The sequence below is a fragment of the Phyllobates terribilis genome, unplaced genomic scaffold (genome assembly GCF_046119375.1).
Source record: "Phyllobates terribilis strain yellow unplaced genomic scaffold, ASM4611937v1 Scaffold_7__3_contigs__length_470593459, whole genome shotgun sequence".
Taxonomy (NCBI): domain Eukaryota; kingdom Metazoa; phylum Chordata; class Amphibia; order Anura; family Dendrobatidae; genus Phyllobates; species Phyllobates terribilis.
The window spans coordinates 298,265,258-298,409,436 of record NW_027362767.1 but is presented as its reverse complement, the minus strand read 5'-3'; the positions used below and the strand labels follow the sequence as shown (position 1 = coordinate 298,409,436).

General features: G+C 45.2%; 1 protein-coding gene across 2 annotated transcripts; it reads right to left on the bottom strand.

The window, feature by feature from the left end:
• Positions 1-40,034: 40,034 nt before the first annotated feature.
• LOC141154701 (ras-like protein family member 11A-like) lies at positions 40,035-111,352 on the bottom strand. Of its 2 annotated transcripts, XM_073641039.1 has the most exons (5): positions 111,027-111,352; positions 103,411-103,467; positions 101,771-101,853; positions 80,484-80,573; positions 40,035-41,928 (listed from the first exon to the last, which is right to left on the bottom strand). In XM_073641039.1, exons 1-5 carry the CDS (start codon positions 111,145-111,147, stop codon positions 41,461-41,463), a joined length of 819 nt encoding a protein of 272 aa, XP_073497140.1. In that variant the 5' UTR covers positions 111,148-111,352; the 3' UTR covers positions 40,035-41,460. The 2 variants fall into 2 exon arrangements, with proteins under 2 accessions (XP_073497140.1, XP_073497141.1); XM_073641040.1 differs by lacking the exon at positions 80,484-80,573.
• Positions 111,353-144,179: the final 32,827 nt, after the last annotated feature.

The following is a 144,179-nucleotide window of genomic DNA, read 5'->3' as shown; positions in this document are numbered from 1 at the left end:
CAGAATGGTTGTTCAAACGACAGCTATTTAATGTATATGGTTGCCTTAAGGGTTCAATTACACAAATAGAGAATCGCTTAAACGATGAACGATGTGATCATAACTCACGATGAGCAAACAATGTCAGACTAGTGGTTATATAGTATGAGAACTATGAATGAAATGATTAAATAGCGTTGGTTACATCGTAACATCTAACTTTGTGCACTGTGTTCACACAAATAGATAATCTGAAGTGTAGATGTGTTCAATCTTCAAATCCCATAAGTGATAGTTATTATTTTGAATACATGTATTTATAATGTACTGTACAAATATTTCATGTTGATTCTGTACAAAGAAAATATAATTGAATTAGCGAAGGGAAAATATTTATTCGTTCCAATGCTCCAACTGCTAATGACCTATTGCCTTGGAACACCATCAATCTTATTTAACCCCAAAGTTCAGTCCTAGGACCTCTGCTCTTCTCAATCTACACCCTCGGCCTGGGACAGCTCATAGAGTCCCATGGCTTTCAGTATCACCTCTATGCTGATGACACACAGATCTACCTCTCTGGACCTGATATCACCTCCTTACTAACCAGAATCCCACAATGGCTGTCCGATAGTTCATCTTTCTTCTCTGCTAGATTTCTAAAACTTAACATGGATAAAACTGAATTCATCATCTTTCCCCCATCTCATTCACCCCCCCCATCTGAGCTATCCATCAAAATCAATGGCTGTCTACTCTCCCCAGTCCCGCAAGCTCACTGCCTCGGGGTAATCCTGGACTCTGATCTCTCCTTCAAACCTCATAGCCAAGCCCTTTCCACTTCCTGCTGACTCCAACTCAAAAACATCTCCCGGATCCGCACATTCCTCAACCACGAATCTGCAAAAACACAAGTGCATGCCCTCATCATCTCCCGCCTCGACTACTGCAAGCAACCTCCTACTCTGTGGCCTCCCTTCTACCACCCTCGCACCCCTCCAATCTATCCTAAACTCTGCTGCCCGACTAATCCACCTGTCCCCCCGCTACTCCCCTGCCTCTCCCCTCTGTCAATCACTTCAGTGGCTCCCCATTGCCCAGTGACTCCAGTTCAAAACCCTAACCATGACATACAAAGCCATCCACAACCTGTCTCCTCCATATATCTGTGACCTAGTCTCCCGGTACATACCTGTACGCAACCCCCGATCCTCACAAGATCTCCTTCTCTACTCCCCTCTTATCTCCTCTTCCCACAATCGCATACAAAATTTTTCCCGTGCATCCCCCCTACTCTGGAACTCACTACCCCAACACATCAGACGCTCGCCTCCCGTGGAAACCTTCAAAAGGAACCTGAAGACCCACCTCTTCCAACAAGCCTACAACCTGCAGTAACCACTGATCCACCACACCGCTGCACGACCAGCTCTACCCTCACCTACTGTATCCTCACCCATCCCTTGTAGATTGTGAGCCCTCGCGGGCAGGGTCCTCGCTCCCCCAGTACCAGTTGCCGTTGCATTTTTGTTCAAGATTTTTGTAATTGTTTTTGCTATGTATACCCCCTTTTTCACACGTAAAGCATCATGGAATAAATGGTGCTATAATAATAAATAATAATAATAATTTAAGACTTAAATTTCCACTTCTTGTTCTTTCTGGTCTAATTGTAAAAGAGCAAAAAATCTGCATTCATGACGCGCCCCCAGGGCCGTGGGGTACTTGGCAGCCGGGCCTCTTATGGATGCCGGTGGGATATCACCGTGGCTGGCCCGGTCCGTGACCCAGGGTGGTCAGTAAAAAGGGGGATTTTTATAAGGGATTTAAAGTGTTCGTGACGCCACCTGTGGATTGCGGCTAGAGGGAGCCGCCGCTGCGGAGCAGTCCTCTGGAGCTGGTGTTACGGCAGCAGGGATGGTGTGGCTCTCCACAGGTAGAGCTAGCTCCAGGGCAGTGTAAGAAGATGGTGGTTTGGCTGGGCGTTGTAGTGCGGTGAGGGAAGGGTGGCGCAGATAAAGAATGGACGGAGGCAGTGCAGTGCAGTCATCCGAGTCTTTACTCACAGTTCTTATTGCAGTTCCACTGGTGCACTGTACGGGTGCTTGCCTCCCACGTCGCGCTGCGTTCACCAGGCAGGGGTTCAACACTTCCTCAGGCAGATTAGGAGTACCGGACAGAACTCCACTTTCTTGTGTTCTTAGCTAGACCGACTTCACGCTGGGTCTTTCTCCCTCCTGCCCTGCGCTGCCCACTCTCAATCCCGCTCGGGTGCTCTGAAGTCCCTCCTGTACGTCGGAGTTCCCGGAACTGCTTGACCCTCCTGGGGATTAGAATGCGGCTTCGCCAACTGACTATATAAGCCAGAAGCCTCCGGTATTTCCAGCCGAGACTTGAAGTACATGACTGGGCCAGGGGCTGGTCCCCTTCTTGCGGTCTACGATCCCTCTGTCTGCTGACAGATTTGGGACGTACGGGTGCCTTCCTGCACTCGCCGTACCCTCTAGGATCCCTTGTTAGAATGGAGCCTACTCTTCTGCTCCCCTCCTGGGCCTCTATCACTAGGCCCCTACTTGTGGAGCAGAGCTCCTACTGAGACTCTGCTCCCAGACTGTTCTTCTGAACTGTCATCTCACTACTCAACTGCCACCCTAAGATGGCTTCCCTATTTTATACTCCTACCAAAGTGCTCCCACTAACTACTTCCTCCACCCACACCCACTACTGGTTCCCCCTACCTTTGGGTCCCCCCCCACTCCAGCCAGGGTCAGGGCTCAGCAGGAACATACATTGCGTCTTGCCCTTCCAGCTGGCCTGGAGCAGTGTAGTGTTGGATGCAGGTGTTGGGGTTCCGGGCAGCACTCCCTCCTTACCTGAGAGAAGGAGACACCACACCTCTGGGTGAGGTGCAGCACCTCTGTGGCGACTGAACCCTCAGGGGCACCACATTTACACTATACAATTTTCACAAATAAAACAAGAGTTTTTTCACTTGACTAAACAATTTCATGGACGATGAAGAAGCATTTTTGTACACATTGTTCATTCGCTCAACCCATTCATATTACTCAATTATCGTGAACAATGGGTCCTTAACGTTAGAATCTGACAGATTATCGGTCAGTATAAATGCAGTTTAAGGCTATGTTCTCATCTGGAGACTCTGTTTGGAGCCTTTGGCTGTGATCTATCCCAAAAAATACCAGCACCATTTTGTATGGTAAAATGGTAGATCCCATAATGGAAACTTGAGAGACCAAAATATAGTTAATGGGGTCGTTGGTCTCCATCATGAGACATATAAGGCACTGCTCATAATTTTATTGTTTCATGCCTATGATGGAGCAGAATGATGGAATTAATAAACACAAATGTGAACGAAACCTAATGTGGGTTAGACCTGATGAACACACAGAAGGGAAACACAGCATGGAAGAGTTAGGGCTCTCTCCCACTTGCAATGAAATCGGATGAATGCAATCCGAAAAAAATCAGATTGCATTCGGACCAATGTTATTCTGTGATTCTGTGTTCATCTGCAATTTTTTTATCCAGCTCGGATCTCAATTGGACTGGATAAAAATCGCAGCATGCTGCGATTGTAATCGCAAATCGGATCGCATTCAGCAATAAAAATCAATGGATGGGATTTTAAATCGGACAGCACTTGAGTAATCCAAATGGCATGCGATTTGTAGTAACATTCTCAACTGTCCCAGGAAATTGCATCACAATCTCACGAAAAAACTGATGTAAATAGCATCACATACGCTGAGAGTAGGAAAAAACGCAGAATCGCATTGCAATCGCAGAAGAATCGGAAGCAAAATCGCAGAACACCCGTCCGACTCTCCTGCATCAAAATCAGACCGACTTTAAATTCGCTAGTGGGACCCCGGCCTTACTAAGCAAAAATGTTCATAATTCTGTTGCACCTACAAAGCTAAATGCATTGTGGTTTATTCATTAACACTAGCATACACTCCAGTCTTAATTAAGTGCTCGCTGTAGTACACTGACCTGATTCATAAATATTAATTAGGTGAGTATGATATCCAGCGTGCGCTGTTGCCATAAATATACACCAGCTCTTCTTTAGTAAGTTAACACACTTCACGCCAAAAGTTAATGAATAAAGTGCAAAAGTGCAATACATGTACATAAGTTACTTACCTTAGTTTTCAAAAGTATCATGAAAAAGAGGCGCAACTAAGAGTTATAACATGTGTACAAATCTATTAAAGACATTACTTTTTTAAGAAGAATATTGGTATACATGTTGTAGAGGTAGTCCAGCTCCTTCAAGACAGCATATCCATATGTGCCATCACAAGATGGTTTGCTGTGCATCCCAGCATACTCTCAAGAGCATGGAGCAGATACCACAACATTGGTTGTTACATGAGAGCTGGACAGAACTGTTGAAGGACATCAACCCAGAAGCAGAGCTGGACAGGGCTGTGGAAGGACATCAATCCAGAAGCAGAGCTGGACAGGGCTGTGGAAGAACATCAACCCAGCAGCAGAGCTAGACAGGGCTGTAGAAGGACATAAACCCAGAAGCAGAGCTGGACGTGGCTGCAGAAGGACATCAACTCAGAAGCAGATCTGGACAGAGCTGTAGAAGGACATCAACCCAGAAGCAGATCTGGACAGAGCTGTAGAAGGACATCAACCCAGCAGCAGATCTGGATAGGGCTGTAGAAGGACATCAACCCAGAAGCAGATCTGGACAGAGCTGTAGAAGGACATCAACCCAGCAGCAGATCTGGATAGGGCTGTAGAAGGACATCAATCCAGCAGCAGAGCTGGACACGGCTGTTGAAGGACATAAACACAGCAGCAGGATCAGTATTTGCTTCCTTGTGCACTGCAAGAGGAACAGGAGGAGCCTGGCTTCTCTTAATAAGACTTCTACAGGCTTCGCTCAAGCCTTTTCGCTTAGAAGCTCACAGGAGAACCCTGGTCTTCATCATTTAACCCGTATACAGGGATCTGGACTTAGGCAGGGCCCTCTGGGTTATATCCACAGAGTGGCTGCTCATCGGTGGAGTGAGCTGGCTGAGAATTGTCGATGTGTTTGGTTTAAAAAGAGAGGGCTAAATCAACACAGAATCATAAAACAGATGTGAAGTAAAAACAGTCCAAGGGTAGAAACTAGTAATGACGGAAGAATTTATAAGCAGGGATTCACTAAGCAGCAGACCAGGGTCAGTATACATTTATCCAAAAGAGAGACTAATCACCTAAACCAGTGTGCACAAGAAATCTCTTGTACCACTTCATATAGTTCATAGGAATATGGTGGTGCTCAGCTTCAACAGCAGAAAAGTGCCCAAAAAAAATAAAAGGTAAAAGCGGCACTCACCATTCCATAAAATAGTCCTTTATTCCATTCAATGGGACATAAAGTGGTGTGCAGGGGAAAAGCCGGGAGAGTAGAGGACGACGGCTGTTTCGACCATTGTCCTCCACGCTCCCTGCTCTCCCCCTGCACATTACTTTATGTCCCGTTACATGGAATAAAGTAATATTATATGGAACGGTGAGTGACGCTTTTTCCTTGCTTTTTTTGGGCTCAGTATACATTTATAACTTTCAACTTCTATCAATCTGCTGGGGGTTTCATTAGGGTGTGGTTACACTGGGGTTTTTTTGGCGCATATTTTGGCATTTTTCCTGCCACCGCTCTGGTTTTTGGTGCAGAAAAAAAAAATCATTGTTTGTATGGTCCCTATACAATGACTTCTATGGTGTAAAATCACCAAATGTGTTACTTCTGTACTATTCTTTAGCTGTGGTTTCATATGTTTTTATTACTCTGTGTATATTATCTTCCTTTATATTTATTATTTCTCCTCTATGACATAACTGAGTTTTATACTTCATGATGCAAATTGCCTCTTCAGAGAAAAAGAGGACTTGTACTCTATAGCGCCACCTATTGGAAGCAGCAATCCTACAAGTCACAATCAACCCTTTACCGAGTCGTGCAATATGACTTTATGATCTAACTTTTTAACAAGACTCGTTATAGGATTTACATTCACTTTTATGGTAGCTACCTCCAATGCAGCAAGTCTCCTTATAGAGTTAACATTGACTTATAAGCTGGCTACCTCCCATAGGTGGCACTAGAGAGCCAGCTTTCTTTCCCTTGGAATAGGTTAATTTACATAAACCTGTAATGTGACATCACTATATGCATTATCCTTGTAATATAGCATTAATATGTGTATTATTTCTGCACCTTGACTAAACCAGGGCCATGGTGTCACTAAGTTCTGACTGTGCTTTCTCTATTTTCCCACACTCTGACTACAGCATAACTCCTTAATGAATGGCCAATAAAGTAATAACAAATATTAATTGCAGACATTTTAACTAAAGCCTTTGGAGCAGCATGAAGATTCCTAGTGAGAGAACACATTAGAGGTGTTAACTCATCACCACTAAACGCCCTGGTTATCACTTTTAACACCTTATGGCTAAGTTCACATGCAGTGTTTTTGCAGCATTTTTTAACGCAAATTAAAAGCTGCTTTTTTATGATACCAGCAAAAGGTACAGCGGTATTAAGCACAGTTATGTCATAGCTAAGGAATGATAAATATAGGGAGAATAATGTAATAATGATAGAAGTGACAAAGTGGCAAAAATGCAACAAGGCTCAAAACAGCAAAAGCTATAAGATTTCAGAAATCTCATGTACACACTTGTTATTTTTCCTGACTGAATTTGAGAAGTGCAGCGTTTTTTAAATTTGCAGCATATCAATGCTTTCAGTGTTTTTGGAGCATTTTTTCACCCATAGTAAGTAATGAGAAAGTAAAAAATGTTGCAAAAAAACACAACAGCGTTTTTCGCTGTGTTTTTGAAGAGTTTTTGGCAAATAAAACTAACTTTATTAAACATGTACTGTAGACGAATCACATGTTATCCGCACCCAAGAAAACAGAAATGCAGCAAAAATTGCTTTGAAAACGCTAAGAAACTAGCATTTTAAATGCAGTGTTTTTACAGCCAATGAAGCAGGTTTTGACTACAGAAAAAAACATGGCAAACATATGGTGAAGATAGCCTAGAATTGATAGACCATAAAATATATTTTTATTATTAACAAAACGTTTCTAAAGTCCTATGAAAGTCACTACATTAATTATATAATATTAATAATATATTGGTAATATATATACTTTTTAAAGTTGTAGTTGATACTTTTCTACTGGCTACCACTAACCAAAACAAGTTTTAACTCCAACTCAGGAGCCCTTTATTGAACTTTGACAGCTGGTGGGAATTATCTGGAGCCTACTGAACAACAATAGATTGTACCACAGCACAGTGGTAGAAAACTATCAGTTTCTTCAGTTGCTCTTGGTGTGATTTGTAAGCCACATTGGCAGGCAGTGGCATAAGAGCCTAAGGCTGTGTGCCCACTATGCGTTTTTTAAGCGTTTCCGCAGTGGCGATTCCGCTGCAGAAACGCTTAAAAAATGCATGGAAGAAGGCGTGCCATGTCCCCCAATGATAATCCGCATGTGCTGTGCACATGCTGCGCAAATTTCCGCTGCAGATTATCATTGCCGAAAAATATTGGCCGCCATTGACTTACATTGGAACGCATGGAATCCGCATCACTGCATCTGTACATGCGGATTCTATGCGTTTCAATGTGCGGATGGTACCCGGGTTTGGAGAAGAGGAGACTTTCCTCCGGACCTGGGTACCATAGAACCTGTAAAAAAAGAATAAAATAAAAAATATACATTATATTTACCTTCTGATGGCCCCCGGTGTCTTTGTCCTAGCTTGCTGGCAGCTCGCTGTGGACTCAAGGACCTGCCATGACGTCATTTAGTCATGTGACGGGTCACGCGACCGCTGACATCGGCAGGTCCTTTAGTCTACCGCGAGCTGCCGCCATGCCAGGAAGCATCGGATAAAGACAGCGGGGGCCATCAGAAGGTAAGTATAAAATTTATTTTTTACCATTCTTTCGGTCACACTATATAAATCCATGCCGGTTACATGGATTTATATAGTGTGACCAAGTTGACAAGCACTTTCCAAGTGATGCTAAAATCGCTTGGAAAGAGCTTGACAACCCGCATGCGGAAATGCATGTGAAGAACGCTTCACTTCCGCATGTCCCTGGCAGGAAAATGCATATACAATCCGCATGTATAATCCACATGTACAATCCGCATGTGTTTTTTCTGCCAGGGAGATGCGGAAACGCTCAGGAAAAAATCCGGAGCATTTCTGCATCGTGGGCACATAGCCTAACTCACAGAATATGAAAAAGCGGCACTCACCGATCCGTTAAAGTCATTATTTTATGGTTCAAACAAACATCAGTGTGGCAATCAGTGGTGATGACACCCATTTCACGTTCTTCCAACGCTTCTACGGGTCCTAATAGGTTTATTTCAGCCATAATAAAGAATGACTTTTAAGGATCGGTGAGTGCCATTTTTTCATATTCTATGAGCGTTGCATACTCTCCTAAACAGAGCACCATCTTAATAAAAAATACCACATGGTGAACTGTCCAGAAAGACTATATACGATTTATAAGGAAGGCTGTCTGGTGCCGAATCTTTACTTGTTGCAAATGAAAGTGGCATGACACTAATAACAGCTGCTATGGGACCCATGAGTTGGGCACTGGCTCCACCAGCCCGGCATCTTACTTTCAATGGGATCTGCATCCTGTATGCGGAAAAAAATGAAAACAATGCTGGAACCTATTCCCTAGAACCATCAACTTCATTTCCATCATTCACTCTGGTCTGAGCTGTGATATCTCAGTGCAGCAGGTGCGATGGCGTCACTACTCTGCACAAGCTGTGCTTCAGAACACACGCTACAGAGACCGAAGCAGTTAGGGGACGGGGAGAGGTCAGTATTATTTTTATTTAATCAGTGAGTATGTTGTGTGTGGGGAACATTCTGTGGGGTCATCATACTACTGTATGTATAGGGTTATATGGGGCCATCATAAAGTGTCGGGAGCTTTGGGGCCATCAACTGTATGTGGGGGACTGTGGGGGTGATTAAATTGTGTTCAGATCTTTACGGGCCTTCATATTGTGTGTGGGGGGTGCTGTGTTGGTCATTATATTGTGTGGAGGGCAGTGTAGGGGCCATTATAATGTGTGGAGGGCTGTGTGGGGACCATAATATTGTGAGAAGGGTTGTGTGGGGACCATTATATTGTGTGTGAGTGGGGGGACCATTATATTGTGTGTGAGTGGGGGGGACCATTATATTGTGTGTGTGGGGGGGTCATTATACTGTGGGGACGGCTGTGTGGGGACCATTGTACTGTTTGTGTGGGCCTGTGGGGGCCATAATACTGTGTGGAGGACTGTGTGAAGGGCTGTGCGTGTTCCATTATATTGTGTGGATGCAATTATTCCGTGTGGAGGGTTTTGTGCAGGCCATTATTTTATGTGGAGGGCATTATACTGTGTGGAAGGCTGCGATGGCCATCATACTATGTCGTAGGACTGTGGGGGCCATCATACTGTGTTGTGGGACTGTGGCAGCTGTTATACTGTGTTGTGGTAGTGTGGAGAACCATCATATTGTGTTGTTGTCACGCAAGGTGAGGGAAGGAAGAAGTGTACAACAATGGGAAGAGGGAGAAGGGAGCACAACAACTAGGGAAGTGGGAGTGGAGACCCTGACTACCCTATCGTCCCTATATAGGTTCCGCACCTATTGGCGAGCAGGAAACCTAATCCCTGAATGTCCCTAGAGCTAGGCCCTAGGTAAGGAGGGGACGGGGTGAACACTAGTCAGGCCCCACTGTAACTAAAGACAACAAGGTAAACAAACAAAGGGTATACACTTAGCTTGAGAAGATACCAGAGGGAAAACGCCAACTGTCTTCCAAGGGAAGTCCAAGAAGAAACTAGCCGCCTACTAGTACTTCAGGCATGGACAGAGGAACATAGAACTATCACCGGCGACTCTCTGGAGACACTGAGAGTGTTTAACTACCAAGCAAGGGTGTGTCAATTAGCAGCAGAAGGTGGAGGTTGATGCTGGGTCCTAAAGGGAGAAGCATATCACTACACTAAAGAGATGAGAGGATCGAGAAGGCGTCTGCATTGCCAAGCGCAGTGACCTTCTACAGCCGGATTCAGAGTGACTGTCTGTCACACTTGATACACCTGTGACAGTTGTGGGTGCCATGATACTGTGTTGCAGGATTATGGGGGCCATCATAATGTGTGTGGTGGGACTGTGAGGTACATTATAAAGTGTGTGGGGGCACCACTGTGTTAGGGTCAGTATGGGAGCATCATAATGTGCGTGTGGAGGCAACTGTGGAAGAATTTACTAGGTATCGTAGTGGGTGAGAACACTAAGGGGATACAATAAGGGCAAAGTTACTTTGTAAGTGCAGCAACACATGTCCCTCTCGCTATTGAGAGTTACGCCCTTCTGTGATTATGCCTACGCATCACGAGCTCGCCTACTCCAACTATTATTTTTTGGTGTGGGGGGCTAAATTAGGACTTCTGCTTTGAGGCCCCATGATTTCTATGTACACCCCTGTTGGCAGGTATTCTGCCTATTCAGAAACATTTCAAACCAGCCGCTGCATACCTAGATTTTTTTCCTTCACGTTGCTGGTTTTCGGTTACAGACGGTCCCAGGTGTTAGAATCATCAGACGTTATTGAGACAAGGGAAGGATCTGATTAGCTAATTGCTTAGTCTGCATCTTGTAGGGACTGATCTATTCCTTTGCTTTTTCACTGCATACATTATTTCTCAATTCTGTGAGCTCATTTTGTTCATCTTTTCTGTGAAGTGACATCACTTTGTGTCTTATCCTTGACCTATGTCGTCACTGTAATTATCAAGTGCTAAAACATGGTTATTATAAGGGTATTTTGGCATTACTATGTGTTGTGTGACAGCAGTATTGTTATTATAGTGCTATGACATTATATCATTCGTTTTCCCTATACTGTGATACTACTGTGTGGTTTGTCCCTATATTATGACATCGGTGCATGCATTATTCCTATACCGGTACATTTCTACATGTATATTTTCCCATATTGTGACATCACTGTATAAATGCTTAGCTGCGACAACACTCGATGGGTGGATGCCCAGTAAAAGAAAAAGTTACTGAAACACTACACGCACTTTTTTCCTTAATTACTTTACAAATGGGCACATCTGGAGACCTGGAAAGGAGTCAACAGTGACTTAACAGTTAAAACCCTTAGTAAGTATCAAGTATACAGCATCCCAAGCAATTCTACATGCTGATCCAGATGGGAGAGTACAGGATGTTCTGACAAAGTTATGATTCTTCTCAGGACAGGTCTGATGTGTACAGATGTATGTGAAAATGTGAAACATCTGCAAGGTTTGCACTTCTGCACTGACTGTAGCATGTTAGCTGTGTCATATACCACGCTATGTGCGGCATAACAAATAAAATGTTAATATAAACCATGACATAAATAGGAGTTTTTTGAAGATACACTACTAATTATCTATTCTGTTCCCTTTAAAAAAAAAATCTATGAGTAACGGAGATGGGGTTGCAATGAATGTTTTACACAGGTCAGAGCTTTTTGAAAGGTTCACGCTGCCCTTTGTACTTTGATAACAAATGCTCTTTTGTGCTGTCAGGAAAGGTTCACACATGGTGTTGTGCAGCAAAAAGTCACAGTAGTACCGAGCAACTGTAAAACAACACTAAACTTTAAAGGGATTCCAGGGGTGGATTAAGAGTAGCAAGGGCCCCGGGCAGTTTAGAATGCGCGCCCCCCCCCCCCCCCACACACACACACACACACACACACACACACACACACACACACACATCTGATGTATCACGTGACATGTCACATGATCCCCTGTGATAGATCATGTGATAGTTCACGTGAAATTAATTTGGCACAATATTAATTATAATATTTTTTTTTAGGTTGTGTGCCCACTATGCGTTTTTTAAGCGTTTCTGCAGCGGCAATTCCGCTGCAGAAACGCTTAAAAACGCTTGGTAGAAGGTCTGCCATGTTCCTCAATGATAATACGCATGTGCTGTGCACATGCTGCAGAAATTTCAGCTGTGGATTATCATTGAGGAAAAATCTGCAGCACTACCAATTATTTTGCGGAAGCGCGGCGCTTTCGCCGCCATTGACTTGCATTGGAACACATGGAATCCGCATCACTGCATCTGTACAGAATCCATGCGTTTCAATGTGCGGATGGTACCTGGGTTTGGAGAAGAGGAGACTCTCTCCGGACCTGGGTACCATAGTACCTGTAAAAAAAGAATAAAATAAAAAATAAATATTATACTTACCTTCTGATGGCCCCCGGTGTCTTTATCCGATGCGTCCTGGCTTGCCGGCAGTTCGCGATGGTCTGAAAAGGACCTTACCATTCTTTTACGGTCACACTATATAAATCCATGCCGGCTGCATGGATTTATATAGTGTGACCAAGTTGTCAACCACTTTCCAAGTGATGCTAAAATCGCTTGGAAAGCGCTTGTCAACCCGCATGCGGAAAAGCAAGTGAAGAACGCTCCACATCCGCATGTCCCTGGCAGGAAAACACATGTACAATCCGCATGTCCCTGGCAGGAAAAACGCATGTACAATCCGCATGTCCCTGGCAGGAAAAACGCATGTACAATCCGCATGTACAATCCGCATGTACAATCCGCATGTACAATCCACATGTACAATCCCATGTACAATCCACATGTACAATCCACATGCGTTTTTTCTGCCAGGCAGATGCAGAAATGCTCAAAAAAAATCCGGAGCATTTCTGCATCGTGGACACATATAAAAGAAGCGAAAACTAGTCAAAATGGCATAAAGAGACAATATTTTATTATTCAAATATAAATATATAAATAGTGACACCAAAGGGATGCATACAAAAACATTGGGTGATCATTGGACACGGGAACATCCTGCTACAACTTGAAACCCCTCATAGGTATATATTCTTATCCAAGGTGGATACAGGTACAGTTCACAAAGAGTTAAAGATAAAAGGAAAAAGGAGGGGAAAAAGAAGGACAAGAAACCGCGGGAGGAATGGGGACATAGAGAAAATACCAAGTATCAGTACAGCCAGGGTGAGGTACCCATTATGTCAAGTGAAAAAATGGTACTATTCAAATATTAGAAGAACTCACCCGTGCCTCTTGATAAAGCCGACGCGAAACGCACGTCGAGGCCCTCCGTGGATGGGAACTATCTGCCCCCCTGTGCCCCCTACATCATAGAGATTATACTAACTGCCTGGGTGAGTTCTTCTAATTTTTGAATAGTAACATTTTTTCACTTGAGATAATGGGTACCTCACCCTGGCTGTACGGATACTTGGTATTTTCTCTATGTCCCCATTCCTCCTTTTTCCTTTTATCTTTAATTCTTTGTGAACTGTATCTGTATCCACCTTGGATAAGAATATATACCTATGAGGGGTTTCAAGTTGTAGCGGGATGTTCCCGTGTCCAATGATCACCCAATGTTTTTGTATGCATCCCGTTGGTGTCACTATTTATATATTTATATTTGAATAATAAAATATTGTCTCTTTATGCCATTTTTACTCGTTTTAGCTTCTTCTATTCTGCTTTCCGAGTAGGCACTCTTTCCTTGCGGTTATGGGTGGTGAGCAGGTTTTTCCTGTCACCACTGTTCCGTGAGTTGGCAATATGCTGGCCATAGTGTTTCTCATCGTGGGCACATAGCCTTACATTAATTGTATGACTCAATATTGAGCACACGTAACCATCTATACACAGCAGGAGGCCGCACGTAGCCATCTATACACAGCAGGAGGCAGCACGTAGCCATCTATACACAGCAGGAGGCCGCACGGCACCATCTATACACAGCGGGAGGCTGCATGTAGCCATTTATACACAGCGGGAGGCCGCACGGCGCCAGCTATACACAGCGGGAGGCCGCACGTAGCCATCTATACACAGCGGGAGGCTGCATGGCGCCACCTATACACAGCGGGAGGCCGCACGGCGCCACCTATACACAGCGGGAGGCCGCACGGCGCCACCTATACACAGCGGGAGGCCGCAAGGCGCCACCTATACACAGCAGGAGGCCGCACGTAGCCATCTATACACAGCGGGAGGCCGCAAGGCGCCACCTATACACAGCAGGAGGCCGCACATAGCCATCTATACACAGCAGGAGGCAGCACGTAGCCATCTATACACAGCAGGAGGCCGCACGGCACCATCTATACACAGCGGGAGGCTGCATGTAGCCATTTATACACAGCGGGAGGCCGCACGGCGCCAGCTATACACAGCGGGAGGCCGCACGTAGCCATCTATACACAGCGGGAGGCTGCATGGCGCCACCTATACACAGCGGGAGGCTGCATGGCGCCACCTATACACAGCGGGAGGCCGCACGGCGCCACCTATACACAGCGGGAGGCCGCACAGCGCCACCTATACACAGCGGGAGGCCGCAAGGCGCCACCTATACACAGCGGGAGGCCGCACGGCGCCACCTATACACAGCGGGAGGCCGCACGGCGCCACCTATACACAGCGGGAGGCTGCACGGCGCCATCTATACACAACGGGAGGCCGCACGTAGCCATCTATACACAGCAGGAGGCCGCAAATAGCCATCTATACACAGCAGGAGGCCGCACGGCGCCACCTATACACAGCGGGAGGCCGCACGGCGCCACCTATACACAGCGGGAGGCCGCACGGCACCACCTATACACAGCGGGAGGTCGCACGGCACCACGTGTACACAGCGGGAGGCCGCACAGCGCCACCTATACACAGCGGGAGGCCGCACGGCGCCACCTATACACAGCGGGAGGCCGCACGGCGCCACCTATACACAGCGGGAGGCCGCACGGCGCCACCTATACACAGCAGGGGGCCGCACGACGCCATCTATACACAGCAGGAGGCGGCACGGCGCCATCTATACACAGCGGGAGGCCAAACGGCGCCCCCCCCGAGACAGCAGGAGGCCGCACGGCGCCATATATACACAGCGGGAGACCACACGGCGCCCCCCCCAGAGACAGCAGGAGGCTGCACAGCGCCATTTATACACAGCGGGAGGCCGTACGGTGCCCCCCCAGAGACAGCAGGAGGCTGCACGGCGCCATCTATACTTAGCAGGAGGCTGCACGGCACCATCTATACACAGCGGGAGGCCGCACGGCACCCCCCCAGAGACAGGAGGAGGCCGCACAGCGCCATCTATACACAGCGGGAGGCCGCACAGCGCCCCCCCTCAGAGACAGCAGGAGGCCGCACGGCGTTATCTATACTCAGCAGGAGGCCGCACGGCGCCACCTATACACAGGTGGAGGCCGCATGGCGCCACCTATACACAGCGGGAGGCCGCACAGCGCCACCTATACACAGCGGGAGGCCGCACGGCGCCACCTATACACAGCGGGCGGCGCCACCTATACACAGCGGGAGGCCGCACGACACCACCTATACACAGCGGAAGGCCGCACAATGCCATCTATACACAGCAGGGGGCCGCACGATGCCATCTATACACAGCGGGAGGCCGCACGGCGCCATCTATACACAGCGGAAGGCTGAACAGCGCCATCTATACACAGCGGGAGGCTGCACGGCGCCCCCCCCCGGAGACAGGAGGCCGCACGGCGCCACCTATACACAGCGGGAGGCCGCACAGCGCCACCTATACACAGCGGGAGGCCGCAAGGCGCCACCTATACACAGCGGGAGGCCGCACGGCGCCACCTATACACAGCGGGAGGCCGCACGGCGCCACCTATACACAACGGGAGGCCGCACGTAGCCATCTATACACAGCAGGAGGCCGCAAATAGCCATCTATACACAGCAAGAGGCCGCACGGCGCCACCTATACACAGCGGGAGGCCGCACGGCACCACCTATACACAGCGGGAGGTCGCACGGCACCACATGTACACAGCGGGAGGCCGCACGGCACCACCTATACACAGCGGGAGGTCGCACGGCACCACATGTACACAGCGGGAGGCCGCACAGCGCCACCTATACACAGCGGGAGGCCGCACGGCGCCACCTATACACAGCGGGAGGCCGCACGGCGCCACCTATACACAGCGGGAGGCCGCACGGCGCCACCTATACACAGCAGGGGGCCGCACGACGCCATCTATACACAGCAGGAGGCGGCACGGCGCCATCTATACACAGCGGGAGGCCAAACGGCGTCCCCCCCCGAGACAGCAGGAGGCCGCACGGCGCCATATATACACAGCGGGAGACCACACGGCGCCCCCCCCCAGAGACAGCAGGAGGCCGCACAGCGCCATTTATACACAGCGGGAGGCCGTACGGCGCCCCCCCAGAGACAGCAGGAGGCTGCACGGCGCCATCTATACTTAGCAGGAGGTTGCACGGCACCATCTATACACAGCGGGAGGCCGCACGGCACCCCCCCAGAGACAGGAGGAGGCCGCACAGCGCCATCTATACACAGCGGGAGGCCGCACAGCGCCCCCCCTCAGAGACAGCAGGAGGCCGCACGGCGTTATCTATACTCAGCAGGAGGCCGCACGGCGCCACCTATACACAGGTGGAGGCCGCATGGCGCCACCTATACACAGCGGGAGGCCGCACAGCGCCACCTATACACAGCGGGAGGCCGCACGGCGCCACCTATACACAGCGGGCGGCGCCACCTATACACAGCGGGAGGCCGCACGACACCACCTATACACAGCGGAAGGCCGCACAATGCCATCTATACACAGCAGGGGGCCGCACGATGCCATCTATACACAGCGGGAGGCCGCACGGCGCCATCTATACACAGCGGAAGGCTGAACAGCGCCATCTATACACAGCGGGAGGCTGCACGGCGCCCCCCCCCGGAGACAGGAGGCCGCATGACGCCATCTATACACAGCGGAAGGCCGAACGGCGCCGCCCCCCCCAGAGATAGCAGGAGGCCACACGGCGCCATCTATACACAGTGGGAGGCCACACGGTGCCCCCCCCAGAGACAGCAGGAGGTCGCACGGCGCCATCTATACTCAGCAGGAGGCCGCACGCAGTCACGCACACACAAACATATACAGACATATACATACACGCATAAACACATTTGAAACACAAAAATACATATAAACAGACATCACACAATGATATTTGCCTGCACACACACACACACACATACATACTGTAACATACCTGGCGGCGTCCTTGCATAGTGGTCCATCTCCCACTGTGCAAGAGCGCGCACTTGATCTCCTGTCCAGAATGTCTCTCTGGCTTCCCTCCATGCTGTCTGTTTGTGTCTGTTTCTGCTGCTTAAGGGCGGCGCCCGATCACTTCCTGCTTTTTGAACCTGCTGTGGGTCACACCTCTTGTGCGTCCTCAGCCTATTGCTGTCTGTCACCTGGTATATAGCTCAGCTGCGCCCATCTATCCCTGCCTGAGCATAGTGTTTCTTTCAGTGTGTGCTTGCACTCTGAAGGTGCCAGGTCCCGTTCTGTGTTCTCTTGTCTGCCTATCCTGGAGGCTGTATTTCCAGGCCTGTCTGAACACGCTCCTAGCCTGTTCCTCCTGCCTTCTAGGGGCCGATTACCTAGACCTGTTCCTGTATCTTGTCTGACCTGTCTGAACACGCTCCTAGCCTGTTCCTCCTGCCTTCTAGGGGCTGATTACCTAGACCCGCTCCTGTATCTTGTCTGTCCTGTCTGAACACGCTCCTTGCCTGTTCGTCCTGCCTCTCTGGGGGCCGTATTCCCAGACCCGCTCCTGTATCCCGCTGCAGTGTCGGTCTCCTCCGTACACTCAGTTCCAGTCTGAACTCTCTCCTATCCTTTACCTGTTTTGCCTCTATGTCCGTTCCCTTCCTTTTTCTGCAGAGTCTGAACTCGTACCTAACTCCTGCTTGTTGTCTCTGTACTCCCGTTTGTGAGTTTGTGGTCCACTCGCTACTTCACTGCAAGTACCCTGTGGGTGTCTGGCTCTGCCTTTCCCTTCCTGTCTGTTCCGTGTGAACAGAGCCCTGTCCCCCCTACTCAGCCTAGCCTGCTCTGACTCCTTTGCTCACCGCTCCGGCGGTTCTAGCCTGCTCTGACTCCTTTGCTCACCGCTCCGGCGGTTCTAGCCTGCTCTGACTCCTTTGCTTCTGCCCGCTGCTCCGGCAGTCCTGTCCTGCCCTGCTTCTGCCCGCTGCTCCGGCAGTCCTGTCCTGCCCTGCTTCTGCCCGCTGCTCCGGCAGTCCTGTCCTGCCCTGCTTCTGCCCGCTGCTCCGGCAGTCCTGTCCTGCCCTGCTTCTGCCCGCTGCTCCGGCAGTCCTGTCCTGCCCTGCTTCTGCCCGCTGCTCCTGCAGCCCTGTCCTGCTCTGTTCTTGCCCACCGCTTCGGGCGTTCCCTCTCTGCTGTGGTTGTCTACCGCATCTGCGGTCCTGTGACCCAGTCTGTACTGGGTCTTAACCTTTCTGTGCTCCAGCCCGTCCTTTCGGCCAGTACCTCCCTGCCTGCATACTCGCCTGTATCCACCCATCTGCATACCTGCCGTGTTTGCTTATATCCACCAGTCTGTGCCAGCCTAACCTGCCTGTTCCTGAGTCCCAGTGTGTACTGGGTCCTATCCCGCCTGTGTTCCTACCTGCTAGTGCCTCCCTGTCTGCACTCTAGCTGTGCTTGCCTGTACCCCTCTACCTGTATTGTCCCTGAGTCCCAGTGTGTACTGGGTCCTATCCCGCCTGTGTTCCTACCTGCTAGTGCCTCCCTGTCTGCACTCTAGCTGCGCTTGCCTTTACCCGCCTGCCTGCATACCAGTCGTGCCTGCCTATACCCTCCAGTCTGTGCGCCAGCCTAACCAGCCTGATCCAGTAATCCCTGTGTGGGTCAACCCCCGTGTCCGGAGTTTGACCTGGAGTAGCACCTGGTCCCTCTGCCCGGTTTCTCCCTGGTGCACTGGCGTCGTATGCCGTCGTGCCATCTTGGTCGGATCGGCCAGATACTTAGTCACGCCCCTCCAGGCACTCTCCGGTTCATGGTCCAGTGGAATCACTACAATCACACGCACACGCCGCTCAGCCCGGGCGTGTGCATAACAGCATGCTCAGGCCATGGTTCCCGTTGAGCCCCACGGCCTTCGCTCTCTGAGAAGTTTTCCAGCGAATACATGCATTAAAATAAATAAATAAATATTTTTTTTTTTCCTTTAGCTGAGTTCCAGGCGAATTACGCACCCGTCCAGATGGATCTATCTGCTCTCGTTCCCGCGGATCCGCTACGTTATTATGGGGATCCTAGACAAAGTCGTGCATTTGTGGAGCAATGCATGCTACACTTCAAGTTCTACCCTCTATGTTTTCCCACCGATCGGGTTAAGGTGGCATTCATTATGTCTTACCTGGCGGGTGATGCCTTGGAATGGATCAACCCCCTATATGAAACACAGGATCCGATCCTCCTGGACCTAATGGCCTTCCTGGTGGCCTTTCTAATGGTCTTCGATGATCCTAACCCGGAGGCTCCTGCTGAAGCTTCACTTCCCAATATCCCCGAGCAGCCCCAATGGGTAATGTGTGTGGGTAGCGCAATAGTCCTCCAGCCCAATGAGACTACTGCCCACCCAGAATCCTCACAGGGTGACTACGCTTTCTGGAATACTTCTCCCAACCTCAAGAGGCAGTCCAGACGTGCTAGACGTAGAGGCAAGCCGTCACGCCAGGGTCTGTCCTCCCTGAGACCTCCTGACCCCAACCTTGAAGTCCCTACTGAAGCTTCATCTCCCTGTATCCCGGAGAAGCCCCAACGGGTAATGTGCGTGGGTAGTGCACCAGTTCTCCTGCCCGAAGAGACTTCTGCCCATCCAGACTCCACACAGGAGAACTTCCTGCACCCGGCATCAGATGCTTCACCCACTTTAACCGGTGTGCATGTCCAAGGATGCTCCAAAGCTGTGGTTACCTCAGAGTCTGTGCACCTCTACTACCTGGCGGAGGACCCCCTGTTGCCTCCTGAATCCTCCGGGATACCACTCGATGACAAATGGAGAGAGAATTCTCTACACCCGGTACTCGATACTTTGTCCGCTTCGTCCTGTGAGCCTGACAATGGGTACCCCAAAGTGGTAGTTACCCCCGAGTCTCTACACCCCTCCGACCAGGCGGAGGACCTCCAGTTGTCTCCTGAACCCTTCGGGGTGCTACCTGGTAGCGAAAGGACAGAGACTCTCCTATACTCTGTACCTGATACCTCGCTCGCTTCGTCCAGTGAGTCCAACCTAGTGTACTCCGAAGCAGAGGTTACTCCCGAGTCTCTACACCCCTCCGACCAGGCGGAGGACCTCCAGTTGTCTCCTGAACCCTTCGGGGTGCTACCTGGTAGCGAAAGGACAGAGACTCTCCTATACTCTGTACCTGATACCTCGCTCGCTTCGTCCAGTGAGTCCAACCTAGTGTACTCTGAAGCAGTGGTTACTCCCGAGTCTCTACACTCCTCTGACCAGGCGGAGGACCTCCAGTTGTCTCCAGAACCCTTCGGGGTGCCACCTGGTGGTAAATGGACAGAGACTTTCCTATATCCTGGATCTGATACCTCGCTTGCTTCGTCCAGTGAGTCCGACCTAGTGTACTCTGAAGCAGAGGTTACCCGTGAGTCTCTACACCCCTCTGACCAGGCGGAGGACCGCCAGTTGTCTCCAGAACCCTTCGGGGTGCCACCTGGTGGAGAATGGACAGAGACTTTCCTATACTCGGTACCCGATACCTCGCCTGCTTCGTCCAGTGAGTCCGACCTAGTGTACTCTGAAGCAGATGTTTTCTCTAAGCCTCTGCACTCTTCTGACCCGGCGGAGGACCTCCAGTTGTTTCCTGAATCCTCCGGGGTACCACCAGAAAACAAAGAGACAGTGACTTTTCCTCATTATGTACCTGATAACCCGTCTATTTCTTCCTGTGAGCTTGACAAGATGTACCTCGAAGCAGAGATTACCCCCAAGTCTCTGTCCCCCTCCAACCCGGTGGAGGACTTCCAGTTGTCTCCTGTACCCTCTGGGGTGCCACCTGAAAATATGTGGAGAGAGACTTCCTTGTGTGCTGTTCCTGGTACTCCACCCGTTTCGTCTGTTGCTAAGGGTGGCTGGATGGGAGGTAGCATCCTAGCTACCCAGAGGAGACCAGTTTTTCCGGTGGACAGTGGAAGTGATCTCTTCGAAGTGAAGAATTGGCCCTCGAATTCCCTGCGGAAGATTCTGGCAGGCCTGAAGAAGAGGGGGCGTAAGGGGGGGGGTACTGTAACATACCTGGCGGCGTCCTTGCATAGTGGTCCATCTCCCACTGTGCAAGAGCGCGCACTTGATCTCCTGTCCAGAATGTCTCTCTGGCTTCCCTCCATGCTGTCTGTTTGTGTCTGTTTCTGCTGCTTAAGGGCGGCGCCCGATCACTTCCTGCTTTTTGTACCTGCTGTGGGTCACACCTCTTGTGCGTCCTCAGCCTATTGCTGTCTGTCACCTGGTATATAGCTCAGCTGCGCCCATCTATCCCTGCCTGAGCATAGTGTTTCTTTCAGTGTGTGCTTGCACTCTGAAGGTGCCAGGTCCCGTTCTGTGTTCTCTTGTCTGCCTATCCTGGAGGCTGTATTTCCAGGCCTGTCTGAACACGCTCCTAGCCTGTTCCTCCTGCCTTCTAGGGGCCGATTACCTAGACCTGTTCCTGTATCTTGTCTGACCTGTCTGAACACGCTCCTAGCCTGTTCCTCCTGCCTTCTAGGGGCTGATTACCTAGACCCGCTCCTGTATCTTGTCTGTCCTGTATGAACACGCTCCTTGCCTGTTCGTCCTGCCTCTCTGGGGGCCATATTCCCAGACCCGCTCCTGTATCCCGCTGCAGTGTCGGTCTCCTCCGTACACTCAGTTCCAGTCTGAACTCTCTCCTATCCTTTACCTGTTTTGCCTCTATGTCCGTTCCCTTCCTTTTTCTGCAGAGTCTGAACTCGTACCTAACTCCTGCTTGTTGTCTCTGTACTCCCGTTTGTGAGTTTGTGGTCCACTCGCTACTTCACTGCAAGTACCCTGTGGGTGTCTGGCTCTGCCTTTCCCTTCCTGTCTGTTCCGTGTGAACAGAGCCCTGTCCCCCCTACTCAGCCTAGCCTGCTCTGACTCCTTTGCTCACCGCTCCGGCGGTTCTAGCCTGCTCTGACTCCTTTGCTCACCGCTCCGGCGGTTCTAGCCTGCTCTGACTCCTTTGCTTCTGCCCGCTGCTCCGGCAGTCCTGTCCTGCCCTGCTTCTGCCCGCTGCTTCGGCAGTCCTGTCCTGCCCTGCTTCTGCCCGCTGCTCCGGCAGTCCTGTCCTGCCCTGCTTCTGCCCGCTGCTCCGGCAGTCCTGTCCTGCCCTGCTTCTGCCCGCTGCTCCGGCAGTCCTGTCCTGCCCTGCTTCTGCCCGCTGCTCCTGCAGCCCTGTCCTGCTCTGTTCTTGCCCACCGCTTCGGGCGTTCCCTCTCTGCTGTGGTTGTCTACCGCATCTGCGGTCCTGTGACCCAGTCTGTACTGGGTCTTAACCTTTCTGTGCTCCAGCCCGTCCTTTCGGCCAGTACCTCCCTGCCTGCATACTCGCCTGTATCCACCCATCTGCATACCTGCCGTGTTTGCTTATATCCACCAGTCTGTGCCAGCCTAACCTGCCTGTTCCTGAGTCCCAGTGTGTACTGGGTCCTATCCCGCCTGTGTTCCTACCTGCTAGTGCCTCCCTGTCTGCACTCTAGCTGTGCTTGCCTGTACCCCTCTACCTGTATTGTCCCTGAGTCCCAGTGTGTACTGGGTCCTATCCCGCCTGTGTTCCTACCTGCTAGTGCCTCCCTGTCTGCACTCTAGCTGCGCTTGCCTTTACCCGCCTGCCTGCATACCAGTCGTGCCTGCCTATACCCTCCAGTCTGTGCGCCAGCCTAACCAGCCTGATCCAGTAATCCCTGTGTGGGTCAACCCCCGTGTCCGGAGTTTGACCTGGAGTAGCACCTGGTCCCTCTGCCCGGTTTCTCCCTGGTGCACTGGCGTCGTATGCCGTCGTGCCATCTTGGTCGGATCGGCCAGATACTTAGTCACGCCCCTCCAGGCACTCTCCGGTTCATGGTCCAGTGGAATCACTACAATCACACGCACACGCCGCTCAGCCCGGGCGTGTGCATAACACATACACATACATACACACATACACACACACACACACACACTCACCATCCCCCGGCTCGGCTCCAGCTCTTTTCCGGTGCAGCACTGCAGGTCGGGTGCGCACTGCGTGACGTCACAGCTAGGAGACACGGCCGTGCACAGGGCCATGTCTCCTAGCAGTGACGCGACCGGGTCAGCAGAGGGAAGTTAACTGCTGCAGTGCTGGCCCGGCCGAAGAAGAAGCAGCGGCCGTGGCCGCTGCTGGGGGAGCGGTCCGGGGGCCCCCCCGCCACTGTCTACCGGTATGTGCCGCGGCGCTGCACATATAATGAGGACAATCTGGCCATAGACACCCAGGAGCCCCGGGCCCCCTGGAGGTTCAGGGCCCCGGGCGGTAGCCCAGATCGTCCTCATTATAATCCGCCTATGAGGGATTCTGTAGTTTTTTTGTTTTTTTTAATTGAACAAAAGGCAGTAAATCATATAAAATAATGAAAAATAGCATTACTCATCTATTCAATCCAGTTCTGCTGCTTCTATGATCCCTGTTAGTCCTACAGCAAAGAGGTCACATCCATAATTCATGTGACCACTGCAGTCAGTCACTTGCTTCAGTGGTCACATGCATTCAAGGATTTAAAGAGGACATTTCACCAGATTTTTTATGTTGAAATGGATACACCATATAATAATAGCTGCAGATCGGAATAAAATGTTATTTTTAAAATTTCGGTTGTCCCTTGCGGAGATATTAGCAATCAAATATTTAATACCTAATGAGTTAACTTTCGTTAAAGGGGTATTCTCAAGTGGTCTCTTGAGCTGCTCAGAGCTATGCAGTTGCCTTACAGTTTCCTTACTTCCTGGTTTTTGGTGGGCGGGCTCTCCTCCTTGAGTGACAGCTCTGGTGAATAGTAGAACTATAGTACTAATAGAATTATAAAGCTCGGCACAAGTTCTGCTGTAATATATTCAGCTATCACTGGTTGTTCTGGACTTTACACTGCTATGACTGTATTTACCTGCTCTGAAAGCTGCGGCCTGGTGATTTAGACCTGCATCTCTTCAGAAGATGAGAGGTAGAGGAGGGAATGGACATGAGGTGAGCAGCTAACTGCTGTATAGAAATCGATGGAAGTGTGTAAATTGGATTAATATTACCTATCTTATTTCTCCTGCTTTCCCAATGCAACATTGTTTTAGGATTATTTAAAATCAAGCATAGATCAAGATAAGAGTCACCTGAAGCTGCAGACTTCAGCAGGATTATCCTATCAGCATGTGGGCCGGCAATTTTGGACTTTAACGTGTTCAATATTTTATTACTGTGGGAGATAAGCTGGTGTCAAATAGTCTGACAGCGCCTTTTAACCACTGAATTAAGTTAACCCCTTCACCACCTTCGTTTTTTTTTATTTTGGGGTTTTCGTTTTTTGCTCCTCTTCTTCCTAGACCCATAACTTTTTTATTTTTAGGTCAATATGGCCATGTAAGGGCTTGTTTCTTCCGGGACGAGTTGTACTTTTGAATGACACCATTAATTTTACCCTATCATTTACTTGAAAACAAGAAAAAAAATCCAAGTGCAGTGAAATTGCAAAAAAAGTGCAATTCCACAATAGTTTTTTTCTTACCATATTCACTAAATGCTAAAACTGACCTGCCATTATGATTCTCCAGGTCATTGCAAGTTTATAGATACCAAATATGTATAGGTTCTTTTTTAAGTGGGGAAAAAAAATCCAAAATTTGTAAAAAATATATATATATATATATATATATTTATTTTATTGATACCATTTTGAGGTAGGTACAATGTTTTGATCTGCTATTGCATTTTTTTCCATTGTTGCGGCGACCAAAAAGTGTAATTCTGGCGTTTTGATTTTTTTCTCATTACGCCATTTACCAATCGGATTAATTCTTTTTATATAATGACAGACCGGGCACTTCTGAAAGTGGCGATACCAAATGTGTGTATTTTTGATATTTTTTAATGTTTTACTTTGAATGAGGAGAAATGGGAGTGATTTAAACGTTTATATATTTTTTAAATACTTTTAAAAACATTTTTTTTACTTTTCACTTGCTTCAATAATGTCCATGGGAGACTAGAAGCTGCAATCATCTGATCGCCTGTGTAACACATAGCAGGACGGGAGCCCTGCTATGTGCAACCAAAGTGCTCATCTGCTATGAACTCTGGCCACTGGGCGGCGCTCACAGTAGATCGGCTATGACCACAGGGGTCTCCCGCAGACCCCGGGTTGTTATGCCAACCCATCGGCGACCCGCGATCATGTGATGGGCACGCCGATGGGCAGGTCTTATGACGCCCTTCTGCCGTGGCCATGTTAAATGCCGCTGTCGGAGTTTGACAGCAGCATTTAACAAGTTAACAGCCACTGGTGGATTGTGATTCAACCCGCAGTTATTAGGGGGCACATGACAGCTGATCAGATCAGCAGCCATATGGTGGAAAAGATGCGGGCTCAGCGCCAAAGCCCGCATTAAACAGGGGGAGGCGACCTTCGATATATCTAGTGGGTTAGGGGTCAGTGGTAAAATAAGCCTGATTATGGACACCAATACATTAAGGAATGTACACCTTTAAAGGAAATGTATCACCTACATTTTATTTGTTTATTAATTAAAACCAAATACTGATGTATTCTGTATTCTTTTAATTCTAATCTATTTTTCTAATCCCTAATTATGGGCTGACCATGTGGCCTGAGCAGCTGTTAAAATCATTCAGCGATATGTATTACTGCAGCTATAAGTACCATAAGAAACAATAGATTGAAGATGGTCATTGACCTTCATGTAAGGGTCAGTTTACACGGACCGACTGGTGGAACAATAAGGTCGTTTAAATACCTGTCTACACAGGGAGACTAAAGTAAATGACGTGCACTGATTGGTCTAGTATAGAGCACTCAGTGCGCATCGGCTGCCGTGGTTCTCGGCAGTTCGAGTCCTGTTTACACAGGGCGATGCACTGCTGAGAGCGATGATTTTTTTGACGATCATTTCACTCAATGAACAAGCGCTTTGCTCGCTCATCGGGTGATTCGCAGCCTGTTTACATGACAGGATAATCGTGAAACAAGCAATTTGTTCATAATTATCTTTCAGTGTAAATGTAGCTAAAGAGTTTTCTAGGCACGGTGTGTGATTTGTGCAGAGGTCATTGTGTAGGGAGGGGGAGAAGGTGGGCTTCATATATCATCTACTGTGAATGGAAGATCTAGTTTTAGGTGTTTCCTATAATTCTGATCTGCACAGAACAGGAGTTGTCAGCTTATTATAAGGCATAATTAGTTGTCAGCGCAATCACTACAAGACTTCAGAATTGTTTTTCGGATATCGATAATAACTTGGAAAAAAAGAAACAGAAATACTAATAAGTATGTTTAATATAAAACTTGATTTAAACAATTGGTCATTTTATGATGACACTTTTTTTTGTAAAGTAATCCCATGTTATTCCAGAGAAAAGAAGCTTTTTCGGATAAAATGTTCTTGCTTGATGAGTAACAAAGATAATTTGGTGCTGGAGATGACACTTTTATAGGTACCAAGAGACCCCAGATATTTATGTGCCCAGCTTCTGAGATCTCGGATCTTGATCAAATTACCCAGATGTTTGGTGACTGAGTCATATAGTTGTCTGTCTGCAGCGTGAAAAGTAGCCGGAATTGTGTATACAAGAAGCATACCTGACGTGCAGACCTTCACAGGTGTCTTCTTTCATCCTGTCAGAGCATATCATTCTTGGATTGCCAAAAAAACACCTTGGATTTTCATCTAATAAACTGGACAATATTTTCTTCATATTCTAAAATGCAAATGTGTCTTACAAATGTAGCAATATATTCTGTTATTAAAGGGGTAGGCCCAAAAAGGCCTTAGTTTTAATCACTGTTGTAACAGAACTGTATCAGGATTCTTGCCTCATTAGCACTAAGCAGTGTCCTGCTGTGAGGACTGTCATCTTCGCTTGTTCAGAAGGAAGAGATCTGGTTGATATGTTTCTGGTCACCTGATGAAGAACAATAATTGTTTAATTTCACTGACTGGAGGGATTGGACACTTCTTCAGGTTCTTTGCTGCACCCAAGTGTATATTTTGGATATTTTGCATTGGTAGCAGAAAAAAATCTGGGTGCACAAATCTCTCCATAGTGCTATTTATGAATTGAAAATTAGCATCCCCTAGTATTGTTTAGGAGTATAAATGTCCTTATATTTGTGTCTCATGGTTACTTTACACAAACATCTGGATTATCTTGCCCAACAGTTTGTCCGCAGAATTTTTCTACTGTCTTGCACAAATATTGCAGAGAAAACAAGGGTTAATCTCCGAGTTTATTATATTCTTTATGATAAACTATAGGGAGGGCAGAGCTTATACATGGAGTGATACTGTGCTTTGAGTTCATTGTGAGAAAAGTGCAATACAAATGTTTATAGTTGTTGTGATGCTCAACAATTTTCCCGCTGCAGACAGGGCAGAGGGGGGGACTCCTGCTGCAGTCTTAGGGTAAGTTCACATGACTGATTTCTCAACATCCTGTTATGCGCTTTGCAGATGGACCCAGCAAGACTGGCACCAAACCAGCAAAGGCGCAGCCACAGACGCACTTGGCACCAGCTAGGCGAGCCCTTGAGGGCCAGGAATACTCTTCACCCAGCTCCCAGTAAATAGAAGGGGGACTTTGGCAGAGCCCTCCCCAAGCCCACTGTTACTGGACAGCTGGAGTTTGGTGACACGGCTGGTGTCTAGTAGAGGACCAGGTGAGTACCTTTGCAAGAACCCCAGGAAGTGAAACAGGAAGAGAAGATGAAAAAAACCCTGAAAGATAGCAGCACTAATGCTAGCACCACTCACCACCACATTGAAACTGCAATAAACAGCAAAGGACTGAGCAGGGAGGAGGTTTAAATAGCCCACCTAATGATCAGGTGTTGAATAAATCCCAATTATCCCCAGACAGCCACTCCCTGCTAGCTTGCACAGCAGAATGGACAACATTTCACCACTGCATAGTGCCAGACACAGCAGTGTCCTGCATCGCCTGGCAACCGGAGAAATCAGTGAGAGACAGCGTCCTGTGTCCTCACACATCCCACAACACCAGAACGCAATGCTGCATAAGATTGGGACAGTCTCCATGCATGTGCTGAGCTCCGCCTCCAGGGTCAGGACAATGGCGGTGCCTGCGACTGGAGCAATGCAGCACCGGACCCGCTCCATTCCCAGGTGGAAGCACAGAACAACGATTCCTAACACATCCGCCAAAAATGGTCAGATTATTCTGATCAGACTTTGATCAGAGTGGCATCAGTTTTTCTCGAGTGTGGAGAGAAAAAAAATACGTTTCTCCACCTTCTCCATTCTGTCAGTCCGTGAAAATCGGATCGCACTTGGATGACCCTTAGACTTGTATCGCCTATTTTGATCGACACTCGGATCAAAATCGGACATGTCTCCAATTTTTTCCACAGACCACTCGGTCCAAGGAAAAAAATTGGACAGGTGCACACAGCCCCATAGAATATCATAAAACTCTAGCACTCATCTGAGAAAATCGATCATGTGCACGAGCTCTTACAGTCAGACACAGGAAAAGGAGGTGCGCGATGGCTAAGCTCCCAAGACACACTGAGAATATTCCTCTACAAGACAGGATGGGATCAAAGGAAAGAAATAAACTAATGATTGAGTTGTTGAAATTTTTGTTTAAAGAATTATTCCCATCTTCATACAGGAGTGTTTGCTATTTACTGCTTATTAAAATTTGCAGCACACAGAAATCCATCTGACATTACTTTGTATATCAATATATTCTGTGCGACTCAGCACAGATCCCCATGGTATCTTACAGCTCAGAGGAAGGAAGTCGCACAAAGCTCTTAAGACTGTTTGACACTGGAAAGTTGACTTCAGGCTCCCTCTCTTAAAGGGCCAGAACTTTTATTGTTAAATAACTTACAAAATGTTTTACTGTTCCCATGTCTAAATATAAAATGGTTTATATCCCATTTTCCTTCATAAAGTTTTGCAGGAGGTGATAGATTCACCTTTAATTTTCTAGGTTTAGAGTTCTTACCATTTGAATAATAATGATTTATCATTGATCACACAGCACTTTGGTTTACAATAAAACAAAATGCACTGACTATTTAAAGTATATATTTTTTTATTATAAAGGAAATGATTAATAACAATCGCAAATAGAAAGAGACATCACATCTGTAGTACTGCTAGTTTCTGTAGGATGACTCTACAATAGAATACTTATTAAGTTCTAAGAAAGAATCCCACTATTAAAGCGATCTATACATTAGCATCTTCCAAAAGGCGAAATGAAGTTTCATTTAATTATCGGCTTATTTAACCTCTGCCAGGAGGCTTCAGTCTACTACTTATAAAGTAGAGTACCAGCATTCACAAATTTAATATGAAATCAGTGCCTCCTAATATATATTCCACACTTTCACATATTAGAGGCCGCGATGTAGTGCACGTATCACACATTAACACGGAGGCACCATATGATGTGAACGAGGAGACAGCAAATTAGTCAGGTCTATAGGAAACTGATGAATTGGAAGCCTATACTCCAAGGGAGATTAACAAAACAGTAAGCTTGTAAAATGCCTTCATTATATACAGTGATAACAAAAGTTAAGGACACCCTCTTTGAATTCTATGACTTTATGTATCAAGACAAAATAGAAAAAAAGTATCTGGTAATTAGAAGGTCTTAAAATTAGGTGAACTACAACATTCATTCATGACAAATTACACCATGTCATTATTTAACAAAAAATGAGGCCAAAATGCAGAAGCAGTTTGTGAAATATTAAGTACCACCGTACACGTATTCTGTTTCCATAGGGGTTAAAAGGGTCATTTGCAGCAAGGTGCTGCTAGTCAATTCCCTTGATTAATTCTTCCTCAGCAAGTGTGACCACCTTTAGAAAAGCAGTTTGTTGGTCTGAGCATTCAGGAGTGTGTCAACACAATGACAAAGAGGAAAGACATCAGCAAGGTGCAAGAGAGGCAATTGTTGTTACTCATCTACCTGGGAAGAGTTATAAGGTGATTTCCAAACAATTTTAGATCCAACGTTCTTCAATGAGAAACATTATTCACAAGTCGAAAACATTCAAGACAGTTGACAATCTTCCCAGGAGTGGACATCACAGCAAATTCACATCAAGGTTAGACTGTGCATTGCTCAAAAGAATTGCAAAAGAAAATGCAAGAGTTACAGCTCAGACTCTAAGGCTATGTGCCCACGATGCAGAAATGAAGCAGAAATTTCCTGAGCATTTCTGCATCTCCTTGGCAGAAAAAACGCATGTGGATTTTACATGCGTTTTTTCTGCCAGGCATAAGCGTTTTTCAAGCGTTTTTGCATGCATTTTTTCAAGCGCTTTTCCAAGTGATTTTGAGCATCACTTGGAAAAGTGCTTGACAAGTTGGTCACACACTATAAATCCATGAAACTGACATGGATTTATAGTGTGTGACCAACTTATGCTGCTTTAAATGCAGCATCAATAGTAAGGTCTCCTTCTCTGGTGGCGTGCTCTGTCCTCGGCATCCCGCGGTGTTCTGAAAGGACCTGCGCTGATGTCCTTTCAGAACACCGCGGGATGCCGAGGACAGAGGACGCCACCGGAGAGGAGACCGGGGGCTGCCGGAGAGGTAAGTATAATGTTTTTTTTTATTTTTTACGTTTTAATTCTTTTTTTACTAATTGTACCCGGGTCTGGAGGAGAGTCTCCTCTTCTCCAGACTCGGGTACCATATGCGCATTGAACCGCATAATATCCGCATGCATTCATGTATGAATGCGGATGTTATGCGATTCAATGCAAGTCAATGGCGGCGATTTCGCACAAGAAATTGTTGTGCTGCGGATTTTTCCGCAATGATAATCCGCAGCGGAAATTTCCGCAGCATGTGCACAGTACATGCGGATTATCATTGGGAAACACGGCAGACTCCTTAGCATGCGTTTTTAATGCGTTTTCGCAGTGGAAATGGCGCCACGGAAACGCATTAAATCCGCATCGTGGGCACATAGCCTAAAGGTCTCGGGCTGTTAATATTCAAGTTCATGACCGTACCGTTAGAAAAAGTTTGAACAATCAGGGCTTATTTGCAATGGTTACTAAGAGAAAGCCTCTTTTTTGTAAAAAAAAAAAAAAAGCAACACAACAACATGGCAGCACAGCTAAAGCTTTCCAGGTTGCATCTGAACAAACCACAAGACTTCTGGAACAAAGTCTTTTGGAAATATGAAATCAAAGTGGAGATGATTGGCTATAATACCCTACTCCATGTTATGCAGAAAACAAACACAGTGCATCAGCACAAACATCTGGTACTGGCAAGCACATTGGTGGAGGAGTGATTATGTTTAGCAGCTGCAGCAGCTGTCTGGAAAAATTTAGCCAGAGGGGCAAGCACACAGCACTGACCGGGCGGTAGTGGCCCATCCTTAAAGGTGTATTCACAGGATATGCAATAGATGTATAGTAAATTCATGTCAAACCAATGGGACCTGCATTTATATTTTTTCAGAACTTTAACCAGATTTACACCACTGTAAATGAAGAAGTGGTCAGAATTCCCATTAACTTGTATAAAAATTCAGACAATTTCACCATTGACAGCTGTGTGATGGGGCTCTGATCTGAAGATAAATGCTGGCCCCACTGACTTCCATTAAATAATACATTTATGGCATATAATGTGAATATGCCATAAATGTATAGGTTGAAAAAGATGAAAATACCATTTTGACTTTTTATCTCCCACTACCAAATAAAGACAGGTTTACATCCATTTGTCAGTAATACATATAGCTGGTGTTGTTCTTTGCATTTCCAAATCACCCGATCATTTGCATTTCAGTATATTTGATAAAACTGTCAAGGCCCATTCATGAAGAGTTTTGGCTGTTCCATTGGGAGTTCTGTCTGAGCCTCTGAAAAAGGGGTTCAGACATGATTCAAACAGATCAAATGGATTTTATTTACGCTTTTCGTCCAACTGTTCCCATCTTTAAGGTGGATACAAGCACATAGTCAATGATACATAGATACGTTAACAGAACCAAGCTTATTATATAGATATGGATGGAAAGCCATTGTTACAGAACCAAGCTTAGATACAATAACAGAACCAAGAACCTAGCTTACTACATAGATACCATTATAGAAAAAAAAAATAAGTCTAAACATTGTAGCAAGAACCAAACATATCTCTTGCATACCATAACAGAACCAAGCTTATACACAGTAACAGAACCAAGCTTATACACAGTACAAGCTTACCACATAGACAACATAACAGATCTAACAACAAAACATACCATATTGATACTTGGAAATAAACCCAATGTAAAGATACATGCAAACTCCTCTAACAACACTGCTTTCATAAAAATTGCGAACATATCGAAATGTAAACGGTTACACTGTACTTTCAACTTTTGCTTCTATTAGAGGAAAAACAGACCCATGTTCATTGTAAAAAAAAATATATATATATATATAACTTTAAAAAATCCATAAAAAACAATATATAATCAGCATACAGTTACAGTAAATCTACTTTCTTGCTGTAAACCTCAATATATTTGAAAACATGATGCAAATCTAGTCTCAGCCACAGATTTTACCTTTTAAACTTTTACCTACAAGATATTCTGCACACTTTTTTATATACACATACAGTGGCACATCTTGTGAAAACATAGGCAATCTTTTACACATAGTATATGTGCACACACAGGCACATGTAGGCATGCAGAGTCATAATTCCATATATATATATAAACTGATGCATATTTCCATATACATAGGCGTATTTATATACACACATACAGTAGATAGGCGTATTTACACACTGATACATAGGCAGATTTACAGACACATAGAAATATATTTACATACACACATACCTAGGTGAATTTACACACACACATCTATACATAGTTCATACATAGGCGTCTATATACGCACATACATAGACAGATTTACACACACACGTTATCCATAGATGTTTTTATACAGACCTCTCCATTCTTTGTAGGTGGGAAAACTTGCAAAATCGGCAGTATATCAAATACTTATTTCCCCCCACTGTATGTGCTGCGGCTGGAGTACCAAACATCCTGACGCTTGTTTGCATCAGAACCTCAAGTACTTAGCCAAGGGAGGCAACCTGGAGTATTGTGGCGGCCTTGAGACACTATTAGATAATTACATTTTGGATGGTAGCCAATTTTCTCAGGCAGCAGACATGTACTGTGGGACCAGCACAGGAGATACAAGTCCTCCTGACCCACAGCCCAGCCAGCCCATGGCCACAGGACCTTGCAGTCATTGAGTCAATCAAGAACTACTCTCTATACCAAAGTATTCTAGAGTAAAATGTGCGACCATCTATACAAAAGCCAAAGAGTTAAGGTGTAGCATTGGCCCGGTTAAAGTGGTGAGCTTAACCCCAGGGCCGTATTTGGAGTTTCTGCTGCCCTAGGCACTGTCCGTGGTCGCCCCCCCCCCCGGTCACGGCCACCCTCACCCCCCGTCATGTCCCCCCCACGTCGTGCACCCCTCGCATCCAATATCTTCCCCCCCGTCGCGGCCGTTTCCCCAAGTTTCATGTAGCTTCCCACTTCCCACCCCCCATTCCATGTAGCACATATAAAAGGTTTGGAGGGGTAAATTCCTGCAGACAAACTGCCTTGAAATAAGACCACAGGGCTGCAGCATTGCATATGGGGGTGGGGGGGATGGGAGCGGCCCACTCAGACCACAGGGCTGCAGCATTGTATATGGGGGTGGGATAGGAGCGGCCCACACAGACCATAGGGCTGCAGCATTGCATACTGGGGGTGGGGGGGATGGGAGCAGCCCACACAGACCACAGAGCTGCATTATTGCATATGGGGGTGGGTGGGGTGGGAGCGGCCCACACAGACCACAGGGCTACAGCATTGCATATGGGGGGGGGGGATGGGAGCAGCCCACACAGACCACAGGGCTGCAGCATTGTATATGGGGGTGGGGGGGGATGGGAGCGGCCCACACAGACCACAGGGCTGCAGAATTGTATATGGGGGTGGGGGGGGATGGGAGCGGCCCACACAGACCACAGGGCTGCAGCATTGTATATGGGGGTGGGGGGGTGGGAGCGGCCCACACAGACCACAGGGCTGCAGCATTACATATGGGGGGGGGGATGGGAGCAGCCCACACAGACCACAGGGATGCAGCATTGCATATGGGGGTGGGGGGGTGGGAGCGGCCCACACAGACCACAGGACTGCAGCATTGTATATGGGGGTGGGGGGGATGGGAGCGGCCCACACAGAACTGGGCTGCAGCAGGCACTGCAGCATTGCATATGGCCCATATGCAATGCTGCAGTGCCTGATGCAGCCCATGTCTGGGATTCAGACCCCACTGTGTCCCTCCCTGCTGCTGCCTGCCATCATGTCTGACCAGTGACAACAGTCACAGACTAGTCAGACTCCTCAGAGTCTGAGACTAGTCAGAGACTCAGGCAGTCTGGGCTCTGTCAGGCTGGCACTGCTGCCCGCTGACTGTACTGTCTGTGCACAGCACAGAACACAGTACCGGCGGCAGCTGCAGACTGCGCGTCCGCGCCTAAACTATGATCCCGCCGCCCACGGCAATGTCGGCGCAATGGCACATCACAACAGGACACAATTACCGGCGCTGCCTGCTGAGATGAGCCGCCGACAGTGATGTGCTGCCCGGGCCTCCGCGGGAACTTCAAGTGCCCGGCAGGGGAGTACATAGAAATCATGGGGCCCCATAGCAGAAGTTCCAATTGGGCCCCCCCCTCTGAAAAAAGAAAAAAACAAAAATTCAATAATTGTCGGGGTCACAGAAGAGCAAATCTCACAACTTTCCAGGCTTTACATAGTAATTTTCCTCCTGCTGAAGTCCTAGATTCCTCTTTCATTGCCCCCATAAAAAGTATGATGCCAACAAAAGTGCCCCCATAGTGAATTCCTCCACATGCACAGTATAATGACCCTACTGTACCCTACCTCAACTCCCAAGGCAAAGTATGGTGACCCCAACACAGTATGATCCCCCCGACTGTGACTCCCACACAGCCCTCCATGCACATTAAAGGGCCTACGTACATTGTAATGGCCCGCACTAGCCCTCCAAACAGTAAGATGGCCCCCACACAAACCTTCATACTGTACAATTCCTTTCACACAGTATAATGGTCCCACATAACCCTCTAAATATTATAATGGCCCCACATAGCGTTCCTGTAGTATAATGTGCCCCCATAATCCTCCATATAGTATAATGCGCCCACCATAATCCTCCATATAGTATAATGTGCCCACCATAATCCTCCATGCAATAAAATACACTCCCCATGGTCCTCCATGCAATGAAATGCACCCTATGGTCCTCCATATAGTATATTGCACTCCTCATAGTCCTCCACACAATATATTGCAGCCCCCATGGTCCTCCATACAGTATAATGCGGTCCCATAGGGCATAGTGCGGCCACAGTCCTCCAGTAATATGGGCACCACATTTAAATAAATACACACTCACCGCTCCTCGTTCCCCCGCTGCTTCAGTTAACCCAATTCAAATCCTCTGGCGGGATCTTAAGAGAGTTGTGTACAAATGAATGCCTACAAACTTCAATGAATTGGCAATATCGTAGAGAAGGGGGGACCAAATTTCCTCCAGAATGATGTGACAGACTGATAAAGTCATATAGAAAAGGATTATTGCTGCTAAAGGTGGATCTGCAAGCTATTGATTCATGGGATGTACTTATATTTTCACACTCTGCTTCTGCATTTTGGCCTCGTTTTGTTAAATAAATAATGACACAATGTAATTTGTCTTTTGTTGTTCATATGAGGTTGTACTTACCTATTTTTTTGGCCTCTAAGCACCAGCTTTTTTTTTTTATTATGTCCTGATATGTAAAACCTTAGAATTCAAAGATGGTCTACTCAATTTTTCTCATGATTGTATAAGGGATGTCTTCAAGACGTGATAGACAAAATGTATTCAGAGAAACACAGTCTGACAATTCAGATGGAACCAACACAATGGAAATGTTGCTTCTTGTAAAAACAATTTTCTGAATTTTCATCCAGTTTTCTGGAGTAATTTGCTCCTTTTTAGTGGATGTGGAATTTGTGCCTTATTATCTATATGCTTTGTGCCACTTTTTAAATGGTCTTTTTTTCTTAAGTCTTTTTTTAATTATTTTTCTTCAATTAATCAAATGCAACTTTTACCAAGTGTTGCATATTTTTTTGGGTGCATCTCACTCGAGACAAGAGTAAGGTTTCGGGAGGAGTTTTCAATTTGGTACATTATGGCGACTTTTTAAAGGATTTGCGACTTTAGATGTTGAAAAGTCGTGAAAACTGGTTATAGACAAAAATAAAGAGCATGGTTGATTTTGTGCCAAATTCATGAACCACGTGCGCCATTTTGAAAAATTTGGTGCAAAAAAAGTCAGCGAATATCACAAGACAAAAAAAGAAAATTGACTTAAATAAATAGCAAATGATAAATTGGGCCCAATGTCTGCTGTCTCAGGAGTACTAGAAGATGTCACCAATTACTTTAAGACCTCCTTCTAATTCTGCCCAGTGGAGCTCATGCAGTACTGTGGAGCTGTACGCACTCCATGTGCTGCTATATGTTGCTCTTAATGTTGAGGTCTGGGTGGGACAGAAGCGCACAATAGGGCAATACCATAAGAGAAATAAGAGAAGGTGAGAGTCATGGTGGTGCTCACCTGGGGGCTTGTGTAGGGACGCAATGCCTATAAGAGCCTTAGAAGCCATGACTGGAGGAGAAATTCTTCCAGATAGCAATTCATTTTACTGGAGGTATCATGGTACCTGGACTGTGCTTGTGAGAATGAAAACTCCTCGATGGTATAAAATTACAAGTTTTTTTTTTCAACCAACGCGTTTCGGTGCTGGACTGGTGCCTTTTTCAAGGTAAAAACAAAAGCATTTGTTTTTTTACCTTGAAAAAGCTGCCAGTCCAGCACCGAAACACGTTAGTGTGAATAAAAACCTTACTTTTATACCGCAGAGGATTCTTCATTCCTGTAAGCACAGTCCAGGTACCGTGACATCTCCGCTAAACTGATGTTTCTCGTTATGGCACCATATTTCAGAGATATTCCCACCATAAAGCACAGCTTCTAGGGAAGAATAGCTCCATAATTTGGCATCTGATAAAGAATGTCACAATTTATTTAGGGGATTTGATTGAATAAGTCTCCAGATGCCTCCATATAACTGGAGAAATATAAGGGTACATTAAAGATCCCTTAAAGGTTTGTGGGTGCCCTATTATATCTGTGGCCACTTTGGAAGTTTTATAGACTCATATTATGGTTAGGAGCTTGTTTTTTATGAGACCCACATACAGCTCTACCATTGCCCCATCAAGTGCCCTAAATACAGAGCTATTCTAACCTAAAAGCAATAGTTAATATCACAAAATGGAAAAATAAAGAATTTCCCAATAAAATTCATATAAAGAGCATGAAAAAGTCTGAATATCCTATTTTGGTCATATCCCAGTTACTGATTTAATTAGGCATTTACAGAACATTCGAAATGACAAAATATGAATACTGCAGGCGTATGACGTATGGACACTTTCTGGCATACGTCTACCCCATAGAAATTTATGTAAGTTTTACAGAATAGGCCTTGATAACTACCAGCATAGTCGGTGATCAGAAATTGAATAGAGTATGACCGTGATACAACATTTGTGAATAGAGTATGACAGTAACACATTGTGATTTAGCAATAGTTATATGTAAGAATAGTTGGTGACTTATACCATTTCTTTTGGTCGGCAATGTCTGTGGCAGTTCTTATTTGCTACCAGACATGTCCAAGTACATGAACGTGGAAAAGATGAGCTGTAGAGAGTGATATCTGGTAACACTGTACCATAAGAATTTTGGTATAATATTATATTATACATAATATTTCTAAATGTAATTTCTTCAGCTAAATCTTATGCATTACAATCTAAGAATCAATAATCCCTACAAATCAATATGATACTTGTAAATATGGCTTTTTGCCATAGTCGTACCGTGCATTACGCTGTGCCTGAAGTTAAGAAGTAAAGCCTTATAAAGTTGAGATGGCCAGTAGGAGTACAACCCCTGGCAAAAATTATGGAATCACCGGGCTCGGAGGATGCTCATTCAGTTGTTTAATGTTGTTGAAAAAAAGCAGATCACAGACATGGCACAAAACTAAAGTAATTTCAAATGGCAACTTTAGGGCTTTAAAGAAACACTAAAAGAAATCAAGATAAAAAATGTGGTACTCAGTAAGGGTAATTTTTTTCAGACCAAGCAGAAGGAAAAAATTATGGAATCACTCAATTCTGAGGAAAAAATGATGGAATCACCCTGTAAATTTTCATTTCCAAAACTACCACCTGCATCAAATTAGATCTGCTCGTTAGTCTGCATCTAAAAAGGAGTGATCACACCTTGGAGAGCTGTTGCACCAAGTGGACTGACATGAATCATGGCTCCAACACGAGAGATGTCAATTGAAACAAAGGAGAGGATTATCAAACTCTTAAAAGAAGGTAAATCATCACGCAATGTTGCAAAAGAAGTTGGTTGTTCACAGTCAGCTGTGTCTAAAATCTGGACCAAATACAAACAACATGGGAAGGTTGTTAAAGGCAAACATACTGGTAGACCAAGGAAGACATCAAAGTGTCAAGACCGGAAACTTAAAGCAATATGTCTCCAAAACAGGAAATGCACAACAAAACAAATGAGAAACGAGTGGGAGGAAACTGGAGTCAATGTCTGTGACCGAACTGTAAAAAACCGCCTAAAGGAAATGGGATTTACATACAGAAAAGCTAAACAAAAGCCATCATTAACACCTAAACAGAAAAAAACAAGGTTACAATGGGCTAAGGAAAAGCATTCGTGGACTGTGAATGACTGGATGAAAGTCATATTCAGTGATGAATCGCGAATCTGCATTGGGCAAGGTGATGATGCTGGAACTTTTGTTTGGTGCCGATCCAATGAGATTTATAAAGATGACTGCATGAAGAGAACATGCAAATTTCCACAGTCATTGATGATATGGGGCTGCATGTCAGGTAAAGGCACTGGGGAGATGGCTGTCATTACATCTTCAATAAATGCCCAAGTTTACATTGATATTTTGGACAGTTTTCTTATCCCATCAATTGAAAGGATGTTTGGGGATGATGACATCATTTTTCAAGATGATAATGCATCCTGCCATAGAGCAAAAACGGTGAAAACATTCCTTGAAAGAAGACACATAAGGTCAATGTCATGGCCTGCAAATAGTCCGGATCTCAATCCAATTAAAAATCTTTGGTGGAAGTTGAAGAAAATGGTCCATGACAAGGCTCCAACCTGCAAAGCTGATCTGGCAACAGCAATCAGAGAAAGTTGGAGCCAGATTGAAGAAGAGTACTGCTTGTCACTCATTAAGTCCATGCCTCAGAGACTGCAAGCTGTTATTAAAGCCAGAGGTGGTGCAACAAAATACTAGTGATGTATTTGAGTGTTCTTTTGTGTGCTTGTTTTTCATGATTCCATAATTTTTTCCTCAAAATTGAGTGATTCCATAATTTTTTCCCTCTGCTTGGTCTGAAAAAAATTACCCTTACTGAGTACCACATTTTTTATTTTGATTTCTTTTAGTGTTTCTTAAAGCCATAAAGTTGCCATTTGAAATGACTTTAGTTTTGTGCCATGTGTGTGATCTGCTTTTTTTCAACAACATTAAACAACTGAATAAACATCCTCCGAGCCCAGTGATTTCATTTTTGCCAGGGGTTGTAGAGTCACTTGTGTCTTCTGATGGCCAAATATCTATCACAGAAGGACACTACGATGTCTGCCTGTCTTTGAATCTGTTGGGATTACTGATTCTGCCAACAATTGTTGCCATTAGCAAATATTTTAGAGAACTTGCTTATTAAACTATTTTCAGTCCTATCAATGAATCGGGTCATCCACAGGAGACAACCGGTCTATACATGGCCTACTCTAGTGATGTCATAATCAAGAAGTGAACTGATGTAATAAACAGGAGTCTACAAAATAGCTGCTTCAATAATGTGTATATAATAGGTATATTTAAAGGGGATGTCTTTTAATCTTACATGGGATAAAATTGTAAAGTGCTTGTAAAAACAATCATGTTTGCAATTTACTTGTTCTTGAAAATCTGCTCCGTTCACAAGAATAATGATTGTTTACTGGTCTTTGCCTAGGTTACAGACCACTGCTGCAGTGTATCAGTGGTGGCCAATGTCCTAAGCAAAGAATGCCACACTTAAATAAGCACTCCTCCCAACAAATATGCAGTCATCATATTATATAGCACTGTGTACTTACAATTGCTTGTTTTGCCTCTCTACCCAGTAAATTCTGCTCAGATACAGGAAGTCTCTTGTCCCTGCATTTATCATCCCCCTCTTCAACTCTTGATCCAGCTGTTCCCTCCCCTTCCCTGCCAGGGACTCTAGTAGTGACTCATGACTCACACAGGGAAAATTGACCTCCTGTTTCTACATAGAGCTTAGAAGGATTTGGCTAGTCATTTTTTAATCACGTGATTCCATATACGTCATGGAAAAGAGAATAATTAACTGGGTAGAAAGACAAAATGAGCAATTGTAAGTACACAGTGCTATATGATATAACTGCAATATGTTAAGAGGATTAAAACTTTGATGGGAGAAGGAGTGCTTCTTTAAAAGCTCTCTCCAATGGAGCTTGTCAGCACTGCTCTGAAGCTGATCAGATCACTGGATCCAACCAGCTTCAGTGGAACCACAATCCTCCGATGCTGGTGAGGCAAAGCTACCTCCATTTGCTGCATTGTAGGCACATAGGTCAGGCCAGCAGTACAATGATGCCAATTAATCAGCCCCTGGCAAGCAGGAAGCCAAGGAGGCAGAGGAGTGGTGTGCTCCTGTTCAACAGGATGAGAAAATCCCTTAAGTATAGCCACATAATTAACTTAATCCATGTTGCTTTTATCATTCCACAAATAATAGTAATTTTTTAGTAAACCATAAATGCAAAATGACACAAATTGTATCCAGCGCAATTTGCAGAGAAAAACTTTCAGGTGAAAAAGTTGAATTGATGAATACATCTGATATGTGATAGTTCATTGTGCAATCCTGGCAGTGGTCAGAGAGTAGTGGTAGACTTAACCTTAGAGGATAATACTTGCTTAAAACGTCTTTTCAGGTCTTGCATGTTGGGAGACCTTGGGCGCACAAGATGGAGTCCTCTTCGCTTTTCTCCATTACAACTGAAAATCATCTTACCAACCTCCTGACAAAGCTGGTAAAATGCTCCATACACCCCTTCATAATTTTCTCTGGCAGATACTTCAGCATATGTGCCAGTCAGTTCATTGGCTAGTTGGACCCCTTCATCAGATTCTACCTGCCGGGCCCTTAAGAGATCAGCTTTATTTCCTACTAATAGCAGTGGGATTTTGGTGTTTGGGTGGATTTTCCGTAAGTGCTGATATAAGGGTCTAATCACTCGGTAGCTATTGTAGTCTGTGATTGAAAACACAAAAACAAAGCCATCTGCCCAGTAAATGGATCGGTTGATCTGCTCCTGGCAACAAATACTGTCTGCGTCTTCCTGTGAAAACAAAAGGGAAACATATTTAGCAAGCGAAGGAATGGGGCACTATCCTCCATATACAATGTCTGGTTTGCTACTGCTCCCTGCACACTTTGCTGGCCCTGGGGCCTCTTTAGGTGACTACCATGTTTTTTCAACGTAAGCAATTTTTTCAGTCCCATTTCACAATTACCATATTATTTTTGTAAATACTGTCTTGACCACATCCCAATATGGCGATTTTCAGTTTTTGCGCTTTTTTTTTACTCCCATTTTTCCAAGAGCCATAACCTTTTTTTTCTCTGTACATAGAGCGCTTGTTTTTTTATGGGACCAGTCGTAGTTTTGAATGACACCATTCATTTTACCATTCAGTGTATTGAAAAACAGGAAAAAACTAGGGTGAAATTGAGCAAAAAAATGCAATTCTGCAATAGTTTTTTGCGATTTGATTTTACAGCCTTTTTTTTTTAATTAATTTTAGATTTTGATAGATCGGAAAGGGGGAGGTGATTTTTTTTTTTTTACATTTCATTTTTATATTTATTTTTTCCATATTTTTAAAAACGTTTTTCTTCTCTACCTTTTAGTTCCCTTCACAACTCATCTGCCCTCCGCTATCACATCTGGGTGGGGGCAAAAGCATGCGCCACAGTTTGAGCAAATGGCATGTGCCAATGTTTGTGCACATTAAATGCAACTGTCAGAGATTAGGAAAAATATATATCTTTGTACCATGTCAGCCAGAAGATTGAAAAATATTAAAATTCCTCAATGGTTGATACCTTTTAATGGCTAACTGAAAAGATGGTAAGAATTAGCAAGCCTTCAAGACTACTCAAGTCTTCTATGCCTGATGAAGAGACCTGAGTAGTCCGAAAGCTTAAGGCTCATTCAGACATCCGTGCACATCGGTCCAAGATCAGAACACTAATGGAAGGACTTGCTGCAAGTCTCCTGACCCAAGCGTGACAGATTCATGTATTTCTATTAGGCTGTCCCGCACTTGAGAGAGCCGCGGCCAGTTCGTGCATTGTGGTCCAATCTCGGACCGATTTGCACGGACGTCTGCATGAGCCTTTAGTTGGGACAATGCCTTTAAGGGCCAAGAGACTTATATTAATTTCTGCCCTCGCTCATTCCATCAGCCATATGTTTTTTATTTTTATGGGTATTTGAGAACATATTTTTTCAGGCTTAATTTTTGGGTAAGTATATGATAGTTCTGTTTGCCATTGTTTTGAACCAATAACCTTTTAAATTAATATAGGATCTAACTTTATTGTATGGGCTAAAATGGGTGTTGAGATAAATAAAAAGTAAATGTTTTGAGTGTTTGAGGACTTTTTTTTAACTGTTTCTTTGTAAATCTTGTATTTACTTTTTTTTTTAAATAAAAATATATTTGTAGCCCTATTAGGGAGATTTGATACAAATTTCTATGACTGATAATTAATCAGTTCTATTGGTTAATATTGGTTGTTTCGGCATGAAGCACATGGATTCCTGCAGGCCTTATTCAAAGAAATTAGCAAATCACAAAAAATTCTGCAACAAATATAGTGCAAGGATACAGATCACAGCTACTGATCAGCGCTGGAGGTAATTGGGATTTTACTAGTGTTAAGCGAGCACTAAAATGCTCGGGTGCTCGAAGCTCGGGCCGAGCTCACCGTGATACTCGGGTGCTCGACCCGAGCAACGAGCCCAATGTTAGTCTATGGGAGACCCGAACATTTTTGCGGCGGCACCCCCGGCAGTCTGTAGAAAGCCTAAAAAGTGCCCAAAACTATAGTGACAGTGCTCAAATCACATGGGGACAGCATGGGGATCGCCCCAGGAAGCATTTCTGACCCCCAGGTCACTGCTGTCAACAACGTGGTCCTCGGTATTAAGCCACTTTTACGGGCTCACAATAAAACGTTCAAAAACGAAACTGAAATTGTTTTCCTGTGAAATATGTTAAGGAACATCCTTTCCAGGGTAAAAACTTGTGTATAAGGTAAAATAAATAACCAAAAACAAAAATACTCCTCCACATCTTGGGCTATGTTCACAAGTAGCATTTTTTATGCGCTTTTGCACTTTTGTATTGCTTTCAACTGTGACAAATGCATTCACCGGGAAATGTCATTTTAACATTTTACAACCTTATCTGGCCATGTGCTGTGTGACACATGCATAAAGTGCTGAAAAGACATGGGAACAGCATGGGGAAGATCCCTGGAAGCATCTCTGACAACCAGGTCACTGCCTAAAAGTGTGCCCATCAGAAGTGATCCTTGCCGCATCAGAAGATGCAGACTTGCAACTATCCCCGTGCAAGTCCTTGTCCCAGGTCAGTGTTCAATTGTACCTCCCCCATTCCTTGCAATGCAAGCGCAAGTATGCAGCCTGCCCCCCACCCACCCCCAGGCTGCAATACCATACTGCTAGCTTGCTTGCACTTGAAATGAGGCCTTTTAGGCTTGTAGAGGCAGACGCCGGCCACTATGTCATGGCTGCGTCGGCGGCCTGGTATCCATACTCAGTCCCCAGCGGCCTGGCGGCCGTGTGTCCACACTCGGTTCCCAGCCGCCAGGGGGCGGCCGGGTGTCCATACTCGGTCCCCAGCCGCCCCTATTTGTCCCGGTGCGCCTTATACACAAGCGCGCATACCAAAACATTACCTGTGCCCTCCCCAGTGCATTTAGTGGGAAGGACAGCCTATTCCGCTGTAGTGTGTGCACACCATGGCACATGCGAAGATGACTCCCGCCCTGCACCTGTCGTTGCAGACTTGCAACTATCCCCGTTCAAGTCCTTGTCCCAGGGCAGTGTTCAATTGAACCTCCCCCATTCCTTGCAATGCAAGTGCAAGTATGCAGCCTGCCACCCGCCCACCCCCAGGAGGCAATACCATACTGCTTGCTTGCTTGCACTTGAAATTGGGCCTTTTAGGCATGTGGAGGCGGAATCTGGCCACCACGTCATGGCAGCATCGGTGGCCTGGTATCCATACTCAGTCCCCAGCCGCCCGGCGGCCGGGTGTCCACGCTTGGTCTCCAGCCGCCAGAGGGAGGCCGGGTGTCCATAAACGGTCCCCAGCCGCCCCTATTTGTCCCAGTGCGCCTTATACACAAGCGCGCATACCAAAACATTACCTGTGCCCTCCCCAGTGCATTTAGTGGGAAGGACAGCCTAACCACAAACACGTGGACAAGTGAATGTGGCCAGGGATGGTCCATCTCACTGACGCCTTCACACTGGGTTAATATTGTGGAAGCCGGGGCACAGTTGGACACTGGGATGCAACACGTCCTCCAGACATAGAGGATTGCGGGTCCTGGGTCAATCAGGCTTCAACACAAAGTTCAGAAGGTAGACAGCAGCAGTGGTCGGCCTCCTACACAACGAGTAAATTATTCATGATCATGAGGCCATCCATCTCCTTAGCTTTCTGTTCCTTGGAATGCAAGAGCGTGTATGTAGTAGCGGCTAGGCCTGAGGTGGTCAGCGTTTTGGCGCATATCCTACCTCCTCCGAGGATTGCTGGATGTTTTCCTGCTACTATCCCAGTTCTATGACTCCCGTTAAAACAAAGCTTCAGGTGATGAATGATGGATGAGGTGGTGGCAAAGGAGAAAGAGCAGGAGAAACAGGGACCATTCACATCAATATCAGGCCAGTCAACCACACATGTCTTGTAGGATATGTTTCTGTACCAAAAGGAGCAGTTCAGCTACACAGTTATAGGGCATACAGTGAGTGCAATGCCTACCAAAAATTTCGAGGCACTCCAATGCCCCTTGGAAGTGACATGGAGGTCAGAGGGCCTTAACTAATCCGTTTTTTCTATTTATAGCAACTGGGTCTCCTGTACACTGTTGGCCTAAGCAGTGAATGGAAGGCTTTCCAAAAATTATGAGGAACTGCAATGCCCCTTGAAACAGACGTGGATTACAGCGTACTAAAAAACTTCTACCCATTATTGGGGAGTGGGTCTCCCAGAGTGTTCGCCTATGCATTGAAAAGCAAAAGCTGACTAAAATTAGGAGGAAATGCAATGCCGGTTGGAAGAGTCGTGGACGTTAGAGGTAATTAAAAACAACATTTCAATGCCCCTTGGAAGAGCTGTGGAGTTCAGAGTGGTTTAACAAGATGGTTTTAATGCCCCTTGGAAGAGACATGGAGGTCACAGTAGCTTAACAAGACGGTTTTAATGCCCCTTGGAAGAGACGTGGAGGTCCCAGTGGAATAAAAAGACAATATCAATGCCCCCTGGAAGAGTGATGGAGGTCCCAGTGGAATAAAAAGACAATATCAATGCCCCTTGGAAGAGTGGTGGAGGTTACAGTGGAATAAAAAGACAATATCAATGCCCCTTGGAAGAGTGGTGGAGGTCGCAGTGGAATAAAAAGACAATATCAATGCCCCTTGGAAGAGTGGTGGAGGTCCCAGTGGAATAAAAAGACAATATCAATGAACCTTGGAAGAGACGTGGAGGTCGCAGTGGAATAAAAAGACAATATCAATGCCCTTTGGAAGAGTGGTAGAGGTCCCAGTGGAATAAAAAGACAACATCAATGACCCTTGGAAGAGACGTGGAGGTCACAGTAGCTTAACAAGACGATTTTAATGTCCCTTGGAAGAGACGTAGAGTTCAGAGTGGTTTAACAAGACGGTCTTAATGCCCCTTGGAAAAGACGTGGAGGTCACAGTAGCTTAACAAGACAATTTTAATGCCCCTTGGAAGAGACGTGGAGTTCAGAGTGGTTTAACAAGATGGTTTTAATGCCCCTTGGAGGAGACGTGGAGTTCAGAGTGGTTTAACAAGATGGTTTTAATGCCCCTTGGAAGAGATGTGGAGGTCCCAGTGGAATAAAAAGACAATATCAATGCCCCTTGGAAGAGTGGTGGAGGTCCCAGTGGAATAAAAAGACAATATCAATGACCCTTGGAAGAGACGTGGAGGTCATAGTAGCTTAACAAGACGGTTTTAATGCCCCTTGGAAGAGACGTGGAGGTCCCAGTGGAATAAAAAGACAATATCAGTGCCCCTTGGAAGAGTGGTGGAGGTCCCAGTGGAATAAAAAGACAATTTCAATGACCCTTGGAAGAGAAGTGGAGGTCACAGTAGCTTAACAAGACGATTTTAATGCCCCTTACAAGAGCCAAGCAGTACAGCATATTAAAAACATTATTCCCATTATTGGGGAGTGGGTCTCCCATAGTCTTTGCCTATGCCTTCCAAGCAAAAGCTGCCAAAAATTAGGATGGAGGAACTTGCAATGCCCCTTACAAGAGCCATGCAGTACAGCATATTAAAAACATTATTCCCATTATTGGGGAGTGGGTCTCCCATAGTCTTTGCCTATGCCTTCCAAGCAAAAGCTGCCAAAAATTAGGACTGAGGAACTTGCAATGCCCCTTACAAGAGCCATGCAGTACAGCATATTAAAAACATTATTCCCATTATTGGGGAGTGGGTCTCCCATAGTCTTTGCCTATGCCTTCCAAGCAAAAGCTGCCAAAAATTAGGACGGAGGAACATGCAATGCCCTTTACAAGAGCCATGCAGTACAGCATATTAAAAACATTATTCCCATTATTGGGGAGTTGGTCTCCCATAGTCTTTGCCTATGCCTTCCAAGCAAAAGCTGCCAAAAATTAGGACAGAGGAACTTGCAATGCCCCTTACAAGAGCCATGCAGTACAGCATATTAAAAACATTATTCCCATTATTGGGGAGTGGGTCTCCCATAGTCTTTGCCTATGCCTTCCAAGCAAAAGCTGCCAAAAATTGGGACGGAGGAACTTGCAATGCTGGCAACATGGACCACGGTCACCCTGGTGGTATAGTGGTGGTGGAGGCTGAGGATAAGGAGAAGAGCAAAAAACAGCCAAAATGAGGAAGCGTATACCCATGTGTGGGTGTGAAGCGGTGCATGGGAATACACCTCCCGAAATAACACAGTGGATTTGACTTTATGTTACTCTGCTGTCATTTGGTGGTGATGAGAAGTCTGGCCCAATCCAGCCCTTGTTCATTTTGATAAGGGTCAGCTTGTCAGCATTATCAGTTGACAGGCGAGTGCGCTTATCAGTTATAATTCCCCCAGCGGCACTAAAAACACGCTCCGATAACACGCTAGCAGCAGGGCAGGCCAGGACCTCAAGGCGTACAGAGCGAGTTCATTCCAAGTGTCCAGCTTGGATACCCAATAATTAAAAGGCACAGAGGAATCACAGAGGACGTTGGTACGGTCGGCAAGGTACTCCCTCACCATCTTTTGAAACTTTCCACTCCTTGTGAGAGTACCCCGCGCCTCAGGGCCTGTAAGCTGGACGGGTCTCAGAAAACTGTCCCAGAACGTTGACAGTGCTCCCCAGCTTCTGCTGGATTGGAGTTGCGTCTCTCTCGCCTGTACGCCTTGGTTGGGCAACGAACTGTGACCTCTGCCGCTAGCGTGTTCAGATGGGAATTTTTTTAACAGTTCTGCAGCAAGGGCCTTCTGGTACTGCCCCATTTTTGTAGACCTCTCCACCTCAGGAATAAGAGAGTGAAAGTTCTCCTTGTAGCGGGGGTCTAAAAGTGTCACCAACCAGTAATGACTGTCACCCAACATTTTGACAACACGAAGGTCACGGTTAAGGCAGCGTAACATAAAGTCAGCCATGCGTGCCAGACTGGTAACGGGCAAGACTTCCGTGTCCTCACCAAGATGACGACTGACCATGCTCTCCTCCTCCTCCTCTCCTCCTCCCCCCTGTCCTCAGGCCACCCACGCTGAACCGACGGTATGACAGTTTACAGGTACTACCGTCTACAGCGCATGATACCAGCTCCTCTTCTTCCTCCTCCTCCTCCTCTCCCTTATTGTCCCCCAATGCACATTGGGATGAGATGAGGCTGGGCTGTGTGTAATCGCCCGCTACGGCTTCTTGATCCATCTCATCATACTCTGGCAACAAATGCCTCCTCTTTAATTCTCTGCAGAGAGCGTTGCAAAACACAGACAAGTGGGATGCTGACGCTAATGATGGCGTCATTGCCACTCACCATCTTGGTGGACTCCTCAAAGTTTGTCAGGATGGTACATATGTCAGACATCCAGGTCCACTCCTGAGGTCTTATGCGTGGAGTCTGACCTGAACATCGACGGCCTTGTTGCAGCTGGTATTCCACAACTGCTCTCTTCTGCTCACAAATCCTTTGCAACATGTGGAGGGTAGAGTTCCAACGTGTGGGGACATCACACACCAGTCGGTGTGCCGGAAGCTGCAAACACTGCTGCAACACTACAAGGACGGCGGAAGCTGTAGCCGACTTCTGAAAATGAGCTGACAGGCGGCGTACTTTGACGAGCAGATCTGGCAACTCGGGGTACGATTTAAGAAACCGCTGAACCACGAGGTTAAGCACATGAGCCAAGCATGGTACGTGTGTGATTCTCGCCTCGCCTCAGAGCCGCCACCAGGTTACGGCCATTGTCACACACGACCATGCCTGGATGTAGGTTCAGCAGTCTCAGCAACAGATCTGCCTGCTCTTTCACAGCCGTCCACAACTCACAAGCAGTGTGAGGTTTATCACCTAAGCTTATGAGTTTCAGCACAGCCTGTTGCCGCTTGGCTGAAGCAGTACTGCAGTGCTTCCAGCTTGTAACTGATGTGGTGATATCTGAGATGGAGGCTGAACATGAGGAGGAGGATGATGCGCAGGAGCTGTACACTGTGGGGGCAACTCTGACTGACATAGGGCCCGCAATCCTCGGTGTGGGGAGGATGTGTTCCGTCCCAAGGTCCGACTGGGTCCCGGCTTCCACTATGTTTACCCAGTGTGCCGTCAGGGAGATGTATCGTCCCTGGCCACAAGCACTTGTCCACGTGTCCGTTGTCAGGTGGACTCTCCCAGTAACTACGTTGTTGAGGGCACGGCAGATGTTTTGGGACACGTGCTTGTGTAGTGCGAGGACGGCACACCGGGCAAAATAGTGTCGGCTGGGGACCGAGTACCGAGGGACGGCCACCACCATAAGGTTGCGAGAGGATTCCGTCTCCACCAGCCTAAAAGGCAGCATTTCCAACGCAAGCAGTCGTGAAATGTGCGAATTTAGGACTGTGGCCTGTGGGGCGTTGGCTGCGAATTTGCGCTTTCGTTCAAAGGTCTGGGATATGGACAATTGAACGCTGCGGTGGGACGTGGACGTGGATGCTGTTTCTTGAGAAACTGCCATAACAAGTGAAGACTGAGAGAAGGGGGTATCTTTGCATGCAGTATGGACAGGGGATTGCCTTGCACGCACAACAGGGGGTTCTCATACACGTACAACAGTGGAAGAAGCAGTGGTGACACCCGCTGACACTGGTCGTGGACCCTCGGGTTCGCCACACAAAGTTGGGTGCTTTGCTGACATGTTCCTGATCATGCTGGTGGTGGTCAGGCTGGTAGTTTTGTCACCCCTGCTGATGCTGGCCTGGCAGGTGGCACAAATGTCCTTTTTGGGGTTATCAGCTGAGTCTTTAAAAAAATTCCAGACTCTGGAAGACCTACCGGTTGTACTAGCAACGTCCCTCGTGTTGGTGTTACGGAGAATGGTTGCCTGCCTTCTGTCTGCGGCCACCACACTGCTTCTTCCTGCCTGTTGGGGTACTCTGCCTCCCTCCCCCTGTGTGCTGCTGGCCTCGCTCTGCGTGTCCTCCTGCCATGTTGGGTCAGTTACTAGATTATCCACCACCTCCTCCTCTTCCACTTCCGCACCACGGTCCTCCTCCTCACTTCGTGACAATTGTGTCTCGTCATCATCCACCTCTTGTGACAAATTGCCAGCGTCGCCTTCCTGTGGCCGTGGCTGTTCAAATATTTGGCCATCGCTACATGGGATCTCCTCTTCCACCACTTCAAGCGGAGCAGGCGAGGGGCCCAAATATGGAAATGGACCAGTGAACAGCTCTTCAGAGTGTCCAACTGTGGGATCAGTTGCTGTCTGACGACACTCGGCATGGTGGGAGGAAGGAGCATCAGGATGAGGAGGAGTATGCGGTCGAGACTCACAGCTACTAAGACTTGACCGTGTGGAAGACAGACCGGAGGTGGTGGTGCCCAGGTGACTGGAAGTATTATCTGCTATCCAATTAATAACCTGTTCACACTGATCAGTTCGCAATAGTGGTGTTGTTGTGTACTTCCATAGTAATTCGGTCAAGAACTGGGAGCGAGAAGATGTGGATGTTGGTTGTGGCACATTTTCACCTTGGCCACGGCCCCGTCCTCTGCATGCACCCTCACCAGAACGTCCAGTTCCACGTCCCTTGCTACGTGCCTTGCCCATTGTAAATGAAGTAAAATAGCTTACACTCACACTATCAATGGCAAAAGGGTAATAAAAAGGAGATTAGAACATTGGAAGAGGAAAACCACAGTTCTAGTTCTCAGGCCTACACCAGAATCTTTTAAACAGATATATTTGCGTCTGAACAGTCAGCGAGACACTCAAACTGTTTTTTTTTAATGGAAAAAAGGCAAAAAGGTGGATAACACCCAGATTTGAACCGTGGAAGAGGAAAAGCACAGTTCTATTTCTCTGGCCTACACCAGAATCTTTTAAACAGATATATTTGTGTCTGAACAGTCAGCGAGACACTCAAACTGTTTTTTTTCTATGGAAAAAAGGCAAAAAAGTGGATAATACAGAGATTTGAACCGTGGAACTGCAAAACCACAGTTCTAGTTATCTGGCCGAAACCAGACTCTTTTAAACAGATATATTTGTGTCTGAACACTCACAGACACACTCAATTTTTTTTTTTTGGGGGGGGGGATACCAAAAGGTTAATAAGACGAGTATTTGTACAGTCTGACTGAGGAAAAAAAAAAAGAGGATTTAGATGAAAAAAAAGGATTTTTCCTGGCCCTTGAGACCTGGGGCTAAGTCTTGCAATTTGAGCAGCAGCAGCACACAGGACTGTAATGCAGTGTTTGTTCGTATAACCACTGCGTCTCCTATACAGCCTGCCTGCCTGATATCTGGGATGGATATTAGTCCTGAGAAGGAGTGTTTGTTTGATTTTGCAGGCTTTAGAGACCTTACACTACCTATTTCGCAGTATAAATCTCTCCCTAGCTCAGCAGCACTCTCCCTACACTGTCTGATCCGGAGCGACTGTGTCCAAGATGGCGGCGCCCGGTTTTAAATACTCGAGGTGACGCTGTGCAGCCAGCCAATCACTGTAATGCCCACAACAAACATGGCTGCGGCATTACAGTGACTGGCTGGCAATCCCTGCATGTTCATTGGCTCTGTAAAGAGCGCCAAACGTGCAGGGCGGAGACCCGAGCTCCCGCCCGAGTAACCCAAAAATGCTCGGTGCTCGCCGAACATCCCGAGTAGTGAGATGCTCGGGCGAGTACCAAGCAGTGTCGAGCATGCTCGCTCAACACTTGATTTTACACCTACATGTGTGTCCTAACTAGACATTTGTAGCAAGTACAGTACATTCAAGTCCTGCTGACCGCAGATTTACAATATAACAATATATACTGTATACAAGGACAGGAGTAAACGGCACAGCCGTATGGTCAGCGGTGGTTCTTCTGTCCAACTGCATCTGCTCCTGTTTAAATAATGTGCAATTAATATATGTGAGGTTTTGAGTAATACATTGATGAATGAGCTTGCTCCATGTCTCAAGTCTGTTTGACGGTTTCCTTTTATCAGGAGTGATCCTCAGGAAGATGGGAAACTCCATGTTTGGATTGGGGATTACATTTTAAACCTCAGATCCAGTAGAAAAAGGCCTGAAGTCCTGTTTAAGTAACATAAATGAAGTAGTGATATATGAGCTTGGATCTTATGACTCAATGTTTGTTAATCAAGTCAAATCTTGGAAGCAGATCATGTGTTGTGAATTAAAATGGCTACATCATGTAATGCAGAGTCATCAAGGGGATTTGTAATTGTTCCTTTAGTGTTTATTCACAGTCATACCCTCACACAATCCTCCAACATTACCCTGTATAACTACTAACCTAATATTTGCATCTGATATAGCTGGATACACATGAGAATAACAACACAATAGAATTTAAGTATAAGGCCGGCTGCGCACATCAGTGAGACATGGTCCATGCACGGATCAGAAAAGCCGGCCAAACTGCTGGGTCTCCCAACCTGAGCTAGCTGCTTTATACACTACAAGTCAAATGTTGGGACACACCTGCTCATGTAATGGTTTTCCTTGTTTCTATTAGAATGTACACATTGTAAATTCAGACTGAAAGCAGAAAAACACAAACACATGAAAACAAGAAGAAAAGAAACACGTGTGAGACAAACCAGGATGTGTTTAACCTTAGATTCCTCAAAGTTCCCCTCTTTTACTCTGATGAAAGCTGTACTCCCCCCTGTGCAATCTCTAAACAAGCTCTTTCACATAGTTACCTGGAGGCTTTCAAACAGTCTTGAAGGAGTTTCCAGAGGTGCTGAGCACTGTTTGGCTTCTTTGCCTTCACTTTGCGTTCCAATACATCCCAAAATCTCAATTAAATTGAGGTTGGGTGATTGTGGAGACCATGCTATCTGACGCAGCACTTCGTCCCTCTCTCTCTTGGTCACTCTCCTTCTTGGTCACATAGCCTTTACATAGTCTGGAGGTGGTTTTGAGTCATTGTCTTGTGCAACACAAACAATGGTTCCAGTATTCCACTAAGTGCCTTCCAGATGGGATGGCATGTTGCTGCAGAATGCTGTGGTAGCCATGCTGGGTGTCTCTTTAAGTTGGAATAAATCACCAACAATGTCACCAGCAAAGCACCCCCACACCATCACAACTTTCACCCCATGCTTCAGAGGGAGCTCCACAAATGTAGAAACCACCCACTAACCTTTGCTGATTTTCACAAAGACATTGCAGTTAGTACCAAAAATCTCAAATTTTAATTAATCAGGCCACAGTACAGATTTTCACTGATCTAATGTCCAGTCCTTGTGTCTTTGTAGCACTTGAACCAAGCAAGTCACTTCTTGTTAATAGTCCTCAGCACTGGCTTCTTTGCAGTAATTTGACCATAAATGCCTGTTGCTTGCAGTCTCCTTCGGACAACTGATGTTGAGATGTGTCTCCTACTTGATTTCTGTGCATCATTTATGATGGCTGTTATGGGAGATGCTGCCAATTTTCAGTTTCTAAGGCTGGTAACTCTGATGTACTTATCCTCTGCAGCAGAGGAAATCTGGGCCAGTCTTCTCATGAGAGCTTGTTTTATCATAGTTGTTTTAATGACTACACTTGAAAATACCTTCAAGGCTCTAGCAACTTTCTGGATTTACTGACCTTAATGTCTTAAATTAATGATGGACTGTCATTTCTTTTTGCTTAGTTGAGTGGTTCTTGCCATATTCTGATTTAGAACAGTTGTGTAAAATGACTCAGCAACTGCCACTGTGAAACACATCTGATGGTCATTAATACTTTCTGAAGGCTAGTGATTCCACAAATGAATTCTTGACAAGGCATATCTGTTCATTGGAAGCCATTCTAGGTGATGACCTGATGAAGCTGCTTGAGAGAATGCCAAGAGGGCGTAAAGCTGTTATCAGAGTAAGAAGGGGGTACTTTGAGGAAACTAAGGTTTAACACATTTTCTGGTGTTTTCCAAATGTTTCTTTGCTTCATGTCTCCATATGTGTGCCTTTGTGGATTTACTGCCTTCAGTCTGAATGTACAATGTGCACACTCCAATAAGAACAAGGAAAACCATTACATGAATAGGTGTGTCCAAACTTTAAACCAGTACGGTATATTTCTAGGAAGCAGCTAGCTTAAACCTCAAAACTCAGCAATTGGGCTGAGTTTTCTGATCTTAGAAAAGTCTATGATTCATGGATTTGTGAAATAGGTCTAAAAGTGCAATAAGAACATGGTGTCTTTCATAATCAAGTTATCAGAATTTTAAATCTTATTTTGCAAGTTAAAGGTAAATGTATCCATTCAGTTTGCTTCTTGAAGTAAATTAGGTTTGTGGTGTATGAATTCATAGAGACCTGTGGGTCTCTGAGGAGATGAAGGGACTCAAAGTTCTGCCCAGTATCTCTGCCCCTTTGCTTCCGCAATCGGTAGACAGTGGGGAAAAGTGCTATATTTTAATGGACAGTTGGCAATCCCATCTAGCACCCTGATTACGGACGAATAAATCTTCAGACAAGTCAATATCTTATGTAAAAAAAAAATGTAAATGACAGTTGAGGCTAATATGACAAGCTAATAATCTGTGATGAGCGCTTGTTAGGACACTTGTTCCTCTTATCGACTTGTATAAACACAACAATAAAATGATTAGCAGCACTTCGTCCTGTAAAACAGATGTGCCAATGATATTCGTATTGACGATTGCTCTGTAGACATAGAATTCTGGTCGGTCTGCCTAAACATGCCATTAAACAGGACCTACCTTTACGTCAGTGCTGGGGTCCTCAAGTGTGGGGCGGGCTCTGGAGCGGAGCTCCCTCCACATGTGGTAGTTGCCAGCTATCTTACATAGCCAGCATCTGTCTCTAACAGTAGCAAGTGGAGCTGAGCTCCAATCACTGCTGTTCACCATCAGATACCTCTATCAATATCTAACAGTGGCATTTAAATGGAGTGGTTGTCACTGTGAGATAGCAGGTCACCAGGGGATAACCATGACAGCCGGGAACCTGCTGAAGCCCCCCTTGGCTGCCATCTCGGTACTCAAGTGAAGCCGAGCCACAGGCTGAGCTTCACAGGAGACCACAATTTATACTGTAGACTCTAATTCCATAGTATTGCAGAATATAGTATGGGCAATCAGACGATCACAGGTTCAAGTTTCCAAAGGGACTAAAAAAATTATGTAAAAAAAAAAGTTTTTAAAAAAAGAAAACTTTGAGGTACCTCCCTTTAAATCCCAAGAAAAAAAAATAAGTAAAAAATGCCATGACAATAAAAGTCCAGGTTACCAAAGTATAAAATTAGCCCTTATTGAAAATTTGAAATGCCAGAACTGTGTTTTTTCAGTAACCACATCTACCACATATAATATAATAAAAAGCTATCAAAATTACATATTTACCCTAATATGTTATCAATCAGCTCACCACACAAAAAAAATTCCCACACAGCTCCATCAATTAAAAAAAGAAAATAGTTTTTTTTTTCATTAGTCTTTTCACAGACTTCTGAATTTCTTTTCACTACATTAATAAAAAAAAATACACGTAAGTTTGGTATAACCGTAATCATGCTGACCTAGAGAATAATGGCGATAGGTCACTTTTACTATAGAATGAACGCAGTAAAAATTAAACTGAAAAATACTCTGGCAGAATTGCTTTTTTTCACCATTTAATGGCAGTTGCGATTTTTTTTCCATTGTTCAGTACATTGTATGGCAAAATGAAGGTATCATTAAAAACTGCAACTTGTTCATCAAAAAAATAAGTCCTTATATACAGGTGAAACTCATATATTATATAGAGCCATTACAAACAGAGTGATCTATTTCAAGTGTTTATTTCTGTTAATGTTGATGATTATGGCTTACAGCCAATGAAAACAAAAAAGTCATTATCTCAGTAAATTAGAATACTTTATAACAACAGCTTGAAAAATGATTTTTAAATGTTGGCCTACTGAAATGTATGTTCAGTAAATGCCCTCAATACTTGGTCGCGGCTCCTTTTGCATCAATTACTGCATCAATGCGGCGTGGCATGGAGGCGATCAGCCTGTGGCACTTGTGAGGTGTTATGGAAGCCCAGGTTGCTTTGATAGCAGCCTTCAGCTTGTCTGCATTGTTGGGTCTGGTGTCTCATCTTCTTCTTGACAATACTCCATAGATTCTCTATGGGGTTAAGGTCAGGCGAGTTTGCTGGCCAGTCAACCACAGTGGTAAGCTATGTGCCCACAATGCAGAAATGCTCCGGATTTTTCCTGAGCGTTTCTGCATCTCCCTGGCAGAAAAACGCATGCGGATTGTACATGCGGATTGTACATGCGGATTGTACATGCGTTTTCCTGCCAGGGACATGCGGATGTGAAGCGTTCTTCACATGCATTTCCGCATGCGGGTTTTCAAGAGCTTTCCAAGCGATTTTAGCATCACTTGGAAAGTGCTTGTCAACTTGGTCACACTATATAAATCCATGCAACCGGCATGGATTTTTATATAGTGACCGTAAAAGAATGGTAAAAATTAAAAAATAAATATTATACTTACCTTCTTATGGCCCCCGGTTTCCTTAGTGATGCGTCCTGGCTTGCCGGCAGTTCGCAGTGGACTAAAAGGATCTGCCATGACATCATTTATTCATGTGACGGGTCACGCGACCGCTGATGTCAGCGGTCGCGTGACCCGTCACATGACTAAATGACGTCATGGCAGGTCCTTTTTAGACCATCGTGAGCTGCCGGCAAGCCAGGACGCATCACTAAGGACACCGGGGGCCATAAGAAGGTGTGTATAATATTTATTTTTTATTTTATTCTTTTTTTTTTTACAGGTACTATGGTACCCGGGTCTGGAGTAGAGTCTCCTCTTCTCCAAACCCGGGTACCATCCACACATTGAAACGCATGGTATCCGCATCTGCAGATGCAGTGATGCGGATGTCATTCTGTCCAATGCAAGTCAATGGCGGCGAAAACGCCGTGATTCTGCAAAATAATTGGTAGTGCTGCGGATTTTTCGGCAGTGATAATTCGCAGCGGAAATTTCTGCAGCATGTGCACAGCACATACCGGATTATCATTGGGGAACATGGCAGACCTTCTACCAAGCGTTTTTTAAGCGTTTCTGCAGCGGAATTGCCGCTTCGGAAACGCTTAAAAAACGCATAGTGGGCACACAGCCTTACTGCTGTTTGTAAACCAGGTATTGGTACTTTTGGCAGTGTGGACAGGGGCCAAGTCCTGCTGGAAAATGAAATTTCCATCTCCAAAAATCTTGTCGGCAGAGGGAAGCATGAAGTGCTCTAAAATTTCCTGGTAGACGGCTGCACTGACTTTGGTCTTGATAAAACACAGTGGACCTACACCAGCAGATGACATGGCTCCCCAAACCATCACTGATTGTGGAAACTTCACACTAGACCTCAAGCAGCTTGGATTGTGGCCTCTCCACTCTTCCTCTAGACTCTGGGACCTTGGTTTCCAAATGAAATGCAAAATTTACTTTGCATTTACTTAGTGTGTCAATGACTGCCTTCTGGACATCTGTCAAGTCAGCAGTCTTCCCCATGATTGTGGAGTCTACTGAAACAGACTAAGGGACCTTTTTAAACACATAGCAAGCCTTTGCAGGTGGTTTTTATTATATTAATTTACTGAGATAATGACTTTTGTGTTTTCATTGGCTGTAAGACATAATCATCAACATTAACAGAAGTCAACACTTGAAATAGATCACTCTGTTTGTAATGACTCTATATAATATATGAGTTTTACTTTTTGTATTGAAGAACTGAAATAAATTTTTTTTGATGATATTCTAATTTAGTGAGATGCACCTGTAGCTATGTTGATTAAAAAAATAAAGTTATTGCTCTTCGAAGAAGGGAAGGAAAAAAATGAAAGAGCTAAATTGAAAAAAAAAATCGCCTGGTCCTTAAGAGGTTAATGTCTGAGGTCAGCAGGTGTAAATGGGTCTTTGTTACTTTTGTTACTTTTTCAGACAATCTTTTATACCGCAAAAATATCTTGTAGAAAACATGGAAATCTTATTCAAATCAATAAAAAAATAGTTTAATTAGATATAGAGTCCTAAAAATCAGAACATTTCTGCACTTGTACTAGTGGTAAAAAGTATAGTCTTTACATTACATTTAGGATATCGAGAAATTCAATAAAAACATGCTTTGAAATGCATATGAAAATATGCTGATATTTTGTAAATCTACTTGCCCTTATGCTAAGAAAATGTACTAGATGAAGGTGTTTAGTAGCTTTCAGGAGATACAAAAATGTGTGCATTTGGGATCTCAGTTTATTTACATATCAATTGTAATCCATTTTCATTAGCTTACACTGTTTGCACATTTGATGTGCTAATATGGAAAATCAGTTTATTTTAACTACTTAAAAATGCCATTTCTTTTTCCGATCTGGAAATTTTAGTTCTTCCAGGTGCTTTGAAAATACATGCCCATGAGAGTAGCAGCAATTAGAGGAATATTGTAGCTACAATACAAGTTCCTTCAAAATAATGAGAAAAGTATATAAATCATAAAAAATCATACTAAGCAGAATTATTTCACAACTTTTTTTCACCTTTAATGTCCCCCATAATTTGTACAAATCATTTGAGAAACAAACTGAAATCATTTTATAAGGAAAATATGAATAACAAAACTAAAATAATGTGGTTGCATAAGTGTGAACACACTCTAATAATTGGGGATATTGCTGTGTTCAGAATTAGCAAATCACATTTAAACTTATATTAAATGGTAGTCAGTACACTGCTGCCATCATTTACAGGGACTTTGATTAACTCCTTCTAAAGTTTAGCTATTCTAGTAGGATATTCTTAACATTTCCTTAGTGGCATTTTGCAGCAAAAAAACATGGTATGTAAACAGCTTACAACACAGCAAAGGGATCTCATTGTTGAAAGTTATCAGTCAAGAGAAGAGTACAAAAAAATTTCCAAGGCTTAAGTACCACGGAACACTATGCAGATGGACATCAATGAGTGGCTTAAATTTGTCACAAAAGTGATATTATCTAGAACTGGATGTCAAAAACTAATCAAAAGAAAAGAAGAAAAGTGGTCCAGGAAGCTGCCAAGAGGAAACAGCAACATTAAAGGAGCTGCATGAATTTTAACAAGTACTGGTTTTATATAGCATGTAACAATAATCTACGATATTCATCATATGTCTGGCCTGTGGATTAGTGTGTCAAGACGGAAGCCTTTTCTTACATAGAAAAACATCCAAGCCTGGCTATGTATGGCCAAAACCTTCATCTAGTCCTCCAAAAGCTTGTCCGAAAATGTGCTATAGTCAGATGAGACCAAGGTTGAGAGGGAGAGAAAGCCACAGGTACACAAAGCCGAGCACACAGAAATACTTGTATTATGAAAATATAATATTTTATTAGACAAGGATTTGACAAGACCATTAAATCACACAAAAAAACATTAAAAACATTTAAAAAGAAGGAAGGAACCCATGCAAGGGTGTGATATCCCAAACACGCACCAACAGGTACTTTATAATATCAATTAGAATTTTAGATTCCAAAATTTATACTGACCATAGAATAAATCATTGACAGCCCAATGTGCAAATATTCATGATTATAAAATGCAATAGTATATGACTATAAAGTGCAATAGTATATAGAATATGAACAAGATGCAATATAAATAAATATTATTGAGAAGTCAGAGTAAAGAATGCCTACTAAGGTCATTTAATAATCCTGACCATAAAGTTTAGTCATCAACAACCCAATATGCAAATATTTGTAACTATGACATGCAACAGTATATAAGGAAGCATACCTGCTTGTAGTAACCCAACGCGTGTCGCTGCCCACTAGCAGCTTCGTCAGGGGTAATCCTTTAGTGTGATACCAGGTCTAAATATAGGAGGCTTCAGGGAGGAAGTATCAGCTGAGGTGGATTAATTAGTATATTAGAATTATTTAAATCCCAGGTAGACACATGCATAGGCCGCCATAGTGTGTGGCAGCCGATGCATGTGTCCTTAAGATACACTGCGTGCGTGTCACCGCAGTAATCGTGAAGTGCAAAGCGCTTAATTTCCGGCCGGGCACACTCATGTGTCGTTACAGAGATGCCCTGCGTGCGTCTCACTGCAGTAATCGTGGAGCGCAAATCGCTTAGTTTCCGTCTGGGCATCCTCATGTGATGTTACAAAACGTCACTTCCGGTCCGGCTTTATAACACGCGCTCCACCTAAAGTAACGGTGGAACGCAAACAAAAACGGCGTCACTTCCTGTCAGAAGTGATGTGAAGCTAGAACAGAATAGTATGCGTTCCAATAATATGAAACGTAAGCTTCCACTTTGTTAGAGGATCCAAGTAAGTTTGTGTATAAATGCGCTGCGCAAAGGAAGAGAAAAGGGAAAAAAAGGGGAGGAAAGGTGGGGAGGGGAAAAAAGCAGTAACAGAATTATCATATGACGAATGAGACATATACACACATGAATAAGGAGTGACTGTAAAAAAGTCATAAAAACACGAGATGTTCACAAGGAGAATGGGGAGCATGCTAACACCCATAGACACACTATTCATTGACAGGAAGATAATCATCTATAGAAGTAAAGGGAATCTATAATTCAAGGACCATAACATGGTCAAAAAGGATTGTACAAAGGAACCATCAGACAAGAAGGACAATAGAGAGACGTAAGGTCACCCTCATGCATTAACCTAGATGTAGTTATTTTATGAGAAAACCTGTAAAGGAATGGTCCTCATTAATACCGTTGGGTGCCACAGAGTCCAAGGTGTAAATACACCTTGACTCCATTTTTAAAAGTTGATTGGAATAATCGCCACACCGTGGATTAGGCTGTATCTTCTGGAGACCAACCACACATAATCTATGAGGTGTGCCACCATGGTTATTTAGGAAATGTGCTGCCACTGTGGAAATCTTTTTTCCTTTTTGTAAATCTTGGTTGGCTAGATTGATATTAGAGATATGTTTTTGAATTCTCTTGCGTAGTTCCTGAGACCAAGGTTGAACTTTTTGGCCATAATTCCAAAACTTATGTTTGGTGCAAAGTCAATACTGTGGCTCATCAAAAGAATGTCATACCCACAGAGAAGAATGGTGCAGGCAGCATTATGCTTTGGGGCTGCTTTTCAGTAGCTGGAACTGGGGCTTTAGTCAAGGTGGAGCGAATTATAAGCAGTTCTAAATATCAGTGAATTTTGCATCAAAACCTTACCTTCAGGCATCTGCTAAAAATCTGAAAATGAAGACGATTTTTACCTTTCAGCATGATAATAACCCTAAGAATAATTTTAATTCAACCAAAAATTGTCTTTGCCCAAAGCCCATGGAAGTTTTGTAATGGCCAAGCCAGAGCCCACACGGAATCCAATTGAAAACCTGTGGGTTGACCTGAAGAGGGCGCTGTACACAGATTTCTGCCAAATTTGAAGCACTACTGCAAGTAAGAGTGGTCAAAGATTGATAATTCTAGATGTACCATGCTGATAGACTTCTACCCAAAAAGACTGAAGGCTGTGATAAATTCAGCAATGTATTAGTTTAAATCTAGTACATTACTAGACATTTAAACTGGTTAGATGACATGAAAATTAAGGTGTCACACAGCAACATGGCCTTAGATGATTGCCAGTTGGGTCAAGTAGCAACCTGCAACTAACTGAATGAAACCTTAATGCAACTGTCACAAAAAAATCCAACACAGACGGCAAATGTAGGTTGTGTGAAACTACGACTCTCATGTTATCTGTCTGTGATACAACTGTTTTTACAGCCAAACTTTGTCATGACACATGTTGCCATGTATCCCTAGCCTTACACTGTTGGATTTTTGGCAGTAAGTCAAATGTGAATTTGACAACATGCAACTCCCATTTTACCCCGTCTGAAATTCTCAGACTAGCCATGCAACCAAAAACATTTGCCATCAGCAGACAAGTTTTGCATGGAAATTCATGGCAAGTCCAATACGACTACAGGCCAGCAACAAAAAATGTAACAAATTTGGAAACATTTACAACTTTGCATCACAGTTGTGGTAGGTTAAAAATCCACTTATAACTGTGGATACTGGAAATTAACCTGATTTTCTGAGGCAGTGCATTCATCAGTAGCAGAACAGGGAGCATAGGTAGGGTGGTAGACAGAGATGAGAAAGAAGATGTAAAGTAGTGCAGCACTATGGAAAGCTTTGTGAGTGTGATAATTTTATATTATATTCTATAAATGATGGGTAACCACTAACCAGTGCAATGACTGGCACAGGGTGGAGGCATAATTGTAGTAGCTGGACAGAAATATGAACCTGACTGCTACATTCAGGATAGTTTTGAGAGGGGAAAGTTTAGTAGGAGGGAGACCGATTAGTAGAGAGTTGTAGTTGTTCAGACAAGAATGAAAAAGAGCAACAGTAAGAGTTTTGCAGTTTCAAAGTTAACAAAAGAGCAGATCTTATAGGTGTTTTTGAAGTGCAGATGACATAAGCGAGTGAGTGATCGGATATAGGAAGCAAAGGAAAGATATGAGTCAACTATAACACCAAGACAGCGAGCCCGCTGAAAGGGAGCTATGGTAGAACCACCTATGGAAATGGCAATATCAGGTTTAGGTAGATTATTAATGAGAGGAAACCACAAGAAGAAGTTCAGTATTGGAAAGATTCAGATTCAGGGAGGACACTATGTTAGAAACAGTGGACAGACAATCACTGATATTTTGTAGTAATGTGGGGATGATGTCAGGAGAAGATATGTATAATTGGGTGTCATCAGCATAGAGATGGTACTGAAAACCAAATCTGCTGGCGGTTTGTCCAATAGGCGTGATGTAGACAGAAGAGCGGAGGGGACCTAGCTTTCAACCCTGTACAACCCCAACATAAGGGGAAAAGGAAAGGAAGGGGAGCCAGCAAAAGATACAGTGAAAAACAATCAGAGAAATAGGAGAAGAATCAAAATAGAGAGGTATCTTTGAGACCAATAGAGCAGAGTAAAGTAAGGAGGAATTGGTGATCCACAATATCAAATGCCGCAGAGCGGTCAAAGAGAATCAGAAGGGAGTAATGGCCATTAGAATTATCTGTTGGTAAATCATTAGAGACTTTAGTAAGGGCAGTTTCTCTAGAGTGGAAATCGCGGAGAACAGGTTGTAAATGGTCAAAAGATTAGATGAGAGTAGTTCCAGGAGTTTACAGATGAAGGTAGGATTAGAGACAGGTCTCTAGTTAGCAGAACAGTTGTGGTCGAGGGATGTTTCTTTTAATAAAGGGGTTATGATGGTGCTTGAAGGAAGAGGGACACATACCAGAAAAAGAGAGGGTAAATATTTTAGTTAGATGGGTAGTGTCAGCCGGGGAGAGGAATTGGAGGAGGTGTGAAGGAACAGTCATGAATGGAACAGAATGTAGGGCATTAAGAGGACAGGAGCCTGGTACCTTTTTCTTCCATGACTGGTTCAAAGGTGGAAAGTGAACTTAATAAAGTGTGGGAGTGAAGGGGATCCTTGCTATTATAGGGCACTGGGAGAAAAGTTCCTGTAGAATTAATTTTGACAAGCTCATGCACTGAGTGACTGAAGTAAACTGCTGATGTCCTGACATACAGAGCAGGGGATTCAGCCAGGAGCGCGCACGCTGTGCAGGCTCCGCTCTCACCCTTAGAAAGAAGTATTCAGTGTGTGTGGAGCTGAATACGGATTTGCTTCAGAAACAGCATAGAGGGACATCTTCTAAAAGGTTTTTGAAAGGTTTTCTTTCAGATTTCATTTACTCTCACGGTGAAAGATCTTCAAATTCCATGTCTGTAAAAAGGGGGAATTTGTTTCCCTGGCTTTACCGTACATAGTCACTATGATGTTAATCTGGGAAAGATGATCTTTATGACTGTAGCGTCGGCGTCCCTGCCTCCTGCTAGGCAGGGACGCTGTTCCCCTCACCTCTCTGCTCCGTGCCCGGCGGCTTCCTCCCGCTCTGCCTGCAGCGCCCGCTCTCCCCCGGTCACTGCGCTTAGGGCGCGCGCGCGAGCGCTCCCCCTCTCTTAAAGGGGCCGCGCGCGTCGCCCTAAGGAGTCCCCGGCCAATGGCCGGAGGATCCCTCCATATATAAGGCACCTCCTCCAAAATGGAGGTGCCCGAGCAATGTTGTTGCACTGTTCACTACTCTGCTTCAGCCCTCAGGTCCCGTTTCCAGTTACCTGCCAGTTACCTGCCAGTTTCCTGCCAGTTTGCTGTCTGATTCCTGCCTGTTATCCGCTTGCCCGTTTGCTAGCCTGAGGTCCGACGGTCTGCCTTCCGACTCCTGTCAGTCTGTCTATGGACCAGCTAACCCGCTCACCTGGGAGCGCACATCTGCTACCTGCCTGTTAGCCTACCTGGAGGCTCCGCCGTCACGTGCTGTGACCACCTGCCAGTCCAGAGACTCTTCCCCGCTCACCTGGAGCGCTCATCTGCTACCTGCCTGTTAGCCTACCTGGAGGCTTCGCCGTCACGTGCTGTGACCACCTGCCAGTCCAGAGACTCTTGCCCGCTCACCTGGGAGCGCTCATCTGCTACCTGCCTGTTAGCCTACCTGGAGGCTCCGCCGTCACGTGCTGTGACCACCTGCCAGTCCAGAGACTCTTGCCCGCTCACCTGGGAGCGCTCATCTGCCATCTGCCTGCTAGCCTACCTGGAGGCTCAGCCGTCACAGGTCGTACCTGCCCGTTTACCCAGAGACTGTCCCGGTCACTTGCTGTGACCTCCTGCCCATTTACCCAGAGTCTGTCCCGGTCACTTGCTGTGACCTCCTGCCCGTTTACCCAGAGACTGTCCCGGTCACTTGCCGTGACCTCCTGCCCGTTTACCCAGAGACTGTCCCGGTCACTTGCTGTGACCTCCTGCCCGTTTACCCAGAGACTGTCCCGGTCACTTGCCGTGACCTCCTGCCCGTTTACCCAGAGACTGTCCCGGTCACCTGCTGTGACTGCCTGCCTGTCTTCCCTGGTCGCCACCCGCTTCCTTACAAGGACCGCCCCCTTGTATAAGTTGCTCAGAGGTTCCGCCTCCCAGTCCCGTTACAGTTTGCTCGGGCCATGGAACCCGGTGGCACCCAAGCTCCTTCGCTCTCGGACCTTTGTCATGAACTGTCCCGACAGAGGTCCCAACAGGAGTCCATCCTGGGTCACCTGCGGAATGTCAATACTCGCCTGGACACTTTGACTGCCCCACCAGCAACCACCGCTAGTGTCATGACTCGCAGCCCGGCTGCTCCGCTGCCTACCAATACCATAGTATCCTGCTCTGGAATCCGGCTTTCTGCACCTCCTCGCTTCGGAGGCGACTCCGCTCAAGCTCGGGGCTTCATTAACCAGTGCACCCTGCACTTTGAACACCAGTCCCACCAGTTTAATTCCGACCGGGCCAAAGTAGCCTTCATCATGTCCCATCTCACGGGAGAGGCACTGGCTTGGCTAAATCCTCTATGGGAGAGAGGAGACCCTCTGGTGTAAGACCTGCCAGCCTTTCTCACGGCTTTCCGGAAGGTCTTCGACGAACCCGGATGGAAGACCTCATCCGCCTCATCTCTGCTACGCCTCCGTCAAGGGAGTCTCACCGTGGGCCAATATGCCATACGGTTCCGTACCCTTGCTTCGGAGCTGGCCTGGGATAACGACGCCCTGGTGTCCGTCTTCTGGGAGGGTCTGTCCGGCCGTATTAAAGATGAACTCGCCGGTCGGGACATTCCTACCACTCTCGACGACTTGATTACACTTGCCGCCCAGATTGACATCCGGTTCCAGGAGCGCGCTAGGGAGGTCACCCGTGAGAGGAGGATTCCACGTCTAGTCCCTACCTTCCAGAGACCCGTCACTCCCTCTGTTACTCCCCAGGCACACTCACCTGAGCCTATGCAGGTCGACCAGACCAAGATGGTCAAGACCCATCAAGACTTACGTCGTGCCGAGGGGAGCTGTTTCTACTGTGGCAGTAAGGAGCACCGGATCCGTTCCTGCCCTGAGAGGTCGGGAAACGCCTGTGTCTAGGATCGCTCAGAGAGGTCGCCCTAGACAAAAGTAAACCCTCTCCATCCCTGATGCTGTCTGTTTCTATCTTCTGCGGAGAGAACCGCTATTTTGAACTGGCTCAACTTGACTCTGGAGCTGCTGGAAATCTCATCTCTCAATCCCTGGTAGAAAAATACCACATTCCCACCAAACCTCTGGCCGTACCTTTATCTGTCGCCGCCGTGGATGGGGGTCTCTTACCACATCCCATCCAACTCATCACCGAATCTCTGACTCTGCAGGTGGGAATGCTGCATTCTGAGAGCATCTCCTTTCATGTTCTGCCTGGACTCTCTCACGCACTATTGCATGGCCTGCCTTGGCTCCAGAAACATGCACCCGTGCTTGACTGGCAGACCGGAGAGGTCCTTCGCTGGGGACAGGACTGCCATAAGACTTGTCTAGTTCCCGTTCGTCCTGCCCGTCCTTCTCCTACCCCAGCCAATCTGCCCGGTCTTCCGGTTCCCTATTGGTCTTATGCGGATGTCTTCAATAAAAAAGAGGCAGAGACTTTACCTCATCATAGACCATACGACTGCCCAATCGACCTGATGCCCGGCTCTACTCCTCACCGTGGGCGAATCTACCCTTTGTCCGCTGCTGAAACCCGGTCCATGTCTGAATATATTGAGGAGAACCTGGCCCGGGGATTTATCCGGAAATCTACCTCCCCGGCGGGAGCAGGCTTCTTCTTTGTCAAAAAGAAGGACGGCTCACTCCGTCCATGTATAGACTATAGAGGCCTAAACCAGATTACTGTGAAGAATAAATACCCCCTTCCGCTTATTCCTGAATTATTTGACCGTCTGAGGGGGGCTAGAATCTTCACCAAACTGGATCTCCGTGGGGCGTATAACCTGGTCCGTATCCGTCAGGGGGATGAGTGGAAGACGGCATTCAATACCCGGGACGGCCACTATGAGTACCTTGTGATGCCCTTCGGTCTCTGTAACGCTCCTGCCGTCTTTCAAGAGTTGGTCAATGACATCTTCCGTGATCTTCTCTACTCCTGTGTGGTGGTGTACCTGGACGATATCTTGGTCTTCTCTCCGGATCTTCCTACTCACCGGAGGGACGTTCGTCAGGTCCTGCTCAGGCTCAGGCAGAACCACCTCTACGCTAAATATGAGAAGTGCATCTTTGAGCAGACCTCTCTTCCATTTCTGGGCTACATAATCTCTCAGACAGGTCTACAAATGGATCCTGAGAAACTGTCTGCCATCCAGAAGTGGCCCCGACCAGAGGGGTTGAAGGCTATTCAGCGGTTCCTGGGCTTCGCCAACTATTACCGCCTGTTCATACCACACTTCTCTTCCTGGACCGCCCCTATCTCTGCTCTCACCCGTAAAGGTACGAACCCCAGAGAATGGCCGCCCGAAGCAGAGGAGGCATTTCTTTCCTTAAAACAGGCCTTCCTCTCCGCCTCGGTGCTGCATCGTCCGGACGACAACAAACAATTCTTCCTAGAAGTTGACGCCTCCTCCTCCGGAGCTGGGGCGGTACTTACCCAAAAATCTTCTTCCGGAAGAAAGGTAACCTGCGGCTTTTTCTCCAAACTTTTCTCCTCTTCTGAGCGCAATTATTCTATAGGAGACCGAGAATTGTTGGCCATTAAGATGGCACTGGAGGAGTGGCGTTACCTGCTCGAGGGGGCTCTCCACCCGGTAATAATTTACACTGACCATAAGAACTTGGCATATCTCCAGAGCGCCCAGAGACTTAACCCGCGCCAAGCCTGGTGGTCTTTGTTTTTTGCCCGCTTTGATTTCATTCTTCATTTTCGTCCGGCTGACAAAAACATCAAAGCTGACGCCCTGTCCCGATCCTTTCTGGTGTCTGATCTTGAGGAGGAGCCTAAACACATCATCGATCCCGCCAGAGTAATGCAGGTAGCCCCCGTGGGCCTAAATTGTCTCCCTCCCGGTAAGACGTTCGTAACGGAGTCCGATCGGGAGAAGATTCTACACTGGGGTCACTCGTCTAAGCTAGCTGGGCACGCCGGTCAGAAAAAGACCCTCCAGCTTATTACCCGGCACTACTGGTGGCCTACCCTGCACAAGGATGTAATTGACTTTGTTTCTGCCTGTGTGTCCTGCGCCCGCAACAAAGTTCCGAGACACCCGCCTGCCGGCCGCCTTCTTCCTCTGCCTGTGCCTGCTGCCCCGTGGCAACATATAGCTATGGACTTCATAACAGATCTCCCCGTCTCTGCCGGTTGTACGGTCATTTGGGTGGTCGCTGACCGCTTTTCCAAAATGGCTCACTTTATTCCCCTGCCAGGCCTCTCATCTGCTCCCGAGCTAGCTAAAGACTTTATCCGCCACATCTTCCGTCTCCATGGTCTGCCTCTCCACATCGTGTCGGATCGTGGGGTTCAGTTCACCTTACGCTTCTGGAGAGCCACATGTAAACTGCTCGACGTCACCCTGGACTTCTCCTCCGCTTACCACCCACAGTCCAATGGTCAAGTGGAGCGGATCAATCAGAATTTGACCAGTTACCTCCGGCACTTCGTTAATGCCCACCATTCAGACTGGGTGGATCTCCTACCATGGGCCGAGTTCTCTTACAACAATCACGAGAGCGAATCTTCTTCTAAATCCCCGTTTTTTGTAGTCTTCGGTCAGCATCCTCGGATCCCTTTTCCTGTCTCCACCTCTGTGGACAACCCGGCTGCGGAATCTCTCGTTAGCAAATTTTCCTCCATTTGGGAGAGTACCCGATCCGCACTCCTTCAGTCGTCCGAGCGGATGAAGAGACACGCTGACAAAAAACGCCTGGATTCCCCACAATTTCGTCCCGGAGATAAAGTCTGGCTCTCATCCAAATATGTCCGGCTCAAGATTCCTTCCTATAAGTTAGGGCCTCGGTTCATCGGCCCACTGGAGGTTATCAAACAGATCAACCCGGTGGCCTATAAATTGAAACTCCCGGCCAACTTACGGATCCCTAACTCCTTCCATGTATCTCTTCCCAAACCCGTGGTACTTAACTCCTTTTCCAAGTCTACAGGTACGCCTCCTGCTCCGGTTTCTGCTGAAGACGAGTTTGAGGTAGAGAACATTCTGGCCACCAAAAGGGTAAGAGGAAAGACCTTTTTTCTAGTGGATTGGAAGGGGTTTGGTCCTGAGGAGAGAACATGGGAGCCCCGGGAGAACATCCATGCCCCTCTCATCCTTGCTAAATTTCTGTCTGGCCTAAAAAAGGGGGGGCCTAAAGGGGGGGGTACTGTAGCGTCGGCGTCCCTGCCTCCTGCTAGGCAGGGACGCTGTTCCCCTCACCTCTCTGCTCCGTGCCCGGCGGCTTCCTCCCGCTCTGCCTGCAGCACCCGCTCTCCCCCGGTCACTGTGCTTAGGGCGCGCGCGCGCGCTCCCCCTCTCTTAAAGGGGCCGCGCGCGTCGCCCTAAGGAGTCCCCGGCCAATGGCCGGAGGATCCCTCCATATATAAGGCACCTCCTCCAAAATGGAGGTGCCCGAGCAATGTTGTTGCACTGTTCACTACTCTGCTTCAGCCCTCAGGTCCCGTTTCCAGTTACCTGCCAGTTACCTGCCAGTTTCCTGCCAGTTTCCTGCCAGTTTGCTGTCTGATTCCTGCCTGTTATCCGCTTGCCCGTTTGTTAGCCTGAGGTCCGACGGTCTGCCTTCCGACTCCTGTCAGTCTGTCTATGGACCAGCTAACCCGCTCAGCTGAGAGCGCTCATCTGCTACCTGCCTGTTAGCCTACCTGGAGGCTCCGCCGTCACGTGCTGTGACCACCTGCCAGTCCAGAGACTCTTGCCCGCTCACCTAGAGCGCTCATCTGCTACCTGCCTGTTAGCCTACCTGGAGGCTCCGCCGTCACGTGCTGTGACCACCTGCCAGTCCAGAGACTCTTGCCCGCTCACCTGGGAGCGCTCATCTGCCATCTGCCTGCTAGCCTACCTGGAGGCTCAGCCGTCACAGGTCGTACCTGCCCGTTTACCCAGAGACTGTCCCGGTCACTTGCTGTGACCTCCTGCCCGTTTACCCAGAGACTGTCCCGGTCACTTGCCGTGACCTCCTGCCCGTTTACCCAGAGACTGTCCCGGTCACTTGCCGTGACCTCCTGCCCGTTTACCCAGAGACTGTCCGGGTCACTTGCTGTGACCTCCTGCCCGTTTACCCAGAGACTGTCCCGGTCACTTGCCGTGACCTCCTGCCCGTTTACCCAGAGACTGTCCCGGTCACCTGCTGTGACTGCCTGCCTGTCTTCCCTGGTCGCCACCCGCTTCCTTACAAGGACCGCCCCCTTGTATAAGTTGCTCAGAGGTTCCGCCTCCCAGTCCCGTTACAATGACCAACATATTTCCAGTCAGTTCTGCAGACATTTTATCATCAGATCTCTAGCAGGGTTTTCCCTCATCCTTAAAATAGAGCAAAGTACACTACCGTTCAAAAGTTTGGGGTCATTTAGAAATTTCATTATTTTTGAAAGAAAAGCACATTTTTTTTCAATGAAGCTAGCATTAAATGAATTAGAAATACACTCTATACATTGTTAATGTGGTTTATGACTATTCTAGCTGCAAACGTCTTGTTTTTATTGCAATATCTACATAGGTGTATAAAGGCCCATTTCCAACAACCACCACTCCAGTGTTTTAATGGTACATTGTGTTTGCTAACTGTGTAATAAGGTGAATGGATGTTTAGAAAACCCTAGAAAACCCTTGCACAAGTATGTTAGCCCAGCTGAAAACGGTTTGGCTGATTTGAGAAGCTATAGAATTGACCTTCCATTGAGCTAGTTGAGAATCTGGAGCATTACATTTGTTTGTTCTATGAAACTCTCAAAATAGCCAGAAAAAGAGAACTTTTATGTCAAACTCGACAGTCTATTCCTGTTCTTAGAAATGAAGTCTATTCCATGCGAGAGATTGCCAAGAAACTGAAGATTTCCTACAACGGTGTGTACTACTTCCTTCAGAGGAGAGCACAAACAGGCTCTAACCAGAGTAGAAAGAGAAGTGGGAGGCCCCGCTGCACAACTGAGCAACAAGACAAGGACATTAGAGTCTCTAGTTTGAGAAATCGACGCCTCACAGCTTCTCAACTGGAAGCTTCATTAAATAGTACAAGCAAAACGCCAGTGTCAACGTCTACAGTGAAGAGGCGACTCCGGGATGCTGGCCTTCAGGGCAAAGTGACAAAGAAAAAGCCATATCTGAGACTGGCTAATAAAAGGAAAAGATTAATATGGGCAAAAGAACACAGAAATTGGACAGAGGAAGATTGGAAAAAAGCTTTATGGACAGACGAATCAAAGTTTGAGGTGCTTGGATCATACAGACGAACATTTGTGAGACGCAGAACAACTGCAAAGATGCTGGAAGAGTGCCTGACACCATCTGTCAAGCATGGTGGAGGTAATGTGATGGTCTGGGGTTGCTTTGGTGCTGGTAAGTGGGAGATTTGTACAAGGTAAATGTGATTTTGAATAAGGAAGGCTATCACTCCATTTTGCAATGCCATGCCATACCCTGTGGACAGCGCTTGATTGGAGCCAATTTCATCCTACAACAGGACAATGACCCAAAGCACACCTCCAAATTATGCATGAACTATTTAGGGAAGAAGCAGGCAGCTGGCATTCTATCTGTAATGGAGTGGCCAGTGCAGTCACCAGATCTCAACCCCATTGAGCTGTTGTGGGAGCAGCTTGACCGTATGGTACGCAAAAAGTGCCCATCAAGCCAATACAACTTGTGGGAGAGGCTTCAGGAAGCATGGGGTGAAATTTCTCAAGATGACCTCAGCAAATTAACAGCTAGAATGCCAAAGGTCAGCAATGCTGTAATTGCTACAAAGGGAGCATTCTTTGACGAAAGCAAAGTTTGAAGGAGAAAATTATTCTTTCTAATAAAAATCATTATTTCTAACCTTGTCAATGTTTGGACTATATTTTCTAATCATTTGCAACTCATTTGATAAATAAAAGAATGAGTTTTCAAGGAAAACACAAAATTGTCTGGGTGACCCCAAACTTTTGAACGGTAGTGTAGATCTGAGTTTTCAGGAGTGCTGTGCTCTATATACATTGTATACGCCCCAAATCTGGCCTTTATAGAAGATTGGCAGTAAAAAAAGCTATTTTTGAAAGCAAGCCATAAGAAGTCCCGTTTACAATTTGCAAAAAGCCATGTAGGGGACATAGTTAGCATGTGAAAGAAGGTGTTACGTTAAGAAAAAATCAAAGTAGAACTTTTTGGGCTAAATGCAAAATGCTATGTGTGGCAGTAAACAAACACTGTACATCACCCTAAAAACACAATACCCAGTGTCAAACATGGTGGTAGCCTTTTTATGCTGCGGGGATGCTTTTCTTTAGCAAAGACAGGGAAACTGGTTAGAGTTGATGGGAAGATACATGGAGCTGAAAGCAGAGCAATCCTGGAGGAAAACCTGTTAGAGGCTGCAAAAGACTTGAGACTGGGGCATAGGGTCACCTTCCAGGAGGACAACGACCCTAAACATACTGCCAGAACTACAATGGAATGGTTTAGATCAAAGCATATTCATGTGCTTGAATGGCCCAGACACAGGGAGTCTGTTCACAGACAATCTCCATCTGATCTCACTGTGTTAGAACTAGTTTGCAAAGAAGAATGGGTAGACATTTCAGCCTCTAGATGGGCAAAGCTGGTAGAGGCATACCCCAAAAGACTTGCAGCAGTAACTGAAGGGAAGGTCATCCTACAAAGTATTGACATAGGGGGCTGAATACAAATGCACATTTCAATTTTCAGAATTATATTTTTTCAATATTTAGAAAACAATGTATCATTTCTGTTACACTTCACAAATACTGGCTACATTGTCTTGATATATCACATAAAATCCCAATAAACTACATTTAAGTTTGTGGCTGTAACGTGAACAAATGTGGTAAAGTTCACGGGATTTACTTTTTCAAAGCACTGTACCTATTTGCCACCTTAGATGTCGAAGGCTCTTAAATCTGCATGTCATTTTCTAAAAATGCTGATTATCATATTTCCTGGAACATAACATAGGGCTGTCTGTTGCCATAATTAAACACAGATGCATGTCGACAATGAAACAACAAAGCATGTACGCTACCTTACATTACATGAAAGATGAAGGCAAGATGCTTGAACATATGTTCAATAAAACAGGAATAGAATTGACCAGCACATCATCATAAAAAGTCCTACAAACCAGCAAATTAAGATCTGCGTCAGCATTAGCATCAATGTAGGATTCTTCAGTGATTAGTTAGAGAATGATGCTATTACGACTTCTCCCCTGATGACATCACTGTGTCGGTGTCCTATGAACTTGACCTTGAGAATAAGAATCCAGTTAGAAGATGATCATGGAAACTTGAGTATTATGATCTGACAGTCCAAATCTTCTTGTCCTAATTTGTCCATTTCCTTCCCCACATTTAAACAGGAAACGATCTAGATAGCTCCAGACTAACAGCATCTGTTCTTGTCAGCCTGGGACGGTTCTTGGAGTCAATCGTGAGAACATAACGTTTTTATTCTCATACAGTTGACGTAAGGGAAAACTCCCCAATTAAGGGTTATTGCCTGCAGTGTCACAGACACTTCTGTATAAACTTTTGTTCCCTCAGTCTTCATGACTCTTGGAGTAAATAGAGATAAGCTGACATCTGCTTCATTTATCACAGTTACATATTTAACCCCCATAGGCACCGTGCAAGAAATCACGGAATGACAGAATTGATGCATGGAGACATGTGACAACAAATACACACATATTGCAAAAATTAGCCTGTCAGCAGTGTAAGTATATGGAGCCCTTGTCCCATCATAAACAACCCCTCAAATATGGAACAGCCACCATAATTGTCTCAGGTACAGCCAAGAGTCTCCTGGCAAACCAGCTGTAACCAACAAAGCATGTTTACAGGGGTATAGAAGTAATACATGGTGGTCATCCAGTTGAATGGCCCTCCATTAAATACCTGGACAGGCCAAGCATGCAAGAGTGAGAACTGCTGCTTGTTAGTGACTTACCTCTCTGGCCCATAGAGGGGGATAATGAGAGGGGTCCCTCCTCACTGACAGACAGAAATCTACCCTAAGTCAGGGTAAAAAGAGCAAATGAACATATCACAAGTTACATTTTTGCTGCGTGAGGAGCTGTGTGAGGGCTGATGTTTTTTACTGATACCATTTTGCGGTATTCACCTCATCCTCAATTACCACAAAAGACTTTAAGCTGTTATTGATGTTAGAGGGGGCAATACACGGAATTAAGAACTGGGGTATGTGAACTTTTGATCAGGCTCATTTGGATGTTTTTGGTTGTCATTAAGATTTAAAAAGAGAAAACACAGTAGTTTGACAATAAATGGCTTCACCCAACCAATAACCATGAGTGGAGAAAAAGTTTTTTTTTATCATTCATAGTTTTTAACATAGTAACATAGTTTTTAAGGTTGAAGGAAGACTAAGTCCATCTAGTCCAACCCATAGCCTAACTTGTTGATCCAGAGGAAGGCAAAAAAAAACCCATGTGGCAAACACTAAGTTCCACATTGGGGAAAAAAATTCCTTCCCGACTCCATACGACAATCAGACTAGTTCCCTGGATCAACGCCCTATCAAGGAATCTAGTATTTATAACCTGTAATATTATACTTTTCAAGAAAGGCATCCATGCCCTTCTTAAATTTTAGTAGTGAATCACTCATTACAACATCATGCGGCAGAGTGTTCCATAGTCTCACCGCTCTTACAGTAAAGAATCCGCGTCTGTGATTATGATTAAACCTTCTTTCCTCCAGACGTAGAAGATGCCCCCTTGTCCCCGTCTCTGGCCTCAGAGTAAAAAGATCAGTAGAAAGGTCTTTGTACTGTCCCCTCATATAGTTGTACATAGTAATAAGATCACCCCTAAGCCTTCTTTTTTCCACAGTAAATAACCCCAAGTGTAATAACCTGTCTTGGTATTGCAGACCCCCCAGTCCTCTAATAACCTTGGTCGCTCTTCTCTGCACCCGCTCTAGTTCAGCTATGCCTTTCTTATACACCGGAGACCAGAACTGTACACAGTATTCTAAGTGTGGTCGCACTAGTGACTTGTATAGAGGTAAAATTATGTTCTCCTCATGAGCATCTATGCCTCTTTTAATGCATTCCATTATTTTATTTGCCTTTGCAGCAGCAGCCTGACACTGGCCACTAAACGTGAGCTTGTCGTCCACAAATACACCCAGGTCATATTCTCTGAAACAAGGCCAAGAAAGCAAAAATTCGGCTGGGGTATGTAAACTTTTGAGCACAACTGTATATGTTAAATAGAAATTATTTAGAATTGTAAAATAAATGACATCATATTTTTGCAAAAAAAACTGTCAAATTAAACCATTTGTTAGGATGTGTAAATTCTAAGGAAATGTCAGTCATCTAGAAGGTAACACTCAATAGAAGGTTTTGGAGAACCGCGAGGCCTCACTACTGTATATCATTAACATTACTCTTCTTATGATATATGACCTAATAAAGTACAAAAGAACTTCTGCAGCCCATATGAGTTATATTCTGCCCAATTTTTACTCCTTCACCTACTTTCATCTTTAGTATTCATCTGCTGTAGAGTGAGTTATATTTCTCACAGAAAGAGCTTGGGGTATGGAGTCAGAGGCTGGGCCAGGTCACAGAATGCAAAACTGCAGAAAGACACAATCCAGACTTTTTATTTTTTTTAGAACAGACCAGATTCTTCCTGGCACTATGATAATTGCCATAACTCTCAATAGCACAGTCGTAACACCACACTTTTAGTCAGAATTACTGTTATCTCCTTAAAGGGTTCTCCGGTGAAAGCAAGTTAGATAAGATGAAAACATTGATTGGTGGGGGTCCATCTGCTGGAACCTGCACCAATCAGCAGAAAGGCAGCACTTTTATCCCTGATGGAGCTTTTATTTCCGTTACAAAATGGAGCGGCAGGTCAGATGATCAACCACCACTTCAGTCATTTCTTATGGGGCTTCTGAGCGCTGCACTTGGCTTTTTCTGGCAACTCCATAGAAAATGACTGAAGCGGCGGTCAGCCATGAGCACTGCCACTCTCTTCAAGGATAAAAGTGCCCCGTTCTGCTGATTGATGGTGGTCCCAGCGGTCAGAAACTCACGGATCAATATGTTTCTCCCTATTCCTGGGAATAGGGGATTTGCATTTTAACTGAATTTCGTCGCTGAATATAAATGAATATGTATTTCGGCATGTTTTGCTCAACTCTAGTCAGAGTAAATGTACATTTTTTGGTACCATAGGAAAGTTTTTATATAAAAATCTTTATAATTTTTTTTTTGGGCCTAAATTAGTTAACAAGTATCTTCTCCACCTTCCAGCATACCACTCTGAGGAATAAAGGAGAGGACCTGGGGCATTTGTATTGAAAGGCAATTTTAAGACAAGTAATTGATAAAAGTTTTCCTATGTGCCCAATCATCTCCTTATGGATATTACATGGAGTGGTTAGCATAAACGCATGGACATGAGGTGAAGGAAGAGTATAATAAAGTGAACGACTACATGTGTGTGATCTTTTTGATGACTAAGTCAGAAAGCTGGTGGAGTAGAAAGCTGGGTGGCCTAAGCCTTCATCACCTCCAAGCTCCCCTTAACCTAGACAATGTAATAATTGTAATGCCACCTTTGACATCAGATACACCACTGGATCTCTTTTATTTGAACAAATGTTTCCCAAAACTTACAGGACTAAGTGATCGGCCAGAATTAAAATGGGCATTTCACAGGAATTTTTAATTTAAACTTAGTACCTCCTCCAACTAATGCTGCTTCACTGATTCTGGGACAGTTTTTCTTTTTCTTCTGTGTCCCTCCATTACAAGGTTATGCCCCCAGGTAATAATGAGGCAAAAGTTCCCTTTAACAATTGGGTGTATACCAGAAAACTGATCTGTAGGTGTGGTCATGTTGTGATTGGCCAGCATCAGAGGAGATAACGTAAATGCCCTCATATATGTTTTGACATATACACCCAAATGATTAAAGAGAAAATTTGCTTCTTTATTACCAGGGAGCATAATTTTGGAACAAAGAGACACAGAAGAAAAAAAAGATCTGTACCAGAATCAGTGGAGCAGCACCAACTGGAGGCGATACTCAGATTAAATTAAATAAATACAGAGAAAGGTCCTCTTTAAGTACAATGTTAATGTTGTAAGAGTGGTCTGTGGCCCCCTTCTGCAAACTCTATAACTGTGTCTGGGAGGGGGGGCCCGTAGTCACACTTTCAACTATATCTGCATCCTGGATGCAGATAAACTTAAATGAGCTATTGAACAGGGAACTGTTAGCTCCTTGTTCCATCATTCCCCTTGTGCCTCTGATCTCGGAATCTCAGCACAGCTATCAGAATGACGTCAAGATGCTGTGCAGCGCTTCAGACCACACATTGCAAAGACTGAAGCAGTGGGGGAACAGGGTAAGGTGGGAAGTTTTCAATTTTTTTTACTTTATCAAACAGTACTTGTATGGAGCTGTCATTCAGTGTGTGTGGATATTTTGTGGGGGCCACCATACTGTGTGTAGGTGGGTGTGGGGGCCATCATAAAGTGTGAAGAGCTTTGGGGGCCATCAACTGTATGTGGAGGAACAGTGGGGTCAATAATACTGTGTCAGGGGCTGGGGAGCTTATCATACTATGTGAGGGCAATCATACTGTGTGTGGGATACTTTGGGGGTCATCATAATGTGTAAGGGTTGTGTGTGGGGTCATGATACTGTGTAAGGCAACTGTGTGGGAAAACTGTGTGGAGGGCCGTGGGAACCATAATACTGTGAGGAAGGACAGAGAGGGCCATAATAATGTGTGAAAGAACTGTGTGGACTGTCAAACTTTGTGATGGGCTGTGGGGGCTATCATAGTGTGCGGAGGACATTATAATGTATTTAGGGCTGTGGGGGCCATCATACTGTGTGTAGGGATGAGGGGGAAATCATACTGTGTGGAGGGCTTTGGGATCAATCATATTGTGTAGAGGGCTGTGGGGGCCACCATACTGTGTGGGTGTGCTTTGGGAGGCCATCGTACTTTGTTGGAAGCTGTGGAAGCATCATACTGTGTAGATGGCTGTGGGGGCCATTATAATGTGAGGAAGGACAGTGAGGGCCATTATATGTGAGGGAACTTTGGGGACCATCAAACTGTATGTAGGGCAGAGGAGTCCATCATACTGTAAGGAGGACTTTCGAGACCATTATAATGTGTGAAAGGCTGAGGAGGTAATCATACAATGTGGAGAGATTTTGGGGGCCATCATACCATGTAGAGGGCTGTGGAAGCTATCATGCCTTGTGGGTGCAATCATACTGTAGGGGTAGGATGTATTGGGCCATCATACTGTGTCAGAAAATGTGGAAGAATCATACTGAGTAGATGGCTGTGGGGGCCATTATATTGAGTGGAGGGACTGTGAGGAGGGACAACCAGGGTCATCATAATGTGTGAGGGAATGGTAGGGACCATCAAACTAAGTATGGGACTTTGGGGCCCATCATAATATGTGTAGGGCTGTGGGGGTCATCATACTATATAAAGAGCTATCGGGTGTATCATAATGTGTGGAGGGTTTTGTGGGCCATCATACTGTGTGAAGAGCTGTGTGGGCCATTATACTGTATAGAGAGTGAGGGAGCTATCATACTGTGTGAGGAGCTGTGTAGAGGCCATCATATTGTGTGTGTGGGCTGTGGGGGACCATCATACCGTGTCGGGATCTGTGGGGGTATTATACTGTGTTCAGGGGCGGACACAGACTGTAGTGGGCCCCTGTGCAAGAAATTTTTGGGGGCCCCCCCCTGCGCTTCATAAGGCAACAAAGTTATGTAAACATAACCCCCCCATGTGCATCTCTCGCCCCCCCATGTGCAGCTCACCCCCCCGTGCATCTCCCATCCCCCCCGTGCATCTCTCATCCCCCCATGTGCATCTCTCATCCCCCCCATGTGCATCTCTCACCCCCCCATGTGCATCTCTCACCCCCCATGTGCATCTCTCACCCCCCCATGTGCATCTCTCACCCCCCCATGTGCATCTCTCACCCCCCCCCATGTGCATCTCTCATCCCCCCCACTCCTAGTTAATTAATTGTATTTAAAACAAATAAAACTTGTTATACTTACCCCCATGCGATCCCTGCAGAATCCTGGCGCTCGTCCACGTCGCTGCCACCAGGCTCTCCTGACGTTCGGCCATGTGACGGTGCCACATACATAGCCATCAGCTTTTGTTTTGGCCAAAAGATTTTTAAAGCCGCCACCACGATAAGGTAGACTCTTCTGGCCAGGCCCTACTCTAACCTATTAAAATTTTCTTAAAATATCCAATACTCTTTTTAGATATATTTTTATTTAGTTTTCTCTAAGGGAATGTGTCATATACATTTTTTTTTTAAAATGACCAATAATACCACATACAGGGAATACCGCCACACCATGACCAGACCACATATTACCACAACATAGTGACCGAATAATACCACACAGAAGGGGGAAAAACTGCCACACCATGACCAGACCATATATTACCACCACATTACTAATATTACCACCACATTACTAATATTACCATAAGTGTCATTATACACGGGAGCTCTATACATGGTATGTATAATGTAAGTGTCCAGGTAATCTAGTGATCACCAGTGACATTATACACAGGAGCTCTGTATATAGTGTCAGTGTACAGGTAATACAGTGATCACCAGTGACATTATACACAGGAGCCCGGTACATAGTATATAGTGTAAGTGTACATGTAATACACTGACTCACTGGTGACGTCTCTAGGTGAAGTCCTTCAGCTACGCTTTTCTCCTTCATCCAGCACAGACCGCCATCACGTCTTCCAGCCAGGACTCGTCTCTGCATAAAATAACACAGTTATCTAGAGCACATTCCCCAACTTCTACATTACACAGCTGAATACAGACGTGCATCCACCATCAATATATGGTTAGTTATTATGCAACCTACCATTCCAAATATAAATTGTAATCCACCACGGTGCCCCCATTAACTGTAAATAGGCACTTAATATATAATTTAATTAGAACCTCTACTCTTTCCGCCAATTTGTTACCAGTTACACTCCTGCATCCGCAACGCCCCCTACTCTATACTTCCTGCTCCCCGCATTCATTATTTACATGCACCCCCTGCCCCAATTCATTATATCATGTCCGTGCTCTCCCCACCCCATCATCATTTATCATTTACTGTCCCCCACCCCACATTCATTATGTGCAGCTCGTTATCCCCCTACTCCCAATTCCCCCATGTGCAGCTCATTTTCTCCCAATTCCCCCATGTGCAGCTCTCATCCCCTCATGTGCAGCACTCACCCCTCCATGTGCACATCTCTCATCCCCCTCCCCCACATGTGCCCCTCTCTCATCCCCCCCATGTGCACCTCTCTCATCCCCCTCCCCCACATGTGCACCTCTCTCATCCCCCTCCCCCACATGTGCACCTCTCTCATCCCCCTCCCCCACATGTGCACCTCTCTCATCCCCCTCCCCCACATGTGCACCTCTCTCATCCCCCTCCCCCACATGTGCACCTCTCTCACCCCCCTCCCCCACATGTGCACCTCTCTCATCCCCCCCATGTGCACCTCTCTCATCCCCCTCCACCACATGTGCACCTCTCTCATCCCCCTCCACCACATGTGCCCCTCTCTCATCCCCCCCATGTGCCCCTCTCTCATCCCCCCCATGTGCATCTCTCATCCCCCTTCCCCACATGTGCACCTCTCTCATCCCCCTCCCCCACATGTGCACCTCTCTCATCCCCCTCCACCACATGTGCATCTCCCATTCCCCCCACTCCTAGTAAATTGTATTTAAAAAAAAATAAAACTTGTTATACTTACCCCCATGCGATCCCTGCAGAATCCTGGCGCTCGTCCAAATTGCTGACACCAGGTTCTCCTGACTTACGGTCATGTGACGGCGCCGTCACATGACCGGAAGTCAGGGGAATCATGAAAGAGCTGCCGCAGCAGCGCAGCGCTGAGATGTCCCGGACCCGGCTCTTAGCATGGGGCCGGGGGCCCCATGAGGAGAGAGACGCACAAGAGGGGGGCCCCCCAAGGGGGCCCCTACCGGCTGGGCCCCATACTGGAGTCAGGGCAGTCATGCCCTGATGGCGGCCCTGCTGGAGGGGCCCCCTCTCCCTCGGGGCCCCCGTTCAATGAACTGGCTGCACGGGCGGTAGTTCCGCCCCTGACTGTGTTGGTTTCACTGGGGGGCTAATTATATAAGAGGGGGAATTGTGGGGACTTCATACTGTGTGTTTCCTTAAAGTACTGTGGGGACCTCATACGGTGCACGTGTAGGGTACTGTGGAGGCATTCACAGTAGGGGTATCATAGTGTTTGTTTTTTTTTTTTGTTAGAATTATTCTTTATGGGGGCCTTCAAAGGGTTATCATAGTGGGTCACAACAATAAGGAGCTTCCATAATGGCAAAATTATTTTGTAAGCGCAATACATGTCCCTCTCCCTGTCTTTAAAAGTTGGGAGATATGCCCTTTTGTGTTGTCATTAAGATTTAAAAAGAGAAAACACAGTAGTTTGACAATAAATGGCTTCACCCAACCAATAACCATGAGTGGAGAAAAAGTTTTTTTGTTATCATTCATATTCTCTGAAACAAGGCCAAGAAAGGAAAAATTCTGCCGGGGTATGTAAACTTTTGAGCACAACTGTATGTGCCATGATACCGCTAATTTATTTTTAAGGGGGTGTTCAATTAGGACTTCATTATGGGACTATATAAATAAAGATTATTATTATTCATTTAATCTTTTGGTTGGCGCCATCCTAGCTGTGAGCGGCGCTCTCACAGATTCAGCTGGTGGCGGTCTTCAGGAAAATGGCACCGGGAGGCAGCGCATGCGCAGAATGAGATCTTGGCTACATGACTAGAGGAAGGAGTAAGCTTTTTTTTCTTTGAAGAGGGCAGGATTTCGGAATAGATGTAACTTCCCATCTTCCTCTCTCTCTCGCCAGAAGAGCTTGAGGAAACAGGTAGGTTTTGATTGACTAATTGTAACTGATAGGGGATGGTAAATCTCATGATAGTGAATGGGTTGAGAAAGGAATAGCAAGAAGAATGTAATTATAATGATATCCAAGAGTGGGCACATTGTTTGGGCACAGAGTGCTGATCATCAATATGGTCATTGGCGGCCCTAAAATGTACTGGCTTTGCTGGAATGGCAAACTGGAGCCTGCTGCCCGGCTGGGGATCTCAAAACATATTTAGCTCAATAGGTTGAAAAAAGACATTTATACATTCTCTATCACTAGATTATTTATAACCCACAATCTCAAATTGTGAGAAAAGCATCCAGCCCTTTCTTAAAGGGATTGTCCACTACTTTTTATTATCCCCCTAATGTATTCCCCCTGGGGCCCATAAGGGTTTTTGTAAATACCTTGCATTGCAGTTACTGCCTGTGAGCGGCGCTATCACTGGGGGGCAGAGCACGACCTGCACCTAACTGTGTTAGGCTTGGGGAAAATTGTGCTGTAGTTTCGAAAATATACCTATATCTAGATAAGTACAACATAGGACTGCTTTGATCTTGCTGGAATCCACATAGAATAGTTAATTTCGTTAAGAAAAAAAAGGCACTATCATTATAGCTCACAATTATGATTTGAAAAGCTTTGAATTCAAAGGCATTTTCTAGAATCTAAAGTTATTTTCTTTAATATAAAGTAATTTTCTATTCATCATTCCCCTCTATGTGCAGATCTGCTTAATTATATACTTAGATTCAAACCACTGACTTTGCCTGGCTGAAAACCATTTCAAAGATGTGGAATGGGCAGCCGTGTGGTTATCTTACGGTATATCATGCATGACAGATTAAAGAGATTTTCCTGGAGTCAAAAGAAACATTCTGTTAGAAATGAGATAAGAAAAGCATTGTGTAAAGATTATAACATCATGTACCATTATCTTGTGTCGGCTGTGATATACTAGCCATAAAACTGCCCATACACATAGGATAGCTCATTTGGCTAATAGCCATCTCGCTTAAGGTGCATTTACATTGCCCATTTATAGGAAAACAAGTTTTCCTAAGAACACGTTTTCTGTTGTACAGTGTAAATAGGCTGCCAATCACCTAACAAATGAGCAATCAGTTTGGTTAAAAATCATTGTTCTTGGCTGCACATCATCCTGTGTAAAGAAGACTTGTGCTGCCGAAAACAATGACAGCCAATGCGCCCAGAACGATCAATTACAGATTGTCCTGTGCATATTGGAATCGCAGTCAGCCTGACTAATCATATTATTAAAGGACCACCGATCGGTAAACATGTAGCCAATCTGCTGTCACTATTGGGCTGCAAGTCGTCTAATGTAAATGCACCCTTAAAGTGGTTGTTCTCTTTCAAATGAGTTCTACCCTGGCTTCAGTTTGCTATAAAAAAAAAACAAAAAAAAAACACAAAAATTTGGCTGGAGTTTGAGTTGGTATACATGCAACACATAAACGCATGTTCACATTGGCAATTAAACAGACAAAACCTAAAAGAAATGAGCATATACTTTCCTATAACCATATAAGTAATAAGCAAAAGTGCATCTAAATAACATAGGTCCGTAGTAAACAGTGTTTTTGATCAAAAAAAGCATAAAAGCTATCCCACCAGCGCCAAGGTGACCCTATTCGGGACGATCCTACACTGTCTAATATTAAGACCTTACCATGTGTCAGAAGTGACCTCGATGTGAATAAGGGCAGACAAAGGACTGGGTCCCGAACTCTGGGCACCTCAGTCTTGGGAAGCTATATAAATGTAATGTCCAGCTCAAGGCACTGGTGGGATGGCTTTTATGATTTTTCATTTTATCAAAAACAGTGTTTACTAAGGACCCTATGTTATTTTAAAGCACTTTTGCTTTTTACTTATTTGGTTACAGCAGGGTATATGCTCATTTTGTTTCTTTTTTGTTTTGTCTGTTTAATGGCCAATGTGAACATGTGTTTATGTGTTGCATGTATACCAACTCAAACGCCAGCCCAATTTTTGTGTTTTTTCTTTGGATTTTTGCATTTTGTGCAAGTTAGGGAGTGGCCTCCCTTCCTTGAGCTGGACATTACATTTATATAGCTTCCCAAGACTGAGGTGTCCAGAATTCAGGACCCTGTCTTTAGTCTGCTCTTATTTACACTCACTTCTGACACATTGTAAAGTTTTAATATTTGACAGCGTAGGACCGTCCCAAATAGGGTCATCTTGGTGCTGGTGGATAGTTTTTATGCTTTTTTTTTATCAAAACAGTGTTTACTAAGGACCCTATGTTATGGGTATATACTCATTTTGTTTCTTTTGGATTTTATAAAAAAAAAACACACTTTACTTACCTTCCCTAGGTCCACTGGCGAGTCACCGCTCCCTTCAAAGAAGCTGCGCTCGCTGATTAGCTGTCGACGTGACATCAGCGCCATAGCCAATGCAGAACCCCAGGAGCAGCAGCTGCCACAGAGCAATTTCTGACAGTGGCATCTACAGGGCCTCGGCATGCACCCATTGGCACTTGTGACGTGATTACGTGATGCTGATGGGTTGCTATGATAGTCAGGGGTCTGCGAAGACCCTCGTGCCTGTCATAATGATACTTCTGTGATTGTCAGCTTCATAGGATACCGTGATTTTTGCTATATATTGCACAAGTGATTGAATGATTGCGGATTAAAGTCCCCTAAGGGACTAACAAGTACAATGAAAAGTGAAAATAAAATGTTTTTAAAAATATAAAAAAATATATATACAAGTTCAAATTAGCCCCCTTTTCACCCATGAAAAATAAATAAAAATGTGAAAAAAACACACATATGGTAAATAAATAGTGACATCTAAAGTGGTTAGACAAAAAAAAACTGGGATCACTCTGTCAGCTCATAACCCACCACAACCTGACTGGAGGGTTTCTGATGCTAAAAGGTGGCCTAAAAGTTGCTCTCATGGCTGCCATCGTAAGGTGCATAACCAGCGTTCCTAACACTCATTCACAATAATCATGCAGTCTAAACAGGTTGCCAATTACCAGAGTCATGAAAAATGCTTGATCGTCCGGTGAAATGATCTTTTGGTTTGCACAAAAGATGATCGTTATCTGCTGAACATTGTCCTGTATAAACAAGATCTTTGCTGCCAAGAGCAAAGGCAGACTATGTGCACTAAGCTATTCTAGATCATTCAGTGTGCATCTGAAGCGTGGTCTGCCTGTGTAAACAAGCCATTAAAGGGCTATTCCCATCTCCAAGATCCTATCCCAATAGCTAGTAGGTGTAATAATAATAATATTAGCAAATACTTACAATTAGAAATGTTTTATAGTATTTTTGATTCCCTATGTCTCTTTCCTCATGTGCAGGCATTGCAGGACCTTAAGTATCCATGGTTACGTCCACTGATAAAATGACAGCTAGTTAGCAAGCTGCTAGTGGTCGTAACCGTGGATACCTAAGGTCCTGTATTGCCTGCACATGAAGTAAGTGGCATAGAGAATCAAAAATACTATACTACATTTCTAATTGGAGGTATTTGCTAATATTATTATTACACCTACCACACATTGGGATAGGATCTTGAAGATGGGAATACCCCTTTAAATGACCGCTCACCTGCAAATATATTCTCCTATTAGATATAGCCAGAGAGTCTGTGTGTAATAGAATGCCTGTCAGCATTATGCTGAGAGTCTTAATACACTGCAGTACAGATGGATTTCAGAATATTACATGAGCGATCAAGCTTATTTAAAGTTTAAATCCCCCAATAAATTAAGTAAAGTAAAAAAAAAAAAAAAAAAAATGTTAAAAAGAATTTGCCAAGATTGAAAATATTCTCTATCCATAGGGATCCTGAGAATGTGAATGTAGTGGAGGTTGAGAACGGATGGTTATTGACATAACGTTAAAGTGACTGTTAAGGTTAAATGGCTGCTGTGGAGCACAGTGGAAAGTCTGAAGCACGCTGCCCCGCACCCCGACTGTCATGGACATCAGAGATGAATGATGTGCTGTCATCATCTCTGGTCCATCTTGCACCACTTGAGGTGCGGATGATGTGCTGTCACCATCTCTGGTCCATCTTACGCCAGTGGAGCTGCAGATGGCGGGCTGTCATCATCTCTAGGCCATCTTATGCCAGTGGAGGTGCGGATACCATGCTGTCATCATCTCTGGTCCATCTTACGCCAGTGGAGGTGAGGATGATGGGCTGTCATCATCTCTGGTCATCTTATGCCAGTGGAGATGTGGATGGCATGCCGCATCATCTCTGCTCCATCTTACGCCAAAGTAGGTGCGGATGATGTGCTGTCATCATCTCTGCTCCATCTTGCGCCAGTGGAGATGCTGATGATGTGCTGCCATCATCTCTGGTCCTTCTTACGCCAGTGGAGGTGCGGATGATGTGCTGTCATCATCTCTGGTCCATCTTATGCCAGTGGAGGTGCGGATGATGTGCTGTCATCATCTCTGGTCCATCTTATGCCAGTGGAGGTGCGGATGATGTGCTGTCATCATCTCTGGTCCATATTACGCCAGTGGAGGTGAGGATGATGTGCTGTCATCATCTCTGGTCCATCTTATGCCACTGGAGATGCGGATGATGTGCTGTCATCATCTCTGGTCCATCTTATGCCAGTGGAGATGCTGATGATGTGCTGTCATCATCTCTGCTCTGTCTTGCGCCAGTGGAGATGCTGATGATGTACTGTCATCATCTCTGGTCCATCTTACGCCAGTGGAGGTGCGGATGATGTGCTCTCATCATCTCTGGTCCACCTTACGCCAGTGGAGGTGAGGATGATGGGCTGTCATCATCTCTGGTCATCTTATGCCAGTGGAGATGTGGATGGCATGCCGCATCATCTCTGCTCCATCTTACGCCAAAGTAGGTGCGGATGATGTGCTGTCATCATCTCTGCTCCATCTTGCGCCAGTGGAGATGCTGATGATGTGCTGCCATCATCTCTGGTCCTTCTTACGCCAGTGGAGGTGCGGATGATGTGCTGTCATCATCTCTGGTCCATCTTATGCCAGTGGAGGTGCGGATGATGTGCTGTCATCATCTCTGGTCCATCTTATGCCAGTGGAGGTGCGGATGATGTGCTGTCATCATCTCTGGTCCATATTACGCCAGTGGAGGTGAGGATGATGTGCTGTCATCATCTCTGGTCCATCTTATGCCACTGGAGATGCGGATGATGTGCTGTCATCATCTCTGGTCCATCTTATGCCAGTGGAGATGCTGATGATGTGCTGTCATCATCTCTGCTCTGTCTTGCGCCAGTGGAGATGCTGATGATGTACTGTCATCATCTCTGGTCCATCTTACGCCAGTGGAGGTGCGGATGATGTGCTCTCATCATCTCTGGTCCACCTTACGCCAGTGGAGGTGAGGATGATGGGCTGTCATCATCTCTGGTCATCTTATGCCAGTGGAGATGTGGATGGCATGCCGCATCATCTCTGCTCCATCTTACGCCAAAGTAGGTGCGGATGATGTGCTGTCATCATCTCTGCTCCATCTTGCGCCAGTGGAGATGCTGATGATGTGCTGCCATCATCTCTGGTCCTTCTTACGCCAGTGGAGGTGCGGATGATGTGCTGTCATCATCTCTGGTCCATCTTATGCCAGTGGAGGTGCGGATGATGTGCTGTCATCATCTCTGGTCCATCTTATGCCAGTGGAGGTGCGGATGATGTGCTGTCATCATCTCTGGTCCATATTACGCCAGTGGAGGTGAGGATGATGTGCTGTCATCATCTCTGGTCCATCTTATGCCACTGGAGATGCGGATGATGTGCTGTCATCATCTCTGGTCCATCTTATGCCAGTGGAGATGCTGATGATGTGCTGTCATCATCTCTGCTCTGTCTTGCGCCAGTGGAGATGCTGATGATGTACTGTCATCATCTCTGGTCCATCTTACGCCAGTGGAGGTGCGGATGATGTGCTCTCATCATCTCTGGTCCACCTTACGCCAGTGGAGGCGAGGATGATGTGCTGTCATCATCTCTGGTCCATCTTATGCCAGTGGAGATGCCGATGATGTGCTGTCATCATCTCTGGTCCATCTTATGCCAGTGGAGATGCCGATGATGTGCTGTCATCATCTCTGATCCATCTTATGCCAATGGAGGTGAGGATGATGTGCTGTCATCATCTCTGGGCCTTCTTATGCCAGTGGAGATGCTGATGATGTGCTGTCATCATCTCTGGTCCATCTTATGCCAGTGAAGGTGCGGATGATGTACTGTCATCATCCACTGTGTGCTGCGTACGACTGCAGTGACCATTTGAGGCAGATCTTGCTGTGAAACTCTTATTTATTTCCTGAAGTTGAAGATGCCTGCAGACACATTAAATGCTCATTGTTTTTGTGCTAAATGGAATATTTCCAGATCATAAAACTTGGCTGCTGAAGAGTGCAGATAGAGAAGTCTGTGGATGAATCCAGCAAGCGTCTATTTTTAATCAAGTGTTAAATGTTGGATTGAAGCCATTTGTCATGTACCCACACTTACACCAAGTAATCAACTACAGCAGAGGTTCTTAGAATTTTGATGGCTGAAACTCAACTTACATTTGAAAATTTTTAAAAAAGTTCATTCTTTGCAAATAATTTGTACATTTACAGAAAAATAAACTAGATCCAGATGGTTCCATTTGCAGTTATTTGTTATAACGAACCCTTACGCATCGCAGCATCCATTGTAAACAAGACATCACTGACTCATGCTTGGCTAATTACCATTAAGATATGCCTCCTTCATTTTCTGGCAATTAGCATGCTAATTTTAGTTGGATCTCCTCCAAAGAAAAGTTTACCTCATTGCTGACAAAATGACAAAAGTATCTGCAATGTCCTGTTATCTGATGGGACTGTACATCTCCATGTGCGGGACACTTTCTACTATTCGGTAAAGCACCTCCTAAAAACTTCATATGTTAAGCTTCTCGACCTATAGTTGCAGCAAACATTCTTTACATTGTGATCAAGTTGATTTCGGATACACAAATTGAGGTCTACGACTATATGACAACAGGGTCAAAGGGTCTTTCATACTGGGTGATGATCTCCCCAATAATTGTTTGCAGGAACGATCATTCCCGATTACTGTTCAGAGTACACAAGCTCAGCGAGCGAAGGATCAGTGATGATTCATATGATAATTGCCTCTTTTATATCAAAATAAACATCAATATTAGTTGGCAGTACAACCACCCATGCAACAAATGAGTCTGCTGACTATGATACTGTAAAGGGCTCCAGTTATATCAGTAATCACTCATATAATCCCCCTCTGATTGCTGCTGTATGTAAATGTTAGTAAAAGGGCACCAATTGGTTTTGTATGGTATAATTTGGATTGGAGATGTTTCTGTAATGATTTTGCCCAAATTAGGCTAATGTCCTGATTGGCACCACATAGAAGTAAAGTATGCCGGCACCAGTTCCCAAATCTTGCCTGTTAGGTCAAAAAAAACTCTATAACGTTTTTTTTAGCTCTCGGCTATCCACATCAGGAGGTGCTATGTTTAAATTAGCAGTGCTAATCAAATGTCTAAGGAAGTATGAAAAAGACGGCACTCACCAATGGATGCCAGTAAAAAGATCCTTTTATTTCAGATCCAGTATACAGACGTTGCGGCTGGTTCAGGGGTGCGGGGGTGAAAGAAGGACGACGGCCGTGTCGCGCACGAGCAGCGGGTCCAGTATAGCAGGCAGTCATTAATCAGTGGTGCTCACACTTGCACACCTGCATAATTACCGTCATCAATGTGATACAAGATACTGAGTGCATAACATTAAAACGGTATAATAAAATACAATTACAAAAACACGGACATGTTCAGGTTATCATTTAAGCCCAGTGGGCCCTGGGTATTAGAATTCAAGATTAATTTGGCTTCTCTCCCTAACAGCAGGCGATTATGATCTCCACCATTTTGAGGGACTTTTACTTTTTCTAACCCTGCAAACAGCAGCATATTAGGATCACTATTATGCTCATCTCTCATGTGTTTTATTAAACGTGGGGACCCGTTTCCCGTTGTCACAGAACGATAGTGCTCACTGAACCTGACACACAAAGATCTGATAGTTTTTCCAATATAAAAATACTTGCATGGGCAAAACAAAGCACACACCACATATTATGTCTTGCATGTGATGAAATCATTATCACAACATCTTATTTCTGCCAATTGAAAAAAAATATCAGATCTTTATGTGTCAGGTCCCGCTGACCATAGGAGCTTACACTCTACATGAGAGAGAGAGGACCCCGCTGACCATAAGAGCTTACTAATAGGGCTCTGGAGTATAAAGTTGGTGGTTTTGAGGCCTGAGGACATGGCCGCTTCCTTTTAAAGGATTTTCTAGGATCTAAAGGTCGAGGGGCTTAGTACATGGTGCCATTCATGAACTTTTTAGGATGTGCTTTACAAGTAGTGGAAAGTGTTACTTTATAAGACTTGTTCAACATTTTCCAGGGGACTCAGGTTGGGAAACACTGCAGACATACTAGAGTAGTGGTGCGTTGTGCCATCACATTCATTGGTTATAGAGCTGTGAATTAATTATTATTAATGGTCCTAATTAAGCTTCCAGAGCGAAGTCTCTCTTTTTTTTATTTATTTATGAGCTTATACTACCCTGACATCAAAAATCACTATAAATTCCCAGTGATGATCATGTCCCTTAATCAAAGAAATTTTGGATATTAATGTTAATTACTTTGTGATCAGAATCTCCTAATATTCAAGGGATTGATTTGGCTGAAAACGGAAATATGAATAACTTGATACTGTAGAAACTAAGAGCAAACAAAACGCAAACAGGGTCTTATCCAAATTAACGAAACAATGAAATAAAAGATATGCATACAGTTTTTGCCCTGAGGAAGAAGTCTGGAATGACTTTGAAACGCGTTGACTAAAGAACCATAAATAAAAATCCAGTTTTTAATATCCCACGATCTGGATCCTCATTACTTATCAGCAGCGCGGATAAACCACATTTTGGCTCCTTTTTTACTAACAACTTGACACTGGCAGCCGTCATGAGGTCTGTGCAGAGGTGAGACTACAATTCCATGTGAGCGTTTTGCTTTCTTTATGCCATTATATAAGGATATATGGGTAGGGTTGCATTTATATTTTTTTCTGAAAGGCAACATATATGCTACAATTTCTAAAACTATTCACATTAATTGCACACTAGATGAGCGAATCTTAACCTAAAAAAGGAATCCCAACCCCTATATTTTGAAAGTAATAAGTTTGGTATCGAGGAGGGTAAAGCATTGAGGATTTGTTGTGTAGAGCTACATGTTGGCTTAGATGCGTTCACTGTTTTCTTAAGCATCTTTTATCAGGCTCAAATCAATTTTAGTTAGGACTGTAAATTTGATACAGGGAAAAAATAAAATAAAATAATATATATATATGTATATATATATATATTTCTTTTTTTTTGTACCGTGTTAGCCAGTAGATAGAAAAATATTTCGATTTGAGAGTCCTCAGTGGTTGATACCTTTTAAGACTACTCAGGCCTCTTAATCAGGCTAGTATGACCCAAAATCAGACTGTAAATCTGAAATTAGTGCTTCTCCATCCTTCGGAAAACCTTACTAAATCCTGCTTGGAAAGTACCGCATTACATTAGTGCTTTATTACACCAAGGAAGGCAAATTCATTATTGGTTTGTGTTCAACGGGATTGAAAGAAAAGGGCAAGAAGTAGGTGATTCGGTAATAACAAAAATTACTCACATGAATAGCTAAAGTACATCTCCCCGCTGCTCCTGATGGTCTTTGTTAACTGTCCTGTAGTGAACAGTCCCTCAATGCATGCAAATGACTGCTGCAGCCAATCACATCACACTGCTGATGTCAGTAATTGACTGCAGTGGTCACATGCATCTGCAAACGTTCAGATTTATCAGAAGAGTATTGGTTATTCTGTACTCCTGTTTACTCCTGTTGTTGGGCATAACACTACTTATAGCACGTTTGGATCTATATTTGTAAGTGTTGGGTATAACGATATTTTTTGCAACACTTGCTGCGATTAGATGGATTCAACACATTTTGTACTTATAATAGAATGTGTCATATATATAAGTATGACAGCAAACAATATCAATTTTTGATGAGTTGAGAATATATAAATATATTTATATGAAATCTGATTGCAAAGCATTCCAAATGCAATGGCAGCACTTGGTTTTATGAGGTTCATGGGTTTAAGGAAATATTGTGCTGGTCAGTGCCAATTGGGATGAAAAGATTATCAAGTAGGTATAGATAATTAGTGCAAAACAGTATTTCTGAAGCTTCATTCACTTGTCCGTTTTTGCGTGTGCTTCAGTGATTATCACTGACAGCACACTGACACAGCGGGGTTATTCACGTGCCATTATTTTTGCTGAGGGTCCACATAAAAGACAAAGATCTGTTCTAATTAGGTCTGATTGACAAACAGAACTCGCTCATGCAAATAACTTTGTCTGCTACAAAAGAGAAAAGCAATGACTGGTTGATATGAGAAACTTTGAAAACCTCCATCAATTTTTTATTTTTGCATAGAAGAAAAATGGATGACACATGGATGGTAAAAAAAAATGGACACAATAAGACAAAAACGGGTGAAATTAAAATACTTTTTTTTCTGCAGACCAGAAAAATCAGATACGTGAAGTTTGTCTAACGGTCAGGGCAGCACGGGGTCCTGGGTTCAAATCCCACCAAGGACAACATCTGCAAGGAGTCTGTATGCTCTCCCCGTGTTTGTGTGGGTTTCCTCTGGGTTCTCCGGTTTCTCCCACACTCCAAAGACATACTGATAGGGAATTTAGATTGAGAGTCCCAATGGGGACAGTGATGATCATGTCTGTAAAGATCTGCGGAATATGTTGGCGTAATATAAAAATAAAGATTATTATTATTATGGTCACTTGACAGGGGACATCACAATGTGTTTTGCAATTGTCTGCTCAATGGTTTGAGTCTGACAAACATCAAAAACGTCAACTTTTTTATATTTAGGTAGGCTTCCACCAGATACTCCAATTATCTCCAAAATGGGCTTGACTAAATGTATCATTGAGATATGATATAGAAAATGAATTTGGTTACGAGGAATATACACTGTGTGCAGAATTATTAGGCAAATGAGTATTTTGATCACATGATACTTTTATACATGTTGTCCTACTCCAAGCTGCATAGGCTTGAGAGCCAACTACCAATTAAGTAAATCTGGTGATGTTCATCTCTGTAATGAGGATGGGTGTTGAGTCTGTTGACTAATGGCATGAACACCCTATATAAGGTGTGCTTAATTATTAGGCAACTTCCTTTCCTTTGGCAAAATGGGTCAGAACAGAGATTTGACGGGCTCTGAAAAGTCCAAAATTGTGAGATGTCTTGCAGAGGGATGCAGCAGTCTTGAAATTTCCAAACTTTTGAAGCGTGATCACCGAACAATCAAGCGTTTCACGGCAAATAGCCAACAGGGTCGCAAGAAGAGTGTTGGCCAAAAAAGGTGCAAAATAACTGCCCATGAATTGAGGAAAATCAAGCGTGAAGCTGCCAAGATGCCATTCGCCACCAGTTTTGCCATATTTCAGAGCTGCAACGTTACTGGAGTATCAAAAAGCACAAGGTGTGCGATACTCAGGGACATGGCCAAGGTAAGGAGGGCTGAAAAACGACCACCTTTGAACAAGAAACAAAAGATAAAACATCAAGAATGGGCCAAGAAATATCTTAAGACTGATTTTTCAAAGGTTTTATGGACTGATGAAATGAGAGTAACTCTTTATGGGCCAGATGGATGAGTCAGAGGCTGGATCACTAAAGGGCAGAGAGCTCCACTCCGACTCAGACGCCAGCAAGGTGGAGGTGGGGTACTGGTATGGGCTGGTATCATCAAAGATGTACTTGTGGGACCTTTTCGGGTTGAGGATGGAGTGAAGCTCAACTCCCAGACCTACTGCCAGTTTCTGGATGACAACTTCTTCAAGCAGTGGTACAGGAAGAAGTCGGTACTGTTCAAGAAAAACATGATTTTCATGCAGAACAATGCTCCATCACATGCATCCAACTACTCCACAACGTGGCTGGCCAGTAAAGGTCTAAAAGAAGAAAAAATAATGACACGGCCCCCTTGTTCACCTGATCTGAACCCCATAGAGAACCTGTGGTCCATCATAAAATGTGAGATCTACAGGGAGGGAAAACAGTACACCTCTCTGAACAGTGTCTGTGAGGCTGTGGTGGCTGCTGCACGCAATGTAGATCGAAAACAGATCAAGCAACTGACAGAATCTATGGATGGAAGGCTGTTGAGTGTCATTATAAAGAAAGGTGGCTATATCGATCACTAATTTTTGGGGTTTTTGTTTTTGCATGTCAGAAATGTTTATTTCTAAATTTTGTGCACTGATATTGGTTTACCTGGTGAAAATAAACAAGTGAGATGGAATTATATTTGGTTTTTATTAAGTTGCCTAATAATTCGCCACAGTAATAGTTACCTGCACAAACAGATATCCTCCTAAGATAGCCAAATCTAAAAAAAAAAACCACTCCAACTTCCAAAAATATTAAGCTTGGATATTTATGAGTCTTTTGGGTTGATTGAGAACATAGTTGTTGATCAATAATAAAAATAATCCTCTAAAATACAACTTGCCTAATAATTCTGCACACAGTGTATATATTCACTGAACAATATATATATATATATATATATATATATATATATATATATATATATACACACACACACAGTACAGACCAAAAGTTTGGACACACCTTCTTATTTAAAGATTTGTCTGTATTTTCATGACTTTGAAAATTGTACATTCACACTGAAGGCATCAAAACTATGAATTAACACATGTGGACTTATATACTTAACAAAAAAGTGTGAAACAACTGAAAATATGTCTTATATTCTAGGTTCTTCAAAGTAGCCACCTTTTGCTTTGATGACTGCTTTGCACACTCTTGGCATTCTCTTGATGAGCTTCAAGAGGTAGTCACCGGAAATGGTTTTCACTTCATAGGTGTGCCCTGTCAGGTTTGTATTATGGCAAGAAAAAAGCAGCTAAGTAAAGAAAAACGAGTGGCCATCATTACTTTAAGGAATGAAGGTCAGTCAGTCCGAAAAATTGGGCAAACTTTGAATGTGTCCCCAAGTGCAGTTGCAAAAACCATGAAGCGCTACAAAGAAACTGGCTCACATGAGGACCGCCCCAGGAAAGGAAGACCAAGAGTCACCTCTGCTTCTGAGGATAAGTTTATCCGAGTGACCAGCCTCAGAAATCGCAGGTTAACAGCAGCTCAGATTAGAGACCAGGTCAATGCCACACAGAGTTCTAGCAGCAGACACATCTCTTCAACAACTCTTAAGAGGAGACTTTGTGCAGCAGGCCTTCATGGTAAAATAGCTGCTAGGAAACCACTGCTAAGGACAGGCAACAAGCAGAAGAGACTTGTTTGGGCTAAAGAACACAAGGAATGGACATTAGACCAGTAGAAATCTGTGCTTTGGTCTGATGAGTCCAAATTTGAGATCTTTGGTTCCAACCACCGTGTCTTTGTGCGACGCAGAAAAGGTGAATGGATGGACTCTACATGCCTGGTTCCCACCGTGAAGCATGGAGGAGGAGGTGTGATGGTGTGTGGATGCTTTGCTGGTGACACTGTTGGGGATTTATTAAAAATTGAAGGCATACTGAACCAGCATGGCTACCACAGCATCTTGCAGCGGCATGCTATTCCATCCGGTTTGCGTTTAGTTGGACCATCATTTAATCATTTATTTTTCAATAGGACAATGACCCCAAACACACCTCCAGGCTGTGTAAGGGCTATTTGACCAAGAAGGAGAGTGATGGGGTGCTACGCCAGATGACCTGGCCTCCACAGTCACCAGACCTGAACCCAAACGAAATGGTTTGGGGTGAGCTGGACCGCAGAGTGAAGGCAAAAGGGCCAACAAGTGCTAAGCATCTCTGGGAACTTCTTCAAGATTGTTGGAAGACCATTTCCGGTGACTACCTCTTGAAGCTCATCAAGAGAATGCCAAGAGTGTGCAAAGCAGTCATCAAAGCAGAAGGTGGCTACTTTGAAGAACCTAGACATATTTTCATTTGTTTCACACTTTTTTGTTAAGTATATAATTCCACATGTGTTCATTCATTTTGATGCCTTCAGTGTGAATGTACAATTTTCAAAGTCATGAAAATACAGAAAAATCTTTAAATGAGAAGGTGTGTCCAAACTTTTGGTCTCTACTATATATGTATATATATATAATAAATATAAATATAAAAGGTATATCAAAAGGCAGCACTCCAAATAATTTTTTAGAAAAAAATGGACTCTATTGAGCCCAAAAGGCAACGTGCTATATATATATATATATATATATATATATATATATATATATATATATATATAATGTTTTTGCTCCTATTTTTCATGAGCTGAACTCCAAGACTTTTCCTATGGCACAAAAGGCCTTTTTCTCTCAAATATTGTTCACAGTTTTATCTAAATCTGTGTTAGTGAGCTTTTCTCCTTTGCCAAGATAATCCATCCACTTCCCAGGTGTGACATATACAGATGCTGATTAGACAAATGATTATTGCACAGGTGTGGCATATCCAGATGCTGATTAGACACATGATTATTGCACAGCTGTGACATATCCAGATGCTGATTAGACACATGATTATTGCACAGCTGTGACATATCCAGATGCTGATTAGACAAATGATTATTGCACAGCTGTGACATATCCAGATGCTGATTAGATAAATGATTATTGCACAGGTGTGGCATATCCAGATGCTGATTAGACACATGATTATTGCACAGCTGTGACATATCCAGATGCTGATTAGACACATGATTATTGCACAGCTGTGACATATCCAGATGCTGATTAGACACATAATTATTGCACAGGTGTGGCATTTCCAGATGCTGATTAGACACACGATTATTGCACAGCTGTGACATATCCAGATGCTGATTAGATAATAATTATTGCACAGGTGTGGCATATCCAGATGCTGATTAGACACATGATTATTGCACAGCTGTGATATATCCAGATGCTGATTAGACACATGATTATTGCACAGTTGTGGCATATCCAGATGCTGATTAGACACATGATTATTGCACAGCTGTGACATATCCAGATGCTGATTAGACACATGATTATTGCACAGCTGTGACATATCCAGATGCTGATTAGACAAATGATTATTGCACAGCTGTGACATATCCAGATGCTGATTAGATAAATGATTATTGCACAGGTGTGGCATATCCAGATGCTGATTAGACACATGATTATTGCACAGCGGTGACATATCCAGATGCTGATTAGACACATGATTATTGCACAGCTGTGACATATCCAGATGCTGATTAGACACATAATTATTGCACAGGTGTGGCATTTCCAGATGCTGATTAGACACACGATTATTGCACAGCTATGACATATCCAGATGCTGATTAGATAATAATTATTGCACAGGTGTGGCATATCCAGATGCTGATTAGACACATGATTATTGCACAGCTGTGATATATCCAGATGCTGATTAGACACATGATTATTGCACAGTTGTGGCATATCCAGATGCTGATTAGACACATGATTATTGCACAGCTGTGACATATCCAGATGCTGATTAGACACATGATTAGTGTACAGGTGTGGCATATCCAGATACTGATTAGACAAAAGTTTGTTGCACAGGTGTGGCATATCCAGATGCTGATTAGACACATGATTATTGCACAGCTGTGACATATACAGATGCTCTTTAGACACATGATTATTGCACAGGTGTGGCATATCCAGATGCTGCTTAGACAAATGATTATTGCACAGGTGTGGCATATCCAGATACTGATTAGATACATGATTATTGCACAGGTGTGGCATATCCAGATACTGATTAGACAAATGATTATTGCACAGGTGTGGCATATCCAGATGCTGATTAGACACATGATTATTGCACAGCTGTGACATATACAGATGCTCTTTAGACACATGATTATTGCACAGGTGTGGCATATCCAGATGCTGATTAGATACATGATTATTGCACAGGTGTGGCATATCCAGATACTGATTAGACAAATGATTATTGCACAGGTGTGGCATATCCAGATGCTGATTAGACAAATGATTATTGCACAGTTGTGGCATATCCAGATGCAGATTAGACAAATGATTATTGCACAGGTGTGACATATCCAGATGCTGATTAGACAAATTATTATTGCACAGGTGTGACATATCCAGATGCTGATTAAACACATGATTATTGCACAGCTGTGACATATACAGATGCTCATTAGACACATGATTATTGCATAGGTGTGTCATATCCAGATGCTCATTAGACACATGATTATTGCAAAGGTGTGACATATACAGATGCTTATTAGACACATGATTATTGCACAGCTGTGACATATACAGATGCTCATTAGACACATGATTATTGCACAGGTGTGTCATATCCAGATGCTCATTAGACACATGATTATTGCACAGGTGTGGCATATCCAGATGCTGATTAGACACATGATTATTGCACAGGTGTGCCTTAGGCTGGCCACAATAAAATACCTCTTTAAAATGTGCAGTTTTATGACATAGCACAATGCCACAGATGTCGCTCATTTTGAGGGAGTGTGCAATTGGCATGCTGACTGCAGGAATGTCCACCGGAGCTGTTGCCCATGAATTGAATGTTCATTTCTCTACAATAAGCCAACTCCAAAGGCGTTTCAGAGCATTTGGCAGTACATCATCCAACCGGCCTCACAACCGCACACCACTTGTAACCACACCAGCCCAGGACCTCAACATCCAGTATCTTCACTTCCAAGATCGTCTGAGACCAGCCACCTGGACAGCTCCTCAACAATCGGTTTGCATAACCAAAGAATCTCTGCATATCTGGGTCTCCTCTTGACTACAGTTTGTTGTGGTAACCGACTTCAGTGGGCAAATGCTCACAATCAATGGCGTCTGGCTCGTTGGAGAGGTATTCTTTTCACAGATAAATCCCAGTTTTCACTGTACAGGGCAGATGGCAGACTGCGTGTATGGCGCAATGTGGGTGAGCGGTTTGCTTATGTTAACGTTGTGAATGGAGTGGTCCATGGTAGCTGTGGGGTTATGGTATGGGCAGGGGTATGTTATGGACAACAGATACAGGAGCATTCTATTGATGCCATTTTGAATGCACATGAGATCCTGAGGCCCATTGTTGTGCCATTCATCCATGACCATCACCATGCATGTTGCAGCGTGATATTGCATGGCCGCATTTTGCAAGGATCTGTACACAATTCTTGGAAGCTAAAAACATCCCAGTTCTAGCATGGCAAGTAGTGATGGGAAAGCGTGCTTGGAACTGCTTGATACTCGATCGTGCATTGGGGTGCTCGAATGAGTATCAAGCAGTGCCGAGTATCGAGTGGTGCTCGAATCCTCGCAAGAAGCTCATTAGAAACATCTGAGTCACATACCGCACTGAAGAGGGGTATTCCCCTGCTGGGATAACAGGAACGCCTCTGTCAGACAGACTATTTCTGAAATAGAGGGAGAGAGACCGTGCCATTTTCCCAAAGCCCACCGCAGGGAACTGAATGGCAAAGGGGAGTCCGCTCACCAGCGCCGACATCTAATGAGCGCCTATGCACTGCAGCATTTCCCCATCCCTGCGGCCACCGGCTTTCTGAAGTAGCGGCCCTACCTTCTGTGACCATCCGGTAAACTCACTTCAGATTTTAAGAAGCACCTCCATATTTCTCCCAAATTTAGAGAAAAAAAAGTGCATCTTATAATCCAAAAATATGGTATATATGAATGTACGTTTTGTACAATGGAACAGTGTGTGGTGGGATGAATATAACCAAATTTTTTTGGCAACACACAACCCAATGTCATATGTGTGTGTGCAAAAAGAAATAAAATGTATAGTAAAACTATATTTTTTTTATCATTTGTTTCTGTTATTCACAGATTCTGGATTTGGAAACAAGAGTTCTATGATATAAAGTCTTGTCAATTTGAATGAAAACCAGTATATGCTAAGCATGTAAAACAGTGATTACATTACAAAATGAACATTTGCTGAAGAGTAAAGCCAACATTTTGCCATTTTCCAGGTGATTGTCGGTGTTTTTCCAGTAGTGTCGGCACTTGCGTTCTGGGATTTACGTGAGGTGGTTATGTCACACAAGCCCAATCAGCGCCGGCTTCACTATCCCCACCTTTGGACGAATCAACTATCAACAGGAAGTCAAAACTGTGGCGGCTCTCTGACTTCCTCTTGATGTTCGATTTGTCCAAAGGCGGGGACAGTGACACCAGCGCTGAATGGGCGCAGGGCTTGTGTGACGTAACCACCTCATGTAAACCCCAGGATCGTGAGTGCTGAAATGGTGAAGGCACCGGAGGGGAGTATAAGAGTTTTTATTTTAACGTGGGCAAACATTGCGATTAGGCAGGGGTTGTCCTAGAAGTGGACAACCCTTTTAAGTTGTATTAGCAGTACACTGCGCATTGCCATCAGGTTTGGTGGTGAAGCCATGTTTGCACAGTCCTCCAATTTTATAGTACATCACAATCAAGCATTTCCTTTGGTATATCATTATGGCATGGGGGGCATCAGAATAAATACCTAGTACTTTTTAAAAACAAGTTATCAAATATTAACCATTACAAGCTAAGGACTGAACAGGACTCTAGTGTACTCTGAAATCCTTTTAAATACCCAGCAGTTAATAAATTACAGTCTGTTAATCAATACATACCAAATCACAAGCAAAATCATGGTTACTGGGACTCGGCTGTACATTTATATATTTTTGCGTGCTTTGTAAAAGTTAAAAAGTAAAGTTAAATATTATTTAGCACTATGTAAATATAACATCTTTAGTATTCTATATCTTACCTCCATTGATACATAGGGTGTATCCTGTACTTGAAGGGAAATTTGTTCTCCATCGATCGTCACTTTTCTTGAGTATAATGCACCTGCGTAGCGAAAAAAAAAAAGATGTATTAATGTGCTGAACTTTACATTTATCTGGTAAACTGAAATACTTTAAAACTGCAAAAAAAAAATAATTATTTGGTTGTGCACAAATTGTGTTCTAAAACTTATTTATGACTTATCTGTTGTAGATTTTAGAACACAAAAATTTCTGGAAATCCTCAGAATATAATCTTGGTCATGACACTGGTCATCTTTGATAATGTAAGACATGAAAAGTAAGGTCCCCATACACATTGAACTAATGTCAGCCAAACCCGCCAATATTGACAGGGTAGCCCAACAGTCTAATATGCATGGGAATCCCAGACTGTCCCCCAAAATTGTTTTCTGGCAGTGGTTTTCCCAAATAGGACATCATAGTTGGGCGAGAAAACTGCCGGCCAAACGATTAGCTATCTAAAGTGTATGGGAAACTTTATTGTGTTTATTTAAATCCCATTGCATGAACTCTCTGAAATTTAGCAGCCCGATCAGGTTATTTTTCAGCGTTCACAGTTTTAGGAATGACTTAAAACACATCTTTTTTGGCAGGTCTATAACATCACTTAACTAATTCTTCTGTTTCCCTTGTTGTACATTTTTCTTTGTCAGAAACTGGTCCCTTTTTAATTGTTTCCTCCCACTCATCATGCACTTAGTAGCAGTTCATATCTGTACATATACAGATATTGGATGGTCACCAGTACATGCAGCTTTATATTTAAGACCCTATTAATTGTAAAAAATGGCTTGACCATTGGACAAAGCGAGGCACTTTTTACCTTTTATGTCACAACTCTTATTTCAATTGTTGAAATGTGTTAATCTGTAACGTCAGATAATGTTTGTACATGTGCCCTCCGAGTTGTAAAATGTTGCAGAATATGTGGGCAATAAATAAAGACTATTATTAATAATAAACTATTATCAAATACCCATGCACTATTATATTCTCTCAGACAGTAAATAATTAGTAGATAATCTATAGTCAGTATAATGCTGTCAATTGTGATGATGATGATGATGATGATGATGATGTAATTACATCCTGGTCTCTAGTTTACTTAGTTGTGGAATCAATTCTGCGTATCTTAAAGCTAAGATTATTAAGTAATGTCAAGGCAGGCTGGAAAGGTTATTATCTGAGAGGTCGCACTCTGGAGAGGAAATGTAAGGAAGCTGAGATTTATAAGAGGGTAATGGACCATGGTTTAAATGAATGACCTCCAAGGAGAAGTCTACGCAGGATGATGATTAACAAAATTGTCCTGAAAGTCAAAAAACACCCAAACACTAAACTGCAAAGAAATGTAGGAATCCTGGAAGTTCTGCTCTAGAATCAATTGGCATAAAAACTGAAGCCCGGCATTCTGAAGAGAATAAGAAGGATATTGTTGGCAAAGGACAAGGTCCTAGGTCTCAGATAATATAATCTATCTTCTGCCAGTGTCCTAAAGAGACAAGCAGGAATGCACAGACTACTAAACAAGCTGTGTCCATTTACGAAGCACAAGCTGGGCAATTGATCCCTCTTTCCACCCTCTGTTCAAACTTACCAGTGTTTGCTTCGTAGTCTCCAATAAATCTCTTTGTGAGAAATCTTACTACGAGGGCTAGGACAAAGAGAAAAAAATCCCTTAGTTAGTGCACATTGTAATGTTACATATTTATTGAGTCTTAAATTACTGCTCCTCGGCATTTTTCACCATGTGAATTGTGGCTCCGCATGAATATTGATAAACTTTCATTCTCGATAATTATTTAAAGGGTCGTCTGGTCAAGGTGAAGACAGGCCGGCTGTTTAGGCCATTCTAAGCTTTTTGCTCATGTTAATTGGTCGTTCGACTGTCATCTCTTAATTAGTAAAGCTGAAATGAGCTGGCTCAGACACTCATTTTGTAAAGACCATTGTCCTATTGTAAATATATGAGCTTTTACAGAGGTCATAGTAGAAGTTGCCAATTTGTATTATTGTGATCACCAAGTACAATCATAGATTTAATTGGAATCCTTGTTAAATCACCAACTAAAATCTATGTTGGTTTCTCCAATGATTTGTACTCTTACTATGAGATAAGATACATATAACCACTTAAGAACCTTCACATGTAGTGTAATTTATAGTCTGTGGGCCTAGGTACAAAGTCTGTGACAATGACAACTTTATGCACAGTATAAATTACTAATATCCTTTAATGTGGCACAAAATGGTTGGGACATTTCAGAAATAATTCCTGGATTTTCTATATATAGCCCATATACTGTACTTACTGATGTCACAGAACAGAGATAAGAAATACAGTGATGTCACAGTAGAGAGATAATAAATACAGTAACGTCACATTACAGAGATAATACTGTGATGTCACAGTACAGAGATAATACATACAATGATGTCACAGTACAGACATAATAAATACAGTGATGTCACAGTAGAGATAACAAATACAGTGACATTACAGAGATTATACCGTGATGTCACAGTACAGAGATAAATACAGTGACATTACAGAGATTATACCGTGATGTCACAGTACAGAGATAAATACAGTGACATTACAGAGATTATACCGTGATGTCACAGTACAGAGATAAATACAGTGACATTACAGAGATTATACTGTGATGTCACAGTACTGACATAATAAATGCTGTGATATCACGGTACAGAAAATATATATATTGTACTGTGGTAAGCAGTAGATTGAAAATATAAAATTTGAGGTTTATACCTTTTCATGGCTAACAGAAAAGGTGAGAACAATTATCATCAAGCTTTCAAAACTACGGTACTTACATTTCTTTACCAGGTATAATTTACACAATATAACTGACTATTTAGATATTGTGGTAAACTACACCTGATGAAGAGACCTAAGTATTCCTGAAAGCTTGTTAACTGTCACCATTTTCAGTTAGCCACAAAAAAGTAACAATCACTTGAGGACTCTCAATTTTTATTTATTTCTATCACAGTACAGAAATAAAACATAACTGTGACTGTGAAGTCAAGGTACAGTGATAATATTGCTGTGATATCACAGTATAGGAATACTTAAAGGGAAGCTGTCATGTCAGTTGGAGCATGTAAACTGCCCCCAGATTGTTATTAGTGATACAATGTGCATCACTAACACGCTTTTTGCATTAAAATAGGCGCTATAATCTTTTGTAAAAAACACTTTATATAGTTATATCTTACTTACTCGTTTAGTCATAGGGGTGTTCATTACTGTATTCATTATATTAATCACTGCACTACCTATATACGGTGCTCCGGCAGGGTCCAACGCCAGTAATATGTATTACAAAAACCCGGCACTCAAGGTAAAGTTTCAAACAATTTAATAAGCCAGCAAACAGAGAGTGTTATACAGTGGACGTTTCGGTTAACCACTTCGCGCCAGAGCCTGTTTTGCCTTCGTGACCGGGCCAATTTTTTCAATTCTGACCACAGTCACTTTATGAAGTAATTACTCTGGAACGCTTCAACGGATTCCCCTGATTCTGAGATTGTTTTTTTGTGACATATTGTACTTCATGATAGTGGTAAAATTTCTTCGATATCACTTGCATTTATTTGTGAAAAAATCGGAAATTTGGTGAAAATTTTGAAAATTTTGCAATTTTCAAACTTTGAATTTTCATGCCCTTAAATCAGAGAGATATGTCACACAAAATAGTTAATAAATAACATTTCCCACATGTCTACTTTACATCAGCACAATTTAGGAACCAAAATTTTTTTTTGTTAGGAAGCTATAAGGGTTAAAAGTTGACCAGCGATTTCTCATTTTTCCAACAAAATTTACAAAAACATTTTTTATAGAGACCACATCTTATTTGAAGTGACTTTGAGGGGCCTTTATGACAGAAAATACCCAAACGTGACACCATTCTAAAAACTGCACCCCTCAAGGTGCTCAAAACCACATTCAAGAAGTTTATTAACCCTTCAGGTGTTTCACGGGAATTTTTGGAATGTGGAAGAAAACAATGAACATTTAACTTTTTTTCACAAAAATGTTACTTTAGACCCAATTTTTTTATTTTCACAAGGGTAACAGGAAAAAATGTACTACACAATTTGTAGTGCAATTTCTCATGAGCGCACTGATACCCCATATGTGAGGGAAAACCACTGTTTGGGCGCACTGCAGGGTCGGAAGGGAAGGAGCGCCATTAGACTTTTTGAATGTAAAATTTGTTTGAATAATTAGCGGACGCCATGTTGCGTTTGGAGAGCCCCTAATGTGCCTAAACAGTGGAAACCCCCCACAAGTGACACCATTTTGGAAACTATACCCCTTAGGGAACTTATCTAGATGTGTGGTGAGCACCTTGAACCCCCAGGTGCTTCACAGAAGTTTATAATATTGAGTTGTAAAAATAAAATTTTCACATTTTTCCCACAAACGTTTTTCATCCCCTAATTTTGCATTATCATAAGGATAACAGGAGAAATTGCACCATGAAATTTGTTGTGCAATTTCTTATTACAGGGAATCTTCCGTCATGGGTTCCGTCTGAATCACGTATTTCAGAGATTTACACGGAAACTCTGGTGTAAGTGCTCAGCGCAGAGCGCAGGATAAATGTGAGCTGAGCCTTACTGCGATCTTTGGGAGACATAATAAACAAATCAGTAGCAGGTGAAGAATTGGTTTTATTTGTTTTTTTCGCTGTTCCTCGTGTGGTATAAATAATAAGATTACTTTATTCTTCGGATTGGTGCGATTACAGCAATACCAGATTTATATCGGGTTTTTATGACTGACAGCTGTCACACACTAAAAGACGCTTTTTTTTTACAAAATCTAGTTTTTGCATCGCCATATTTGGAGAGCTATAATTTTTCCATGTTTCGGCTGACAGAGTCATGCGAGGGCTTGTTTTTTTGCGGGACGAGTTGACGTTTTTATTGGTACCATTTTTGGGTACGTGACATTTTTTGCTTTCTATTCCATTTTTTTGGGAGGTAAAAGGAACAAAAAACAATAATTCAGGAATTGTTTTTTGAGTTTTTTTTTATGCCGTTCTGCGTGTGGTAAAAGTGATCAGGCAGCATTATTATTCAGTACGTTTACAGCGATACTACACTTACCGTATTTTTTTTTATGTTTTGGCGCTTTTACACAAAACTATTTTATAGAAAAAATATTTTTTTTACATCACTTTATTCTGAGAGCTATAACTTTTTTATGTTTTGGCTGATGGAGCTGTATTGCAGCTCTTTTTTTTGCGGAACAAGATGACGTTTTCAGCGGTACCATTTTTATTTCCATTTTGCTTTTTGATTGCATTTTATTCCACTTTTTGCTTGGCGATATGATGAAAAAAGCATAGTTTTTTGCTCCATTTTTTATTTTTTTTATGGTGTGCAAAGAAGGAGTTAATTAGTGTGACAGTTTTATAGATCGGATTGTTTCGGACGCGGCGATACCAAATATGTGTACTTTTTTTTGTTTTTGCATAAATATACGGATTTATTGGTTTAATATTTTATTTATTTATTTTTATTTATTTTTAGACTTTTTTTTACAATTTTACTTAGTCCTGTATGGGACATTAATTTTTATTTTTCTAATCACTGTTCTCATGCAATGTAATAGACATGCATTGCATTGCGTGAGAGCTCTGCTGACAGTATAAAACTGTCATTATCTCCTGCTAGACTAGCTGCAGGCCGAGCCTAGCAGGACACCGTACATGGCAGACCCGGAGGCGGTCATGTGACCTCCGGCTGCCATGACAACGGCAGGTCCTGTCAGACATCAGGGGGCCGTCGGAGAGGTAAGTGGATGACCCCCTCTCCTCTCACTATCTTCTAAATGCCGCGATCACTATAGATCGCGGCATATAGAAGATAGCAAAGGGTTAACATCATTGGGACCTGATCCAATTAGGTCCCGATGATGCCCCCTGTCAGAGCTGTCGCTCTGCACCGCACCCACAGTGCTTGCAGGACCCTGGGGGTCCTGAGGGATGCGGGACCAACGACCGTTTATAAACGTCGGCGCTGCACAGAGCCCAGCAAGCGCCGACGTTTATGTACAGTGGGCGGTCGGGAATCGGTTAAAGAACCTTCATCAGTACACTCTGCAAGGCTATGTAGTAGAGATATAGCGGTATCTTATCAGAGAAATGTCAGGCATGTGACAAGTAGCAGGCTTCCTGTGTTGTGGCGTACCGACGCGATATCCACAGCTTGTCAGTGAGCTGCGCCTGATGAAGGTTCTTTAACCAAAACGTCTGCTGTGTAACACTCTCTGTTTGCTGGCTTATTAAATTGTTTGAAACTTTACCTTGAGTGCCGGGTTTTTGCATTACTGTATTCAGTCCGGCTTCTCGCCACCCACTCAATTTCAATTCTCCCCGGTTTGCGCCAAAGTCACATGAATAGTCTTGTTGAAGTCCTGCACTTGCGCACTGCGTAGTGTCATCCACTTTTGCGCAATGTGTATTGTTAAGTTGCACATCGCCGCGCGTGCGCAGTGACGATCGGCTCCCACGCAGTGAAGATCGGCTCCCGTGTGTGCGCAGTGACGATCGGCTCCCGCGCAGTGACGATCAGCTCCCGTGCGTGCGCAGTGACGATCGGCTCCCGTGCGTGCGCAGTGACGATCGGTTCCCGCGCGTGCGCAGTGACGATCGGCTCCCGTGCAGTGACGATCGGCTCCCTCGCGGGCGCAGTGACGATCGGCTCCCGCGAGTGCGCAGTGACGATCGGCTCCCGCACGTGCGCAGTGACGATCGGCTCCCGTGCGTGCACAGTGACGATCGGCTCCCGTGCGTGCGCAGTGACGATCGGCTCCCGCGAGTGCGCAGTGACGATCGGCTCCCGCGCGTGCGCAGTGACGATCGGCTCCCGCGCGTGCGCAGTGACGATCGGCTCCCACGCGTGCGCAGTGACGATCGGCTCCCGCGCGTGCGGCGACGCGCGGCCATATGATACACATTGCGCAAGCATGGGTGAGAGTACACAGTGTTCAAGCACGGGACTTCAACAAGACTATTCATGTGATGTCGGTGCAAACCGGGGACAATTCAAATTAATACAGTAGTTATATATCACAGTACAGGTAAAATTAATACTGTGATGTCACAGTAGAAGTCTAATAAATAGAGTGATGTCTCACTAATGGGATAAAAAACATTTAAAGTTTATAGCATGTTGCAGTGCAGACATAATTGACAGTGATATATGTTTCCAAAAGTAATAGTCACAATGATGAAACAATAAAGCATGCTGACATAAATTGCACACAGTGATGTCACAGTATGGGAACAGTATTCACTATGCTGTCAGAGAACTGCTAATGGTGAAGGACTATGGCAAAGTCACCGCACAAGGAAACAGTTTAAGTGCTCCTTACTGTGTCTTAATTAAGAAGACGCATTGGAGTTGCATTTGATGCAACTTTGCGGTGCCCTAAAACAGTCATGCGAAAGTCACGCTACTCCAGAGCTGAATGCATACTAAGGCAGTATTATAATTTTTCCAAATTTGTGTGAACCAAACAAGAAAGAAAATCACAGAACAGTCACCTAATGCGACATTTCTCTGGCTGGTAATGCTCAATCAGTGATTTTAAACCACTTACACTGACCTTACAGGATTACACAATATTTCACAATATATTTACAACTCTATCCAAAAATAAGCTTGTATAGTTAAATGCAACTTCCTGAATGGAATGGTTGGTACATACTGTCCTATGAAGATGCAGACGACCAGAGAACATGGATGGATTAATACACTAAGTCATAAATACATGCAAAAACCTTCATAATAATACTGATAAACACTACCAGGAATACTGAATCCCTGTACAAGAAGGCACGAATGCTAAAATCATTAAAATAGTTGAAGCTTTATTATTATTTCATATATATAAAATAAAGTTAAAAAACAAGCAGAGATATGCGAAATGTAGCAAACAGATATCACAGGTCTTCAAATAGGAGTAAATGCACTCTCAAGGTTAGCAGAAATCCACACTACAGTGATAGATGAACTGAAGTAGGAGTCTATAAGTCAATAAATAAAGTGCAAGTGCCATTGTAATTACAAAGGTTTTACTACCTGTTTGTCCAACACCATTGGTTAATATTGAAATGCAAAAGTATGGGTTTGTAAGAGGTGCATAGTCATTGGAAAAAGCTCAGGCGAAACGGCGTCTTCGGGGTGGTAGCCCAGATACACACAGGATTCTCCTTTCAAAATTGTAAGTACTAACATGTGACTATTCTGAATGACTATGCACCTCTTACAAACCCATACTTTTGCATTTCCATATTAACCAATGATGTTGGACAAACAGTAGTAGAACCTTGGTAATTACAATGGCACTTGCACTTTATTTATTGACTTATAGACTCCTACTTCAGTTCATCTATCACTGTAGTGTGGTTTTCTGCTAACATTCAGAGTGCATTTACTCCTATTTGAAGACCTGTGATATCTGTTTGCTACATTTTGGGATATCTCTGCTTGTTTTTTAACTTTATTTTATAGATATGAAATAATAATAATAAAGCTTCAACTATTTTAATGATTTTAGCATTTGTGCCTTCTTTCATGGGGATTCATGACCAAGAGAACATGTAGAAAAGAACCACTGTGTATAATAAATTCCCTTTTGCAACAAGCGCTGATCGATGATATGACAGATCAGTAAGGTGCTCATTTGAAGATCCTTTTTGCTGTATGGGAATGAACAATTGTTAAGACTGTTTAAAGTGCTGCCGACAATTATGTTTTAGGCTGCATAAAAAATGTGAACAGCCAACGAGTCGTCGTTTTCTAGTTCAATGGCTGATCACTGACAAGGACCAAACGAATGAATGATCCGTAAATGAGTGTTCTTGTGGACGTTCATTAGGCAGATTATCAACCCATGGAAAATGGCATTTATTGTATGAAGCATTGAGGTACAATCATTGTGCTTTGACAGCAAACCGATGCATTTGATCCTGTTTCAACTCTAATACTTAATGCTCAGCTCTACTACTAGACACATAAATCCTAAAGAAATGTCATTCTGAGCACTAATTAATAAGGTATGTATCTTACAGGAAGTGCAAATTTGAAGATCGAGAACTGTAGAAGATCATTGTCTTCATTGTGAAGAAATCCACATTACTACTACTAGGTATTTATAAGTCTTACCTGTTTTTCCAACACCGCTGCCCCCCAGAACCACAATCTTGATGTTCCTGTTAGCATCACAATCCAAGAGGGGGTATTCAGGGATAGGAACTAGTAGATAGTTGTGGGAGAACTGGGACATAGTCTATGGGGCTAATGCCAAAAAAATATCCAATGGGAATGATGAAGTATTATTATTAGGTTCCACAGCTTCTTGAGTCTAATATCATTGTTTGAAAGTAGGTCAGGCTGCTGAGACCTCCAAAGGCAAGACAGGACTGTGCCCACTCTGAGGGACTCAACGGCAGAGGGGAACTTTTCTCTCCCAGCTTGAGTGAAAACTGATTCCTACATCCAGCATCCAATCAGAAGTTGTTCATTGACATTCCGTGGGGAGGGGATATGGGAAATAGTGATTTTAACTGTATCTCCTCCTGAGATATTCATTCTTTAGATAACCTCCTATATCTCCCTACATTTCCTGGGCAGACTGTATATCAGACCAGAAAGCATGAAGCAGAACTCTACAACTTTTTATTTAGAAATCAATATTTTAATTTTTGGAATTTAATTGCTGAAACTTTTGATGCAAACCACATTGTAAGTAGCTGATAGATCTTAATAATAGTTTCGCTGAAATAATAGGTCTCTACTATATGTTTCGAGTTTACAAACAGTTAAACCATACAAATCACTGATATGTTCAAAGGTACTAAAATATCTTCAGTTATACATGGGATATGAAATTTACATACTGGAAAGTCAGTTTCATAGAGTTACAGAATCCCAAAGATTTGCATTGCCACATTTGATCGTCTGCGTAGAAACGGTTAATCAAAACTGTTGGTTCTTCAATTTGAGAAAGAGTTCAGGCTTCATTGATTTAATCCCTATTCTTGTGAGACACCCTGCTAGAGGGAGACAGAGAACAATAAGTCCTGGAGACTGTGAGTCAGTTGTAAAACATGCAGTCTCTCATAGATCCATACAAAATGTAGAGTCTTGTCCGCATCCCAATAGTGGCAAACTTTGTCAATCTGCTGTCATAAAAACTGGTGCGTGTTAGAGGCGTGAATTAAGGCAGATATATCTAAATGAAAAATGTTGCTTCTATTTATGATCTAAGTAATAATTCTGTCTAATATCTAGCTGAAGTTCCTGATATGGATTTTTTTTTACATAATAACTTAAAACTAAATTGTAAATATTTTAAGTTAACTACAGGTCTCTGTAAAAAGACACAAACACATTCTAGGCGTAATGAATTTACCCAGAATTTGCTGGTAAATTCCAACCTTTGCAGTTCATGGCAGAGACAGGAGTAACAGCACACACCTCGGGAAACAACCAAGCGAGGCTCAGCTACTCGTCAGTTGTCTTCTATTAGCTACGGAATCAGCCCAGACTTACATTATAAAATAATCGCAGTACAATCAAAAAGTTCTGCAAAAATGCTACCAAAAATCGAATAATAACTCCCATTAAAAGTCTGGGCAAAGTATTAATATGAAAGCAAGTGGTCTTTGATTTTTTTATGGACCATGCAGACTGTGATAGTGTTGAACGGCCCTAGTTTTGCTGTTTTATTTTAGAAGAGCTTCACTTCTTATGGCCAGCGCTTTGGGCTTGCTCACATGAGCGTATAACTCGGACGAGTGCTATCTGATGTTTTACCAGATGGCACTCGGCCCAATGTTATAATACCGGGCACAGCTGAATTGCGTTTTTTTTTTAATTTATCACGCCGATTCGATATGAGAAAACAATCGCAGCATGCTGCGAATGGCTCTGTGAATCGGATAACATGCACCCATACAAGTCTATAGGTGCGTGTAAAACATCAGACTGCACTCGAATGACATCCGACTGCAGACAGATTTCCGCAGACTCAGAAAATGGAGAAGATGGAGAAATTAAGTTCTCCATCTTTTCCACACCTATGATACGATTTTCTCATGCGAGAGCATTGAATCACACTAAGCAGGCATTCTGATCATATTCATAGCGTATCATTAACATAATTCATCTGAGTCCCTCGTAGAGAGAATATACGACGGTGTGACCCTGACCTTAGTTATATTACCACCTCAGCCACATAAGCTACATTATGAGAAAAGTCTAAGCCAAACTTTGTAGCCTTGATTTATAACAGACAGTGTCCGAGTGTTGATGTTTGGGGCCATGACTGTAGGAGTCAACAAAGGTTAAAATGTCTCCATCATAATATTTCAAATAAGTATGCTCTGATTTTTCTGCAGTTTCAATCCCCAGGATCAGCGCTCTGTACTGTAATCTAACACATCTCATATTAATCTGCTCATTAGAACACTAAACTGCATTGTTGCTTTAAGATATAGCTCTCCTCCTGAATAATTACAGAGGGCTTGATATCCTATATGTTCTTGGCAACCTGGAAAGTTATTTCAAAATCATGTGAACTTTCGAAAAAAATGTGTTTGGAGTAGGTAAGAGCACAAGTAAGTAATCCACCAGCGAGAAGAGGAAGATTAGATAATTGCCACATATGTGCTGAGTTATTTGAGCCCCAGTAAGATGATACAGTGGAGTTTTGCAGTAATTTACTTCATTAACATAGTTCATAGTATGTATCAGTAGAAAGCTGGAATAGAACAATCACACAGCAAAGAATATACAAAAATAGCAACACTAAAAGAGACATCATGCATGACCTTACAGTATTAGTGCATGGGGTTTACGCATCTGTCTCTACATAAACTAAACAAATTGGGCAGAATTTATAAATCAGTCACATGATGGAATGGCAACAACATAGGGGGGAAGGGTAATTACTAGTGATGAGCGAGCATGCTCGCTACTGCACGGTGCTCGCCCGAGCATCTCACTGTTCGAGATGCTCGGCGCTCGCCAAGTATTTCCGGGGTTGCTCGGCGGGAGCTCGGGTCCCCTCCCTGCATGTTTGGAGCTCTTTAGAGCGCCAATCAGCATGCAGGGATTGTCTGCCACACACTGTAATTGACTCGCCCCCTGGGCCGTGGGGCACTCGGATCCGGGCAATAGGGGGAACGATGGGAGTAGTAGTGGCAACCCGGTTCCGTGGCTCAGGGTGGTCAGGCCAGTGGTAGTCCGTTATGTGTTGTTGATTATGTCCGACTACGCCACCCGTGGATTTGCGGTCATTAGGTACCGCCGCTGCAAGGCAGACCGCTGGGGCTGATGAGGTGTGCAGCTGGGATGGTTTGACTCCCCACGGGAAGAGTGCGGCCCCAGGGCAGTGTAGTGGATGGTGGGAGTGATGGTGGTGAGAGTCCCAGTACCGGTAGTGCTGGAGGCGCGAAGGAGCACACAGACAATAGGTTGCAGTCCAGGGTCTTTACTGAAACAGGTAAACTGACCCATAAACAGTCCCAGCTAGGAGGGGACCTGGATGTCTGAGAGCAACGGGGAAATTGGCCCTGGTCAGGGTGAGGGTGTAGGCCTACCGTGCTTTCTGCGCTCCTTCTGGCTATCTCCTCGTTATAGGGTAACAGCCTACGTTTCCAAGCTTTCCGTGTATTCTCGCCTGTATGGCCTGCGACGTGGGTTCCTTTCTGCTCCCAGCCTTGTACGGCTTTGCTGGTCCCTTCTGTTGTGGCAGGGCCTCTAGGCTTCTTAGGCCAAGGAATATACAGTCCCTTGCGGACTGATTCTCTGCTGGAAGATGTAGAATCCTCCCAGCCTCAGACACCAAAGTCTGGTAAAGTCAGTCTCTTATCTGCCAAGACAGGCTTGCTTTGCCTCTTGTCTCTGGCTTGTGGCTCTCCTCCTGCCACACTTCCTCTTAGGTGCAGTGCAACTGTCTGTCCCTGCTCTGCTCTGGGACAAGTCTCAGTGCTGAGACAGACCATCAAGTTCTCTCTAACCCTGCCCCCAGTACCAGCTTTTATAGGGGCAGCCTGCTCCCCCTACTGGCCTGAGACCGGAGGCATTGCATGCTAATGTTCCCCTGACTAGAGAACCTCCCCCTTGCTCTCAGACACAGCTTTAATACATTTTGTGGCATCCAGGCCAGGGTGACACATTCCCCCCTAGTGAAATTTAGTACTCCGGGACTAAACAATAAACAAAGACAATATGCATAACCATAAAACATTAACAGACAGACGACGCACAGATTGAGTTCTTAAGGTCACAGTATGGTCTGTGACCGGGTGTCCATATCACCAGCACAACGGGGAGCCTTAACCAGGTGGGGGTCTGTCCTACCCCAAGTCCTTTACAGTCTTAGTTCATTCCTGGGTTAGGCTCCGAACGCAGTCCATACAAGGTCCCAGTTATAAAAAGTCCATAACCTTTGAGTCCTTACGGTAGCTGCAAGAAACTGAAACACAGAATTACCAAACAAGCAAGTAACTTGGCAAACAATTCAACATTTGGCAACAGGGTCATTTACAATTTTAGTACACTCTATATTCTCCAGCGAGCGGGTATCTGCCCCTTTGTGCTCCTGGTTGACCTCCTTAACCCACTGTCTGGTGGTGGACCAACCTGGCTTTCCCCACTAGCGTTAGGGGTACAGCTACCAGCTGGGTGTACAGGTAGGGCAGGCAGCTGTCTGCGGGTTCTTTGGCTTACCGCAGGCATGGCAGGCTCACTGTCAGCAGAGGGTTGACTCTCCTGGGCTGCTGGTACAGGCTCTTCTGCCTCTGGAACCGCTTGCTCCTCTTCACCTTCCGGCTCTGGTGTTGGTTGTTGCTGTGCCGGTTGCAGGAAATGCAGGATGGGTACCACTATGGCATCATTTATGCGAGTCCAGGACTGAGGGAACTCTCCGAGAACGGTGCTGATCATTTCTTCCTTGTCCTCTGCGGGTTCAAGGTCACTCTGATCCTCTTCTGCACTACGGAGTTGCTCGGGGCACCTTTTGAGGTTGTCTCTGGAGACGACACTCTTGGTTTCTCCTCCGTCCTTGGTGATTACGCACACCTTTGGGTTGTCGTGGTCAGACTGCAGTACGGTGTAGGGTTCCCTTTCCCACTGGTCGTCCAACTTATGTAGCCTTCTCTTCCGCTTCAGGACTTGCTCACCAGGTTCTAGGGGACCAGCAGGGGCGTGTTGGTTGAAGAGTTTTTCTTGCCTCTCTCTCACCTGGGCCAGGCTCTTCTCCACACTCTCCTGTACCTTCTTGTACTGCAGTTGCCTTTCCATATCCCAGTCCGCATCCGGGGAGGTGTCCTCAGGTATTAGGACTCCCATCTCCAGGTCTACGGGCAGCTTACCTGGTCTAGCTCGCATCAGGTAAGCCGGGGTGCAGTTTGTAGCATTCACCGGGATATTGTTGTATAGGTCTATCAGGTCCGGCAGTTTTTCTGGCCACAGGCTGCGTTCCTCCAGGGGCAACGTCTTCAGGAGATCAATGACTATATTGTTCATCTTCTCACACATCCCGTTGGTTTGGGGGTGGTAAGGCGTTGTACGAATCTTCTTACAGCCATAGAGGTTGCAGAACTCCTGGAAGATTTCAGCCTCAAACGCTGGACCCTGGTCTGTCAGGACCTGTTCCAGATACCCGTGTGGACGGCAGAAGTATTGCTGGAAGGCTTTGGCCGCTGTTTGGGCTGTCAAGTCCTTTACCGGGACCACCACTAGAAAACGGAAATAGTGGTCCACGATTGTCAGGGCATAGATGTATCCTGACCGGCTGGGAGCCAATTTGACATGGTCCAGAGCTACCAGCTCAAGAGACTGCGTGGTGACGATGGGCCTCAAGGGTGTCATCTGGCTGGCACGGTCCTTCCTCCTCAGGTGACAAGGGCCACAGTCTCTGCACCATTTTTCTACAGCTCCTCTCATGCCGACCCAAAAGAACTTTCCTCTTAGCAGGAACTCCAGTTTCTTCCAACCGAAGTGTCCCGCTCTGTCATGGTAAGCCCCCAGGACCATAGCTGCATCCCGCCTTGGGACCACGACTTGCCAGGTCAGCTCGTGCGTTCGGTGGTTGACAATCCTTCTGCACAACTTGCCTTCGTAGAGGAACAGCTTGCTCTTCTCTTTCCATAGCTGCTTGGCTTCCTCTGGGGCATCCGGATCCATGCGGGCGTCTTCCTGGGTCAGCAGATCTTTCACCAGGCGGATGGCAGGGTCACTATCTTGGGTCTCGGCCCAGCTGTGGTGAGGTAGTGGATTGATCATCACGGTTGTTAGATCCTCCTCCTTCACACGGTGAGAGTGTTGAGCGGCTCCATACCGGTGAAACGCGGGGAGTTCTACCTCCTCCAGCTCTTCTGGGTCTTCGTCACCTTCAGGTAAGTGAGGCATCCTTGATAGGGCGTCAGCGTTGGCATTGGTTTTGCCGGCCCGGTACTTGATCACGAAGTCATAGTTGGAGAGACGGGCCATCCACCGCTGTTCTAGGGCACCCAGTCTTGCATTGTCCAGGTGTGTCAACGGGTTGTTGTCCGTGTACACGGTGAACTTTGCGGAGGCCAGGTAATGCTTGAAGCGTTCCGTTACGGCCCACACCACCGCCAAGAATTCTAGCTTAAAGGAGCTGTAATTCTCCGGGTTCCTCTCGGTGGGTCTCAGCTTCCGGCTGGCGTACGCGATCACCCTTTCTCTGCCCTGTTGGTTTTGGGACAGTACGGCTCCCAGTCCCACATTACTGGCGTCTGTGTGGAGAATAAAAGGCTGGCCATAGTCAGGGTAGGCCAGGATCTCATCCCCCGTGAGGGCCATCTTCAACTGGCGGAAGGACTCCTCTTCCGGTTTATCCCACTTGAAGGGTGGCTTTTGACTCCTGGACTTAGATTGTCCGATCAGGAGGTCCTGCATAGGAGCTGCCATCTTAGTGAACCCGGGGATGAACCTTCGGTAGTAGCCTACCAACCCGAGAAACTGTCTCACCTCTTTGATGTTCGAGGGGCTTGGCCAGCTCTTGCTTGCCGTGACCTTGTCAGGGTCGGGGGCCACTCCTTCCGCGCTTACCACGTGCCCTAGGTACTGGACCTTTGGTTTCAGCAGGTGACACTTCGATGGTTTCACCTTCAGGCCATAGCCTGCCAGGGCTTCGAACACCTCGGCCAGGTGCTTTAGATGGTCCTCGTAGGTCTTTGAATAGACGATCACGTCGTCCACGTAAAGGAGGACCGTCTCGAAGTTTCGGTGCCCTAGACAGCATTCCATCAGCCTCTGGAAGGTCCCAGGTGCGTTGCAGAGCCCGAAGGGCATACAGTTGAACTCACTCAGTCCCATCGGGGTGGTGAAGGCGGTCTTCTCCTTGTCAGCCTCTGCCACAGGAACCTGCCAGTACCCGCTAGTAAGGTCCAAAGTAGAAAAGAAGTTAGCTGATTTTAGTGCGGCTAAAGACTCCTCTATTCTAGGCAGCGGATATGCGTCTTTGTGGGTGATACGGTTGATTTGTCTATAGTCCACGCACATTCTCATGGTGCCGTCTTTCTTTTTTACTAGAACCAAGGGGGCTGCCCAGGGGCTACAGCTGTCTCTAATGACCCCAGCTTCTTTCATCTCTCTTAGTATGCCCTTTGCGTTCTGATAATGTGCAGGGGGTACAGGCCTGTGTCTCTCTTTTATTGATGGGTGGCTCCCTGTGGGGATGTGGTGTTCTATCCCCTTTACTCTGCCGAAGTCTAACGGGTGCTTACTAAAGACTCTCTCGTACTCCTGTACCACCCGGTAGACTCCTTGTTTTTGGTGCAGGGGAGTGGAGTCAGCACCCACATGGAGTTTCCGGCACCAGTCCTCCTTTTGTTTCTGGGAGCCATTACCCTCCGCCTGTGGAGATGGAGGCAAGGGTTCCACGGCCCTGATAGCTTTGTGTTCGACAACAAACAGTTTGGCGAGTGTAGCGTACCTGGGTAAGTGTACTTCCCTCTCCCCAATGTTGAGGATGCGGACGGGCATCCTCCCATGACGGACATCAACCACCCCCTGGGCTGTCAAAATGGTGGGCCTGCTGTCTGAGTACACGGGTTCTACCATGGCTTGGTAGTCTCTACCTCTCAACCCGATTGCAGTCTGACACCAGATCATCATTTCACTTTTGGGAGGCATGGAAATGGGGAATGGGTCACTCAGTCTTACGCTACCGATTTCACCACCAGACAGTTCTACCTGCTGCCGTCTCATCAGGGCTTTTATCTCCTTGTTGAGGACTCTCTGTTGGCTGGAACTAGCATTCACTGCCACCTGTTGTAGAATTACAATTACCTCTGAAAGATAATTTTCAATTACGTTAGTACCCACAGTTATTTTAGGGTGACTTTCACGACGGTCAATGTCCACAATAATCACTCCCTGTGCCAGTAGTTCAACTTTACCAATTTTAATGGTCATCTCCTTGAACCCCATCTGCGGCACGGGTAAGCCATTACTGGCGATGATGCTCAAGTTACTGTCTGGATACCGTGTGATATCAGCATCAGTCCAATACTGCTTAAAAAGTACATAAGGGATAGTGCTTACTTGCGACCCAGTATCCAGCAAGGCGCTCATGGGGATACCGTCCAGCAACACGGGTAAAACCGGGCGCCCCCCAATGTACTTATTACGCCAATTGTAAGGGCCTGGTGATCTTATGCCTGGGGGTTGGCCCTCTGCCCCAGGTTGGACCCGTTTAAATTACAGTACCTGGAAATGTGTCCGGGCTGGTTGCATCGACGGCAAATGGGCTGTCCATCCTCTGCGTAGCGGTCTGTGGGCCTCCCTCGGAACGACGGGATCCTCCTCTGTCGACGCCACGGGACATCCTCTGGACTTGAAGCCAGCTCGATGGGTCTTGACGGGTCCACTTGCAACGCCTGGACGGTCCTGGTCAACGCCGCGAAGTTCCTGGTCAGCTCTTGGACTTGGTGGTGCAGGTCTTTCGACGGGGCTTGGTTCAGGGCCTGTGCATCAGCCCCCACGGGGTCCATAGAGGAGGGCGCCGCCTCCTGGTGGTAGGTGAGAGCAGGGCGCTGGGGGTTTATAGCGCCACTGGTTGCAGATTCACGGAGCACCCTTATGGCCCTGTCCTTAAATTGGGCAAAGGTCAGGTCGGGGTTCTGAAAGAACATGAGGCGCAGTTGGGCCCTGTGGGCGCTAGACAGCAGACCTTCTATAAATTGTTCTGTTAGCAGCTTATCCGTTTCCTGCACACTGCCAGGGTCAGTTTGTTGAATAGCCCTCAAGGCTTCCTGCAGATTTAGGGCATAGTCTCTGATGCTGTCCTGTGTCCGCTGCTTACATCCATAGAACCTCATTTTAATCTCAGCGGAGGTACGTGTGTCAAAGGTACCCCGCAGCCGGGCCAGAATACCCTTCACAGTCCTTTTCTCCTCAGTGGGCCATGATTTTACCTCCCTTTGGGCTGCGCCAATTAACTGCCCTGTTAGTATGCTGACCTTCTGTTCCTCTGTCAGGGGGTAAACCTGGAACAAACTGTACAGCCTTTCCTTAAAGTCAGTTAGGGCATGGGGCTCCCCTGAGTACTTGGGCAGCCAGGCCGCTCCAGGGATGTAGGGCAGGGAAAAGGGCATCACCGCTGTTGCAGCTGCGTTGGTGGTAGTGGGCGCCTCTGTGTCCGACATCTTCCTCCCCCCTAGTTAAGCGTGGCCTACCTTCCGACGATCCTCTTCTGTAGGCCGCGGCTCCGCTGCTGCTGCTCTGGACGTGGACCTTGCGTCGCGTCCTGATGACGTCAGCGTCGCTCTCTCTCCCTTCCAGGACCTTGCGCAGCGTCGGTGCGTGGGGCGGAGCTTTGGGTCTCGCGCGCTTTCGGCGTCCACGCCCCTCTTCTTCCCGCGCGGCGTCCTCAAGATGGCATCCGACGGCGGGAAAACGACTTCGGATGGCGGGAAAACAGCTGAAGATGGCGGGAACCGACTAAAGATGGCGGGAAACGGCTCCGGATGGCGGGAACCTTCACCACGGCAGGTATGACAGTCTTTTGAAGGCACGCAGTACCCGGTGGTTGCGGGCACGAAATCCTGCTGACTACGCCAAAGCTGACTCGCCCCCTGGGCCGTGGGGCACTCGGATCCGGGCAATAGGGGGAACGATGGGAGTAGTAGTGGCAACCCGGTTCCGTGGCTCAGGGTGGTCAGGCCAGTGGTAGTCCGTTATGTGTTGTTGATTATGTCCGACTACGCCACCCGTGGATTTGCGGTCATTAGGTACCGCCGCTGCAAGGCAGACCGCTGGGGCTGATGAGGTGTGCAGCTGGGATGGTTTGACTCCCCACGGGAAGAGTGCGGCCCCAGGGCAGTGTAGTGGATGATGGGAGTGATGGTGGTGAGAGTCCCAGTACCGGTAGTGCTGGAGGCACGAAGGAGCACACAGACAATAGGTTGCAGTCCAGGGTCTTTACTGAAACAGGTAAACTGACCCATAAACAGTCCCAGCTAGGAGGGGACCTGGATGTCTGAGAGCAACGGGGAAATTGGCCCTGGTCAGGGTGAGGGTGTAGGCCTACCGTGCTTTCTGCGCTCCTTCTGGCTATCTCCTCGTTATAGGGTAACAGCCCACGTTTCCAAGCTTTCCATGTATTCTCGCCTGTATGGCCTGCGACGTGGGTTCCTTTCTGCTCCCAGCCTTGTACGGCTTTGCTGGTCCCTTCTGTTGTGGCAGGGCCTCTAGGCTTCTTAGGCCAAGGAATATACAGTCCCTTGCGGACTGATTCTCTGCTGGAAGATGTAGAATCCTCCCAGCCTCAGACACCAAAGTCTGGTAAAGTCAGTCTCTTATCTGCCAAGACAGGCTTGCTTTGCCTCTTGTCTCTGGCTTGTGGCTCTCCTCCTGCCACACTTCCTCTTAGGTGCAGTGCAACTGTCTGTCCCTGCTCTGCTCTGGGACAAGTCTCAGTGCTGAGACAGACCATCAAGTTCTCTCTAACCCTGCCCCCAGTATCAGCTTTTATAGGGGCAGCCTGCTCCCCCTACTGGCCTGAGACCGGAGGCATTGCATGCTAATGTTCCCCTGACTAGAGAACCTCCCCCTTGCTCTCAGACACAGCTTTAATACATTTTGTGGCATCCAGGCCAGGGTGACACATAATGCCGCAGCTATGTTGGTTGTGGCATTACAGTGATTGGCTGGCCGCACAGCGTCATCTGGTCTATATCAGACCTGGCTCCGCCATGCTTGTCACAGTCACTCCGGAATCAGGCAGTGTAGGGAGAAGTGCTGCTGAGCTAGGGAGAGATTTGCTTGTTTCTTAGTTAGTGTAGGTATACCAGCATATATTATTCACATATCCATCTCAACTAACAGTCCTTCTGAGGACTAATCCAGCTGTATAGATATCAGTGCTAGGCAGGCAGGGTATATAGCAGACTGCAGTGCACATAGCAAGAGTGTCCATTCCAGTCTTGTCTGTTGGTGCTTTTACAGATATTTGTAGAAATAGCCCCAGGTATCAGGGGCCAGGGATATATATATATTTTTTTATCTTAATCCTGATTATTTGCTTAAAAAGCAATCCAGAGAACACCGTTTTTCTGCACCATTTGCTTGTTGACACTGCAGAATACAACCAGATCCTTTCCATATTACAGCGCTAAAAATGCAGCTATTTAAAACTGTGGTTTATCCGTCACAAGGATCACATATAATTGCGCTGAAAATATTACCATTTCTGGCCTCCATTGAAATTTTGTTGCAGTGAGTCTGCGAACTAATTGACACGACGTCGCTGTTAAAAATAGTTACCTACAGGCCAGTTATTTAAAACTGTGGTTTGTCCATCACACGGATCACATATAATTGCGCTGAAAATATTGCCATTTCTGGCCTCCATTGAAATTTTGTTGCAGTGTGTCAGCAAACGTGTTGACACGAGGTCGGCACTGTTAAAAATAGTTACCTACAGGCCGGCTATTTAAAACTGGGATTTGTCCGTCACACGGATCACATATAATTGCGCTGAAAATTCTTCTATTTCTGGCCGCCATTAAAATTTTGTTTCAGTGTGTCAGCGAAGTTATTCACACCAGTTTGCTGTTAAAAATAGTTACCTACAGGCCAGCTATTTAAAACTGGTTTGTCCGTCACACTGATCACATATAAGTTCGCTCCAAATTCAGCCATTTGTAGTGAGCGTGGAAGATATTGTCCTCCATTTAAAATGGCAAGGCACGTGGCAAGGGACGGGGAACTGGAAGTGATGTTGATGATGCATGCAGAGGCCGTGGACAAGCTGAAATTGTGCCACAACAAACACCCACATCTTCTCGCTTGACCTTCCTGTCCCAATTAATAGGGGACCACAGAACACCACTATTGAACACAGAGCAGTGTGAAAAGGTTATTGAAAAAGTTATTGGTTGGATAGCAGATAATGCTTCCAGTCACTTAGCCACCACCACCATCACCCTGTCTTCCACACGGTCAAGTCTCAGTAGCCGTGAGTCTGGATATTCCTCACCCTGATCCTCCTTCCTCCCAACATGCCGAGTGCCCGGAGACAACTGATCCCACACTTACACGTAACACCAACACGACGGAAGTTGCCAGTACAACTGTTAGGTCTTTCTGAGTCTGGTTGTTTTTTAAAGACTGCCGATAACCCAAAAAAGGCCATTCACACCACCTGCCAGGCCAGCATCAGCAGGAGTGACAAAACTACCAGCCTGACTACCACCAGCAGGAGACACCACTGCTTCGTCCACTGTTGTGCATACAAGCCAATCCCCTGTCCATAGTGCATGCGAAGATGCCTCCTGCCCCGCGTCTGTCATTGCACACTCTCAACTAGCACCATCAGCAAGCACGTCCTTGTCCCAGCGCAGCGTTCAGTTGTCCATACCCCAGTCCTTGGAACGCAAACGCAACTACGCAGCCAACGCCCCACAGGCCACATTACTAAATTCACACATTTTGCGACTGCTTGCACTTGAAATGTTGTCTTTAAGGCTTGTGGAGATGGAAGCTTTCCGCAACCTGATGGCGGTGGCAGTGCCTCGGTACTAGGTCCCCAGCCGCCACTATTTCTCCCGATGTGTTGTCCCCGCATTACGCAAGCATGTGTCCCACAACATTAGCCGTGCCCTCAACAATGCAGTTACTGGGAAAGTCCACCTAACGATGGACACATGGACAAGTGCTTGTGGGTAGGGACGGTACATCTCGCTGATGGCACACTGGGTTAACATAGTGGAAGCCGGGACCCAGTCGGACCTTGGGACGGAACACATCCTCCCGGCGCCCAAAATTGTGGGCCCTAGGTCAATCAGGGTTGCCCCCACAGTCTACAGCTCCTACACCTCATCCTCCTCCTCTTCAGCCTCCATCTCCGAAATGACCACATCAGTCACAAGCTGGAAGCACTGCACCACTGCCTGTGCTGAAGCCAATATGCTTAGGTGACAAACCGCACAATGCTGAAGAGTTGTAGACAGCTCTGAAAGAGCAGGCAGATCTGTGGCTGACACCGCTAAACCTACAGCCAGGCATGGTCATGTGAGACAATGGCGGGAACTTGGTGGCGGCTCTGAGGCGAGCTCACACATGTACCATGCCTGGCTCATGTGCTTAACCTCGTGGTTCAGCAGTTTCTCAAAACCTACCCGGAACTGCCGGATTAGCTTGTCAAAGTACGCCGCCTGTGTGCCCATTTTAGAAAGTCAGCTACAGCTTCCGCCTCCCTTGCCGTGCTTCAGCAGCTTTTGCAGCTTCCGGCTCACAGACTGGTGTGTGATGTCCCCACGCGTTGGAATTCTACACTGCAGATGTTGGGAAGGATTTGTGAGCAGAAGAGGGCAGTTGTTGACTACCAGCATCAACAAGGCCGTCGGTATTCAGTTCAGACTCCACACATAAGACTTCAGAAGTGGCCATGCAAGTCAGACATATGTACCATCCTCCAAAACTTTGAGGACTCCACCAAGATGGTGAGCGGCAATGACGCCATAATTAGCGTCACCATCTCGCTTCTCTGTCTTTTGAAGCACTCTCTGCTCACAATCAAAGAGGATGCATTGCAGGCGGAGCACGATGAGATGCAGCAAGGAACCATAAAGGGTGATTACACACAGCCAAGCCTCATCTCATCCCAACGTGGATTGGGTCTCAATGAGGAAGAGGAGGAGGAAGAACAGGAGCTAGTTTCATGCACTATAGACGGTACTACCTGCACAACTGTCATACCGTCTGTTCAGCGTGGATGGCCTGAGGACAGGGAGGAGGAGGAGGAGAGCATGGTCAGTCATCCTCTAGGTGAGGACACGGAAGTCTTGCCTGTTAGCAGTCTGGCACGCATGGCTGAGTTTATGTTACACTGCCTTTCCCGTGACCCTCGCGTTCTCAAAATTTTGGGTGACAGTCATTACTGGTTGGTGACACTTCTAGACCCACTCTACAAGTAGAACTTTCTATGTCTTATTCCTGAGGCGGACAGGTCTACAAAAATGGAGCAGTACCAGAAGGCCCTTGTTGCGGAACTATTAGAGAAATTCCCATCTGAAAACGCTGGCGGCAGAGGTCACAGTTCGTTGGACAACCAAGGAGTACAGGCAAGAGAGACACAACTTCAATCCAGCAGAGGCAGGGGAACACTGTCAAAGTTCTGGGAGAGTTTTCTCAGCCCCTCCCACCGCACAGGCCCTGAGGTGCGGGATACTCTCACAAGAAGTGCAAAGTTTGGGAAGATGATGAGGGAGTACCTTGCCGACCGTACCAAAGTCCTCCGTGATTCCTCTGTGCCTTATAATTATTGGGTATCCAAGCTGGGCATGTCGAATAAACTGTCTCTCTACGCCTTGGAGGTCCTGGCCTGCCCTGCCGCCAGCGTTTTATCAGAGCGGGTTTTTAGTGCCGCTGGTGGAATTATAACTGATAAGCGCATCCGCCTGTCAACTGAAAATGCTGCGATTTCTGAGGCTGGTGACTCAGATAAACTTATTCCCAGAAGCAGAGGTGACTCTTGGTCTTCCTTTCCTGGGGCGATCCTCATGTGAGCCAGTTTCTTTGTAGTGCTTGATGGTTTTTGCAACTGCACTTGGGGACACTTTCAAAGTTTTCCCAATTTTTCGCACTGATTGACCTTCATTTCTTAAAGTAATGATGGCCACTCATTTTTCTTTACTTAGCTGCTTTTTTTCTTGCCATAATACAAATTCTAACAGTCTATTCAGTAGGACTATCAGCTGTGTATCCACCAGACTTCTGCACAACACAACTGATTGTCCCAACCCCATTTATAAGGCAAGAAATCCCACTTATTAAACCTGACAGGGTACACCTGTGAAGTGAAAACCATTTCCGGTGACTACCTGTTGAAGCTCATCAAGAGAATACCAAGAGTGTGCAAAGCAGTCATCAAAGCAAAAGGTGGCTACTTTGAAGAACCTAGAATATAAGACATATTTTCAGTTGTTTCACACTTTTTTGTTAAGTATATAATTCCACATGTGTTAATTCATAGTTTTGATGCCTTCAGTGTGAATGTACAATTTTCATAGTCATGAAAATACAGAAAAATCTTTAAATGAGAAGGTGTGTCCAAACTTTTGGTCTGTACTGTATATACACACACATATTTATACTCACATAGAGAACACATGTATACACAGAGCACATAGATAGATAGATATTAGATAGATAGAGAGATATAGAGAGATAATAGATAAATAGATAGATACAGAGATAGATAAATAAACAGATAATGGATAGAAATATGTATGATAGATAGATTTATACAGAGATAGATAGACAGACACACAGTATAGAATACGCATCAGTCTTTCTCCTCTTCTTGAAGTCTTCTAGACTCCCACAGGGTAGAGGACCTGTGGTGACATCAAGGTCACATGACCAGTCACATGACTGAGATGTCACCACAGGTTCTAAAGCAGGTTGAAGTAAATGCAGCAATGCTGGGGTAAGGTCCTGACGCTGAGCAGCAAGTGTCAGGACACAGTATAGATTATAACGCTGTCAATGTGAGGATGGATGGCCAGATCCCAGAACATGAGAAGATGCAGAGCGCTGGTCAGTAGGACACTCCTGACTGCTTATGCGATCACAGATGGAACTATACATAACACTAGGCAGCGCTACGCTGGGCAAGAGCATTGCAGGAGAACAGAAGCAAAGATGCCCTTATCTCTGCCTCTGCTGAGCGAAGCACTGCCTAGCGTTATTTGAATTGTAAGCTCCATTGCAGAGGCAGAAGTCGGCCATGTACTACGGCCGTGCTCTCTGCATTTTCCCGTCTGGTCACCAGCTGCCAGAAGTGAAACCAAATGCAACCCTGAAGACTCCTAGAGCGTAGACTAAAGGGGACAAGCAGGGGGCCTCTGTGTGCCCAGGGGCCCTAGGCAACTGCCTAGTCTGCCTGCCCATAACGCCGGCCCTGGGTGTACGGTTGCCAAATCGGACTTATAAAACAGATATGCAATAAGTAAAACATGTATTTTTTTTTTCCATTTTAAACACTATCCTCCCTGTAAAAAAAGCCTTAACCTTAAAAATCTACATTGCTAGGTAGGTACACAAGAAAGAACATTGGATTATTATTCACAGACTGACTAAAATTCCCATTTTCTATGTTTTTCAGCGCTGCAGTAGTACATCAATCTCTGATCTAGGCCTTTCCATCTCTAAAGATGAGCCATCTATCCCTAAGCTGTAAGACCCTAAGGATACGTCTTTTTTCCAGCATTTTCTGAGCGTCTTCATTCCAAAAAATGTTGTTAAAAGTGCTCACAAGACTCTTAATAGAATCTGGCCATTCAGTTCTACGGAAACATGACTTGCCTTTCACATGGTCAGGCTTTTGATCGTCTTGGGGGCTATGTTCACACGTTGCATTTTTGCTGTGTTTTTTTTTTCCGCAGGCAAAACCTGCTCTCCTGGCAGTAAAGAAGCTGCTTACAAAAGCAGGTTTTGCTGCTTTTTTGTTGCGTTTTTCTCAGGTACTTTTCTCTTGTGCATGCTGATAAATTTTAGTGCATAAAAAAAACATAATGCAACTTCCTCAGGTTTTGCACCAAAAACGCAGCAAAACCTGATACCTACTTTTTTGCACTTAACAATTGCTTTCTATGGGTGAAAAATGCTGCAAAAATGCTGAAAGAAGGGACATGCTGCAGTTTGCAAAAACGTAGCAGTTTGACAAATCAGTCAGGAAAAAAAAAACAATGTGTGTGCATTATATTTCTGACTTTGCTGGTACTTTAAAATGCAGCTTAAAATTTGCATAAAAAACGCAACGTGTGAACATAGCCTTAAAGTGCTAAATGCTTTCAAAAATGCCTGGCGGGAAAAAAGAGAGTACATCATTTCTTTGAATTAAGTTGCTCCTTGCGGAAAATGCTTAAATCTAGGCTCTGTCCAATCAAAAAGCTGCAAAAACACTTAAAAAAAAGAATAATAAAAATATCAAAAATACTTGAAAAATTCTTAAAAACATGAAATTAAAAACCCCACCAAAGAAGGAGTGTTTGCTGAAGCAGTTTCCACAAAAAAAACTCATGGTATTTGACCATCGGCGAAAAACCTCAGGATGAACTCCTTAGAGACAACTGTGTTCCCTGCCTTCATCTTTTATAGTAGATCAGAATAAGGTTCTGGCACTCAAAAAAAAAGAATAGCATTGAGATCAAATGTTATGCATGTCCTTTTATTGATGTACATACAGCAAAGTCCAATTTAAAGGAAGATTTCTGCCCAACGTTTCAACCCACACGGGTTTTCCTCAGGGACTTCAAAAACTAGTTCCATAGTATGTGAAAAAAACAGAAGTATCAATAACAATGTACGTACATCATCGAAATAACATAGGTACAGTACAGACCAAAAGTTTGGACACACATTCTCATTTAAAGATTTTTCTGTATTTTCATGACTATGAGAATTGTACATTCACACTGAAGGCATCAAAACTATGAATTAACACATGTGGAATTATATACTTAACAAAAAAGTGTGAAACAACTGAAAATATGTCTTATATTCTAGGTTCTTCAAAGTAGCCACCCTTTGCTTTGATGACTACTTTGCACACTCTTGGCATTCCCTTGATGAGCTTCAAGAGGTAGTCACCGGAAATGGTTTTCACTTCACAGGTGTGCCCTGTCAGGTTTAATAAGTGGGATTTCTTGCCTTATAAATGGGGTTGGGACCATCAGTTGTGTTGTGCAGAAGTCAGGTGGATACACAGCTGATAGTCCTACTGAATAAACTGTTAGCTGCTTTTTTCTTGCCATAATACAAATTCTAAGTAAAGAAAAACGAGTGGCCATCATTACTTTAAGAAATGAAGGTCAGTCAGTCATTGGGAAAACTTTGAATGTATCCCCAAGTGCAGTTGCAAAAACCATCAAGCGCTACAAAGAAACTGGCTCATATGAGGACCGCCCCAGGAAAGGAAGACCAAGAGTCACCTCTGCTTCTGAGGATAAGTTTATCAGAGTCACCAGCCTCCGAAATCGCAGGTTAACAGCAGCTCAGATTAGAGACCAGGTCAATGCCACACAGAGTTCTAGCAGCAGACACATCTCTACAACAACTGTTAAGAGGAGACTTTGTGCAGCAGGCCTTCATGGTAAAATAGCTGCTAGGAAACCACTGCTAAGGACAGGAAAAAAGCAGAAGAGACTTGTTTGGGCTAAAGAACACAAGGAATAGACATTAGACCAGTGGAAATCTGTGCTTTGGTCTGATGAGTCCAAATTTGAAATCTTTGGTTCCAACTACCGTGTCTTTGTGCAACGCAGAAAAGGTGAACGGATGGACTCTACATGCCTGGTTCCCACCGTGAAGCATGGAGGAGGAGGTGTGATGGTGTGGGGGTGCTTTGCTGGTGACACTGTTGGGGATTTATTCAAAATTGAAGGCATACTGAACCAGCATGGCTACCACAGCATCTTGCAGCGGCATGCTATTCCATCCGGTTTGCATTTAGTTGGACCATCATTTATTTTGCAACAGTACAATGACCCCAAACACACCTCCAGGCTATATAAGGGCTATTTGACCAAGAAGGAGAGTGATGGGGTGGTACGCCAGATGACCTGGCCTCCACAGTCACCAGACCTGAACCCAATCGAGATGGTTTGGGGTGAGCTGGACCGCAGAGTGAAGGCAAAAGGGCCAACAAGTGCTAAGCATCTCTGGGAACTCCTTCAAGATTGTTGGAAGACCATTTCCGGTGACTACCTCTTGAAGCTCATCAAGAGAATGCCAAGAGTGTGCAAAGCAGTCATCAAAGCAAAAGGTGGCTACTTTGAAGAACCTAGAATATAAGACATATTTTCAGTTGTTTCACATTTTTTTGTTAACTATATAATTCCACATGTGTTAATTCATAGTTTTCATGCCTTCAGTGTGAATGCACAATCTTCATAGTCAAGAAAATACAGAAAAATCTTTAAATGAGAAGGTGTGTCCAAACTTTTGGTCTGTACTGTATATCTATAGAGAGTAAATATAGAATATGAAACAGCAGACATTCCCCAAAGAAGGACCCATAAGGTTTCAATATTAAAGCTGTTTTATCATGAGAACCTAAAATCATAGATAAAAATATATAAATGGGATAGGAGAAAAAGGTCAAGCGGCAAAATTTATAATACCAGTGCATAGTGAAAATTAATATCGATCATGATCCTGTATTAATGTCATTGTGATAATAGACACGAAGAATTTATAATACCCATATGAAGAGTTGAAGAGTATATGGTCAGGATTTGCCGTGACTAGTGAGTGTGGGATATCCTATAGTAAAAAGATTATGATATTGTGGAAAATTCATAGAGTTTATGGAAAATCAGGGATCTAGGAAAACATTTTTTTATACATACCAAATGGTCAGTGAAATAGTAGAATATGGCCACAACCAGTATACTACACCGGCAGTTACCCTGTGTAGCTGAAATGAAATAACACACCGCTCAGTGTCTATAGCATATAGTCCATATATCTAAAATGTGGGGGTACCTCAATGATTTACCTGTTTAATATGTGGAACTTAGGAATGACAGGCAATGGTCCTAGGAAAAAAGAGGATAATAAAAGGTAACATGTCCCACTAGAGAGGATGCAAAGTAGTTAATGTCGCGCCCAGGGGATGGGGATGACTCGGCGCCCGGGCCTTGTTGCGGCCTTACTCTGGGGGATGTCGCGGAGGTCAGATTCCGGGCCCGAACCCTGGGCCTCTCTTTAAAAAGGGTGAATGATTATGTTACTAAGTTCGTGACGCCACCTGTGGTGTCTGGTGAGGATCACCAGCGCTGCGGCAGCCCACTGAGGCCGGTGTTAAGGCAGCTTGCGTGGTATAGCTCCCCACAGGTGGAGGTAGGCCTCAGGGCAGCGGGGATTTAAGGATGCAGGACAGATGGGACCCAGCCGGGTCAGAGCAAGAACAGGGACAGACACGATAGTCACTTCAGTACCTTTTACTGATGGAAATTCAGGCACGTCCCGGAGCACTGTAGGGTGAAGGGTGCATATCAGGATCCTCCCCAGTGAGCGGGTGTAGGGCCTCCTGTTTCTTGCCTTCGTGTGGTAAGTTTCTGACCTGCCTGGAGCTAGGCCTAACCTGGTTTCTGTACTGCACCGGCTGACTTTGTGGTAGGGCCTTCTCTTGGAGCACGCGCTCCCAGCTTGCGGGGCCTCCGTGACTCCTGGCTCTGGTACGTATCAGCTCTTAGGTGATCCTGGGACTTGACGTCTTCCAGGGATTCCGGTTATGTCCTACTGGGTCCTAGAGATCCCGGTAAGCTCGGACCCGGTGTCCGGTATATGCTTTCTGGGGTGAGCTTGTACAGCTCCTCTGCCCCCAATGCTACTCACTTTCCACTCGCCTTCAGCCACGCTCGGGCCCTCACTAGGCTATACACACTAGCGGCAGCTTGCCGCGCTTCACCGATCTTATGGCGCCGGCACACCTTGAACTCTAACTGAGCTCCCTGAATCTAGCTAGCAGGAGCCTTGTGCTCCACTGCTTCTAAACTAAACTGAGCTCCACTGCAGGCTGACCTCTCTCAGGCTTCTCTACTGCAGGAACTGCTTACTGCCTAGCTCCACCTTCCCTTTTTATATCCCTAACGGGCTCCCTCTGGTGGTCTGAGGTGGAAGGTGGAGGTGTGTGTGTGCTGTGGGGGCCTCTTGTGGAGGAATCCGTTAATGCACCCCTCTAGGATCTGTGGCTCCAAGCACAGCTGGGCGCCACATTCCCCCCTAGCAAAGCTCAGCACCTCCGGGCTGAAGTACATTTTGAATAAACATGAACAATAACAATCTTCCCTTTATGGGAGGCACATTCTTAAACGTTGCATAACATTCTAAATAACAAATTTATACGTATTGACCATAAGCAACCTCAGAATTTAAGTCTCCTTTGGTGAGGTTCCCCGAAAGGATGTCCAACGGTAGATAAACAGCCGGCTTCTCTCGTTCCACAGCTGCTTTGCTTGCAGAGACGCTTCTTTTTCCAGGGAGGAACCTTCTTGGGTTATCAGCTCCTTGATGCGTCTGACAACCGGGTCACTGTCCTGGGTCTCTTTCCAGCTGTGGTGAGGCAGGGGGTTTAACATCTTTCCACGCTGCCTCCTGGAGGCTCGTTGCTCGTGGATCATCCCATTCCGGTGAAAGGCAGGTAGCTCAATCTCTTCCAGGTCATCCACTTCTTCTTCTGTGTCTGACTGGTGAGGCATCCTGGACAGGGCATCGGCGTTCTTGCGGCCCGCCCGGTATTTAATTGTGAATTGATAATTTGACAGCCGAGCCATCCATCGTTGTTCCAGTGCTCCTAGCTTAGCTGTTTCAAGATGGGTCAAGGGGTTGTTATCAGTGAAGGCAGTGAACTTACTGGAGGCTAGATAGTGCTTGAACCTTCCAGTGATGGCCCAGACCAAGGCCAGGAACTCCTACATACAGCTGCTATAGTTCTCTGGGTTCCTCTCGGTCGGGCGGAGCTTCCTGCTTGCATATGCGATCACTTTCTCTTGGCCATTCTGCTTCTGACTTAAGACAGCTCCCAGTCCTTCGTTGCTGGCATCAGTATACAGCAGGAACGGTTGGCTGTAGTCAGGGTAGGCCAGGATCTCATCGCCTGTCAGGATCTCCTTCATCTCCTGAAATGACTCGGCTTGCTCCTTACCCCAGTGGAATGGGGGATTTCTGCCTTTGGGGGACTGCCCTACCAGGAGGTCTTGCAGAGGAGCTGCTTTCTTGGTGTAGTCTTTTACAAACCTCCGGTAGTATCCTACTAGTCCCACGAACTGACGCATCTCTTTGAGGTTCTTCGGCTCCGGCCACTTCTGGATGGCAGTAACCTTCTCCGGGTCTGGTGCTACCCCTTCTGGACTGACAATGTGCCCCAGGTACTGTACCTTTCTCATGAGCAGGTGGCACTTTGAAGGCTTCAGCTTCATCCCGTACCGGGATAGTGACTCAAATGCATCCGCCAGGTGCTTCAAGTGGTCCTCTTACGTCTTGGAGTACACTATCACGTCATCCAGGTATAGTAACTGTTAGAACCTTGCTCTTAGGTTTTTTCTATTGCTGGTCACATGACCTTGTTGGCCTATTTAGTCCTGCTCCGCCCTTCTGGCTTTGCTGGACTTCATTGTATTACTACTCTTTAGCTAGCCGGTGCTCAGTATCTAACTCTGTTAGTTTGCTTGGTCTTCGGACCTCTGTGTTCTTTATATTTTGTTTGTTCGTCTGTCTGCTACTATTTCTGTTAGGAGGTGTCCATTTTGCTTCCAGTCCCTAGTACTTGTAGGGATTCCTTCCCCACATCTATAGGTCTCCGTACAGACTAGCTGAGGACTTTAGCAGGTCTGATCGCAGGATCAGGTCCCCTGTTACATCGTAGGGATCAAGCTGAGTTCTATCGTAGGGACAGATCTCCTCTCTTTCCTTATCTCTGGTAGCAGAACATAACAGTAAGTCCAGCCCGCAAATTCTCTAAGGAAAGATTTTTCTGTTCCATCATGGTGTCGGTTCAGGATTTGGCTCAACGCCTGCAGGGACTCTCTCTGGAGGTGGCCGAGCTCCATCAGCACGTGAGTAACTGTTCTGGAGCACATTTCTTGGAGCCTAAGGTACGTTTGCCTGATTTATTTTTTGGTGAACACCAAGAATTTTTTTCATTTAAAAATGCTTGCTTATTGTATTTTCGTTTGAGACCCAGGTCCTCTGGGGATGAATCCCAGCGCATAGGGTTCATAATGTCACTTTTGCGCAAAGAGCCTCAGGAGTGGGCCTTTTCTTTGCAACCTAGTGATACATGCTTTAGATCAGTGGATAGTTTTTTTTTCTGCTTTGGGGCTATTATATGATGATCCTGATCGTGTCTCATCTGCTGAGACTGAGTTGAGACGTTTGAGACAGGGATCAGGTAATGTGGAAAAATATTGTACTCATTTCCGTCGGTGGTCTACTCAAATAGGGTGGAACGATTCTGCTCTGAAGAGTCTGTTTCTTGCTGGGCTTAGTGAAAGTGTTAAAGATCTGCTAATTGCTTATCCCACACCTGAAGATTTGCAACAGGCTATGCAATTAGCTATACGAGTGGATAGGAGACTGCGTGCAAGGGTTAATGAGAGCAAATCCTCTGCTATGTCAGTTTCTGGTCATGAGAATGTTTAACAGTGGAGAGCCGATGGAGATTGGAGCGATGGCACCTCGCTCTCAAGAAAAAGACCGCAGATTTTCTGAAGGTTTGTGTTTCTATTGCGGAAATTCTGGTCATTTCATTAAAAGCTGTGTGCTTCGTATGAAGAAAGAAAAAAAAATGGTCAGTCATGCCCATATTGCCTGTTTAAATTCCAAGGGTGTATTTTTAGCTGCCTCCACTATTGCTCAGGAAAAATTAATGGAATTTCGGGTGTTTGTCGATTGTGGGTCTACTCTGAATGTAATTGATGGGGGATTCTTGAAAAAACTCAATTTAAAACCCGAACCTTTGTCATCCCCCATTGCTGTGGTTTCTGTGGATGGCTCCCCTTTGAAGAATGTTACTCTCAAGGTCTGTGAATTTCCCCTCACTATTAATGGTTTTCACCATGAGAATTTGGATTTGGTAGTTTTGAATAACTTGCCTTCTCCGGTGGTGTTGGGATTGCCCTGGTTAAAATTGCACAATCCTGTACTGGATTGGTCTACCAATGAAATTAAATCCTGGAGCCATAAATGTTATGACAAGTGTTGTAACGGGCGTATTGCAGCTATGGATAGGGGGGAATTGCCTGTTCCTATTCAGGATTTTTGGAGAGTTTTTTCTGAGAAGGAATCGCAGGTTTTGCCTCCCCATAGAGACTATGATTGTACTATTGAATTTGTCCCTGGAGCGACTCTTCCTAAGAGTCGTTTATTTAATCTTACTATTCCTGAGAGAAAGGCTTTGGAGGAATACATACAGACAAGTTTGGCCGCCGGTCACATTAGGCCCTCTAAGTCTCCTGTGGCGGTTGGATTTTTTTTTGTAAAAAAAAAGGACGGCGGTTTACGTCCTTGTCTGGATTTTCGTGAGATTAACAAAATTACTGTACGCAATCCTTACCCACTGCCATTGATTCCTGATCTGTTTAACCAGTTAGTGGGGGCCAAGTGGTTCTCTAAAATTGACCTTCGGGAAGAAATACAATCTGTTGCGCATGAAGGAGGGTGACGAATGGAAGACTGCTTTTAACACTCCTGTGGGTCATTTTGAGAATTTGGTTATGCCTTTTGGTCTTACTAATGCTCCTGCATTTTTTCAGAATCTTATTAATGACATCCTTAGATCTTTGATCGGCAAAAATGTGGTTGTGTATTTGGATGACATTTTGATTTATTCGCCGGATCTGGAGTCTCATTGGCGGAGCATACGTGAGGTATTACAGTTATTAATGGACAATTCACTTTTTGCTAAGCTGGAGAAATGTGAGTTCGCTGTACAGAGAATTAGTTTTTTGGGCTACATTATCTCCAGCGAAGGTTTTGAGATGGACCCGGTGAAAGTTCAAGCTGTGCAGGAATGGCCTAGGCCTATTGGTTTGAAGTCGATACAGAGGTTTTTGGGTTTCGCCAATTATTATAGAAAATTCATTAAAAATTTTTCTATTATTGTCAAACCTCTGACCGATCTCACCAGGAAAGGTGCTGATGCGGTTCAGTGGACTTCTGAGGCCATTGAAGCTTTTGTATATCTCAAGGAGAGGTTCACCTCTGCTCCCATCCTTATGCAGCCTGATGTGACTAAGCCGTTTTTGGTTGAGGTTGATGCTTCCTCTGTGGGGGTTGGCGCAGTATTGTCTCAGGATAACGGGGATGGAGTACATCCCTGTGCCTTTTTTTCAAAAAAATTTTCGGAGACTGAACTGAATTACGATATTGGTAATCGGGAATTATTGGCTATTAAACTCGCATTTGAACACTGGCGCCACCTCTTGGAAGGTGCTGAATTTCCCGTTCAGGTTTTTACGGATCATAAAAATCTGATATATCTTGATGCTGCCAAGCGCCTGAATGCCCGTCAGGCTAGGTGGGCACTGTTTTTCTCGCGGTTTAATTTTTCGTTACTTACATCCCAGGTACTAAGAATGTTAAGGCGGATGCCTTGTCTCGCAGTTTTTCTCCCATAGTCGGTGCTGAGAAAGAGGAGAACATTTTACAAGAAGGTGTTGTGATAGCTGCTTTGGACTCCGTTTTGGAAGATGAAATTCTTAAAGCACAGGAGAATGCCCCATCTAACACTCCCCATGGGAGGTTGTTTGTGCCTGGGACCTTTAGGAGAGATTTGTTTGTTGAGTGTCACGAATCTCGGTTGGCAGGTCATCCCGGAATCTCTGAGACCAAGAGACTGGTGGGTCGCAGTTTTTGGTGGCCTGGATGGCAGAAGGAAGTCATTAAGTGGGTGCGTCAATGTACTATATGTGCTAGATCTAAGTCCTCACATACTCCTGCTGCGGGGTTGCTTTGCCCTCTGGAGGTTCCCAGTGCTCCTTGGACACATTTGGCTATGGACTTTATAACTGACCTTCCCCCCTCTGAGGGTTTTACTGTCATCTGGGTGGTCGTGGACCGTTTTAGCAAGATGTGTCACTTGGTTCCCTTTGTCAAACTGCCCTGCGCTAAGACTCTCGCTAAGGCCTTTGTCAAGGAAATTGTCAGACTTCATGGCGTTCCTACTGACATTGTTTCTGATAGGGGACCTCAGTTCGTGGCTCGTTTTTGGCGCGCCTTTTGTGACAGGTTGGGAGTTCATTTGTCGTTCTCATCCGGATATCATCCTGAATCTAATGGCCAGACAGAAAGGAAAAATCAGGATGTTGAGCAGTTCTTGCGTTGTTTTGTGGCAGACAATCAAGAGGGGTGGTCTGAGTTTCTGCCACTTGCTGAATTTGCTCTGAACAATCATACATCTTCTTCTGCTGGTTGTTCGCCTTTTTTTTGTTGTTCTGGGAGACATCCGTCGTTTGGGTCGTTCTCCAAGTTGGTATCTGCCGTGCCTGAGGAGGAGAATTTTTCCGGCAATTTGGAGAGAGTTTGGACGGATGTGCGTGGTAATCTTCAGGAGGCTAACAGAAAATCTAAAGACTACTTTGATAGGAAACGACAGGAGGTTTTGTTCGCTGTTGGTGACATGGTTTGGTTGTCCTCTAGGAATCTGCGGTTGAGGATTCCTTCTAAGAAATTGGGTCCCAAGTTTGTAGGGCCCTTTAAGGTGCTTCAGGTTGTCAACCAATCTGCTGTTAGGTTGGAGGTTCCTACCTCCTGGAGAATTAATCCGGTGTTTCATGTCTCTCTGTTGAAAAAAGCTGTTGTGTCGGATTGTGACGCCTCTGCCTCTGTTCCTCCGGTGGTGGAGGACGGGGAATATGAAATTTCTCGCATCCTTAATTCTAGACGGTATAGAGGTAGTTTGCAGTATCTCATGGCCTGGAAAGGTTTCGGACCCGAGGATTACTCATGGGTGAGGTCGGATGATGTTTCCGCGTCCAGACTTATCAGAGCGTTTCACAGGAGATTTCCTGATAAGCCTGGTCCTAGGGGATCCGGAGGATCCTCTTAGAAGGGGGGGTACTGTTAGAACCTTGCTCTTAGGTTTTTTCTATTGCTGGTCACATGACCTTGTTGGCCTATTTAGTCCTGCTCCGCCCTTCTGGCTTTGCTGGACTTCATTGTATTACTACTCTTTAGCTAGCCGGTGCTCAGTATCTAACTCTGTTAGTTTGCTTGGTCTTCGGACCTCTGTGTTCTTTATATTTTGTTTGTTCGTCTGTCTGCTACTATTTCTGTTAGGAGGTGTCCATTTTGCTTCCAGTCCCTAGTACTTGTAGGGATTCCTTCCCCACATCTATAGGTCTCCGTACAGACTAGCTGAGGACTTTAGCAGGTCTGATCGCAGGATCAGGTCCCCTGTTACATCGTAGGGATCAAGCTGAGTTCTATCGTAGGGACAGATCTCCTCTCTTTCCTTAGCTCTGGTAGCAGAACATAACAGTAACACAGTCTCGAAGTTGCGGTGTCCCAGGCAGCACTCCATCAATCTCTGGAACGTTTCAGGGGCATTGCAGAGTCCAAACGGCATGCTGTTGAACTCGCAGAGTCCCATTGGGGTAGTGAAGGCCGTCTTCTCCCGATCCTCCTCAGCCACAGCTACTTGCCAGTACCCACTAGTGAGGTCAAGGGTGGAAAAGTAATTTGCAGACTTTAAGGCAGCTAGGGACTCCTCTATGCGTGGTAAAGGGTATGCACCTTTATGTGTAATGCGATTTACTTGTCGGTAATCTACACACGTTCTCATGCTCTCATCCTTTTTCCTAACTAGCACTAGGGGAGCTGCCCAGGGACTACAACTATCCCTTACCACCCCCGCCTTTAACATGTCGTGCAGCAACTCCTTTGCCTTCTGGTAGTGAGCTGGTGGTATAGGCCTGTAACGTTCGCTGATGGGTGGATGGTCACCTGTGGGGATATGATGTTGAACCCCCTTAATCCTCCCGAAGTCAAGTGGATGTTTACTGAACACCTGCGCGTATTCTTGAACCACCCGGTGTACACCCTGTTTCTGATGGGCAGGAGTGGTGTCTGTCCCAACATGGAGCTGTTGACACCAATCCTCCACCTGGGTTGCAGGGTCATCATCCTCCACTTCGTCTGGTGAAGTTAAGGACTCCGCCGGGTGAATGCAGTTGTTATTTACAGCATGTAATTTGGCAACAGTGGCATAACGTGGCAATCTGACCTCATCTTCCCCACAGTTGAGAAGGCAGACGGGCACCCTCCCATTGCGTACATCCACCACTCCTCTGGCGATTAAGAGCGTGGGTCTGTGCTCGGAGCAAAGAGGTTCTACTACCGCCTGGTAACTCTGTCCTCTAAGACCTATGGCGGCTCTACACCAGATAAGCATTTCACTCATTGGGGGGATCACAATGAGTATGGGGTCCGTCACCCGCACACAACCGATTTCACCATCTGTTAACCTAACTTGCTGTTGGTACATCAGGACTCTGATCTCCTTCTGCAGCGCCCTCCTCTGTCCTGGTCTGGCAGTGTCAGCTATCTGTTGGAGTAAGAACACAACTTCTCCCAAACAGTTACCAACTATGTTAGTGCCTAGTACCATATACGGATTGGTATCATCAGGATTAGTCTCTACTACAATTAGTCCCTGGTCCTTCAGCTCCACTCTCCCCACCTTTACTGTCACATTCTTAACCCCGATTAGGTTAAGGGGGAGTCCATTTGAGGCATAAACAGAAAGATTTGGAGCTGGCGGACTTAGGTCGTCCATGGACCAGAACCTCTTGTAGAGGACATCAGGCATTATGGTTACCTGAGATCCTGTGTCCAGCAGAGCGTGCGTCGGGATGCCGTCCAGCACAATGGACAGGAAAGGTCTTCCTCCGACAAACCTGTTGTACCAGTCTGAGGGGCCTGGCTGAGTTACTCCTGGGTGTCGGCCCTCGACCCCAGGGTTTTCTCATTTAAAGGACAATTCTGGGCGGTGTGTCCGGTCTTGCAGCAGCGGTAGCAGGTAGGGTCCTTCTGTGGACGGCGCTGCTCACTGATCCTCGTAGAGGGTGGTGTTGTCCTCCTCCTCGTTCGCATCCAGGGGACATCCTCAGGGCTATCGGCTAACAGGATTTTCCCTCCTTCCTCGGGCTCCGTCCGCAGCTGCAGAGCACTCAACACAGTGGTCAGGGTTTTGCTCAACTGGCGCACTTCAGAGCGCAGACTGTCCAGCTCTCTAGGGGACGTTGCTGGAACCTTGGCTTCAGCAGCCACTGGGGAAAAGGTGGGTGTAGCAGGCACTGGGGTAGCCCCACCCTGGTAACATTGGATGGCATTTGTTTCCAGGGGCTGCAGTCCTTTTATAGCCATGTCCTTAAGATTGTCAAAGGTGGCATCTGGATGATCTAAGGACCACCAACGCACATTCCTGCTCTCCTCTGGAGACCTTAGTCCCCGGACAAACTGTTCTTTCAGCATTTTGTTTTCATTTTTGATGCTGGTTGGACTAACCTGTTTCAGAGCCCACAGGGCCCCTTGTAGACGCCAGGCATAGTCCCGAACATTGTCCTCCGGCTGTTGGGAACAGTTGTAGAACCTCATACGGAGGTCCGCCTCAGTATGATCCTCAAAAACAGTCTGTAGCATTTTAAAGATTGCGGACACTGACTCCTGGTCTGCGGGCGACCATGTTTCCACTTCCCGTTCCGCAGCACCAGTCAGTTGTCCTAATACAACAAAGGCCCTCTGCTTGCCTGTCATAGAGTACATGTCCAAGATACCGCATATCTTCCATTTGAATCCAGACAGGGTATCTGGTTTGCCATTGTACTGGGGGAGCCACTTTGCTCCAGGAATGTACGGTAGAGTTATGGGGATGACAGGAGTTACAGGCGCTGCTGGTGGAGCGGCCGCCTCGGCCTGCCCGGCGTCGGGCGCGGGTTGAACATCAGGGCCGTTAACCGGTATTCCGGCGTCGTGCTGTTCCTCGGACATTCTGACGCCCCCCTAGCGAACCGTGGCCTACCTTCTTTTCTTCCGGTAGGCCGCAGCTCCGCAGGTGACGGTTGTCTTCAGGACCTTGCGTTGCTTGCATCCTACGTCAGAGCGTTCAGCGACGCTCCTTCTAGGAGCTGGCGCTTCCTGGTTTGACATCGAGGCGTGTCCGGAGCTTCGCACGCTTTTGCAGGTATGCCCCTCAGTTTCCCGCGGTTACGCCCTTCTTCTCGCTCGGCGGCCCAACAATGGCGGCAATCTTCACCAGTTTAGCATACACAGTTTTTAATTAAAGGCGCACAGTACCCGGTGGCAACGGGCATAACACTCCGTCGTTGTAGCGGGCACGGAATCCTGTTCGTGACGCCAGGAAAGAGAATGTCGCGCCCAGGCCTTGTTGCGGCCTTACTCTGGGGGATGTCGCGGTGGTCGGCTCCTGGGCCCTTACCCTGGGCCTCTCTTTAAAAAGGGTGAATGATTATGTTACGAAGTTCGTGACGCCACCTGTGGTGTCTGGTGAGGATCACCAGCGCTGCGGCAGCCCACTGAGGCCGGTGTTAAGGCAGCTTGCGTGGTATAGCTCCCCACAGGTGGAGCTAGGCCTCAGGGCAGCGGGGATTTAAGGATGCAGGAAAGATGGGACCCAGCCGGGTCAGAGCAAGAACAGGGACAGACACGATAGTCACTTCAGTACCTTTTACTGATGGAAATTCAGGCACGTCCCGGAGCACTGTAGGGTGAAGGGTGCATATCAGGATCCTCCCCAGTGAGCGGGTGTAGGGCCTCCTGTTTCTTGCCTTCGTGTGGTAAGTTTCTGACCTGCCTGGAGCTAGGCCTAACCTGGTTTCTGTACTGCACCGGCTGACTTTGTGGTAGGGCCTTCTCTTGGAGCACGTGCTCCCAGCTTGCGGGGCCTCCGTGACTCCTGGCTCTGGTATGTATCAGCTCTTAGGTGATCCTGGGACTTGACGTCTTCCAGGGATTCCGGTTATGTCCTACTGGGTCCTAGAGATCCCGGTAAGCTCGGACCCGGTGTCCGGTATATGCTTTCTGGGGTGAGCTTGTACAGCTCCTCTGCCCCCAATGCTACTCACTTTCCACTCGCCTTCGGCCACGCTCGGGCCCTCACTAGGCTATACACACTAGCAGCAGCTTGCCGCGCTTCACCGATCTTATGGCGCCGGCACACCTTGAGCTCTAACTGAGCTCCCTGAATCTAGCTAGCAGGAGCCTTGTGCTCCACTGCTGAACTATTAGCTGAGTTCTCTAAACTAAACTGAGCTCCACTGCAGACTGACCTCTCTCAGGCTTCTCTACTGCAGGAACTGCTTACTGCCTAGCTCCACCTTCCCTTTTTATATCCCTAACGGGCTCCCTCTGGTGGTCTGAGGTGGAAGGTGGGGAGGTGTGTGTGTGCTGTGGGGGGCCTCTTGTGGAGGAATCCGTTAATGCACCCCTCTAGGATCTGTGGCTCCAAGCACAGCTGGGCGCCACAGTTAACCCATAGAAGCGGTTTCAAAATGGAACGGATAGAAATGCTACTTGGGTATATAGATTACCTGTTTGTGTAGAGAGAGTCCTGGATGTGTGGCGCTCGCTGTGCTGACAGAGCAGCTTTAAATACAGTGCTCCATGAAGCGTCTGCTTCCGGTCTGCTGGAGAACAGGTTCCGGTATGTGGAACGCAAGCTAGCGCATGGGCTGTGTGTGCTGTGAAGAGCGCATGTTCCTGCCGTGTGTCAGCATGAGTGTGTGCAGGGAGAAGGAGCGGGGAACCCAAATAAGGAGAAAAGAGGGAGGGGTAAGCATTGTGAGACCATCACTAGGTACACAAGTGTGGAGATGATTCAAATGACAGAGGATACATGATTAGACTGCAAGGCTGTAAATGTAATAGGAACAATGCGGATCTAACTGTGAAATGTCTGAAAAAGAGAAGGGTAAATTAGTGGTAGGACGGCGAGCTCATAAGGTAAGTATAAGATGGAAGAGGAAGGTAAAAAATAAAAGAAAAATAGAATGTAGATTACATGATTCATAAATATAAAACACATACAATGATCCAAAATGAGAAGTAAAAAATAAACACTAAATAAATGAAAAAGGTCAGACATTGCAATCGTACATAGTAGATATTGTACCCTAATATATTTAAATATACTGGGTTTCCAAACATAAATATAAATTCAAATGTGAACCTCATATTCCCGATTAAGTCCATGAGGTTCTAAAGTCTTAAGTGTGTAAATCCAGAACGTCTCACGTTCCTTTAATTTGCAAATCCTATCACCTCCCCTTCTTCCAACAGGCACATAATCAATGACCTGATATCGCAACTGGGCAATAGTATGTTGATGGGAAATAAAATGATAGGGGATTGGTAATAAAGTATACTTGCAGCGAATCGTGGATTTATGTTTACTAATACGGTCCCGGATATGCTGGGTGGTCTCACCCACATATCCGACACCGCACGGACATTTAATAAGGTATATAACATATGTAGACTCACATGTAAAAAAACTTTTTATGGGGAACTTTTTACCCGACATGGGATGGCAATGCGTGGCAATGCGGGGGTCTTTGTTGAATATAGTCACATTCCTTCTTTGTTAGTGTGCCTCGGGTTTCTGCTTCATTCAAGATAGATCTCAAATCAACCTGGTATTTGGACAAGGGATTAAATGTAAGTTTCTTGTATGTTTCCCATCTCCCAGTTGTTTTTTGGCTTCCCTTATATACATAGAGGTTGGCCATAGAGCCACGTTGCCACCCTTGTCCGAGGGTTTTATAATTACATCCTGTAATTGTTTGAGCTCCTTAATTGCTTGTCTCTCTTCTCTGGTACACTTGTAAGGTGGAGATGGAACAATGTGTTTAAATTCATCATCCACCAGACGAACAAAGAGGTCAATGTTGGAATACATGGACAAGGGTGGGAAGCGCTGAGATTTGGGAATAATTGATGTAGGTAACTTGTTTGATTCTGTTCCTGTTCATCCAAGAGACTCTGAAGGATGTTCACGGCCTCCTGTTCCTCTAGAGTGGGGAATAAATCTGTGTCAACAGGTCTATGAAACATTTTTTTAAAAGTCAATTTTTGAGCGAATAAGTGAAGATCTTTTAGTGCAGTGAAACAGTCAAAGCCTGTTGTTGGTGAAAATGATAGACCCTTACAGAGAACATCATTTTGTGGTTGAGTAAGTACATGCTGGGACAGATTAATTACCTTCATTGAGGAGGAGGCAGTATCCTATCATATTTTTCATACCACTGT

Bases quoted from the DNA above. Each gene is read 5' to 3' on its own strand.
- LOC141154701 (XM_073641039.1), bottom strand. From the start codon at position 111,147: ATGTCCCAGTTCTCCCACAACTATCTACTAGTTCCTATCCCTGAATAC. The intron at 101,854-103,410 runs GTAAGTTTGAAC...TTCGCTACGCAG, and splicing joins AGACTACGAAGCAAACACTG to GTGCATTATACTCAAGAAAA. The intron at 80,574-101,770 runs GTAAGATATAGA...TATTTTATGCAG, and splicing joins CACCCTATGTATCAATGGAG to AGACGAGTCCTGGCTGGAAG.